We start from the raw sequence: 121,013 nt of genomic DNA on the forward strand, positions 1-121,013 counted from the left end.
CATGACCCAGACATCCCTGTCGCTTGCCATTTCAACACTCCATCCTGCTCTCATGCCCACATGTCCATCCTTGGCTTGCTGCATTGTTCTAGTGAAGCTCAACGCAAACTGGGGGAACATCACCTCTTCTTCCAACTAGGCACTTTACAGCCTTCCGGACTGAATATTGAGTTCAACAACTTTAGATCATGAACTCTCTCCTCCATCCCCACCCCCTTTCCTATCACCCTTTTCCCAATAATTTATATATATTTTCCTTTTCCCAACTATTTCCATTATTTTTAAATGTATTTCCATCCATTGTTTTATCTCTGACTTTTAGCCTATTTCGATCCCTTCCCTCCATCTCACAACCCCACTGGGCTATCTGTCCCTTGTCCGTCCTGCTTTCTACCCTCAATGTCCCCATTAGCACATTTCTTAGCTAATATCAGCACCGTCAACACCCCGTTGTCCTTCTGTCTATGACATCTTTTGGCAATCTCCACCTATCACTGGCCCTCTATCCAGCTCTACCTGTCCTACCCCCCCTTAAACCAGCTTATATTTCACCTCTTTTCTAATTTTCCTTAGTTCTGATGAAGAATCATTTGGACTCGAAACGTTAACTGTGTTCCTCTCCGCAGATGCTGTCAGACCTGCTGAGTTTTTCCAGGTATTTTTGTTTTTGTTACGATAGTCCTTTCCTTTTTTTGCAGAGAACAAACACAAGTATGAAAGACCAGAGGGAAAAACCAAATGTGGGTGGCAGAAAATTAGTAGAAAGTTTCCGAGGGCGTGAGAGAAATTACTCAGTAGGAAATGCTGAATGCTTATATTAAAAAGGTGATGCACCAGTTCCTTTTAAATATAGTACATTTCTGCTTCGAAATATGATTTATCAGAAAATGTGACCCATGGATTAACAGACCAGATGGCCACACTCCAACATCCAGTTTCCCCTCTATCCCATCAAGGCATTGTACACCCGTATAGCTGCCATACCTACCCGCACTTATCCGCAAAGGTTACATAACTCCACAGGTGGGACTGAGGCCATCCGTACAACCATCTTTTACCGATAGAAGGGAAAACAAAGGAATGTTGTCTTTTTGGTTTTATAATATACTTTTAATCATTTTTAAAGATTACACTTTTGTTAAATCTTTTTACACTGGAATGTTGTCATATTCCCTCTTATACACTTTACAGGGTTACAAAATTTCTGCTTCAATCATCTTTCATCCAAATCAAAGATAAAAAGAAAAAAAATTGTCACTTTACGTTGGAAACTAACTCAACAAAAGGGCTAAAACGATAATTACAGCCAAGGAGGCAATATGATAGGGAATAACAGGTGCTGTAGCTGAAATACATGACACTGTAGGTGCTACCAAACGTCATCCCCTTCCCACCCACCCATTCCTCTCCCCGACTTTTCAAAACAAAGACAAGTGTTTACTTGCTGGTTAATTACAATATTAATATCAAACTCCTCTTTCAGATCTGAGAATAGTCGGCAGGTTCGAATGACAGATAATAAACCACATTTTTGTCTAGGCGTTCTGAATCTTCACATACACAAACACTGTGCAATTTTATTTTTGAAGTTTAGGGTCTTCGATCTTGTGTGCAGCTTGGCGACATCTGTTCTCGTGATTTCTGGATATCTGCTGTGCATTGATTGATTTATTTTTTTTTTTACAGTATTTCATATTTTTCAACCAGTAACATGGTTTCCATAGAGAACCTCACGGGGCTGTTGCTGTCAACATGACTGATTCCGGTCACCTGGGGATGAAGGGGGAAAATATAATCTTTTTACTTTACTTCAACTTCCATCCAGAAAAGTAGAGGGCAGTCTTGTGGGTACTAGCTACCCACTAGTTATTTGACTTGTGGCTGGCCCTCAGTTTGCAAGTCTCAGCAGAGACTAGACTGCTGTATGAAGGTAGCAAAGGGGATCACAGCTGAACCAGAACCTGTCTACACAAGAAGAGAGTCAGTCCACTGGATAGTGATTGAGAGAGAGATTATTAGTTGATTTTAACCCTATATATCTGTGGAATTCCAGAATCAGGCATTGCTATCTTAAACTCACTGGCAGTTACTTTAAATATTTGGTTTTAAGTTTAATGTTGAAAGGTCATTAATGAAGAAATGTGTGTTCATTTTAACGCTTCCTTGTGCTTTTTCTTTTGTAAATGTATACTTCATGAAAATTTGCATGTTCAGGATTGTAAAGACTGCCCTGGATTTACACAAAATATCTTTTGACAAAGTCAACAGCTTCCTTACTAAACATCAGGCTGCATCACCCAGTCTCATCTCAAACAATAAATGCGCCTTCAGTATAAACTCAACGCATGGAAGTCTTATAATGCAACCAGCTTGCATTTATATAGTAAAACATCTCAAGGCACTTCATAAAGTGTGCTATCGAACAAAATTTGATAACTAGCCATAAAGATATTAGAACAGATGACCAAAAGCTTGGCCTAGGAGTTGGTTTTTAAGAAGGATTGTGAAGGAGGCAAGAGGAGACAAACAGGGAGATTTATGGAAGGAATTCCAGAGATAAAGGACTTGAGCATGGCTGCCAATGGAGGAGCAATTACAGTAGGAACTGCACAAGAGGCCAGAACTGGAGGGCAGAAGGACTAGAGGAGGTCGGAGAGATGATAGGGGGAAGGTTACAGAGATTTGAAAATTAGGGTGGAAATTTTAAAAACCTGAATATTGCCAGATTGGGAGCTAACGCAGGTCAATGAGCACATGCGAATGGGACTCAGTGCGAGTTAAGATATGGGCAACAAAGCTTTGTATCAGCTCAAGTTTATGGCGGGTGCAAGTTGGAAGACCAATCAGGAGAGAGTTGGAAATCTAGAGGTAACAAAGGCACTAGCGAGGTTTCAGCAGATAAGATGAGAGAGGGGAAGAGACGAGCAATGTTACAGAGGTGGAGGTAGGCAATCTTGGCAATGGTGCTGCGTACACCCAGAAGCTCATCTCGGGGTCAAAGAGAACAAATTAAATACACTTGAAGAAACCTGACCAGACTGGCTATGTTTTACTGATGGGAGTTTGTACCTGTATATTGCAGTAGTTCCTTTTGGACACAAAGGACACGTTGACCGGGAAGAAATCATTGGGCTGTCCAGCTATACTGAACTCCAGACTGCCAGTTTTATTTTTGGCATCGATGACTGGTAGGCACCACTCGAGAATGTTTTTCCTGCTGTCGTGGCGATACTCGCCATCGAGTTCACCAATTAGTGGGGCGCCAACACCAGCCCTAGGTACAACAGAAGAGGACTGTCAGTATAGTAGGACCTGGCAAACATCCATTCACAGTATTTTTGCTGCTTCAAGCAATTCTAGATTGCCTGCTTGGAAACTTTTTTAAAATGAAAGTTTACAGCTCAAATGTTGTATTACTAAAATAAATTCCATTCATGATGCAATTTCTTGGATGTCAAGCATAGCTTTATAGCTGTAGCATTAACTTCAAGATAAAATTCAAAAAGAGAAAACCATTTAAATATGAAAGTACTGAAGTAAAATACTTAAGATACTGGAGGCCTGAAATAAAAATCCAAAATACTGGATATCGACGATGAAAAGTCATCCGCCCGAAACGTTAATTCTGTTTCTCTCTCCACACCGTTGCTGCCTAATCTAAGTATTTCCAGCATTTTCTGTTTTCACAAAGGGGGATATGCAAGTGCATAAGGCCAGAAAATACTACCACGGTCCACGTGACTGTCAAAATTTAAGGAGGATAATGCTATATTTTATCACATCATTCAGCTGCGATGGCTCACCCAGTTAGGTGGCCAATCTTCAATGGCTAGTTTGACATGGGGAAAGCTGAAGGAGTGCTGCTTCTTGTGGCATCAGCATTAGGAGGAACAAAGGGGTAATAAACAGAAGGAACTGGAGAAAAATAAACATTTCCAGCTACAAAAACTTACGGAACAGGAATGGAGATGATCACATCGTTTAGTTCCAGAGTGCTCTCCTGTAGCTCATACTCAATATTTACATCGCAACCAGTGGCACTCTCTGAAGGCCAGCAATTAACTAAATTAGAAAGAGAAAGTAATAAAATCACTCTCAAGACAACAGCTATCGCTTAATTTTGAATTGTAATTTTCTTTGGAACAAAGAAACAGGAAGCAAGCCATTCAGCCCTCAGAATCTTACAGCATAGGAGCTGGTCACTCAGCTCATCGTGCTTGTGCCAGCCGCCCCAGCCCCCAAGTAAAAACTTTTAGGCACAAGAAAAAACTAGCACATTTACAGACAATGTCACATGTTTCTACACTTACCACTTCCCGTTAGGTTTAATGTTAGCGTACCACTAAAAGCCCCAGAAGCAGTGTGGTTGCCAGTTTGAGTACTTCTAAGAAATAAATCACAGTCACGAGGAAGCTAAGGGTGACAGTCTCTAATTTTACCTCCCAGAATAGTGTTACTCAGTTTACGGCATGATACAACACCCCTTGGTGCTCGGTGGGAGCATTGGCAAAAAGATTTGACACCAAGTAACATTAAAAGATATAAGACAGGTTACCAAAATCTTGGTGAAAGAGGTAAGTGTTAAGAGACATCTTAAGAGGAAAGGTAGAGGATTGGTAAGGGAGTTTCAAAACTCAGAGCTGAGGCAGGTGAAGGCATGGCCACCAACGTTGGAGCAATGAAAATTGGAGATGCACAAGAGGCAACAAATCACAACACAATGCATACAACAGCCTTTTTAATGGGACCATAATTTCTGGAAAATGCTTAGTACATTTGCTCTCACCAGGATGGAAGGTATCCAAGTGTTAATCACCAGTGCAGGTTTAAAAACTTACTGGCGAGGGGAATCAAGGCGTCCTCATTGGTTTGCAACCTCCACTTCAGGACCCCAACATCATTATTCAGTGGGAAGGATTTCTCTGGGTTCTTTAGGCCAATCAAAGAGTCTGTAGTGAAAAGTTTCTTATCCACGTTCGGGTGAGTCTGGAGACAAAAAACACATCAAATGAGGGTTTAGCCTGAAAGTAAATGGCATTGTTATCTCACTTCCAGTTCTGAGGTTCTGCAGCTTGAGATGAGCTTATTTTCCCAGTTTCTGCTCCGATTTAGCCCCAATACAAATTTCAGCCACTTCAAATTTTAAAAAATTTTGAAGTACAATCAGACCAGGTTACTGTACAAGATAAGATCGAATGGTGTGAGGGGTAACATATTAGTATGGATAAAAAGGATTGGTTGGCTAACAGGAAACAGAGACTATGGATAAATGGGTCTTTTTCAGATTGGCAAGCTGTAACCAATGGAGCGTGACAGGGATCAGTGCTGGGTCCTCAGCTATTTACAATTGATACCAATGACCTGGATGAAGGGACCAAATGTATGGTAGCTAAATTTGCCAATAACAACAAGATAGGTAGAAAAGTTGTCAAGAGGAAGTGGAGAGTCTGTAAAGGGATATAGACAGGTTAAGTGAGTGGGTAAAACTTTGGCAGATGGAGCATAACGTGGGTAAATGTGAACTTGTTCACTCTGGCAGGAAGAATAGAAAAGCAGCACATAATTTAAATGGAGGAAGGCTGCAGAGCTTGGAGGTACAGAGGGATCTGGGTGCTCTGGTACATGAATCACAAAGTTGGAATCACAAAGAGGTACAGCAAGTGATTAGGAAGGCAAATGGAATGTTGGTGTTTATTGCAAGAGGAATGGAATATAAAAAAGTGGGGCAGTTTTACTGCAGCTGTACAAGGCTTTGGTGAGACAACAACTGGAGTAATGTGTGCAGTTTGGTCTCCTTATTTAAAAAAAAACGATATACTTATTTTAGAACCAGTTCAGAGAAGGTTCACTGGACTCATTCCTGGGATTAATGGGTTGTCTTAATAAGAAAGGTTAGGCTTATAACAATTGGAGTTTAGAAGAACAAGAAGTGATCTTATTGAAGCATGCAAGATCCTGAGGGGACTTGATAGGGTGGATGTTTCCTCTTATGGGGGAGACTTTAATCTTCATGTAGATTAGGAAAATCAAACTGGCAGAGGTAGCCACGAGCAAGAGTTCGTAGACTGTATTTAGGACAGTTTCCGAGAACAATATGTTGTGGATCCAACCAGGGACCAGGCTATCTTGGATCTGATCATGTGTAACGAGGCAGGTTTAATAAATGATCTGAGAGTAAAAGATACCCTAGGAAACAGTCACCATAATATGGCAGAATTTAACATTCAATTTGAGAGTGAGAAACTTGGATCGGAAACAGCTGTACTAACCTTAGATAGAAGCAATTACAAAGGAACGAGGGCACAGGAGACTGGAGTGGACTGGGATAGGGTTTTAGCAGAAAAAAAACAGTTGATGAACAATGGCAGACATTTAAGAAAATGTTTCATGACTCACAAAGATATATCCCAGTGAGGAAGGATTCAAGGAAGGGGATAAACCAACCCATGGTTAACCAAGGAAGTTAAGGATAGTACTGAATTAAAAGAAAAGGCATACAATGTGGCAAAGATTAGTGGTAAACCAGAGGATTGGGAAAGTTTTAAAAATCAACTAAAGATGACCAAAAAAAGAGAGAAAATAAACTTTTGAGGGTAAATGAGCAAGTAATATAAGAGCTTCTTTAAATATATAAAAATGAAGAGAGAGACCAAAGTGAACATAGGGCTTACAGAATGAGACAGGGGAAATAATAACGGGGAACCAGGAAATGGCAGAGGAGTTGAATAAATACTTTGCTTCAGTCTTCACAGTTGAAGACACTAATAACATTCCAATACTAAATAATCAAGTGGCAAAAGAGGGTGAGGAAATAAATACAATAACTAGCACTAGAGGAAAAATACTAGGGAAACTAATGAGCCTAAAGGCCGATAATTCCCCTGGACCTGATGGGTTGCATCCTAGGATATTAAAGGAAGTAGCTACAGAGATAGCGGATGCATTGGTAGTAATCTTCCAAGAATCCTTAGATTCTGGAAAAGTCCCAGAGGGTTATTCAAAAAGGGAGGGAGACAAAAAAAAACAGCTAACTATAGGCCAGTTAGCTTAACATCCGTCATTGGGAAAATGTTACAGTCTATTATAAAGGATGTGTTAGCAGATTTGGAATTACATAATCTAATCAAGCAGAGTCAGCAAGGCTTCATGAAAGGGAAATCATGCCTGCCAAATTTATTAGAATTCTTTGAGGTAACAAGCAGGATAGATAAAGGGGATAAAAACAAAAAAACTGCAGATGCTGGAAATCCAAAACAAAAACAGAATTACCTGGAAAAACTCAGCAGGTCTGGCAGCATCGGCGGAGAAGAAAAGAGTTGACGTTTCAAGTCCTCATGACCCTTCGACAGAACTTGAGTTCGAGTCCTCGAACTCAAGTTCTGTCGAAGGGTCATGAGGACTCGAAACGTCAACTCTTTTCTTCTCCGCCGATGCTGCCAGACCTGCTGAGTTTTTCCAGGTAATTCTGTTTTTGTTTTAGATAAAGGGGAACTTGTAGATGTAATATATTTGGATTTCCAAAAGGTGTTCAAAAGGCACCGCACTTAAGGCTACTTAATAAGAAAAGAGCCCATGGTGTTGGGGGCAGTACATTAGCATGGATAGAGGATTAGCTAACTAATAGAAGACAGAGTTGGGATAAGGGGGACATTTTCACAATGGCAACTTGTAAATAGTGGAGTGCCACAGGCATCAGTGCTGGGGCCACAATTATTTACAATATATATTAATGACTTAGATGAGAGAAGCGAATGTACTATTGTCAAATTTATGGATGATACAAAAATTGGTGGGAAAGCAAGTGGTGAGGATGACACAAGGAGTCTACAGAGGGATACAGACAGGTTGAGTGGGCAAAAAAGTGGCAGATGGAATATAATGTGGGAAAATGTGAGGTTATGCACTTTGTCAGGAAGAACAGAGGATCTGAATATTATTTAAATGGAAAAAGACTGCAAAAGGCTGCAGCACAGAGGGATTTGGGAGTCCTTGTGCATGAATCCCAAAAAGCTAACATACAAGTTCAACAGGTAATAGGGAAGGCAAATGGAATATTGGCCTTTATTTCAAAGGGAAGGGAATATAAAAAAAGGGAATCTTGCTAAAACTATACAAGTTAGACCGCACCTAGAATACTGTGAACAGTTTTGGCCCCTTCCCTAAGGAAAGATGTACTGGCATTAGAGGCAGTCCAGAGAAGGTTCAATAGGTTGATTCCGGGTATGGAGAGATTTTCATACGAGGAGAGGTTGAGTAGGTTGGACTGTCATCATTGGAATTTAAAAGAATGAGAGGTGACCTTATTGAAACACAAGATTCTTAGGTGTAGGGTAAATGCTAAGAGGTTGTTTCCCCTTGTGGGAGAGTCTAGGACCAGAGAGCATAATCTCAGAGTAAGGGGTAGCCCATTTAAAAGAGAGATGAGGAGGAATTTCTTCTCTCAGAGGGTACTTAATCTATGAAATTCTTTATTGCACAGGGCTCTAGAAGCTGGATCATTAAGTACATTCAAGGTGGAGATAGACAGATTTTTAATCAGCAAGGAAATCAATGGTTATGGGGAAAGGCAGAAAAGTGGAGTTGAGGATTGTCAGGTTAGCCATGATCACATTGAAAGGCAGAGCAGCCACGATGGGCGAATGGCCTACTTCTGCTCCTACATCTTATGACCTTATAATTTAAAAATAAAATCTCTTATTTTTAATGAGGAAATTTTTTTTCTCCCAAAGGGTCGTTGGTGTCGGGAATTCTCTTCCCAAGAAAGCAGTGGAAGCTGGGTCACGGAATTTATCAAGGCTGAGTTAAGACAGATTTTTGTTATGCAAAGGAGTCAAGGGTTACAGGGGACAGACAGGAGGGTGAAGTTGAGACCACAACCAGATCAGCCATGATCTTATTGAATGGTGGAGCAGTCTTGAAGGGCCAAATAGCCTACTCCTATGATCCTGGACCAAGGGTCAGACCAGCTCTTAGGCACGATAGCATAGAGGACATAACTATGGTTATTTTACTGGACTAGTGATCCAAGCTCAGACTAATCTAGAGGGAAGAGTTGAAATCCCATCCTAACAGCCGAGCAATTTAAATTCAATTAATTAATAAATCTGGAATAAAAAGCTAATATCAGCAATGGTGACCATGAAACTACTTTTACTGTCATAAGAACCCATCTAATTCACTGGTGCCCCTTAGAGAAGTCTGCTCCACATGATTCCACACACACAGTAACTACCCTTTGAAATGGCCTAGCAAGGCAGCTCCTTTGTCTCAAGGGCAATTAGGGATGGGCACTGGTCTTGTCTTCAACGCTCACATCTCATGGATTGAAAAGCTTAATTAAATTAGTCAAGCAAAGATGGTATTAAACTATACAGACCAAGAAAGTCATAGATCTAATCACCTAATCATAGTCACGGTTTTGATCACTGAGCCGATCCTATTTGCTAAAATTTCAGAAACACAAAATACACAGACTTGGTTTGATCAGAAAATCCTTCTGGGCAAAGATCCTTCTAATTGCAACGATTTCCTAACCATTACAGCACCCATCTGTGTATTAACTAAATCTATCTTGCCCTCAATAACACTACTTGGTAATAGATCTCAACTGCTCACCACCCTCATGTAAAGAAATATTTCCTGTTTTCACTCCTAAACATTTGCTTCACAAGCCATAACTTTGTGGATGCACACAATGCATCTCACCAAGCTTCGAGTTTAGCTTCGTTATCCCCAGTCTATATTAAAAGGTCCCATTGTTATTTCTCGTTATGGAGCCTTTCACGTTATCCATTAAGTATCCCAAAGAGTGTGATGATATACAATGCAGAGGATGAGACGTCTACTTAATCGTGGTCATCTCTTTTAGGCATCAGAAAAAATTGTTACTTGTTCTTGTAACCAGGGACTGCATGGACATCATCAGGGGAACAAAAATCCATTATATCCCTAAAGTAAATCATAATCTTTGACCCAGTGACAGTGAAGGAACGGCAATATATTTCCAAGTCAGGATGGTGAGGGACTTGGACAGGAACTTCCAGGCCGCAGAGTTCCCATGTGTCTGCTGCCCTTGTCCTTCTAGATGGTAATGATCATAGGTTTACGAGGTGCTAAGGAAACTTGGTGAGTTCCTGCAGTGCATCTTGTATATGGTGTACACTGCTACCACAGTGTGATAGAGGGAGTGAATGTTTGTGGATGGGCTGTCAATCAAGCGAGTTGCTTTGTCCTGGATTATGCCGAGCTTCTTGAGTGTTGTTGGAGCTTCACTCATCCAGGCAAGTGTATTCCATCACACTCCTGACTTGAGCCTTGCAGATGGGTGGACAAGCCTTGGGGAGTCAGGTGGTGAGTTACTTGATGTACGATTCCTAGACTCTAACCTGCTCTTGTAGCCACAGTCTTTTTGCGGCTAGTCCAGTTCAGTTTCTGGTCAATGGCACTCTCTGGATATTGATAGTGGGGGATTCAGCAATGCTAATGCCATTGAATGTCAAGGGCCAATGGTTAGAATCTCTCTTGTTGGAGATGGTCATTGCCTGGCACTTGTGTGACGTGACTGTTACTTGCCATTTGTCAGCCCAAGCCTGGATATTGCCTAGGTCTTGCTGCATTTGGACATCGACTGCTTCAATATCTGAGGCGTTGCAAATGATGAACGTTGCACAGTGAACATTCCCACTTCTGACCTCATGATGGAAAGAAGATCGTTGATGAAGCAGCTGAAGATGGTTGGGCCTAGGACGCTACGTTGAGGAACTCTTGCAGTGATGTCCTGGAACTGAGATGACCAATCTCCAAAAACCACAATCAGCTTTGAGCTAGGTATGACTCCAACCAGCGAGTTTTCCCCGATTCCAATTGACTCCAGTTTTGCTAGGGCTCCTTGATACCACACTCCATCAAATGTTGCCTTGATGTCAAGGGCAGTTACATTCACCTAACTTCTGGAGTTCAGCTCTTTTGTCCATGTTTGAACCAAGGCTGTAAAGAGGGTCAGGAGCTGAGTGATCCTGACGGAACCCAAACTGAGCGTGTTCAATAGATCACCAGAACTCACTTTAAGGCACACATTTGTTGGGCACCTATGTGAGCAAGGCATTGGAACTGACTGATGCCTGTAGAACCTCACCTTAGCAGGGAGTTAACATTTTTCAGAAAAGACAGCCAGGGAGAGAAAGGGAGGGATTGGGGAGAGCAGGCTGGCAGAGGAAAACACAGGGATTTAAAAAAGACAAAACCCCAACAACTACAAATGATTCAAACAAGACTCATCCAGACGAATATGGTACAAAAACAAAAATTGCTGTGAAAACTGAGCAGGTCTGACAGCATCTGTGGAGAAAAAGATAGTTAACTTTTCGAATCCAAATGACTCTTCAGAACTGGCTCTGAGTCATACAGTTAATGTTTCGAGTTCGTATGACTCAGAATTTGCCAATTCTGAAGAAGAATCATACGGAATCAAAAAGTTAACTGTCTTTCTCTCCACAGATGCCGTCAGACCTGCTGAGTTTTTCCAGCAACTTTTGTTTTTGTTTCAGATTTCCAGCACTCACAGTATTTTGCTTTTATCACATAAATATGGTGCTGCTTTTATGTTGTTTTTACCTGTAGCTGAACTCCTTTTTTGTCATCGTTCTCCACTTGAAGACGAATTCTCCCCTGTTTTTCATCACTAACCCGGAGCATGATCATGCCGTGTATCTCCATGTTTTGCAAGCCACCATCCCGGCCACATGTCAGTGAAATCTTCTCTTCGATCTTCAGGTGTACACTGTAAAAATTACAAGAGAAAGACTCACGTTGTGACAGTAGGAATTAGTGACACTGAAGCAGAAACCTGTTTTCATATAACATCTAATTACATCCCAAAACTCTTCAAAATTCACACATTACTTCTGAAGCACAGCCATTGTTGCATAGGAAATAACAAGAATTAATTTGGACACAGCAGAATATCAAAGAGGAAACCAGGTGAATAACTAATTAATTTTTTTTTGTTGATTTTGGTTCACAGGGCTCTGAGAATATTCTGCTATTTGACTAATACTATGGGAACCTTTATGCCTACCCTAGAAGTCCTGTTTTAATGGCTCATCTGAAAGTTGTACACCTCTGAAAATGGAGCACAACGCTGAAGTGCCAGTCTGGATTATGCAAAGTTGGGTTTGAACTCAAACTTTTGACTTACCAGACCCTCTTCATAGCACATTCATCTCTATCACTTATTTGCATATGTGGGCAAAGTAACAAAAGCCCATTTAAAAAATGAACTGCAAACTCAGTTTCATAACTCTCACACCTAGACACAGAACAGAGATGAGTAATTTTCAAAATATTAAACTAAGGGAATTGTTACGATCCCAGCTGCTTTACCCCTGGTCAGGCCTGATCCCAGAGTGGAACCCAGCTTGATAGATCCTAACTTATTTTTTGCTTAGATAAGTGGAGCTTAGATAAGATAAGCTACTGAACAGTCACAGGAGTCAGCTGATGAACTTATAGAAAAGAATAAAACATTTATTGAACAAGAAAAGGTGAACTATATTACAATACTCCTTCATCCACAACTATACCTTTACAGATATATACAGATTTGTAAGGATAACACAAGTTACAAAAGCTACCTTATCCACAATAAGTACACTGTCCACGTACCAATCGGCACCGTGGTCAGGCACACCACTCACTGAAACCGAGTGACAGATGCCACCTCAACCAGATACTGTGGATCTCTCCTTAATTCCCCACAAGGCATTTGTCACATTGTGAGCCAACCGGTCTCACTGCACTCCGTCTTTCACACAAGGATTTTCAATCTCCACTATCCAAGACCTTGCCTTGAAATCTTCTCCCAAACCGAAATTTTCGCTCAGACGCCTTCCAAAAGGGTTCACCTCCTGGGTTTTGAACTCTCCTGATGTTCCTCTTCCCTGGGTCTCCACATGCATTTCAGCTGTCTTCAATGCACTCACTCTCACTGACTCAGCCCGTCAACAGTACACCACTGTTTCACAAAGAGTTAAGACCTTCAGTTGTCTCTTTGGACTTTCTCACCTCTTGCAAGCTGTTCTCGCTTTAAATCTACTTTCTGCAGCTTTTGTCTCTTTAAATCTGAAGCTTGGAGCCTTTCTCTCTGCCCCTCACTCCTAACTTCGCTTAACAAATCTTTTTCAGGTTCCTGTCCTTCCTTTGACTACAAGGTCTTCTTTGGACTTTCCCCTGTTTTCATCTCACTCCTTTGGCTTTGGAACCTATTGGTTCTTTTGGGAAATCTGCAGCTCCCTCTCCCAGTGTCCAGTGTCTCGGGTCTTGGCTTCAAACTGAAACTTAAAACTGCTGTTTCTTTAGTTTTTCCGTCTATGGTAAGAACCTGCTTCTCTGGGCCCCTGTTGCTAAGCAACAGCCCAATTCTTCCAACCTTGTTTGTTTACCTTAGCTTACAGTTGTGAAAAACCTCATTAGAAATACAGGCACCTTTTAAAAGTGAAACTAAAACTCAATGTGACCTTTCATAATACAGAAAAAGAAATAAAAATCAAACTTAAATTTTAAAGCTAAAACTCATTCCTAACACCCACAGATACCAATGTAGCTTACTTAAACTCTATTCCCTAACAGAATACAGAAACAAACCCATCTGCATGTGGATAGAGTGTTGCAAGATGGAGTGTTGCAAGTTTGAACCCAGGCCTGTGTCTTGTTAGTTGCTTTCAGGAGAAAGCGTCACAATTAGCCCAGATTTCAGGTCTTGAAAGCAGGGTGACAAATATATGAAAGAAAAAAGAACAGCCAGAGAATCTCTTCCCTCATGCAGCAACTCTGGTTGGAATGTATGTGTGAATGTTTGGGGAGAATGAGAATCAAGACCAGCTGCAGTGAAACAGCTTGTCAATAATGATTAAAGCACACACACAGAAGACTAGATAAGGCACAAAAACCAAGTGGTGGCTACGGAACAGACTCCAAGCAAAGAGTAGACAAAAATAACTGAAGCACCTTTGGGATCAGCGATTAAAGTAGAGAAAAAGACCAACAGTAATAAGAAAAATGTAACCAGGTTATCACTGTTTGAACTATTTGATTACAAACCCTAGAGAACAAAATGTCAATAGATTAGCAATGGCTCAATACATTTGAAAAACTCTTGTACTGGCAGCAACCAATAGTGGCTACAATCCATACCTTTAAAACTTTGAATTTTCTGCTAGGTAGGGGAAATAGTGATGGGAAACAGACACTTTACATTCAAATGCTTTGAATGAGCAGCAAACAATCCTAATCTAAGTGAAAGAATAGCCTCTAGAGTCAATGCACAGGTCTCAATTGTTGTGGGTGCATTAATATGGCTGCACATATTGCACTGAAAACAGATGAAGTGTATAGATTAACTGTCTGGCATGTCAGGCATTAAGTAGCCAGACTGCGCAATCTCAAATTCATTCACATATTGCCATCACTGTCTGTCAGTGGCCGTATCTTTCCAGGTGTTGGAAATGATTTGCAATATGTCAAGCTGGCTTTATAGTGTTTCATCTGTCCAGCACTGTCGCAAAGGTTTTTGGCAGCTAGCTGTGGAAGGCTGCTTTGGGGATTCTATAATCAGGCTTGTAAATGACATATGCAGATGAATGCAATTTTTTGGATCATGGCCTCAGTTCCAGTTATACCGCAGTATTCAAGCAGTGTTTGACATGCTGTCCAGCCACTTGGTGCCTACAATACATCATAAACAATGCATGTGGAAATGGTCATGTCTAGCAGTAACAAATTCATGATTTCCATCTAGAGGGTAGGCCATTCCATGGTCATAGAGTAAAGACCGTTCTATTTGACCCCAATGCATTTCAAATCCAAATTTGGAAAAGCATCTCTTATTCCAACAGCATGATAATGCCCATTTCCCACACCTGTAGGCTCTTTAAAGGAGATTGGTAGATTTGCGCTGGAGCTACACCCACCAGAAACTAGATGGACATTGCCTGAAATTATTTAATGCGGGGCTGTCTCAGTCAGCAGGCATTACATTGTAGACTAAGTGTGAACAAAGCTTCCGGCTGTGAAAGGCCACCATGCTATCCTGTGGGTTCTTTAATCCAGTAAAACATCGCAAGACACATCAAAGGAACATTATCAAACAATTTGACATTGGGTCACATGAGATATTAGGACAGATGACCAAAAATTAGGTCAAAGAGGTAGGTTTTAAGAACATCTCAAAAGGAAGGGGAGAGGTAGAGAAGCAGAGGGGTTTGGGGAGGGATCTCCAAGCTTGGAGGCTGTGTCAGCTAATGGAATGACCTCCAACGGTGGAGTGAAGGAAATCGGGGATGCACAAGAAACCAGAATTGGAATAGCATGGAGATTTTAAGTGGTTTCAAGGGCTAGAGGAGGTTACAGATCTAGGTACAGTGGAGGCCAGGGATGAATTTGAAAAAAACAAAAAAACTGCGGATGCTGGAAATCCAAAACAAAAACAGAATTACCTGGAAAAACTCAGCAGGTCTGGCAGCTTCGGCGGAGAAGAAAAGAGATGACGTTCGAGTCCTCATGACCCTTCGACAGAACTTGAGTTCGAGTCCAAGAAAGAGTTGAAATATAAGCTGGTTTAAGGTGTGTGTGTCGGGGGCGGAGAGATAGAGAGAGAGAGAGAGAGGTGGGGGGGGCGGTGTGGTTGTAGGGACAAACAAGCAGTGATAGAAGCAGATCATCAAAAGATGTCAACGACAATTGTACAATAGAACACATAGGTGTTAAAGTGATATTATCGAAATGAATGTGCTAATTAAGAATGGTTGGTAGGGCACTCAAGGTATAGCTCTAGTGGAGTTTTTTTTTAAATAATGGAAATAGGTGGGAAAAGGAAAATCTTTATAATTTATTGGAAAAAAAAGGAAGGGGGAAAACAGAAAGGGGGTGGGGATGGGGGAGGGAGCTCACGACCTAAAGTTGTTGAATTCAATATTCAGTCCGGTAGGCTGTAAAGTGCCTAGTCGGAAGATGAGGTGTTGTTCCTCCAGTTTGCGTTGGGCTTCACTGGAACAATGCAGCAAACCAAGGACAGACATGTGGGCAAGAGAGCAGGGTGGAGTGTTAAAATGGCAAGCGACAGGGAGGTTTGGGTCATTCTTGCGGACAGACTGCAGGTGTTCTGCAAAGCGGTCGCCCAGTTTATGTTTGGTCTCTCCAATGTAGAGGAGACCACATTAGGAGCAACGAATGCAGTAGACTAAGTTGGGGGAAATGCAAGTGAAATGCTGCTTCACTTGAAAGGAGTGTTTGGGTCCTTGGACGGTGAGGAGAGAGGAAGTGAAGGGGCAGGTGTTGCATCTTTTGTGTGGGCATGGGGTGGTGCCATAGGAGGGGGTTGAGGAGTAGGGGGTGATGGAGGAGAGGACCAGGGTGTCCCAGAGGGAGCGATCCCTACGGAATGCCGATAAGGGAAGATGTGTTTGGTGGTGGCATCATGCTGGAGTTGGCGGAAATGGCGGAGGATGATCCTTTGAATGCGGAGGCTGGTGGGGTGATAAGTGAGGACAAGGGGGACCCTATCATGTTTCTGGGAGGGAGGAGAAGGCGTGAGGGCGGATGCGCGGGAGATGGGCCGGACACGGTTGAGGGCCCTGTCAACGACCGTGGGTGGAAAACCTCGGTTAAGGAAGAAGGAGGACATGTCAGAGGAACTGTTTTTGAATGTAGCATCATCGGAACAGATGCGACGGAGGCGAAGGAACTGAGAGAATGGGATGGAGTCCTTACAGGAAGCGGGGTGTGAGGAGCTGTAGTCGAGATAGCTGTGGGAGTCGGTAGGCTTGTCATGGATATTGGTGGACAGTCTATCACCAAAGGTTGAGACAGAAAGGTCAAGGAAGGGAAGGGAAGTGTCAGAGATGGACCACGTGAAAATGATGGAGGGGTGGAGATTGGAAGCAAAATTAATAAATTTTTCCAAGTCCCGACGAGAGCATGAAGCAGCACCGAAGTAATCATCGACGTATCGGAGAAAGAGTTGTGGAAGGGGGCCGGAGTAGGACTGCAACAAGGAATGTTCCACATACCCCATAAAGAGACAGGCATAGCTGGGGCCCATGCGGGTACCCATAGCCACACCTTTTATTTGGAGGAGGTGAGAGGAGTTGAAGGAGAAATTGTTCAATGTGAGAACAAGTTCAGCCAGACGGAGGAGAGTAGTGGTGGATGGGGATTGTTCGGTCCTACCCCATCCCCACCCCCTTTCTGTTTCCCCCTTCCTTTTTTTTCCAATAAAGATTTTCCTTTTCCCACCTTTTTCCATTATTTTAAAAAAAAACCCCACTAGAGCTATACCTTGAGTGCCCTACCATCCATTCTTAATTAGCACATTCGTTTAGATAATATCACCAACTTTAACACCTATGTGTTCTATTGTACTATTGTCGTTGACATCTTTTGATGATCTGCTTCTATCACTGCTTGTTTGTCCCTACAACCACACCCCCCCCCTCCACCTCTCTCTCTCTCTATCTCTCCGCCCCCCCACACACACACCTTAAACCAGCTTATATTTCAACTCTTTCTTGGACTCGAACTCAAGTTCTGTCGAAGGGTCATGAGGACTCGAAACGTCAACTCTTTTCTTCTCCGCCGATGCTGCCAGACCTGCTGAGTTTTTCCAGGTAATTCTGTTTTTGTTATGAATTTGAAAACATGGATAAGAATTTTAAAACTAAGGGTTTACTGGCCTGAGAGCCAATAGGGGTTAGTGAGCACCAAGATGATGGGTGAACAGGACCTACTGCAATTTAAGGTAAGGCAGCAAAGTTTTGGGTGAATTCAAGTTCACCGAGGGTGCAAGGTGAGAGATCGGTCAAAAGCACATTGGAATAGTCAAGTCTAGAAACCGTAAAGATGACATTACAATATTAGCACAAGATCATCACTCACCTTTCTACATTAACAGGAGGCGACAGCACTTTAGCCACTTCTGACGAACGCTTTGTTGAGGAACTAATCTGTTCGCCTTCTAACTTGAGCTTGTCTACGAAATTCTCCACATCCTTTCCCTTTGCCCCAAGTTTTAAGGCTTTGCTTGGGCCAGAAGGTCTGAGGAAACAAAGAGAGAAACCTACACTTTAGATTTCAAGAGATAATCAAGCTTAAAGAATTAACTCATTGACCAGCTAATCACAAAACATGCCAAAACTTTCACATCTGCCAGTGTAAATCTACCAGTTCTTGCACGTACAACAGAAGACATGAACTTTTAACATTCGTGACAATGCAGTACTTCCCCAAAAACGCTGGGTTCTGTACACCAACTATACATCTGTATCAACGTAAATCTGTAAATGTTTTAGTCGACTATGCAGACAGCGATACCACAATCAAGCCAGGATAAGCAGAAGCAATCAGAATAATGAAAAAAAAGGCCTTCAACTCAATGGGCTACCATGTATTGGGTGTTGCAGGAAGGGCCCCCTCCCCATGCATTACTGAAGCAATTGAAGCAAACCATACCTGATTATATATAAACCAGCTTCACACGCAAGACCTGCTGCATCAGCCCTTAATCCACAAGAGAACACAATTAAGTGATAATGGGTTTAAAATGGCACAGGTATGGTCTATAACATATATTACAACTAAGATAACGCAGAAACTGAAACAGGCCAAAGGAACCAACTGACTCTTCAAATCTTCACGCTGCCCACCAACAATAATTGAACAGGTTCTCTCCTGGCAGATAAGGAAAGCTTCAGGGACAAAACACCATCTTCTCCTTACTCAAAAAAATCCCAGGCATGTTTGACATCTAACCCGATTTCAAAGATTTTTTTTCCAAATCATTGTTAGCAATGAGCCAACATGCTTACAGGCATAGATCAGAATTTTAAACCATGCTGATCTGACCCAAACTTGTACTGTCAACGGTCTAATTTTAGAAAAAACATGGTTTTTCTAACATATCTGGAAAAATGAAGCAGCATGTTTAGAGATGATACAAGTTTTAAGTTAAATAGGAAAGAGGTTAGGCATTCTAACCTTTGATAACGGTATTCTTAAATTTTCAGTGTAAAAGGTCTTTGTCATATTAGCTTCTGTTATAAACGAGAACACATTGCCAACTTACTGCACCTGAAGAGTGAAAGGTAATCAAGCAGCTGACAGCAGCACTGCTGAGTAACTATCTACCAATCCTTGACTATCACAGCAAACATAACAGATCAAAACATAAACACAATCAAATCAATTTCACGCGATGCAAATTCTTTAATTTCCTGTAAAAACCAGAGGAAGGAGGAGGGGTAAGAGGTGACTCTGTGTGAATGACTGATGAGGAAAAAGAGATATAAAAGATGCTCTGCTCTCATTAACTATCACTTCATTGTGACCACATCACCCTTGTTTAACGAAGGTCATAAAAGTAATACTACAAATTTTGTTAGTTCTGAAGCTTTCTGGAGGTGCAGCCACTTTTCCGATTTTCCGTTGTTCAAGTTTTTTTGTTTGCTCCCGATATTCACGTTGGCTTTTATCCCCCTTTGGTGTTAAGAGGGGAGTGTGAAGCTAAAATGCAGTGTGGTTCAAGACGTTTTGACACTCCCCACAACCCCATTAGACCATCCTGCATGGTCCTTCTCCTTCCTACATACTGCCTGTCGAAATTAAGACTCTGCATCATTTCACAAGTCATTCTTTTACCGTACATCAATGCAATGCAAATCCCATCCTTCTTTGGTTTCTCCTTTCTTCTAATGAATTTTGAAGACCAAGCCTGGGCTCACTTAACCAGTACTTGCTGATTCTCTACTTACAAATACTGGTACGTTTCCTATTTTTCCCCCCAATTTTAAAAAATGGGATTTGTAATCATTACCCTTTTCCCATTAAAAATTAAAACTGCACTTAAAGAAACCAAAACTGCATGATGCGCAACAGAAGCCAAGTTTAGCAGTTCTTGCCCTGATGGTAAAGTGCCCCCACAGAGGACTCATTAAAAAATGCAAAGGTCAGTCACATCCATGCAGCATTTGGTCATGACAGCCTCTCTTACAATACAGTTAGCAGCTCAATCGGAAGACAAATGGGATTTTCTGCATTAATTAGGTCTTCTGAACAATGGAAATTGCAACCTACCTCATTACTGCTGGTGTCACCTTTGGCTTCTCTGGTTCGATGATGGCATCTGTTATCATGGATGCTGCTGAGCTGCCAGAGATTCCTCCACTGCCAAACCCACCAAAGCCAGGAGCTTTCTTGCCTTGCCTCTCGGCATCCCGGCGAGCCTGCTGTAACTCCTTGGCCTTCCGACGCATCTCTGCTTTCGCTTCACGTTCCTGTGTCTGAATGGGAAACAAAGACAACTGTCATGGTGGAAACAGAGACAACTGTCATGGTTCAAAGGAAACAGTTCCATACATCAAAGGTTTGCGACACCACAGAAATGGGCCATGAAAGCTGCTTTAATTTTTTAGTGCATTTTCGCCCACTATACAGTAAATGGAGCATTTTTCTCTTTAGTCACGCAGTCCTAATCAAGCCTTCCCCAGATGAGAGACATGGTACAGTACAGAACTTTCAGAAAACCTTCTTTACACCAGTGTGATTTCGAATCTCATACCAACCACCCTGTATCCATTTAGATTGCCAATTAGTATTGAACATCACGGGACCTGTCCTCTAAGTCTCTCACATTCTTGGCTTAGGCAAATATCAACATTTCTTTGTTGTTGCTGGGTCAAAGCACTGTTTATCAGCACATGGGAGTACCAGCTGCAGGACTAAACAGCCTATCACCTCCTTCTCAAGGCAACTCTTGGCAATAAAAGTGGCCCTCCCAGGATCACGTGCCCGGAAAACAAATAAATGCTCAAGAATAAATGGATTAGACTGCCACAAGCTAATTTATATAGGAACCTTATATGGCTGAATTTCACCCATCAGCCTGAGCTGCATTTGAACTCAGGTCCAAGAAATGAAAGGCCAACCAATCACTGACACTTCAGTACTTCTATTTCTCAAAGGCTCCAACATTATTCAACACAATGATACCTTTGAGGCTCAATTTCAATTGATTTTTAATTATGCAGAATTTGCTTCTCCAACTTGAAACATTAGGCTATGAAACTATGAAAATGTACTTTCTACTGAAATTTTTTTTTTTTAATTCATTCACAGGATGCGGGCTTCGCTGGCTGGGCCAGCATTTATTGCCCATCCCTTGTTGCCCTTGAGAAGATGGTGATGAGCTGCCTTCTTGAACCGCTGCAGTCTATGTGGTGTAGGTGCACCCACAGTGCTGTTAGGGAGATCCAGAATTTTGACCCAGCAACAGTGAAAGAACGGCGAAATATTTCCAAGTCAGGATGATGAGTGGCTTGGAGGGGAACTTCCAGGTGGTGGTGTTCCCATCTATCTGCTGCCCTTCTAGATGATAGCGGTCGTGGGTTTGGAAGGTGCTGCCTAAGGAGCCTTGGTGAATTCCTGCAATGCATCTTGTAGATGGTACATACTGCTACTACTGCGCATCGGTGGTGAAGGGAGTGAATGTTTGTGGATGTGGTGCCAATCGAGTGGACTGCTTTGCCCTATTCCGTTCCAAGTTTCTTGAGTATTGTGGGAGCTGCACTCATCCAGGCAAGTGGAGAGTAATGCATCACACTCCTGACTTGTACCTTGTAGATGATGGGCAGGCTTTGGGGAGTCAGGAGGCAAGTTACTTGTCACAGGATTCCCAGCCTCTGACCTGCTTTTATAGCCACAGTATTTATATGGCTATGTCCAGTTCAGTTTCTGGTCAATGGTAAACCCCAGGATGTTGATAGCGGGAGATTCAGTGATGGTAATGCCATTGAACGTCAAGGGGCGATGATTAGATTCTCTCTTGTTGGAGATGTTCATTGCTTGACACTTGTGTGATGCAAATATTACTTGCCAGCTCAAGTCTGGATATTGTCCAGGTCTTGCTGCATTTGGACATGAACTGCTTCAGTATCTGAGGAGTAGTGAATGGTGCTGAACATTGTGCAATCATCAGCGAACATCCCCACTTCTGACCTGATGATGGAAGGAAGGTCATTGATGAAGCAGCTGAAGATGGTTGGGCCTGGGACACTACCCTGAGGAACTCCTGCAGTGATGTCCTACAGCTGAGGTGACTGGCCTCCAACAACCACAACCATCTTCCTTTGTGCTCAGTCTGACTCCAACTAGTGGAAATATTTCCCCGATTCCCACTGACTCCAGTTTTGCTAGGGCTCCTTGATGCCACACTCGATCAAATGCGGCCTTGATGTCAAGGCAGTCACTCTCACCTCACCATGTGAGTTCAGCTCTTTTGTCCATGTTTGAACCAAGGCTGTAATGAGGTCAGGAGCTGAGTGGCCTGGCAGAACCCAAACTGGGCATCAGTGAACAGGTTATTGCTAAGCAATTGCTGCTTGATAGCACTGTTGATGACCCCTTCCATCACTTTACTGATGATTGAAAGTAGACCAATGGGGCGGTAATTGGCCGGGTTGGATTTGTGTACAGGACATACCTGAGCAATTTTCCAGATAGCCAGTGTTGTAGCTGTACTGGAACAGCTTGGTTAGGAGCGCAGCAAGTTCTGGAGCACAAGTCTTCAGTACTATTGCCAGAATATTGTCAGGGCCCATGGTCTTTGCAGTATCCAGTGCCTTCAGACATTTCTTGATATCATGTGGAATGAATTGAATTGGCTGAAGATTGGCATCTGTGATGCTGGGGACCTCTGGAGGAGGCCGAGGTGGATCACTCACTCAGCACTTCGGGCTTAAGATTGTGGCAAACGCTTCAGCCTTATCTTTTGCACTGATCATGCTGGACGCCTCCATTACTGAGGGTGGGGATATTGAAGCTTCCTCCTCCAGTGAGTCAACTGTCCACCCCCACTAACGACTCAATGTGGCAGGACTGCAGAGCTTAGATCTGATCTGTTGATTGTGGGATCGCTTAGCTCTGTCTATCACTTGCTGTTTGGCACGCAAGCAGCCCTATGTTATAGCTTCACCAGATTGACACCTAATTTTTAGGTATGCATGCTCTTAACATGCCCTCGTGCACTCTTCATTGAACCAGAACTGATCCACTGGCTTGACGGTAATGGTGAAGTGGGGGATATGCCAGGCCATGAGGTTACAAATTGTGTTCAAGTACAATTCTGCTGCTGCTGAAGGCCCATAGTGCCTCACAGATGCCCAGTCTTGGGTTGCTAGATCTGTTCGAAATCTATCCATTTAGCACGGTGGTAGTGCCACACGGCACAACACCTCAGTGTGAAGGCAGAACTTCGTCTCTACAACAACTGCGTGGAGGTCATTCCTACCAATACTGTCATGGACAGGTGCATCTGCGGCAAGCGGGTTGGTGAGAATGAGGTCAAGTACATTTTTCTCTCGTCGGTTCCCTCACCACCTGCCACAGACCCAGTTTAGCAGCCATGTCCTTTAGGACTTGGCTAGCTCGGTCAGTAGTGGTGCTACCGATCCACACTTGGTGATAGACGTTGATGTCCCCATCCAGGGTACATTCTGTATCCTTGCCACCCTCAGTGCTTCCTCCAAGCGCTGTTCAGCATTGAAGAGCACTGATTCATCAGCTGAGGGAGAGCGATACGTGGTAACCAGCAGGAGGCTTTCATGCCCATGTTTGACCTGATGTCATAAGACTTCATGGGATCCAGAGTCAATGACCGAATATTCATTTATATAGCTCTTTTCACAAACCCGCAAAGTATTTCAAACCAAATTTCGTACTTTTTGAGTATAATCACTGTTGCAGTGTAGATCAGCATAGTAACTTTACACACAGCAAAATCCCACAAACAACAATGAGATAAATGACCAGTTATTCTGTTTTAGCAACCTTGAGATATCAATGTTGGCCAGGACAACAGGGAGATTGCTCCTGCTCTTCTTCAAAAAGAGTGTTGTAAGACAGTTTTAGTCCACTTGAAAGAGCCTCTGGTTAACCATCCAACAAATGATATCTCCAACAGGACAGCACTCCCACAGCATGGCAGTGGAATGCCAATGTAGATTGTGCGCTCAAGTATCTGGAATGGGACTTGAACTCAGAGGCAAGAGTACTATCAACTAAACCATCTCTAGGCACAACATTGATCAAGCTTTCCAAATTTATCCTGATTTTTTTTTCAAATGATACACATTTTATTTGTCCATGTTTGTAGAAAGAGCCCTTTTGAGAATAAAATTCTGTTGAGTGGTGAGAATGTAGGACTCCCTAGCATAGGGAATAATTGAGGTGAACAGCACTGACACATTGACAGGAAAGCTAAGTAAACGCAAGGGAAAAAGGAATATGCTGGATAGGGCAACAAGAGACTCAGTTGCAACATAAACACCGACATAGGCCAGTTGAGCCGAATAACTTAGTTCTGTACTGTAACCAGTTTGAAAACACTACCACAATAATATTAATTGGAACAGTTTGATACCCTACCCCTTCAGATATCTGAGATCCACAGTTTGACTGTACACTCATGCACTATATTCATTTTTATCTCAATTACCTCTCGAACTGCCCGGAAAACTTTCTCTTCATGAGAGTCCATTTCTGTGAAGGTTCGGATCTGGGCTAGGTTCACGTTCTCACGGTAACCCAGAGCCACTATCTCATCAAAGGCAAAGATCAGATCAAAGCAGTGCTCTGATATCTCACTCTCCTCCAGAACTCTGCAATATTCTGGAATCTATTAAACAACCAAAAGAAATGCTTATTACAATTGTTATATGTAGCAATAACAGAAAGGCAAACAAAAATAAGGAAAAAACATACATTTCAAACTGGTTCTAAAAAGGCAGGTAGAGCACCACTGTATATACTTGGATTTCTAACAGATTTCAGGTATTCCAGGATTATGGAGAATTTTGAAATCGCTCAAACATGAAACGATAGCTTGTTCAATTTCAGCAATTCAATAACATTTAAGTGTGACACAGGGAACTGAAATCGGCTTATTCAATTTGTTAGTGAGGAAAGGCACCACTTAATGCCCTGTCCTGATCAGAGGGTCCAGGTTTGACTACCAGCGTGTTCAGTCAGCTGAAGCGCGTGTACCACAAATGACCTCAGCACCCAGTGCTAGAGGTTGGGCAAAGTAAATCATGGTTCTTCATTACAATCCAAAAATCTCTGCTGGAAAATGCACAATAGGCAGGGACAAACTCAAATGCCATCTATGATAAAACACCACCACACATACCACCCCAGCTTCAAGCAATGCCTTCAGAGATGTGTGGGGAGAGCAGATCACACAAGATAAAAACAGATGGGGAGGGGCATGATAGCACAACCTTCAAGCTAACTCAAAAATCTAAGGGTTTTTGTTTCCGTTACTCCAAAAGGGCTTATCCTATGAAGAAAAGTTGAATAGGTTGGGCCTATGCCCACTGGAGTTTAGAAGAATGAGAAGTGATCTTATTGTAATATACAAAATCCTGAGGGGACTTGACAGGGTAGATGCCAGGAGGATGCTTCCTCTTGTGAGAAACAAAAGAACCGGGGACACAGTTTAAAAATAAGGGGTCTCCCCTTTAAGACTGAGATGAGGGGAAATTATTTCTCTGAGGGTCGTTAGTCTGAGAGCAGTAGGAGCTGGGTCATTGAGTTTACTCAAGGCACAGTTGGCGACAGATTTTGGACAGACAAGGGAATCAAGGGTTATGGGAGGCAGACAGGAAAGTGGAGTTGAGACCACAACCAGATCAGCCATGCTTAATGGCAGAGCAGGCTCAAAGGGCCAAATGCCTATTCCTGCTCTCAAGTCCTATGCTCCTATTCCCAGGAGACCATTCTAAACACTGTTTATTTGCAGAAAGATTTTCTTCCCAACACACCTTCTAAGCCTCCTTCCCTTCCTAAGTTTTAACTTATGATGCCGCTCCTTATTCAAATATCCTAACACATCTTGTAATGGTGCTCCAAATTAAAGTTACTATGTCTTTTTGTATCTCACACTTCCACACAATCTCTTCTCAGTCACCCATTTTAAAGGCAAGTTCAAACTTTGCATCAGCATCAAGGCTTTTTTCTATGTAGTTTCCATGACTTAAACATTCCATGTGTTTTGGTAGCTAACTCCTAACACTAAACACAATTGGACTTGTTTATACATTCTACTCACTGTATGCTCCAACTGACATATTACCACTGTTTGAGTACATGCACCAATAACAACTGCTTACTAACAAAACATACATGAAGTTATTTTATGGGAAACTCAAATCAAAATAATGGCTCAAAGATTCTGAACTATACGACTTCTTGTGAGTTTTGGAACAGAAGCATGCACAACACAAACATGAGGGCTGATCGACAAACCTCCTGGAACAAAGCAAACTATTTACAAACTCAATATTTCTCAGGCAGATTATTGTAATTTTAAAAGCAAATGTCTGAGAAATATGAATTAAGATGACCCATTCTGAAGCTCTGTGTTAAGAACCAACTAAAAACAGGATTGCATCAGTCCAGAGATGATTATTGCCTTTTCCTTTACAGAAAGAATTTTATGTAATTAAAATCCTGGTGCAGTTACAGAAAATTAAGGGAACATTGAAACAGTTCTTCTAACTCCCTCTGCAATCCACATGTTTCTGGGGCAAAGAGCACAAAACTTGGGTGCTTACCTCAGTTTTGCTATACTGGCTATTTTCACGTGGCCTTCTTACAAACTCAGCTAGTTGACATTATCAGGAAATCTGTTTTTTAACCTTTGTCCCGTCTATTTTTGGGGCAGAGGCCAAACCCTGGTTAAGTGTCTACAACTCCTGACATGCCCAGGATATTAGTACAGAGCATGGCAAGGAGACAGGCTGCACACGCTCAGTTCTAGATTTTCTTCAACAGCTGCTCGGGGATGGCTTGAAACATTTTTTTCTTCTGAAGGCTTCAAGTCAAAAGTCTCATTCACATCACGTGCGGTTCCTATGGCAGATGGAGAACACCGACCTCCAGGCCGTGCATCAGAATGGAAGATGAGGGCTCGGCCATCCTGGCAGTAATGCATCTCCACTGGGTGTGTGGTACAAAAAACACGACCATGGCACTGGGCTTTTGGGCATGAAAATGAGTCTACGTGACCAGTTTTTAGTCCAGGTTGGAGCAGAGAGAAGTTTAGTGACCCGAGCTCAAGCTAAGCTGCAGCAGTTGCTAGCTCTGTGCAGCTGGGGCACAGAAAAGCCAGTCATGAGCTTCAGAGGCGACGGAAGTCACTGGCTCTGTGCTGCTAAGCAGTTGCAGCTCGGGGAAGCCCTGGAGACTTTAATAGCTCAGCGAAGCTGAGGGGAAGCTGTCTGCTAGAAAGCTAGCAGTTGGGGCAGAGAAAAACCTGTAAGCAGTGGTTGACCTGCTAGGGAGCTAGAATCATGCTGGGGTAATTAGGTGCTGGGTTGCAGCCTTGGGAATCCAGTGAAATGCAATCTCAGCAGAAGAGATCAAGCAACAGGGGGACAAGTAGTCGCTGAACAAGTCTGAGTTGGAGTGGCTTTTGGAGGCAGAGGATAGATCTTCAAAAGAGAGTAGCTGAAATCTCTCAGGAGGAAGACAGAGCTTTAAAGAATTTTTGTGACTCACCAAAGTCTGGGTAGGTGGCTGAAAAAATTTGGGGGTACCTGCCTTGGATGTGTCTCTCATTTATATGTGGTTTGTGGTATGGTTGATCACAGTTTGCCTGATAATTCATGTTTACCTCATGTTAATTCTGGATATTAGACTGTAAGATAGATAGTGTTGACTGTTTGCTTTATTAGCTGTCTAAAGTAAAATTTCTTCTGTTTAAAACCGTGGAATCTTATGGCTTTATTATCTTAGTAGACACCTGGGATTTCAAATTTTGTCTGATTTAACAAAAAAAAAGTCCCTAACTGGACTAATAAATTTGAGGGGGTTTTACCTAGGACAGTAACAAAATTTAGGGGTTTGGTTTGGGATCATAACATGTCATTCCTGGCACTATTGATATGGTGCAATGCACCCTCAGTTGAAGACGTCATGAAAGAATGAAAGGTGGACCCTGAGGAACTGTTTACAAGTTTTACAATTCTCTACAGCACAGTTGCACACAAATCTCAAGAGAAAAGAACTGAATTTATGAACTAATTAACTCCATCATCTTTTCAGATTTGGGTCACATTCCCTAAAACCGAATTAAAACATTGTGCAAAATTTAGCGCATCTCACTCAAATCTTACTTTATCCTTTTATGATAGTCATTTCCCATGTGTTTGAAACAACGGACGGTTTCTCGTTTAAACATTAAATTGCCTTTTAAATGCAGGTGCAACTTAAATTAACTTGCATTTATAAAATACTTATCACATTATATTCCAAAGCGCTTCAGTGCCAATTAATTACTTTTTATTTGTAGTAACTTAATTGTAGGCAAATGTGGTAGCCAATCTGTGTATCCCGCAGAGGACAGATTCCTACAGTACTGCATTGAGAGTGTCAGCCTAGATTGTGCTTTAAATCTCTGGACTGGGGCTTGAACTCACGACTTTCTGACTTACGAGTGCTATCCACTGAGCCAAAGCAGACATCCTAACTTTCAAAATACTGAGTGACAGGGCAATGGAACTTAGCACAACACTATTGTAATTACTGAAGAAATGCGTCTCAGTTCTTCACTTTCCCCCCACCCCCATCCCTTGACCTCCCACCCATACACAGTTCGCGATGCAAATCCACCTGCCATTCCTCAGATTGTTCAGCTGGCCCAGACATTCAACTAATTTTACACATTGCTCTTCCACCTGTTACAAAATTATGTCTGGGTGACACAACTAAATATAGTACTGAAGACTGAGGTCCATCCTTTACTATTTGCATCAAATAAAATTATTCAAATGAACTAAACCTATTTAGCAAATAAATAAATCAATCCCACAGCTGAGGTAGCATGCAAAGAGTTAACTTACCAAGGACAGACGCAAGTTTTGTTACCACAGTCGCTTGTAAATTAACAGGCCTCATTCATACATTTAAGAGGATAGCAAAGTGGGAGTGAAGCCTGTCTGCTTAATGTTATGGCAGAAAACACAAATCTAATAAATAGCTAATACAATGCCAGAATATTCTGAAATGACTCAAAAATTCTCAGTGAATTAGCTTTGGTATCCTTCCTACCAGAGTCATCTTACTCATTCCCTTCTCCCCTTATACCATATTTCTCTCTCCTGATTTATATTCCATTTCCCAATGCTTTCCTCCAAGCCTGCTATAGATAAAGGTAAGTTTTCTTAATAGTTACTTTTTAGGATGTTCATTCAAATCCCATGAATCTCTTACACTTGCAGCATAATTCGCTGGCAAAATAGTTGGATTTTGCATCGGCAATGACAAAAACAATGGAAATGCTGGCTTCTGGGTGGATCTGAATGATGACAAAATTCAGCTGCACCAATTACCAGTGGCAATACCCTGATAAATTCAGATCGTCTCAGTTTCAGTATTCTCAGCAGCTTGAGTTTATTGCTCTTACCACTCGAGAGAAGAGACGGAGTGTTTCCAGATCTTCCAGGATGTTGCTATTTTTGGTTGTGATCAATACCATGTAGAGTTTTTCCAGTGGCTGGTACACGTACCGCACACTTTCTGTCTCCACAAATGTGTGCTGCTTCCCAGTGTTCATCAGTTTGGGGAATGCTGCCAGCAAACCTTCAATTCGGGTCCTTGTCATTTCCACAAACTGCCGTGAGACGATTGCCTTCCCAGCCTTGGTGCAAACAGCTGTAGCCAACAGCACCTAGAGTGAAGGGAGAGAGGAAAAAAACAGCTATCAAGAGGGAAATTACAGCATATTCCTACCCTAATGAAGTAAACTAAACTAAGATATGTTGACCAGACGTTGGACCATCAGTTCAAATTCAGTTGGACCAAACGTCTATTACAAATATTTCATCCACCTCAGACATAGCATTACATATGTACCCAGGGAAAGAGGGATCTTGTGACTTGAATTGGGTATCAGAAACTACTCTCTTAAAAAATCTTATGGTCTTGTCACTTGATGCAGTAAACACCCTTTAGAACAAAGGTTTAACCTCTGATCAAAAATGATGGCAGCATCAAATGCTCAGGCTGGTTAACTATGGACTGTCATTTTGGGTTAGGCCAGCAATAGGGTTTCTGCAGGGATGTAATTTTAGACATAACTGCATGTGTGCAAATCTTGAACTTCAGGCTATTCAGGAGTATAATGAGCAATAAAGTTCCCACCAAACATCAGAACACAACACAAAAAGTGGCCTGAACAAATTGGCAAACTAACCCGAGATGTGTCATAGAATTGGACTGGTCTATGATCATAGAATAGTACAGCACGGAGGAAGGACGCTGGGCCAATCAAGTCTGGGCAAGCTCTTTCAAAAAGCAATCCAGTTAGTCCCATTTTTCCTTTCTCTCTCTATTTTGTAGTAACTTATTGCCAACACACAAATAGCGTTACATCACTTGCCAGACTCTCTCACAGAAAGAACTTGCATTCTTTCATACCTTTCATATTCTAAAGTATTTTCCAATTACAGTATTGCTGAAAAAGAGAGGCAAGCTGTTGAAGCTTCATGTCCTGCACTCATCAGGATAGACATAAAAATGCCGAATTTCAAAGGGAGTAATAATTTATACTGAGAAAAGGGCATTGATTGGTTGGAGTGTCAATCTGATTGGTTGAGGTATTGCCATGGAGAATGTACCAGGGAACTACTGTACCCCACGCTTTTGTTTAGTTCAAAAAAAAATGCAATGCCTAGGCATGTTCCTTTTGCTTGCGTAATGTGAATGAGCAACATTATAAATCTACTGATAATAAACTGGTTATTAGTGTAATTCTTAGCATACTCCATTCCAGATTGTTCAGCAAGTGTTGTCCAATCGCGGAATCACATCTAAAATTAGATATATGCTCTGAGTTTTACAGCTAGTTACTTTTAGCATTAGTCACTGGTGAACACAGCAAGGTCCCATTCACAATCAGATGAACAACTCCCTCAGTACTGCAGAGAAGTTATCAGCCTGGATAATGTGTTCAAGTCCTGGAATGAGGCTGAAGCACAACCTTCTGGCTCAGGTGTGGAAGCATTATCACTAGCCATTGATAACACTTGAGGTTAACCACGCATGTTGCCAGGTGACCAGGAACATGAAACTACAATCCTAGAAACCTCCAGGATTGAAGGCTGAGAAGACTACTTAAAAAGGACATTGTATATCTAAACAGTTTGGGCGTGTAGAATAATGCAAATGTTCTAAAATGCCAAAGCATTTTACTTAAGTCATTAAAAGGTATATTAGCTGATTAACAAAAGTTTAACTGACAACCCAGGAAAATGAGAAACTGAAGATTTAATCCAACTCAAATCTTGTGTCTGAATGCTATGCAGTTGACCATGCTAAATAATGAAATGGAACTATGTTCAAAAAAGCACATACAGAACTGGATTTTTTTTTCTTTGATCTCATTGCTTTAAGACAGATACTTCTAAGTCTGTAGCATCTTGTCTGAAGTGACTTATTCTTCAGGTGTGAATCTATACAGTGGCCACTGTCACAGGCACGCCAAATACAGTTCTCACTCAATGTCCATATGTACACAAAGGTCACTAAGCAACGATTAAAAGTTTGAATATTGGCTGCTTATTTGCTGTTTATAGGCAAAGGGCCTGTGAGTTGACCTGTATAAACTTTTTCCAGCCTTTGCAGAATGTCCAATCACTAGAGTTCTAATGAATAATTTTAAAATAACTGCATAGGTTTCTAACTAGAGCCAGCAGCTGTGAAAGCTCCCAACAGAAACTGTGAAAGGGTAAATATCTGTGCCCTTGATGGCCAAGTAGGTAAATAGAAAGGGCTACATTTGTTACACACAGTAACAGGCTTCTATCAATAGAAACACTTTCACCTTTCAATAAAACAAGGTGATAAATGGGATGTACAAATTCTCTTTGTGGGTTATTATTTCTTAAAAAGAGTAAGGAAAGTGATAAATCCACAAATTCCAGTCCAGTTTTGAAGTACAATGAGGCAGAAAAATTCAAATCCAGAAATATTGACAACAAAGCACCTTTCTGTGAGAAATCATGATGCTTCTATGTGGTGCGCCAGCTATATTACGATTAGTTGGCTCAAACAGGAGTGGAAATTCCATTTTACTGGTTAGCTTCATCAAATTCAAACTCCAGCTACCAGCAAAACAAAATGAAAATATAATTACAAGATGACGTTATCGCTACGCCTTGAATGGGTAAACATGTCAAGTCAAAACAAACCTTATTTTTTAAATCTTGAATATATTTGTGGGAGCTTTGGTACAAAGGGGTTATAACTGGCAATGTGCTGTAACTTGAAACTTAAAGAAATCAATCCACTATGAAATTTACACAAGCACCTGGCACATGTGCAAACTGAATCCTAACATGGTATTAAAATGTAATTGAATCAGTTTAACTTCGCTCTTTTGAACTAATTGGAAATGACAACTGGAGACTAGAAAGCTATTTTATTGAAAGAAACCTCAAACGTTTTACAGAAGAAAGTGGGTTATATAAAAAGCAATTTACAATCATGAAGCCATTATCCTTATCACCTTAAGATTAAGTACAGCAGGATGCCACATAATAACCTGGTTCAATTATCCCTCCAAGACTATATGTTAAGCAAGCTGTTAATTCAATTCTACACATACTGTTGTCCCAATATCTGACTAAAGTATAATCTTTATGACGTTAGTCTGACCTCTATGTAATTTCAAACTTCACACATCAAATGCAGGCATCCTTGCTTGTTACAGTATTACTAAACACCAAGGAGCATGGGTAAGAATGCAACACTTGCATACCACACATTCAATAATATTCCAACAATATTTTCAAATAGGACAATAAGACAAGTCAAAGCTGTTACAATAAGACAAGAAAACCATTCTCCAGCTCTCCAACATCAAATTCTATTTATCCTGAGGCTCATTTTCACATCTTTCATTAAATCAGATTTTCCAGGAATTCACCAGAACTTATTTTCATAGTGAATAAAGCTTCAGGAATGATATACTATGACTGATTAAAGTCCTTCGCAGGTGTCTGACATCTATTAACCCATAACGAACTTGCTCTTGCTCTAATCGCTTTAAAATTGCTGAATTTGGCATAACAGTGTTACAGAAAACTGAAACATCAAAGCACAGCTCGATAAAGTGGTGGAAGGTGTAATTCATTCTCCACTTTCAGATCTGAACTACATAGTAGTATGGAGGTACAGTACTGACTGCAGACTTGTCATTATCTTCCACAAAGGGAATCACAGAATTGTTATGGTGCAAAAGGAGGCCATTTGGCCCATCGTGTCTGCACCTGCTCTCCAAATGAGCATCGTGACTTAGTGCCATTCTCCTGCTTTATTCCCGTACACTTTCATGTTGTTTCTATTCAAATAATCATCCAACGCCCTGCCCTCTTGAATGCCTCGATTGAACCTGCCTCCACTACACTTACAGGCAGTGCATTCCAGGTCCGAACCACTCGTTGTGTAAAAAAGTTTTTCTCACATCACATTCACTTTTTTTGTAAATCACTTTAAATCTGTGCCCTCTCATTCTCAATCACTTGATGAGTGGGAACAGTGTCTCCCTGTTGACTCTATCCAACCCCGTCATGATTCTGAGCTTCTCTATCAAATCTCCTCTTAGCTTTCTCCTCTCCAAGCAGAACAGTCCCAACATCTCCAATCTGTCTTCATAACTGAAGTTTATCATTCCTGGAACCATTCTTGTAAACCTCTTCTACAATCTCTCCAAAGTGATCACATCCTTCCTATAGTTTGGAGCCCAGAACTGCACACAATACTCCAGCTGAGGTCAAACTAGTGTCTTGTATAAGCTCAGCAAAGCCTCCCTGCTCCTCTACTCTACACCCCTATTAATAAAGCCCAGGTGAGGGAAAGAGCAGCTTACTCCAGGCTATGCTTGGCCTAAATAGCCAAGTGGTTATGGTACTGGGTTTGTAACCCTAAGATCAAGAGTTCAAATCTCACAATGGTTAAAATCATGAAAAATGTAATTTCATCTGAAAAAATAGATGGAAATGTGTTTGGGGCTTGGCCTAAATAGCCAAGTGGTTATGGTACTGGGCTTGTATCCCCAAGATCAAGAGTTCAAATCTCACAATGGCGAACAATGTAACTTCATCTGAAACAGATGGAAACGTGTTTTTTGGCCTAAATAGCCAAGTGGTTATGGTACTGGGTTTGTAACCACAAGATCAAGAGTTCAAATCTCACAATGGCAAACTATGTAACTTCATCTGAAACAGATGGAAACGGGTTTGTACTCGAAAGAGTTACTCCAGGCTATGAGGCAAATATAGGCAGGCAACCTTTGGAGCGATTCTCCCCAAGACTAATTTGTGCATCTTACCCAAGATGGTATAGATGAGGAACAAAATCATACAAAAACATCACACATTAGAGCATATAGTCTTGAATATGATTTTCCAAGAGCATAAAAATACCAATATAATAGCCAGTGACAACACTGTGCACTGCAGGCAGAATGGCTATAAACTAAATTTGCCCATTCACACTTACTGTCTGAATTCAAAATTACAATCACAGGTACTTCATAAAACAACAGTATTGCATAATGATCACAAGGTGAGAATTAGCAATGCACAATGTGAGTTGCAGAGGTCTGACCTAGTTTATAAACTTTATTGATATGCTGTTTGGGCCTCAGTGTAAAATTCAAAAGTGTGTTAAAAAATTGGGTGAACTTTGCTTAAGATTGTAGATGTCAGTAACCAAAGGGCAAACTGTTTCTGCAATATTGGCATCAAGCTTCACAAGTTAGGTTCCAGATCGGATCAGTTGTGAGATAAAGCTCCTTCCATTTATGAAAGAAATACTTTAATTCAAGCTCAGAAGGGCATGCCTACAGCACAAGTGTGAAATTTTTGTTTCAACATCATCCATTCTTGGTGATTCGCAGAGCACTTGCTAAATAATTGAGGGCACTCATGTACCATCGTCTTCACGCTCACTTGGAATTGGATTCCAAATGCCAAAACCAATTTCATATTACTGCTCTAAAAATTAAGCCTACAGAATGATGAAAAAGTGTGTATGATACGTCATTCAAGAGTAAGAGATCACAGGTTTAAATCCCACAGCTTCTCAGACAATATGGTAGGTGATAGTGCAGGTAGGTGCAGCTAAGATAGATCAGCCATGACCTTAGTGAATGGCAAAGCAGAGGCAAGGGGCTGAATGACCTACTCCTGATCATATTTCTTATATTGCTGAGGTTGTCAAGTACTTCTCCACAAAGAGAATTTTAAATAAAGGCAGTAAATTGCCCCACATACCCCAATCTCAAATCCATCCTGCCAGTTGCTTTGAGATTGGCATTCACAATGATCTGGGAAAAATGTACCCATCCTGCTGCTGACTAGCAGATAGCGCAAAGAGGAGAAAACAAGATAGATTACCAGCAAGGCTGTATGAGTAGCATGAAAATGGGATCACCAACTGTCAGTAAACAAGGTCACTAACCTCATTACGTCCTGCTAAACAAAAATTTCCATGAACTTTACCTCTGGCTCATAACAAAAGAGAGAGGAGGGAATATTAGCACAATACCACAACTATGCAAGTTTAAGAATACCACCAGTGGTGGTTGTCATCTATGCTTCTCTCAATAAGGAAACACTGCATAGTGAACACTGGACTCTACTGTTACAGTGACTAGTTCACTATGTACTGCAACATATTAGTTCTGAAATGTGTTAGAGAACTTACAGTATATCAAACTACTTTCAATCTGTTGTACACCCAATGTAACTTGAACACCAGACAAGTTGCTTAAGGGAGAATATACTCATTGTTTCCAAACACAACTCTTCTTCCTCCTGTTTGATATCAAAATTAAGTAAATGATCACAATTACAAATCTGAATCTCAAGACAAATTAAATTCCAAAAAAAATAGGATCGTGTTCTCTAAAATGCAAGAGCTTGGGGTAACTTGATTGAAGTTCAGATATTAAGGGGAAACAATAGGATAGAGATAAAATATTTCTGCTGACTGGGGTGTCTAGGACTAGGGGCCATAACCTAAAAATTAGAGCCAGGCTTGTCAGGAATGAAGGTAAAAATTCCTTATACACACAAAGGGTGGTGGAAATTTGGAACAGTCTTCCAAAAATGACAGTTAATGTAGTTCAACTGTTAATACCAAACCTGAGATTAATAGATTTTTGATCACAAAGTATTAATGAGAAATGGGGCAAAAAGGTAAGCCACCTGAAAAGTTTTCTCCTGTTTTTCTCTCTCGGCACAGATGTTGCCTGGCCACCTGACTAGTTACTACATCTTGTTTTTATTTTGTATAAGGTTAAAATCAGCAATTAAACACCAGAGAACTGATATGACTATGTTTCCTTTCACATTAGTGTCAGCTTGGCTCAGTGACAGCACACTCACTAGAGTCAGGAGGCTGTGGGTTCAAGTACAATTCCAGCTCTGGAACATGGAATAAGGTGATAATTCAGTATAGCATTGAGCAAAGTGCTGCATTGCTGGAGTTGCTTTCTTCTAGATAACCCATAAAGCTGAAGTTTGGCTACCTGTTTAATTTGATGTAAATTATCCCATGCCACTACTCAAAGAGGAAAGATGATTTCCTTATGTCCTGGTCAATGTTTACCCAACAATCAACACCACTAAAAGGATAATTTCTCATTTGGGCATCTTTCTGCACACAGTACAAATGCCCGTTGTCATGTTTGCCTACAGCACACCAGTCACAACTGGTCCAAGCCAGTGTTCATTCTCCTCATGAGTTGCCTCCAAACCTATCAGTGGAACCTTACACTTCTTTCTCTCTTGTCGAACCTGCCGTAAATGCATTTATGGTACTCACCTCCAAAAAGAGAAAAGGCTACTCACAATCCTATAGCACTTTTCACTACCTCAGGACACACAAAGCTCTTTACAACCAATGAAGAATTTTTGCAGTGTAGCCACTGTAGTAATATAGGAAATGCACACAGCAAGTTCACACAGCCAGCAAGAGGAGCATAAAACTTAGCAGTAAGCCATTCAATGTGACAATGATCGGGTCATTTCAAGCGATTTTGGTAGAGGATAAATATTGGTTAAGACAGTTTGGATAACTCCTCTGCTCTTTTTTAAAATAGTGCCATAGGATCTTTTATGTCCACCTGAGAAGGCACAGCACCTCTGTTTAACATCTCATCTAAAAGAGGGCACATCCAACAGTGCAGCACACCCTCAGTTCTGTACTGGAGCAGGACTGAACCACAACCTTCTGACTCAGACAGTGCTAGCAACTGAGCCGCAGCTGACTCCATGTGATAGGAAATTTTACATTTTAACTACTCTGTGGGGAAGGATGTAACTTCCGAATTCCATATTGGATTTATTAGTGACAATCATTTATTTGTGACTCCCCACAACTGAAAGTACCACTTCCATGTCTACCCTATCAAACTCTTGCATAATTTTGAAAATTTCTAACAGGCCAGGCCATAGTCTTTAAAAAAAAGTTATGCCACCTGTTCAGCCTTTACTAGACCACAGTAATTACAGTTCCAAAGTAATTTATTTTTTCAACTTGTTCAAGGGACGAGAGCAATACAAGCAAGGCCAGCATTTGTTGCCCATCCCCAATTACCTTCAATAAAGTGGTGATGAGTTGCCTTCTTGAATTCTGCAGTTTGTGTGGGTGCAGTAGATACGCCCACAGTACTGTTAGGGAGGGAGTTCCAGGATTTTGACCCAGCGACAGTGAAGGAACAGCAATATATTTCCAAGTCAGGGCGGTGTGTGACCCAAGAGGGAACTTTCAGGTGGCATTGCCATGCATCTATTGCCCCTGTTCTTCTAGGTAGTAAAGGTCACAGGAAGATGCTGTTGAAGGAAGCTTAGCGAGTAGCTGCAGTGCATCTTATAGATGGTGCCCTCTGCTCCCACTGTGCATTGGTGGTGGAGGAAATAAATGTTTATAGTAGTGGATGGGGTGACAATCAAGTGGGCTGCTTTGTCCTGGATTGTGTCAAACTTCAAGTGTTGTTGAGCTGCACTCATCCAGGCAAGTGGAGAGTCCCATCACACTCCTGACTTGTGCCTTGTAGATAGTGGACAGGCTTTGGGGAGTCAGGAGGCGAGTTACTTGTTGCAGAATTCCCAGCATCTGACATGCTCTTGTAGCCACAGTACTTATATGGCTGGCCCAGTTCAGTTTCTGGTCAATAGTAACCCCCAGGGTGTTGATGGTGGGGGATTCAGTGATGGTAATGCCATTGCATGTCAAGGGATGATGGTTAGATTCTCTCTTGTTGGAGATGGTCATTGACTGGCACAAATGTCACCCCAAGCCTGAAATGTTTTCTAGGTCCTGCTGCATATGGACACAGACTGCTTCTGTATCTGAGGAGTCACGAATGGTGAACATTGTGCAATCAATAGCAAACATACCCACTTCTGACCTGATGAAGCAGCTGAAGATGGCTGAGCCGAGGACACTACCCTAAGAACTTCTACAGGATGTCCCAAGACCAAGATGTTTGGCCTCCAACAAGCCCATCTTCTATTGTGCTAGGTATGACTCCAGCCAGTGGAGCATTTTCCCCGGTTCCCATTGAATTAAATCTTGCGAGGGCTCTCAATGACACACTCATTCAAATGCTGATGATGTCAAGGGCAGTCACTCTCACATCATCTCTGAAGTTAAGCTCTTCTGACTATGTTTGGACCAAGGCTGTAATGAAGTCAGGAGCCAAGTTACAGGACCTAAATTGTGCATCACTGAACAGGTTATTGCTGTCCAAGTGTCCCTTATGACACCTTCCAGCACTCTGCTGATGATCAAGAGTAGACTGATGGGACAGTAACTGGCCAGATTGGAATTGTCCTGCTTTTTATGGATAGGTCATGTCCTGGGAAATTTTCCACATTGTCAGGTTGGTGCCAGTGTTGCACCTGCACTGCAACAGCTTGGCTAGGGATGCAACTAGTTCCAGAGCAAAAGTGTTCAAGACTACAGATGGGATACTGTCCGAGCCTTTGCTGAATCCAGTGGCTTCAGCCATTTCTTGATATTACATGGAGTGAAATTGGCTGAAGACTGGCATCTGTGATGCTGGGGACCTCAGGAGGAGACGGAGAAGGATCATCCACTTCTGGCTGAACATGGTTGCTGTGAAGCACTGTGGGGTATTTCACAGATTCAAAAGCTGTATAAATACAAGTTCCTTCTTTCTGAAAAGCCAGGCCAGCTGGTCTATATACTGCAGCCCCATGCGACCCACTTTGATAATTTGGCAGTTTACATATATTTGCATTTATTATATTTTGTCTTGCATATTTTTCCTGTTTTGAGCCTGCAGTTTTGTAGAAGTCAATTATCACCATTTTCCCACTGGTAGATAGATCGGGAATTAGAGAGCCAAGATCTATTGGCATTCATGGTCTGAGACATATGCAAATTAGAATATGTAAATCCCAGTATCCACCCATGACACTTACATTAATAAGCGGCTGAGAGAGAGTTAGGCTGACATGTACGATGGCAAGCTTCATATGTCACTATATTACATCCAACTTGTGAAACAAGCTGGCTCTCATTCAGCCTACACTTGCATCCTAAATACCAGCTCCTGGCACTGTGGTAGGAACAACAAACGGAGTAGGCCATATGGCCCCTCAAACCTGCTCTGCCATTCAATAAGATCATGGCTGATCTACCTACACTTTGCCACCCTCTCCCCATATTCCTTGATTCCCTTCATGTACAAAAATCTATTAGTATTAAATATACTCAACAACTGATCATCCTTTGTTAGTGTCATCTTTGTTAATAGATTAAAAAAAAAACACCTTGTGTGTTCCTACCCACATTTTCTACTGCTTTCTTTATCCTGAATGAGTTGAACCTTGCTTCCACAATGCTGACAACCCTTCAGCACTTAACTCAAATTGACATTTTCCACTGTTTTTATTCAGTCATGGAACATGGATTTCACTGGCCATCCCAACTGCCCCCAAGGTGGAAGTGAGCCACATTCTTGAACTGTGTCCATACAGGTACACTCAGTGCTGTTAGGAAGGGAGTTCCAGGAACACTGACCAGTCCCTAATTAGTGATGGCCAGCTTTTCAAACATGGTGTGGGTTGCATGTCTGGGGGTGGGTAAGGCCATGAAATCACAGCTGAGTCCAATTCTGTGCTCACCACATTCACAAACACACCTTACAGCACAGATGACTGGAGCTAGCATCCCAGTTGATTTCCATGCCTAGCTGAGGGCCAGTCTGACCAATTGTTGTCGTGACTGAGGTCAGTTAACTCAGTGGAAACTTGGAATTAAACCTGAAACCTTTATGCTCAGTATCACAAGGAGTCTGTTTGCACATTGCGCCACTGGGGAGCTGGTGGTGCATTTATAAAAGGTAAAATTTGAAAAAGAACACTGCTGCTTTAAATTTCCATTTAACAGCAGAATGCAGCACATGTCTTACACACAGCTTTTGAAAACTTACTCACACCACGAGCATATCTTTGTAGCACAGGGCTGCACAGCAGCCATCAAGGAACCCCAAATTTACAACCAAAGACAAGCAAGGAAGTCATCTCGGAAAGGGAGTGAGGAAAATTTGCCATTCATCGTTAACTGAGAGTTGGGATTTTGAGTTCCAAATATCACCAAGGTTCCATTCTTCTAATCTGAAAACACAGCAAAATCTCAGCCCACACCATTTTAAAATCTAAACTGTAGCTTTTAATCAACACAGAAAAAATCAATACAGGAAGACAAATTCTAACATTTGGCCCACATTTAATAAAACATGATCATATTATGACAGCTACACATCATACCATTTCAGGTGACAAATAAGTGGAACCTAGTTATGAATTTCCCTCAGCAGCATTGTATCCCCAAAAATTTGCTGACAGAAAATAAATATGAATAAAATCAGGGCTTTATATCTTTATGACAGCAACAGAGAAACTCAAAGTTCACCTTTTGTACCTTCAACGTGAAAGTTCTATGTTAGTCAAGTATGCACGACGAAAAGTGAACACGACATTTCTTTAAAAAAAACACTCAATTTTCTCGAACACCACAACTAGGTGAGCTTTTAGACAGTTCCATCTTGGACCATTTAGCAAGTGATGATGTGTCACATTTAGATGGTGAAAAAAAACTGACAGCCCTCCGTCAACAATAAAACTTGCTCACACCAAGGGGAAGGGGGGGGGGGAGGGGAACAGATTTAGTAACCAAACTAAAGGCAAGGCAGACACTTGAAATAAGAGCAGAAATTGTTGGAAATCTACCAGCTGCCAAACAAAAATTCAGGCTCATGAGCAAGGGCTCCAACAGAGAGACTAGGACCAGGACTTGCATACCTCGACTGCCTAATTTTAATGAAGGAATTGTTCTGCTTATTTGCAAATAACCACACTGATGACACCATTTGAGTATTTTGCTGGGGGAGGATAAGTGAGCGAATAAAAGTTTGAACAAAAAAAAAAGCCTCATTTCACCCAACGGTCAGAGGAGACATGAGTTGACAGATTGTGAGAACCCAGTTGCACTCATTTAAATGCCAAATGGGAGTCAGCAATAAAATTTAACCACAGTGTCCCATTTGTTCTGAAAGGGGAAGAGGCAAGTCTTCTGCTCAGTGTTTGGGCCAGATTACCGCACATATCACTCCAATCAGCACTGTGATGGGTAATCTCATTAAAGAATGGAGAAGTGGAGGTTATTAGAGAGTTGGCGATGCAGAAAGGTGGTGGTGGGGGGGGGGGGGGGGAGAGATAGTGAAAGAGGTCTTTGTGGGAGCGCGGCCTAGCTCGGGCTCAGCCAGGGCTTTCCTCAACCTGACAGGGAAGTTGGGGGGAGGGAAAGAGGCAGAGGAAGGAGAACAAAGGCATATATTTTTATTCAGTTTCTTACCATCTTGGCGTCCTGTGCGGGCCTGGTCCTTCGCTGAATATTAATGTTGAGGGGGTTCCAGCTCAGCAGCGGAGGGTGGGCAGCTTCTCGGCGGCGGTCGGAGCGCCGGCAAGATGGCGGCGGCAGCCACGTCTCCAACCGGAAGTGATGAAACCTCCGGGTCAAAGGGCAGCGCCCGGCCCCCATTCATTAAAAACAGAGAGAGTGAATTGCAGCACAGTCACCCCCAATAATACTACACACATCAGACAGCACAGTCACCCCCAATAAATCTACACACATCAGACAGCACAGTCACCCCCAATAATACTACACACATCAGACAGCACAGTCACCCCCAATAAATCTACACACATCAGACAGCACAGTCACCCCCAATAAATCTACACACATCGGACAGCACAGTCACCCCCAATAAATCTACACACATCGGACAGCACAGTCACCCCCAATAAATCTACACACATCGGACAGCACAGTCACCCCCAATAAATCTACACACATCGGACAGCACAGTCACCCCCAATAAATCTACACACATCGGACAGCACAGTCACCCCCAATAAATCTACACACATCGGACAGCACAGTCACCCCCAATAAATCTACACACATCAGACAGCACAATCACCCCCAATAAATCTACACACATCGGACAGCACAGTCACCCCCAATAAATCTACACACATCGGACAGCACAGTCACCCCCAATAAATCTACACACATCGGACAGCACAATCACCCCCAATAAATCTACACACATCAGACAGCACAATCACCCCCAATAAATCTACACACATCAGACAGCACAATCACCCCCAATAAATCTACACACATCGGACAGCACAATCACCCCCAATAAATCTACACACATCGGACAGTACTGTAATCCCCAATAATTCTACTCACATCAGACAGCACAGTCACCCCCGACAATTCTACTCACATCAGACAGCACAGTCACCCCCAATAATACTACACACATCAGACAGCACAGTCACCCCCAATAATACTACACACATCAGACAGCACAGTCACCCCCAATAATACTACACACATCAGACAGCACTGTAACCCCCAATAAATCTACACACATCAGACAGTACAGTCACCCCCAATAAATCTACACACATCGGACAGTACTGTAATCCCCAATAATTCTACACACATCAGATAGTACTGTCGCCCCCAATAATTCTACACACAGACAGCACTGTCAGCCCAATAATTATACACACATCAGACAACACTGTGACCCCAGTAATAATACACACAGACAGCACTGTCAGCCCAATAATTATACACACATCAGACAACACTGTGACCCCAATAATAATACACACAGACAGCACTGTAACCCCACTAATTATACACTCATCAGACAGCACTGTGACCCCAATAATTATATACAACGCAGACAATAGCACTGCAACACCAATAATTATATATACACACATCAGACAGCAGCACTGTAACCTCAATAATTATATACAAATCAGACAGGGGTACAGTAACCCCAGAAATTATATACATGTCAGAAAGCAGCACATTAATCCTAATAAGTATATACAAATCAGAGAGCAGCATTGTGACCCAAATAATTATATACAAATCAGACAGCAGCATTATAACCCAAGAATTATATACATGTCAGACATCAGCACATTAATCCAAATAAATATATACAAATCGGACAGTATCACTGTGACCCCAATAATTAGATACAAATCAAACAGCAGCACTAAAACCCCAATAATTATAGACACACCAAACAGGAGCACACTAGCCCCAAAATTAAATATATACACACATTAGACAGGAATACTGTAGTGCCTATAATTATATACAAATCAGAGAGCAGCACTGTAACCTCCAGAATTATATACAAACCAGAGAGCAGCACTGTAACCTCCAGAATTATATACAAACCAGAGAGCAGCACTGAAATCTCCATAATTATATACAACCCAGACAGAAGCACTGAAAGTTCCATAATTATTTACAAATCAGAGGGCAGCACTGTAACCCCAATAATTATATACAAACCAGACAGCAGCACTGTAACCACCATAATTATATACAAATGAGACAGCAATACTGTAACCCCAATAATTATATACAAACCAGACAGCAACACTGTAACCCCAATAATTATATACAAACCAGACAGCAATACTGTAACCCCAATAATTATATACAAACCAGACAGCAGCACTGTAACCTCAATAATTTATACAAATCAGACAGCAACCCTGTAACCCCAATAATTATATACAAATCAGACGGTAGCACTGTAACCTCAATAGTTATATACAAACCAGACATCTGCACTGTAACCCCAATAATTATATAGAAATCAGACAGCAGCACTGTAGCCTCAATGATTATATACAAACCAGACAGCAGCACTGTTACCCCAATTATTATATACAAACCAGACAGCAGCACTGAAACCACAATAATTATATACAAACCAGATAGCAGCACTGTAAGCACAATAAGTATATACAAACCAGACAGCAGCACTGTAACTTCAATAATTATACACAAACCAGACCGCAGCACTGTAACCTCAATAATTATATACAAACCAGACAGTAACACTCTAACCCCAATAATTATATTCAAATCAGACAGCAGCATTGTAACCTCCATAATTATATACAAATCAGAGAGCAGCATTGTAACCCCAATAATTGTACACAAACCAGAAAACAGCACTGTAACTTCCATAATTTTCTACAAACCAGACAGCAGTACTGTAACCCCAATAATTATATACAAACCAGACAGCAGCATTGTAACCCCAATAATTATATACAGACCAGACAACAGCACTGTAACCCCAATAATTATATACAAATCAGATAGCAGCACTGCGACCCCAATAATTAGATACACATCAGATACGAGCACAGTAGCCCCAAAATTAAATATGTACACATCAGACAGTAATAATGTAGTGCCTATAATTATATGCACATCAGACAGCAGAACTGTAACCCCACGAATTAGATACAAATCTGATAGCAGTACTGTGACCCCAATAATTATGTACAAATCAGCCAGCAGCACTGTTACCCCAATTATTTTTTACAAACCAGACAGCAGCACTGTAATCTTAATGATTATATACAAACCAGACAGCAGCACTGAAACCACAATAATTATATACAAACCAGACAGCAGCACTAAAACCACAATAATTATATACAAACCAGACAGCAGCACTGTAAGCACAATAAGTATATACAAATCAAACAGCAGCACTGTAACCTCCATAATTATATACAAATCAGATAGCAGCACTGTAACCTCCATAATTTTATACAAATCACACAAAAGCATTGTAACCCCAATAATTATATACAAATAAGACAGCATTGTAACCCCAATAATTATATACAAACCAGAGAGCAGCACTGAAACCCCAAGAATTATATACATGTCAGATAGCAGCACATTAATCCCAATAAATATATACAAATCAGACAGTAGCAGTGTGACCCCAATAATTATAGACACAGCAGACAGGAGCACAGTAGCCCCAAAATTCAATATATATACACATCAGACAGGAATACTGTAGTGCCTATAAATATATACAAATCAGAGAGCAGCACTGTAACCCCAATAATTGTACACAAATCACACAAAAGCATTGTAACCCCAATAATTATATACAAAGGAGACAGCATTGTAACCCCAATAATTATATACAAATCAGAGAGCAGCACCATAACCTGCATAATTATATACAAATCAGAGAGCAACACTGTAACCTCCATAATTATATACAAATCAGAGAGCAGAACTGTAACTTCAATAATTATATACAAATCAGAGAGGAGCACTGTAACCCCAATAATTATATACAAATCAGAGAGCAGCACTGCAACTTCAATAATTATATACAAAGCAGAGAGCAGCACTGTAACCACAATAATTATATACAAACCAAACAGCAGCACTGTAACCACAATAATTATATACAAACCAGACAGCAGCACTGTAACCCTAATAATTGTATACAAATCAAACAACAGCATCGTAACCCCACTAAGTATATACAAATGAGACAGCATTGTAACACCAACATTTATATATACATCAGACAGCAGCACCGTAACGCCAATAATTATATACAAATCAGAGAGCAGCACTGTAACCTGCATAATTATATACAAACCAGACAGCAGCACTGAGACCCGAATAATTATATACAAATCAGAGAGCAGCACTGTAACCTCAATGATTATATACAAATCAGGGAGCAGCACTGACCCCAGCAATTATCACAGAATCACAGAATCACAGTGGAGAAGAGGCCCTTCTTCCCATCGAGTCTGCACTGACACGTGAGAAACACCTGACCTACCTACCTAATCCCATTCACCAGCACTTGGCCCATAGCCTTGAATGTTATGACGTGCCAAGTGCTCATCCAGGTACTTTTTAAAGGATGTGAGGCAACCCACCTCCACCACCCTCCCAGGCAGCGCATTCCAGGCCGTCACCACCTTCTGGGTTAAAAAGTTTTTCCTCACATCCCCCCTAAACCTCCTGCCCCTCACTGTGAACTTATGCCCCCTTGTGACTGACCCTTCAACTAAGGGAAACAGCTGCTCCCTATCCACTCTGTCCATGCCCCTCATCATCTTGTACACCTCGATCAGGTCGCCCCTCAGTCTTCTCTGCTCCAACGAAAACAACCCAAGTCTATCCAACCTCTCTTCATAATTTAAATATTTCATCCCAGGCAACATCCTGGTGAATCTCCTCTGCACCCCCTCCAGTGCAATCACATCCTTCCTATAATGTGGCGACCAGAACTGTACACAGTACTCCAGCTGTGGCCTCACCAAGGTTCTGTACAACTCTAACATGACCTCCCTACTTTTGTAATCTATGCCTCGATTGATAAAGGCAGGTGTCCCATATGCCTTTTTCACCACCCCACTAACATGCCCCTCCGCCTTCTATGGACACACAAGCCAAGGTCCCTTTGTTCCTCAGAACTTCCTAGTGCCATGCCGTTCTTTGAATACTTCCTTGTCAAATTACTCCTTCCAAAGTATATCACCTCACACTTTTCAGGGTTAAATTCCATCTGCCACTTATCTGCCCATTTGACCATCCCGTCTATATCTTCCCGTAGCCCAAGACACTCAACCTCACTGTTAACCACCCAGCCAATCTTTGTGTCATCCGCAAACTTACTAATCCTACACCCCAAATAGTCATCTATGTCGTTTATATAAATTACAAATAATAGAGGACCCAGCACAGGTCCCTGTGGTACGCCATTGGACACTGGCTTCCAGTCACTAAAGCATCCTTCTGTCATCACCCTCTGCCTCCTACAACTAAGCCAATTTTGAATCCACCTTATCAAATTACCCTGTATCCCATGTGCCTTTGCCTTCTTTATAAGTCTCCCATGTGGGACCTTGTCAAAGGCTTTGCTGAAATCCATATAAACTACATCAACTGCACTACCCTCATCTACACACCTGGTCACCTCCTCAAAAAATTCAATCAAATTTGTTAGGCATGACCTCCCTCTAACAAAGCCATGCTGACTATCCCTGATCAAACTTTGCCTCTCCAAGTGGAGATAGATACTCTCCTCTGAAATTTCTCCAATAGTTTCCCTACCACTGACGTGCGACTCACTGGCCTGTTGTTCCCTGGCTTATCTCCACAGCCCTTCTTAAATAGCGGAACCACATTAGCTGTTCTCCAGTCCTCTGGCAAATCCCCCGTGGCCAGAGAGGAATTAAAAATTTGGGTCAGAGCCCCTGTGATCTCCTCCCTTGCCTCCCTCAGCATTCTGGGTCACAAATCATCCAGACCTGGAGATTTGTCCACTTTTAAGCCTGCCAACACCTCCAATACCTTGTCACTTCCTATATACATTCAGGCAGCATCGCTGATACTCCAATATTTATATAGAAATAAGACAGCAGCACTGAGAATCCAATCATTATGTACAAATCAGACAACAGCACTGTAACCACAATAATTATATATAAATTAGACAGTAGCACTGTGGCCCCAATAATTATACACAAATCAGACAGCAGCACAGCCATCCCAACAATTATATACATTCAGACAGCAACACAGTAACCTCAATAATTAAACACAAATGGGACAGCAGCACTTTAACCCCGATAATTAATTACAAATCACTCTGCATTTATTGAGAGTAATAATTCCATACAGACTGCATTGGTATAATTCTGATCAGACTACATTTGTTTAAAATCAGTTTAAGTTAGATTACACTTATCAGTAAATGAAAATGAAATCAGACTACATATATTTAAAATAATTGAAATAAGCCCACTTTTAAAAAACAATTTAATTCAGTCTACAGCTAAACTAAGCATATTTAAATTAAGGATGCATTTAAAAAGTTCTCATAAGATTACATTTTGAACTTTATTTGCATGAAACTACCTTTCAAAGAAGAGTCAAGTCAGAATACATAAACGTTAAATAGTTGGTAGCATTGAAAATGCATATGAAACTTTATTAAAATTTGTAATATGTACAATTTTTGTGGTTTGAAATAAATATGACACCCATTGCCAGTGTTTAAAATTTGACTATTTTAAGTTGAAAAACAGGATGTATATTATCAAGTCAACAACACTGAAAATTCCAATAAGCGTAGGCAATCTTTGCAATATTGACTTTTTTGGGTTTAACAGCAAAAATGAAATCCTTTCCCAATGCAGAAATCTGATTTTTTTTAAATGAATTTAGAAAATTCACATTCTCAAGTAACAGCATTGAGAAGTTATATAAATCTCTATAAAATTTGCAATATGTATTCATGGTTTTTTAAAAAAATATATAAATCTTTGCCAATACTGACAATCTGAAATGGGGTTACAGCACTTCATGAAAAGTAGAAAATTCACACTGTCAAGTCAAATGCATTAAACTGGCAAATATAACTGCATTAGCTTTGCAAGATGTATTTATTTGTGTTTTAAAAGCAAAGTAAAATCCTTTGCCAAGGTTGGGAATCTGATTTTTTTTGATAAAACAGAAAATGCACATTGCCAGGTCAATAGCATTGATACCCTTGCATTTGCAATCAGATACAATCTATAATAAAACACAGAAAGCATCAATCTGAATCTTAAAAAGTGAAAGGTTAATTTTGAATGTAACTTGAATTCTTCTGTGCCCAACTGTTAAGCATCCTAGAGTTGGATGGCTCATTTGACTTGAGCAGTGCTCTTTAGCTATGGGACTCCTGTTGGTTTAAATAAATGCCAATACACAAACAGGCAATTTGGCTCAATCTGTGTTGATGTTTATTATCACATAAGCAGTGATCCTGATCCTGATTCCTATTCATTTATTTTCCTTCAGCTACCTATCTAGGCTACACTTAAATGTTGACATGGTTCCTGCTTCAATCTGTACATTTGGTCATTCATTCCACAGCCTCATAACCCTCCACCTGAAAAAGATTCTACTGCTCTCTATCAAATTTAACTTTATATCCAAGTTAGGTCATTCTAGACCTTCACTGGAAAAAGTCTGTTTCTATCTACCCTTTCCCATTCCGAAACACCCAGTCTCAACCTGCAATCTTCTCTATTCTAAGAAAAATAGCCCCAATTCTTTCTTTGCATTTCCTCAGACCATGCAACATCTTAAATCCCTCACACCGAACAAAAAGATTTTACATCACGGGGAGAAGGCAGGAGAATGGGGTTGAGAAACTTATCAGCTATGATTGAATGGCAGAGCAGACTCGATGGGCCGAATGGCCTAATTTCTGCTCCTATGTCTTAAAGTCTTATAACCTGATAACTGCTTCAAATGTTTCTCTACTCTTCCTCTCAAAGTGTAATAACATGTTTTATCTAAAGTGCTGTAACTCTTTTGAGTACAAAGATGTTTCCATCTGTTCCTATTCAGATGAAGTTACATTATTTCATAGTTTGCCATGGTGAGATTTGAACTCTTGATCTTACAAACCCAGTACCATAACCAATTGGCTATTTAGGCCAAGCCTAAACTGCTGTAACTGTTCTTGGGTGAAAATGGTTACCACAAAGTAAGGTCCCACAAACAACAATGTGATGAATAACAAATTGTTTTTGGTGATATAACTAAATTACCAAGAAAATTCCCAATTCTTCAAACAGCCAATGGGATCCATCTGAATCACTGGAATAAAGCAATGATGACTTGATTTAATTGGAAATCTAAGCACTTTGCTCATTCAGCAAATACAATGTCATATCAACCTTGCTTATTAGCTCAAGTGTCAGGGTGGGTTTGTCCCCACAATCTTCTAACTCAGAGGTGAGAATATGTAACTGAGCTCAAACTGGCATTCTGTGTCAAGCACAATAAGGTTTACATGAAACAAAAATAAAAATACCTGAAAAAACTCAGCAGGTCTGACAGCATCTGCGGAGAGGAATACAGTTAACGTTTTGAGTCATAACTCTTCAGTCATACGGACTCGAAACATTAACTCTATCCCTCTCCGCAGATGCTGTCAGACCTGCTGAGTTTTACCAGGTATTTTTATTTTTGTTTTTGCTTTGGATTTCCAGCATCCGCAGTTTTTTGCTTTTATCTTAAGGTTTATGTGAAAGCTGCTGTCCCTGAATTCCCTCCAAATAGGCTGTGACCTAGTGACCTGAAACGTTAACTCTGTTTTTCTCTGCACAGATGCTGCCTGTCCTGCTGAATATTTCCAGCACTTTCTGTTTTTATTTCAAATTTCTGGCATCTGCAGTATTTTCCTAATTTAGTGACCATTGGACAAGTTTTCACCCTCATAATTTCCTATAGTTGAAAGTTCTGCTTTTATAAGAGGCACAATTCATAGAATCATGTTTGGGGGTGGTGGTAGTTGCAGGACTGAAAACAGGACGCACATCAATAAAGCAACAAGAATAGTGATTGCCATTGAAGATAAAAGTTAATGCAGCCCAGGACTACAACTCCCATCGTCCTTTAGCGCCGTAGAGCATTTATTTCCGGTGTCCAATGATGACTTCCAGTCGGTTGACCTTGCTGTGGGGGTTCGACATGGCGGCCGTTGTCAGGCTGAGTCTGGTGTGTGGACGGGGTTGGAAGCGTGAGTGACCGTTCCTTTGCTGTCCGCCGCTTGCATCCGATGTCCTGTCGGTGTTGTTTGCCGGTGGAGAGGTGGTTGACTGAGAATTTTATTCTAAATTCCGCCGCCCCCCACGCACGGGACGGGACTGACCCCCACCCACCACGGCCTAGGCCCGGTTGTTGTGGGAACGGCCACCACACTCCCTCCCCCTCTCCCTCCCCCTCATTATTGCAAATATTGCATCCGCCGCTCATAATGGAGAGGAGCAGGTGAAGGGGGGAGATTTGGGAGAAGCGCTTACAATTTATCAGGGGTCAAACTTGAGAGTCGAGTGAGACCCTGCGCCAGAGGGCGGGGGCAGCCTGATCTCTCTCTCTGGATGCCCGCCCACCGCTGATCTGTTGCTCATACGCTTCTCCAATCCAATCCATGTGGCCCTCGTGTCACTGGAGTTGTTGTTCCTGCATCGCTTTGGGTATAATTATTCTGTATGCGGCCACCATCTACTGAGTACCATCCCTGATGGACCAATCCTGGCATATTGTCGGCTGTGCTTGCTGCATTTTATCAGACCATCCCTTGAATCACTTGCTGAGAGAGAATTTGTAATTATTTGTCTTTGCTGGGCTTATCTTTAATTTGACTCGGTTTCAGTGTAACCTTCACTAGGTGATGGATCTTTAAACCTCGATATTTTACCTCTTGTTTCTCACAGAATCACACAGTGCAGAAGAGGCCCTTTGGCCCATCGAGTCTGCACTGACACGTGAGAAACACCTGACCTACCTACTTACCTTATCCCATTTACCAGCACTTGGCCCATAGCCTTGAATGTTATGATGTGCCAAGTGCTCATCCAGGTACTTTTTAAAGGATGTGAAGCAACCCGCCTCCACCACCCTCCCAGGCAGTGCATTCCAGACCGTCACACCCTCCGGGTGAAAAAGTTTTTCCTCACATCCCCCCCTAAACCTCCTGCCCCTCACCTTGAACTTTTGTCCCCTTGTGACTGACCCTTCAACTAAGCTATTCCCCATGCACCCTGTCCATACCCCTCATAATCTTGTACACCTTGATCGGATTGCCCCACAGTCTTCTCTGCTGCAACGAAAACAACCCAAGTTTATCCAATCTCTTTTCATAACTTAAATGTTTCATCCCAGGCAACATCCTGGTGAATCTCCTCTGCACTCCCTCCAGTGCAATCACATCCTTATTATAATGTGGAGACCAGAACCGCATACAGTACTCCAGCTGTGGCCTCACCAAGTTTCTATACAACTCCAACATGACCTCCCTACTTCTGTAATCTACGCCTTGATCGATAAAGACAAGTGTCCCAAATGCCTTTTTCCCCAACCCATCTAACATGCCCCTCTGCCTTCAGAGATCTATGGACACACAAGCCAAGGTCCCTTTGTTCCTCAGAACTTTCTAGTGTCATGCCTAGCATGGATAGAAGATTGGCTGTCTGGCAGGAGACAGAGAGTGGGGATAAGGGGGTCCTTCTCAGGATGGTGGCTGGTGACTAGTGGAGTTCTTAGATCTTCCTAGTGCCATGCCATTCATTGAATACGTCCTCCTGTGGCGACAACTGAGATAGGACATCTGCTAGCACTGTTTCTCTACCTGGCTTCGATTTCAGAGTGAAACTGTAATCTGAAACCTTAAGAGTAACCTTTAGTCTAGCTGGTGGTGTACATATTTTTCTTGAAGATCTGTTTCAGTGGACTCACTAGTCCAGATGTGCTTTTGATTTAGGCAAAGTGCCTTGTGTTTATTTTGCATATTGCATTTTTCCGGTTGTTCAGAGCTTATGTATTGTGATTTGTTTCAGAATAACATATACAGAAAGTGTCAACTTTCATACGTTCAGTGTGTGAAAAAGGCAATAGATTTTTGGAATACTGGGGAGGGCAGTGGCAGCTTCCAGGAGGAAGCTGTGACTTATTTTCTTCAGTGTTTGGAGTTGAAACTTGGACACTCCACCTCTGTTGACAAAAGACGCAATTTGCTCTTGTATATGGACACTTAAATGTAGAAAATATTGCAAGGAGCTATACATAGATTGAGGAGGAATGGAGGGGGGTGGTGGTGAGAGAAACAATAGATAAAAGGAATTTAAATCTAGATAATGAGCCTTGTTGGAGAGATTTAGGAGAACTGATTGAAAGCTTGTTTGAAAAATAGGGTTTTGAAAAGGCCTTGCTTTGCAGATAGTAGAAAGGGAGGAATATGTACATATTGATATCCATGGGGGTTTCCCTCCAAATGGGGCTACACAAAAAGACACGCTTGGACACTGCAGATTCACTTTGTTCCTTTAAACATCCCACCAGTGACTTCCCATTCCCTCCATCGTAGAGGATATGAGTTTTTAACACTCGCATGGGAAGCATTATTATTTCTTTTGAAAATCTATTCCCACTTTCTTTAGAAGAAAGTTACAGTAAGTTGTTGGGTACTGCTCCTTGTAGCTTTCTCCCTAGCTCCCAGTCAATATCTTCAACAGGTTATATTCTTGCGTAACCATGTATGTTTCACTGATTAAGTTAAAATAGCATGTCTCAATGGAAGTCTTTCCCAAGATGTTTGTTTTGTAAACCTACTCATTTCATCACTGAATCACGATATAATTTGTGATAAAAGCACCATGTGGCTTGTTTATCTGCTTGGCAGCAAAAATATCTGGAGGGAAATGATTTCCTTTGGTTTGGGATTACAGCACAAGGGTACATGTCATTGAAATTAGGTCAGGAAACTCTCCTTCACACCAAGTATAGTGGGAATCTGAAATTCTGATCCAAAAAGCTGCTGAGGCTGAGGGGAGGGGAGTTGAAAATATCAAAACTCAGAATGTGATATTTTTATTAGGCAAGGGTATTAAGGGTTTTGGAACCAAGATGAGTAAATGAATTTAAGGTACAGATCAACAATAATCTGTTGAAAGGCAGGCGATACTTGAGGGGCTGAATGGTTGTCTCCTCTGCTCAACAAACAAATGATATGCATATCTATACATATATAATTTTATTGTAACCCCTATCTATAGTGGAATAATAACTGGGTAAGTTCATTTTGAAAGTATCTATTTTGCAGCTATTATTAAAGTTTAGGTTTGTTGCCTGTTTGTCTGTCCTTCTCTCCAGCAACATTCTTCAGTAAATCATTGGCAGCTGGACCTCTTGTTGCTTCCAGAAAGACCCAGCAAACTCCAGTGCTTTTGACATCGCAGATTCACACATCTCCCAGGCATTTGAGTAAGTGTTGTACCTACAGGATTCTGTATATCGGGCAAATCCAAGCTTTTTGTTTTTATTGGTTGCTTAGGAGGCAGGTTGGAAGGAACGGGGAGCTGCACCTATAATTCCTTCCTCTGACAACAAGGCTGCGATTCAGAATCATGGGCAGACTTGCAACGTTGTTTGCCACAAGTTGCGATCACAGTGGGGCCACAGAAACAGCATTTGGGGTGGACCTCCTCTGAGGAAGCAATGGCGATTGGAGAAGAGACTCTGGTGAGACAGTTCTAGACCAAGTGGATCAATGCCATCAAACAGCAAAGGAGTGTACAGTGAACCTCTCGTGTTCTTAAACATCCCAGCACTCACCTCTAGAAGTGTTAATGTGCCAAGCTTGGCAGAGGCAGGCAAGCATAATTCAGTCATTGGCAGAGTGCAGTAAAAACAGGGAAGTCATGCAGCTCAGCCTTGCAGGTGAGTGGTAGCTACAGACTTTACTGTACTTCTTATACTGTCTGCCTGCTGTACAAGTTCCTTACACCGGGCTGGCAACACTCTTTCGCAGGCAGAAGCAGGGAGAGCAAAGAGGACAGGGGTGGTGTAGTGTGACAGTAGGTTTGGGACCTTGGGTAGATGAAGGGGGGATTACTGGGTGCAGGGAGGAGAAGGCCTCATTGCTGGGTGCGGGGAGGAGAGGGGCCCATTGCTGGGTGTGGGGAATGGGGGTAGCGGGGCTTCACAGTGTCTACTATCACCAGGAAATCTGGCTGAAACTTGCCAGGGTACATATAAATTTTTACAAGGTACTTTAAGATGCAACTTTTCATATACATATGCATGGAGATAAGGTAGCCACTGGCACCCTTGGATGGCCCCCAGGAATCACTGTTAATGAATATAAAAGGTAGCAAAACTCCATAGTTACCAGTGTGAATATGCTGGTAGGTCAAAAGCAGTACGAAGTTGCTGTTCAAAACATGGTCAACTCAGCTGCTGATTAAAAAAGGCTCTTGAGATGATGCGGCAGAAGAAACGAGTGTGGCCTCCCCTGGTCTGATTCCAGACATGGAGTTGGTATTTTTTTCTGCTGCTGAAATGCAAAATTAATGCTCGGTCTTCGCCAGTGACAGAATCCAAAGTTTTGTCACTGTCACTCGGTCTGCTCCAGGGCAGCCATCACAGCTGGCTAATGTACAACACAGTTAAAACACTTCCCAGATCACTTCCATAATCGTTAGCTTACTATCTTTTTAAGTAGTTGGTTAGATTTTTCAAGGTATTATAGATTACATTTAAAAGTGAAATTCTTCAGTGGCTAATTTGCTAAATGCATTTTGTGGTGCAGCTTGACATTGAGACAAAGTCAACATCCCTACGTTAGGTAGATAAAGGAATGGAAAGGAATGTGAAGGTGGGAATTGAAATCAAAGTTTCCACTCCTGAACGATATTCTATGGCCCAAGCTGAAAAATGGGTTATATGTGTTGGTTCAGGTCAGCAATGGATCAGCTGTGATGTGCCTCCTCTCTCATGATAAAACGCTGCTCACATTCATTGTCTGACCTCACATATGTAGAATAGTTATTTGTGTGACGGGTTTATGACTGCTTTTGCTCATGGAGTCATATCTCAGCATGATTCAACACCTTCTAAAAAGGGGATAATATAAAATCAAAATATTTTTAAAATGTTTCTATAATGCTTCAAGATTTATTTTTAAAAGGAGTTTAACTATGTTCGTCCAAAAAATACTCCACTGAACTGTTAAATCAACATATTTATGTCAGATAATAACAATTGTGAATCAGTAAGTTTATCTTAAAAGAAAATGTAATGGATTAGGAAAGTTTTCAAGTGTCATTCATAATCCTTCTGTTCAATCTTTTCAACTAATTTGATTATTTTTATGACGATATTGCCCAAATTTTCCATAAAGCTGGGTGCCAACAGTGTATTATTAAGCTACAGTCATAACACCATTGTGGTGCTCTGAAAGATTAGATTCTTTTTATAAATTATATTTAATGACTATATAATTAAACTTGTCATTAGGAATGCCAACTATTCATTTCATTCAATAATGATCAGTTTTCATTTATGACACTTAAAGATAAACATAGCTCCATTAGTTTGTATGACCTTGCAATGTCACCTTTATTTCTTTTCAGAATATTAATGTTTTATATTTGTATGTGTGATGTTCTCTGATCACTCCTCTCCATAGCTCCGAAGGATTCAGGCATTCCAAGTTCCAAGTGTTACAATCCCTGAGGGGAAACTGTAAACCAAAAAACCAAATTTACTGAGTGGCCCCCAAGTGAGGAAATTACCAACAAGATTCCACTTTTAGTAGCTTTTACTTTAACATGAAATTGCACACGAATTAACAGGCAAATAATATTTCAAATAAAAAGGTAAATTTCACTTTACCTAACAATGCGATGCATCTTGCACAGTCACAGGCATTCACATCACTCCCTGCACAAATGTGGCACTATGTAGTTACACAGATCCACAATATGCTGTTCTTTATTCACACAGGGTAGGTCAGGAGTCGTATCCAAAACAGCTTTTTAGCTCTCAAGTTTCACAGGTACGATTATCGTAAGCAAGGCACACTTCTACAAAGCCACTCTCCCTTGGGTCATGACAGTCCTGATGGTAAAGCTTTCCAGAGTTCCTTTTTTAAGCAACCAACTAATTATATCACAGTTTGGCCATTTCAAGGAAAACACCCAGCTTTTTAACATCGCCAAGCTATTCACAGCTTTTCAGGTTTTAGGCTTTTTTTAAACAATTGCACAATGTCTCTAAGAGCTCCCATCTGCTTTTCGGTCAAATGGAGAAACTGACCCCTTCCTGAGAGTGATTTGCTTCTTCGCACAAGAATTCTGTGTATTCTTCTTACTGTCTCTGTCTGCTTTCTCTTTGTATCTACATCTGTGCACTGATTACCTTCGTCTTCCAGCTCCTCTGCTTGTAGCTCTCCTTTGTGGCTGCCAACCACATGGCTTCTTTCTTAACTTCCTTCCGGTTGGTGCTGCTTCCAGGTTAAGGGTTGCCAGATCACATGGACCAGAATTTCTTATTATCCAAGAAAATTACAATTGATACCTTTACAGAATCTCACAGTGCAGAAGAGGCCCTTCGGCCCATCGTGTCTGCACCGACATGTGAGAAACACCTGACCTAACTACCTAATCCCATTCACCAGCACTTGGACCATAGCCTTGAATGTTATAATGTGCCAAGTGCTCATCCAGGTACTTTTTAAAGGATGTGAGGCAACCCGCCTCCACCACCCTCCCAGGCAGTGCATTCCAGACCGTCACACCCTCTGGGTAAAAAATGTTTTTCCTCACATCCCCCCCCCTAAACCTCCTGCCCCTCACCTTGAACTTGTGTCTCCTCGTGACTGACCCTTCAACCAAGGGAAACAGCTGCTCCCTATCCACCCTGCCCTTCATAATCTTGTGCACCTTGATCAGGTCGTCCCTCAGTCTTCTCTGCTCCAACGAAAACAACCCAAGTTTATCCAACCTCTTTTCATAACTTAAATGTTTCATCCCAGGCAACATCCTGGTGAATCTCCTCTGCACTCCCTCCAGTGCAATCACATCCTTCCTATAATGTGGAGACCAGAACTGCATACAGTACTCCAGCTGTGGCCTCACCAAGTTTCTATACAATTCCAGCATGACCTCCCTACTTTTGTAATCTACGCCTTGATCGATAAAGACAAGTGTCCCAAATGCCTTTTTCCCCAACCCATCTAACATGCCCCTCTGCCTTCAGAGATCTATGGACACACAAGCCAAGGTCCCTTTGTTCCTCAGAACTTTCTAGTGTCATGCCTAGCATGGATAGAAGATTGGCTGTCTGGCAGGAGGCAGAGAGTGGGGATAAGGGGGTCCTTCTCAGGATGGCGGCCGGTGACTAGTGGAGTTCCACAGGGGTCAGTGTTAGGACCACAACTTTTCACTTTATACATTAATAATCTAGATAAAGGAACTGAGGGCATCCTGGCTAAGTTAGCAGACGATACAAAGATAAGTGGAAGAACAGGTAGTATTGAGGAGGCGGGGAGGCTGCAGAAGGATTTGGACAGGTTAGGAGAATGGGCAAAGAAGTGGCAGATGGAATACAACGTGGGTAAGTGTGAGGTCATGCACTTTGGTAGGAAGAATAGAGGCATAGACTATTTTCTAAATGGGGAGAGAGTGCAGAAATCTGGAGTGCAAAGGGACTTGGGAGTCCTAGTCCAAGATTCTCTTAAGGTTAACTTGCAGGTTGAGTTGGTAGTTAGGAAGGCAAATGCAATGTTGGCATTTATTTCGAGAGGACTAGAATATAAAAGCAGGGATGTGCTGCTGAGGCTTTATAAGGTTCTGGTCAGACCACATTTAGAATATTGTGAGCAATTTTGGGCCCTGTATCTCAGCAAGGATGTTCTGGCCCTGGAGAGGGTCCAGAGGAGGTTCACGAGAACGATCCCAGGAATGAAAGGCTTAACATATGAGGGACGTTTGAGACACTGGGTCTATACTCGATGGAGTTTAGAAGGATGAGGGAGGATCTGATTGAAACTTACAGAAAGGCCTGGATAGAGCGGACATGGGGAAGATATTTCCATTAGTAGGAGAGACTAGGACCCGAGGGCACAGCCACAGAGTAAAGGGAAGACCTTTTAGAACAGAAATGAGGAGAAACTTCTTTAGCCAGAGAGTGGTGAATCTATGGAATTCATTGCCACAGAAGGCTAAAGGGGACCAGGTCATCGAGTGTATTTAAGACCTAGATATATAGGTTCTTGATTGGTAAAGGGATCAAAGGTTACGGGGAGAAGGCGGGAGAATGGGGTTGAGAAACTTATCAGCCATGATTGAATGGCGGAGCAGACTCAATGGGCCAAATGGCCTAATTTCTGCTCCTATGTCTTATGGTCTTATGTTTACATACTGAATGTTACTGTGCTGCTTTATTCCTGTTTTGTTTTTGGTGTTATTGGGGTCAAGTTAATTTTTAAGTTTTAAAATGGGGTCATATTGGAAAATAGCTTGAGAAGCATTGATGTAGAGCATGTGACAGGATGAATCAAAGGCATAGATGGTATTTGTGAGTGATCCTGGTCAACAGGAGCTGTAAGCAAGCAAGAACAGTATTTTGTATAGCATTTTGGTATATTTTGATGAATCTTAACAATGTTCTTAACATAGGAGTGGGCCATTCAGCCTCTCAAGTCTGTTTCCCAGATGGAGCTTTGGTTTAAGGTCTGATTGGAATGATGGAACCTCTGACATTATTCAGAGGTTTTGCTCTAATTTATGTCTTGGAGCTGAACTTGCATTTTTCCTTTTGACCTCAGAGAGGTTGCAATAGAGAATACCAGACCTAAAAGGGTCAAATTATGAGGATAGGTTTGTATAGACCAGGCCTGATGAAAAGTCATCAATTTGAACTGTTAATTCTGTTTCTTCCTCCACAGATGCTGCCTGACCTGCTGAGGTTTTCTAACATTTTCTGTTTTTATTTGATTTCCAGCATCTGAAGTATTTTGCATTTTTTTTTTTAATACCAGACTTGTATTTCCTAATTCATAGAAGGATTAAAGGGTGATCTAATTAAGTATTTAAGATAATTAAAGGGTTTGTTAGAATGGGAAGAGGAAAATTATTTTCTCTAGTTGGGAGTCAAGAACAAGGGGGCATAACCTCACCATTAGAACTAGGCTGTTCAGGGTGATGTTAGGAAGCACTTCTTCACACAGAGCAGAGGAAATCTAGAAAACTCCCCCACCCCCCAAACAAAAATTACTGCTGAGGTTAGGGGTCAATTGACAATTTCAGAACTGAGGTTGATAGATTTTTGTTACGCAAGGGTAGTTTAGAACCAAGGCAGGTGGGGTTAAGATATAGATCAAACATGATCTGATTGCATTAAAGAAAAGGCTTGAGGGGTTGAATAGCCTCCTGTTCCTGTATTGCTATAATTGTAGAATTCTGAAATGGAAGCACAATGTTTGCAAATCAGAGATCAGCCAACAGCTATGGATACAACGGAACAGTTTGGTTTCTTCACAGCTCAACATTCAGGATCATCACTTGAAACACAGATTTGCTTTTTTTTTTGTTTCTTGAATTGCACTTTTCTGATTAAAACTGTAGAAAAACCAAGCTGCACCATCACAAAATAATTTGCAGCCATGCATAATTCTGAGTAGTTTATTCCACTTTCAATTACCTTTCTGCTATCTGCTTTGCGTAAGATCAGATGTGCTTTGATGTGGATTTGCAGCTTGAGAATGTTTTACTTACTGTTGTATGCACTAGATGGCAGCAAAGGCACTGAAATGGGCTGTTTTTAACAAAGACATATTTCTGTAGTTCCACATTCAAGCGATGTCTCAGCATGTAAAAGTGCAATTGAGGGGAAAATAAAATGGATACTAAATGGGAGGCAAGGACAGATAAATGGGATTAACAATTGGACCCAAAAATATGGGTGATGAGAGATGTTTTGAGAAGACTTTTATATACAGGCATGTTCAATGATGTTGATGTTCTATGGCATCACTATCACTGAATCCCCCGTTATCAACATCCTGGGGGTTACCATTGACCATATCCTGAACTGGACTAGCCATATAAATACTGTGGCTACAAAAGCACCATCAGAGGCTAGGAATCCTGTGACAAGTAACTCACCTTCTGACTCCCCTAAGGCTGTCCACAATCTATAAGGCGCCAAATCAGGAGTGTGATGGAATACTCCCCAGTTGCCTGGATGAGTGCAGCTCCCACAACACTCAAGAAGCTTGACACCGTCCAGGACAAAGCAGCCCGCTTGATTGGCACCACATCCACAAACATTCACTCTCTCCACCACCGATGCACAGTAGCAGCAGCGTGTGCCATCTACAAGATGCACTGCAGGAATTCACCAAGGCTCCATTGACAGCACGTTCCATGACCACCACCATCTAGAAGGACAAGGGCAGCAGATAGATGGGAACACCACCAACTGGAAGTTCTCCTCCAAGTCACTCACCATCCTGACTTGGAAATATATCACTGTTCCTTCACTGTTGTTGGGTCAAAATTCTGGTACACTTCCTTCCCCCCCCCCCCCAAACAGCACTGTGGCTGTGCCTACACCACAGGGACTGCAGCAGGTCAAGAAGGCAGCTCACCACCACTTATCAAGGGCAACCAGGGATGGGCAATAAATGCTGGCCCAGCCAGCGAAGCCCACATCCTGTGAATGAATTTTTTTTAAGAAAGGGAAGGGAGGTGAGATTTGGAGGCAGTTACAGAAGATGGAGGCATGTTTGGTGTTAAACTGATAATGGATGATGTGAGGTTCCTCAGGAATATCCTTTGGTTAGGATGATTTACAGCACTGAAAGAGGTCATTCAGTCTAGTGCCAACCAAATAAGAGCCCTTGGTCTGTAGTCCTGTGGTTATTGCATCTCCAGTGCATATCCAACTACTTATTTTTTAAATGTGAGAATTTCTGCCTCTACCACCACAGTGAGCTCCAGACCCCCCCTCACCACCTTATCCACTCTGACTAAGCCCCTTAATTTTATACCCCTCAATTAAAGCTCCCGTCAGTCTCCTCTGTTCCAAAGAAAATAACCCCAGCCTATCTGATCTTTCCTTTATAGCTAAAATTCTCCATTCCTGATAACATCCCTGTAAATCTCTTTACGCTCTGTTATGACTGATGCAGTAGGTAAAGCTGAGTTATTTTAAAAATCCCAGAGGGAAACTTTAAACTTCATAACCAATACTTTTAAGTGTTATGTTTGAGATGCGACTCTAAACTCAGGAATCAGACCACTAGTTCTTGAGGTTTTACATCAAACTAATTGAAACATTTTATTGATTAATTTACACACGTTTAAAAAATATATATATATATCTATATATGCATGGCTACAAATTACTGCTATCATAACTTTTAACAAGTTCCCAAACTAATCTCTATTAAGGCAACTTAACTAAACACCAGGCAAAGCATTTTCACCTTACGAATTCAAAATGAGGATCTTTTCACTGTGGAGTCAGTTGGAGGCTTGCAGCTGCCTTTTGATCTTACGTTGCCTCTGTCTGCACGCCTGAAAACTATTGAAGCTATACCTACCACCATTCATTGATTGAATTCAAATTCTCATTGTCTCACCAGTCTCTTTGAACTTTGTCTTTTACCAATTTTTTTAGTGATGTAAACATATTGCTGTCCTGAGATTTTAAGTAGAAGTCACTAGGAAAGTTCAAGTCTGTCTTTTTTTAAACACTGGGCTTTCCTTATCCCCATTTGCCTTTCTGTCACTGGTGGCCGCAATACCCCTGGCCCTTGTATTCCCAGCCTACTCTCTTCCACCATGGCTTTTCCCTTTCAAAAATGAACTTAAAAGTTCTCCTGCAACCATGTTGTAGGTTCCAAGCCCAACCCTGTCCACATCTCCCTTTACTCTTGTTGCTTGGCAGTCACTGCCTTAACCTCCATGTAAGAAGTTTTGAGCTGTACAGAAAAGCAATTTGTCATGTTTCCAGTGTTGTGCTTTGATTTGTGCATATTTCTGTCACTTCTTAAGAAAAAGAAGTAATTAATTCTCACCTTATAGAGAACATTTCCAAGCAATTGAAAGTTAGTTTCAAACTGATCTAAGGAGACACGCGTGGGAAGGAAAGTGAGTAATTAGCCCCTATTTAATCACAAGAAGGTATAGCAACTAGAACTTGTGAACTTCAAAGGGCACAGCAGCTTATGCACCTAGACACATTAATAGGAAAATAGTACACTATGTTGTAACACCATGTCATGGAGCAATGTTCATGAACCTATTTTGTGAGCAATAACACTTTATTCTTGGTATATTCCATTTTTGCCTGTGTTTAGGTGCATGTGAGTGCTATAGAAATATAGACTTGTGTTAATGAGATTGAGATCATAATTGGAAATCACCATGGATTGGAAAGATAAATCCCTTGAAAAAGAGCACTGATGCCTAATTTGATTCACAGATTATCTAACCTGTTCCAATTTCATCAAATGTGCCTCTCTTCTAAGATTAGTCTTCAAATGGTTACAGTAGCAAAAACTAACAACTGAAATGTGACCGGAATTTCAAATATTGCACAATTTCTAAACAGCAGCATCTTTTCTGTTCATATTTATTCATTTACTTTTGTGTCAAAGTTTCTCAGTTCAAATTGTTGAATGATTTTTTTCACAAAAAAAAAATTACTTTGCGTTATCAGGAGCAGATAGTTTTTAAACCATTCTCCACAAATTGGTTTCTGATTTGCAAACTAGAATTGTGGGGCTAATTACATGGCCTCTTCTGTGCAATTACGGTACATTAGCATGATTAGAGAGATTTATACATCGTGTTATGGACAAAATGAAGTCCAGATAGTGCATCTCATTTTGTCCTTTCTCCTATTAGCTGGTTCGAAAGCTGCCTCTCTACACTGGACTAGTGAACGGATACTAAGTGTAGCGTTACTGGGCCTTTTACCTGCTGCCTACTTCTACCCCGGAGTTATCATGGATTACTCACTGGCTGCAGCTGTTACTCTCCATGGTCACTGGTGAGAACTTTTTAAGCTCTGTGGTAATTTATCTCTTTTCAATGAATTATTTGGAAAATTGACTACTCAGGCAGAATGATAGGAGGAGTGAGAGAATTCAGTTATGTGAAGAGAAATTGTGATTGTTTCCTCTAGATTTTGTTTATTTGTTCTTGGGATGTGAGCGTTGCTGACAAGGCCAGCAATTATTGCACCCTCCCCAGTTACCCTTGAGCTGTGAAGGTGCTGAGTTCCCTTCTTGAACTGCTGTTGTCCATCTGGTGTAGGTACACCCATAGTGTTGTTAGGAAGGGAGCTCCCAGGCGACCTTATTGAAATCTACAAAATTCTGAAGGTGTTTGACAGGGTAGTTGCTAAGAGAAATTCCCTGGCCAGTGGAAACAAAAACAGGGGGGCAGAGTCTCAGGATAAGGGGCCAGTCATTTAGGACTGAGATGAGGGGAAATTACTTCATTCAAAGGCTTGTGAATCTTTGGAATTCTCTACCCCAGAGTGTTGTGGATGCTCCATTGTTGAATATATTTAAAGCTGAGATAGACACAATTTTGATCTAGGGTATTGAGGAATATGGGGAGCGGATGGGAAAATGGTGTTGAAGCCCAAGATCAGCCATAATTGTATTGAATGGCAGAGCACGCTTGATGGGCCTCTGGTCTACTACTTCTATTTCTTGTGTTCTTCTGAGCCAGTGCCTTTTAAGAGAGAAAATAAATGAACAAGCCTTCCTTCCTAAAGTAATAACAGAAAATTCTAGAAACAATTGGCAGAACAGGCAGTGTCTGTGGAGATAGAAACTGGAAGAAGGATCCAATGTGAATGGTTACACAGGAACATTACCAGCATCTGTTGCCCAAGAAAATGGGAGGGTATGACCTCCCCTCCTGACAATCTTAGCTTTTGAGATCTGTGCTGTAATTGTAGAAAGGCTTTTAGTTCCAAGTCCTAATTTCTAATGTGAAGCATGCTTAATAATAGCCTACCAGATTTAAAATTTTGAATATCTATGTCATGCTTTTGTGGTTCGTTTATGTTTCATATGGTTTTTGACCTTTTAGTTGTTGGGCAACTGCATGTTTGTTTCCCATCCCTAATTATGCTTGAGAAGGTGGTGGTGAGCCACCGTCTTGAAATGCTGCAGTCTGTTCTAATGTAGGTACACCCGGAGTGCTGTAAGAAAGGGAGTTCCAGGATTTTGACCCAATGACAGTGAAGGAACGGTGATATATTCCCAAGTCAGGGTGGTTTGTGGCTTGGAGAGGAACTTTGCAGTTGGTGATATTCCCATGCATCTGCTGCCTTTTTCATTCTAGGTGGTAGAGGATGCTTGATGAGTTTCTGTCCTGCACCTTGTAGCTGCTGCTGTGCACTGGTGGAGGAGGGAGTAAATGTCTAAGGTACCATTGTTCATAGAGGCAGAAACTGAACTAATTAGAGCAGAACCATAGAAAAGTTACAGCACAGAAGGAGGCCATTCGGCTCATCTTGTCTTTGCCAGCCGGAGGACACCGAGGTGCCCTTTCTACTCCTACCTTCCTGCACCCGGCCCATAGCCCTGCAGCTTACAGCACTTAAGGTGCAGATCCAGATACTTTTTAAAAGAGTTTAGAGTTTCTGCCTCTACCACCAACTTGGGCAGCGAATTCCAGACACCCACTACCCTCTATTTAAAAAACTTCTTCCTCATGTACCCCCTACACCTTCTGTCACTTATCTTGAATCTATGTCCCCTGGTTCTAGAATTCTCCATCAAGGGAAACAATTTTATCCTGTCTATCCATTCCCCTCATAATTTTGTACACCTCAATCAAGTCACCTCTCAGCCTTCTTTGTTCTAAAGAAAATAAAGCAACCTATCCAATCTCTCCTCGTAGCTACACTTTTCTAACCCTGGCAACATTCTTGTAAACCTCCTCTACACTCTGTCCAGAGCTATTACTTCCTTCCTGTAATGTGGTGACCAGAAGTGCACACAATACTCCAGTTGTGGCCTCACCAGTGTTTTATACAATTCCAACATTATATCCTTACTTTTATATTTTATACCTCTGCCAATGAAGGAGAACATTCCGTATGCCTTCTTTACAACCTTGTCGACTTGAACTGCTGCCTTCAGGGACCTGTGTACTTGTATGCCAAGATCTCTCACTTCATCTACCCCTCTTAGTATATTCCCAATATGTAAACTCTATAACTGTTTGACCTCCCTAAATGTATGACCTCACACTTCTCTATGTTAAAATCCATCTGGCACTTTACCCCCCCACTCCACCAACCCATCTATATGGTTTTGGAGATTATGGCTATCCTCTACACTATCCACTACTCAGCCAATCTTTGTGTCATCTGCAAATTTCCCAATCGTGCCCCCCCGCGTTCATGTGCAAATCGTTAATATATAACACAAACAGCAAGGGTCCCAACACCGAGCCCTGTGGAATACCACTTGAGACAACTTTCCATTCGCAAGGGCATCCATCGAACATTACCCTTTGTTTCCTGTTACAAAGACAACCTTTTATCCAGTTTGCCACATTATCCTGAATCCCATGGGCTTTTACTTTCCTGACCAATTTGCCATGGGGGACCTTGTCAAATGCCTTGCTAAAATCCATGTACACAACATCCACTGCACTACCTTCATCAACCCTTCTTGTAACTTCCTCAAAGAATTCAATCAAATTTGTGAGGCAAAACCTTCCTTTAACAAATCCATGCTGACCATCCCTGACTAGTTCATGCCTTTCCACATGACAGTTAGTCCTATCTCTCAGGATTGATTCTACTAATTTACTCACCACCGATGTAAGACTAACTGGCCTATAATTGTTTGGCATTTCCTTTGATCCCTTTTTAAACAATGGAATTATATTTGCATTTCTCCAGTACCTCCACTGTATCTAATGAACATTGGAAAATCCTCCTCAGCATTTGCTATCTCCTCCCTGACTTCCTTCAGCAACCTCGGAAACAATCCATCTGGCCCTGGCGACTTATCAACTTTCAAGGATTTCAACCTTTCGAGTACTTCCTCTCTCTTTATGACTATCCTGTCCAATATCTTGCAGTGTTCCTCCTGGACTACTATATCTACATCCTCCCTCTCCTTTGTAAACACGGAGACAAAATATTCATTCAAAACCCTTCCCACAGCCTCTGCATCTTCACACAAGTTTCCACCTTCATCTCTGATAGGTCCCACTTTTTCCTTAACTAACCTTTTAGCATTAATGTATTGGTAAAACATCTTTGGGTTATCTTTAAATTTACTTGCTAATCTTTTTCCATGCGCTCTCTTTGATTTCCTTATTTCCTTTTTTACTACGTCCCTGCACTTCCTATGTTCGTCTAGGCTATCTGCAGTGCTTAGTTCTTTGTGCCTATCATACGCTTTCTTTTTCTGTTTGATCTTTCCCTGTATTCCTCTAGACTACCTGGGGGTCTAGATTTGGCAGTACCACTCTTATTTTTGTTGGGGGCATGTCTAATTTATACAATTAGGATCTCGCTTTTTAGTGCTTCCCACTGGCTTTCCACTGTTTTATCCTCCAGCAGTGCTGTCCAGTCCACCTCAGCCAAGCCCCTTCTCATTTCAGCCAAATTTGCCTTCTCCCAGTTCAAGACTTTTACACCTGCCTTATCTCTGTCCTTTTCCATGGCAATGCTAAATCTAACTGAATTGTGATCACTGTCCCTGATATGGTCACCAACTGTCACCGGGTGCCAGAAGATCTATGAGGTTTTATTCTGATCTGTACTGTGAACTTTCTCAAATGTAATGGTCCTCTGTCTCAAGATATTGCGGAGAAAATTCATCCAAAATTTCAAGATCTGATTGCCATTAATGCCTATCCTGGAGTGACTGCATATGTATGTGAGTGTCAGGTGAGAACAAGCTGGTTTGTGGCTGTGGTACCATCAGGGCTGTTATGTAATATGTCCGTATACCCAAGGTAGAGCAGGATGGAGCTGTGCCCTCAGCACGAATCAGTGGCCCTCGGATTAATTGGGGAGAAATTTGGAAGAAAAAGAATTACTAGCCTGTGTCAGTTGCAGCTCTGCTCTGTATTCCTTGCTCACGAGAAACCAAATGAATGACCTGGACAATTAGTGACCACTTTGCTTCTGAACTGGATGGGGTCGGTGCGCCTCAACTCTTCACCTGTGGGGCCTCTAGAATCCCTAAACCCCTGATCCCTCCCTATCTTTGTAATCTCCTCCAGTGCTACCACCTTCCGAGGTCTCTGCGCCATCTCCGACTTTAATCGCTCCACATCTGTTGCCATGCCTTCGATTGTCTGGGCCCTTAGCATTGGAATTCACTCTCTACATCCCTCCATCTCACTCCTTTAGGCTGCTCTTTAAAACCTTCCTCTCTGGCCAAATATTTGGTCACCTGTCCTAATATTTCCTTACGTGGCTCGGAATGAAATTTGTTTTGACGCTACTGTGAAGTGCCTTGGACATTTCACTACATTAAAGGTGCTATATAAATATAATTTGTTGTTTTGGACAAATGCAAGCCATGTCCCACATTGTTCAATTGTGCCCACTACCTGAACTATGTAGTGGCAAATGCAGTTTTCATGCTGTTGATGACTGGAATATGACTGGAATCAATATCTAAGTCTGCTTACAATAAATGTATACCTGCGTCTAATAATGCTCTTTGAAATAGCAGCATGGAAGGATTGGTAACATTTTTGTACAAGACATGACACAACAGTTTTCTGCCCTTCAGGTCAGTGAGCTGAAAAAGATTGTGGTTAACCTACACATTTGCAAATAATTCTCTGAGATCAATGAGTTTCACTTAATTTGCTGGTTTACATGCTTGATGTTTTTGAAAAATACATTTCACCACTGTTTTTTCCGTTAGGGAAATTTGTTGCAACACTTTACAGTAACTGGACTAAAATAACAACGATAGTCAGATGTTCCTTTCATGGAGGAAAGGGGAACAGGAATATAGTGGTAACTGGATGAATAACCCTATCCGTAATGGAGTATGGTAACCTTAATTCACCAGCCACAATTCATTCTGAACACCGCGGGAAAATAGTTCACGTGAACTGAATCATTTTTAGCTTTGGTCAAATACCTTGACCCTGTTTGCTATATTGGCTGGTACATCAAACATTAAGATAAAAGCAAAATACTGTGGATGCTGGAAATCTGAAGCAAAAATAGCTGGAAAAACTCCGCAGGTCTGTCAGCATCTGTGGAGAGGAATTCAGTCAATGTTTCGAGTATAGTCTTACGGACTTGAAATGTTGACTGTATTCCTCAATGCAGATGTTGTCAGACCTGCTGAGTTTTTCCAGCTATTTTTATTATTATTGTTGTACATCAAGCATGTTCACTTAAGCAAGATGTTCAATCTCTGCTGATAGCTGTAAAGCCATTATCAGGGTTGAGTTAGCACCTTTGGTATAAGGAGTGACCAAAGTAAAATTGGCCAAACCAGCTTATGGGATGGCATTGCAAACCTGCCTTTAAATTGGTATGTTTGTGGTACAGCTTGTTGAATGCTTTGGACAGGCCTGTGCTATTGGGTACTTTCTTCCATTTAAAAACAGGCATGTGACATCCTGCTCTGAAGTTTTATCTGATGAAGCGATAAACTGCCTGCACCCACATCCCATAACACTACCCTACACCACAAATAATGTTTTGCACTGTGACCCTAGCTTTTAACCTCTTTTGCCCTTTTTGTATTTTTTGTTTCTCTACCCTGATCCAAAAGATGTTGACTCGTGCTTTAGAATAGATTGATTGGAATAGTTTGTCAACAAAGTGCAACACTTCTTAGGAGGAGTGGAGAAAAATAAAGGAACTAAACTAACCTGGGAAGCAAGGGACTTCATAATGTCCAGAAGTTATATCATTGTGCATGGTAAAGGATGAGCCACCTTTGAAGATCTGTAGGTATCCCATGATAGAAAATACATTAGAGTGTGTAAAATGGTGTTGTGTCAGAGATGAGAAACTATAAAAACTCAGCAGGTTTGATAGCATCTGCAGAGAGGAATACAGTTAACGTTTCAAGTCCGAATGACTCTTCATCAGAACTAAGGAAAAATAGAAAAGAGGTGAAATATAAGCTGGTTTAAGGGGGGGTTGGGAGAGGTAGAGCTAGATAGAGGGCCAGTGATAGATGGAGATTGCCAAAAGATGTCATAGACAAAAGGACAAAGAGGTGTTGACGGTAGTGATATTAGCTAAGGAATGTGCTAATTGTGACATTAAGGGTAGAAAGCCGGACGAGCAAGGGACAGATAACCCTAGTGGGAGTGGGGTGGGGGTGCAGGGATCGAAATAGGCTAAAAGGTAGAGATAAAACAATGGATGGAAATACATTTAAAAATAATGGAAATAGGTGGGAAAAGAAAAATATATATAAATTATTGGAAAAGGGGGTGGGGATGGAGGAGAGAGTTCATGATCTAACGTTGTAGAACTCAGTATTCAGTCCGGAAGGCTGTAGAGTACCTAGTCGGAAGATGAGGGGCTGTTGCTCCAGTTTGAGTTGAGCTTCACTGGAACATTGCAGCCAAGGACGGACATGTGGGCATGAGAGCAGGGTGGTGTGTTGAAATGGCAAGTGACAGGGAAGTCTGGGTCATGCTTGCGGACAGACTGAAGGTGTTTCACATAGCAGTCACCCAGTCTGCGTTTGGTCTCTCCAATGTAGAGGAAACCACGTTGGGAGCAGCGAATGCAGTAGACTAGATTGAGGGAAGTGCAAGTGAAATGCTGCTTCACTTGAAAGGAGTGTTTAGGCCCACGGACGGTGAGGAGGGGGGAAGTAAAGGGGCAGATGTTGCACCTTCTGCGGTTGAATGGGAAGGTGCCGTGGGAGGGGGTTTGAGGTGTAGGGGGTGATGGAGGAGTGGACCAGAGTTACCTGGAGGGAACGATCCCTGTGGAATGCTGCCGGGGGGGTGAAGTGAAGATGTGTTTGGTGGTGGCATCATGCTGGAGTTGGCAGAAATGGCGGAGGATGATCGTTTGAATGTGGAGACTGGTGGGGTGATAAGTGAGGACAAGGGGGACCGTTTCATGGTTCTGGGAGGGAGAGGGAGGTGTAAGGGTGGATGTGCGGGAGATGGGCCGTACACGGTTGAGGGCCCTGTCAACCACCGTGGGTGGAAAACCTCGGTTAAGGAAGAAGGAGGACATGTCAGAGGAACGTTTTTGAAAGTGACATCATCAGAACAGATGCGCCGGAAGCGAACTGAGAGAATGGAATGGAGTCCCTACAGGAAGCAGGGTGTGAGGAGCTGTAGCCAAGGTAGCTGTGGGAGTCGGTAGGCTTGTATTGAATATTGGTGGATAGTCTATCACCAGAAATTGAGACAGAGAGGTCAAGGAAGGGAAGGAAAGTGTCAGAAATGAACCATGTGAAAATGATGGAGGGGTGGAAATTGGAAGCAAAATTAATAAATTTTTCCAGGTCCAGGTGAGAACGTGAAGCTGTATGCGAAGCAGTCATCGATGTACCGGAGAAAGAGTTGTGGGAAGGGGTCGGAGTAGGACTGGAACAAGGAATGTTCCACATACCCCATAAAAAGATAGGTATAACTGGGGCCCATGCAGGTACCCATAGCCACACCTTTTATTTGGAGGAAGTGAGAGGAGTTTAAGGAGAAATTGTTCAGTGAGAGAACAAGTTCAGCCAGACGGAGGAGAGTAGTAGTGGATGGGAATTGTTCGGGCCCCTGTTCAAGGAAGAAGCGGAGAGCCCTCAGACCATCCTGGTGGGGGATGGAGGTGTAGAGGGATTGGGCGTCCATGGTGAAGAGGAGGCGGTTGGGACCAGGGAACTGGAAATTGTTGATGTGATTTATGGTGTCAGAGGAATCATGAACGTATATGGGAAGAGACTGGACAAGGGGAGAGAGAATGGAGTCAAGATAGCAAGAAATGAGTTCTGTGGGGCAGGAACACGCTGACACGATCAGTCTGCCGGGACAGTCCTGTTTGTGGATTTTGGGTAGGAGGTAGAAGCGGGCCATCCGTGGTTGGGAGACCGAGGTTGGAAGCTGTAGAAGGAAGATCTCCAGAGGAGATGAGGTCAGTGACAGTCCTAGAAACAGTGGTGGGGTCATGGTCCAGGGGGAGGTAGGAGGAAGTGTCTGTGAGTTGACGCTCAGCCTCTGCGAGGCAGAGGTCAGTGCACCAGACAACAACAGCACCACCCTTGTCAGCAGGCTTGATGACAATGTCAGGGTTGGACCTGAGAGAAGTTCAGAGAGAGACAGGTTAGAGTGGGTGAGAAGAGCAGAGAAATTGAGACGACTGATGTCACGCCAACAGTTCTCAATGAAAAGATCAAAAGCAGGTAAGAATCCAGAGGGAGGGGTCCAGGTGGAGGGAGAATATTGGAGGTGGGTAAAAGGATCCGTTGAACGGGGAGAGGACTCCTGCCCAAAGAAGTGAGCACGGAGATGAAGGCGGCAGATCACGAACTCTCTCCTCCATCCCTACCCTGTTTCCGATCCCCCTTTTTCCAATAATTTATATATTTTCTTTTCCCACCTATTTCCATTATTTTTAAATGTATTTCCATCCATTGTTTTATCTCTACCTTTTAGCCTATTTCGATCCCTTCCCCCCCACCCCACCCCCACTAGGGCTTTCTGTACCTTGCTCGTCCTGCTTTCTACCCTTAATGTCATAATTAGCACATTTCTTAGCTAATATCACCACTGTCAACACCCTTTGTCCTTTTGTCTATGACATCTTTTGGCAATCTCCATCTATCACTGGCCCTCTATCCAGCTCTACCCCCCCCACCCCCCCCCCCCCAACCAGCTTATATTTCACCTCTTCTATTTTTCCTCAGTTCTGATATAGAGTCATTAGGACTTGAAACGTTAACTGTATTTCTCTCTGCAGATGCTGTCAGACCTGCTGAGTTTTTCCAGGTATTTTTGTTTTTGTTTTGCATTTCCAGCATCCGCAGTTTTTTGCTTTTATATGAGAAACTATAATATGGTCGACGGACTGGAATTTTTTCTACTGAAGCAGAGAAGGCCAAGATAAGGAATGAAGGGCTTTTAATAATGATGAGCTTTGATCGTGTGAAAAATAAGGACTATTTACTCTGGATAGGAACTCCAGTGTAAATGAGGGGTCATTAATTTAAATCGGCTTGTCACTTTCCACAGTGCAGTAAACTCCTTCAGTACTGCTTTCATGCATATTGGCCTAGATTGGGTGCTCAAGACTACATTGAGGCTTGAACCCACCACCTTCTGACGTCGAGATGAGAATGCTACTATTCCTCTCCTCTTCTCCTAGGCTTTCCTTTTTCTATTTCTGTAGCAGGGGGATGGAAGTTAGACCCCTGTTTGGAAATATTGCCAGAAATGTCTCCTTGGAGCACTTAAGTGCTACTTCACAGCCTACTCTGGATACCTTGGAGCAAACTTGCCTATTTTCCTTCTTTGCTGCAAATATAATATGCCCAGGGTGGCAGAGGGATATAAGTAGCTATTATAGGAATGGAGTCACTGCAGAAAACCCAAATCTGACCTTTCTGTCCAGTTTTAGTCCCTCTGACGTAGCTGATGGCTATTCCTGAAAGTGGAATATCACTTTAGATCATTCCTCATTTTTTGTGCTCACCCTAATATTGTCTTTGCTTTGTTTTCTTAACTTTGGGTGTGTTCACTCTTCACTGCAAAAAATGTTTCCAAATTTAGGAACAAGAGAAGGCCATTCAGCCCCATGAGCCTGTTCTACCATTCAGTGAAATCATGGCTGATTTACAATGTAATTCTGCGCACCTGTCTTTGCCCCATTTCCCCTAATATCTTTGATTCACAGAAATCTATCAACTTAAAATTAACCATTGATCTAGAATCAATTGCCATTTGCAGAAGGGGGTTCTAAATTCCCACCACCCTTTGTAAGAAGAAGTATTTCCTAATTTCACCCCTGAGAAGCCTGGCTCTAAATTTTAGACTATTACCCCAAATGTACTAAATGTGTAGATAGAAGCTCAAAAGGAGTCCTATTTTGCTGAAAATTTTAAAGATTTCTCAAAGTAGAACAAATAATGATCATGAATTCATGGGTTGAAAACATTTCCTTTTAACATGTTTGCAATGGCACTATAGAAGGGTGGATTATCTGTTTCTTATCCTAAATTACAATCTGGGCATCACAAGCATTCACTGTGAAATGTGAAATGAATGCACGGAGCAATGATTTTGGATGTTGTTTGCATGTTCACTGCCTGCCTATTCCCACAGTTAATTTTTTTTCCTTAACCAATCTGCTTTCTTTCAGGGGCCTTGGGGAAATAGTCACAGATTATGTGCACGGAGAGACTAAGGTAAAGCTGGCCAAGTTGGGCCTCCAAGTACTGTCAGTTGTCACTTTCGCCGGTCTGTGTTACTTCAATTACCACGACGTGGGGATCTGCAAGGCCGTTGCAATGGTCTGGAGCCTCTAATTCTCAAATTGTTCACGGTGCCGTCCATCCAGCTGAGCTATTTCTAGGTTCGCTTTGACTTAAAAAATATATAAATATATACTTTTCTCTTTTGACAAATCACAATAATTATTTCTTTACAAAGAGCTGACAAAAATGAAACATTTTTCCGAATGTATCTTTGAAACCTTTGTCTACACTGATCGTAGATGTTGCCTTATGTCGTTCAGTCATACCACTGGCCTTGTGTTTAAATTGCACTTACCATCCCAGTGCGCACAAGTTCCCATTGTAAAAACTTCCATTTATTTTTAGTGCATGTACAAAGGGACTTACTTTGCACTAGTGTACAAACCGGGATCAATTTGATTCACAGCTATGCAGAAATTATTGTTTTATTTATATCAAATTGTGTTTTACCAAGTATTTGCAGCATAAGAACAGACCATTTGATCCAACTGGTCCATGCCAGTATTCATGCTCCATATAAGCGTCCTCCCACTCTACTTCATATCAGCATATCCCTCTGTTCTTTTCTTGCTCCTGTTTATATAGCTTCCCCTTAAATGCATCTTTGCTGTATTCCTCAACGAATCCATGGGGTAGAGTTGCACATTCTAATCACTCACTGGGTAAAGAAGTTGAGATGTTGTTTGATTTGAATGAGTTTGTTTTCATATTGTCTGTAAAAACAAGACCTTGGAACTTCCACTTTTCTTCAACTATCCTTGTGAAGTCTGCTCATTGTTGGAGAATAAAACCCACAAGTGTCGTTTTTATTCTTGCAATCAATGATGTCACTAAACAGCTGCAGCAGAGTGCTTTGTAAGGCAGTGTGCTGTGCTCTGCTGAATTTTCAAACTTTTCTTTATTCGGCAATGGGTCTGCTGCAGTTTCAACACCAGTTTAAACAATTATCATTCTGATTGCTAATCATTTTAACAAGCCATTAGGGTGGGATATGGACACATATACAATGACCGGTGTGTCTGGTTGCTCATGTGATCTGTGGGGAGAGGGCCAGGTGGTCTGGTCAACAGACCCATTGCCGAATAAAGAAAAGTTTGAAAATTTGTCTAGCCCAGTGACCTGCTGAGGAAGTGCGTCATTGTGACATTTGGGTACCAAAAATAGAAGATCTTTATTTACCTGCAACACCGACTTCACTCACTCCTTACATTTTTCAACAACAGTATTTGAAGGAAGTTTGATCATTTTGAGTCTAATGTTACTTATTTTGTTAAATCCTTAGCAAATAATTTGTAATCACTAAAGTAAATTATCTGAGCATAACCTCTGCTGTTTCTGGGAGTTTACTATGTGCAATTTTGGGTGCTGTAATTCCTGCATTAAAATAGTGACTATACTTCAGAAGTATTTCAGTGGCTTGTAAAGTGTTTTGGAAAGTCCTGAAAGTGCTTAAAAATTCAAGCCTTTTAGTAGTAAAGCTGATGAACACATGATGTCAGAATGTATGCAAGGCAGAGCATTTGTCCGTCTTTAGCCCTTTCTCCACTGGAAAAGTGGACTTGAACCTAAAGTCATAAACACAGTTGGCTCCCACAATAGTATCTGCTGCCAGCACTAAAAGAATGAACCAAAGCTGAATAAAACAACATGGAGGCCCAGCTGTCATTTTGGGAGCTAGAGAGGGGAGCGAAAGATAATCCAAGAGTTTTTCTCCAGATCGTGATTAAGTGAATAGAGCTATAATGTGTATTTGTGATTGTTAGCCAAGAATGAGATTTTGTTTGACTATGATATTTCTCCAGAGTTGAGCCACCAATTCACACAGCTTGTCCAAGCTTACATAAGTAGAATAGGCATTTGGCTGAGGGACTTGTCTCTTGAAACCATGACCCAGTAAGAGATAATGAATGCCATTGGAGGGGGAGAAAATTAAACATAGCATTAGATTTTTTTGATAAAGCATCTGGGAGTGAGTCTTTGGGCTCAGATAATGGTTAAGCTGCACTATTGAGGTTTAGGAGGTTTTCTGTACCCCTTAATTAGAATACCTTATCAATTACCCCATAAAATAAAACCCAACACCACTTAAAATTAAAAAGAACATAAGTTGGAGGAGGAGGTGACCACCAGAGTCAGTCAAGCCTGCTCTGCCATTCAATACGATCAGAGCTAATTTTGCTTCAACTCTCTCACCTGCCCCCATATTCCTTGATTCCCTCAGAGAACAAATATCTGTATTCAATAATGGAGCGTCCATAATCCACTGGGTAGAGAATTCCAAAGTTTCATTACCTTCTGAGTGAAGACATTTCTCATTTCGGTCCCTACATGGGTGACCCTTTATCTCAAAACTGAGCCCCCCATGTTCTAGATTCCCCAGCTAGTGGAAACACCTCTGCGACTACCCTGTTAAGTGTGGTAAAAATATCTTTTCGGTTCCAGTGTTAGTCCATGACTCTGCTGGATATAGCGAAGAAAACTTGGCAAAAATAAGATGCCTTCACCATATTGAAATGGATAACCCATTAGACTGTATAAGCAGTGGCTAGAAATAGCAAACTTTTTGAGCGGTTTTGGATGTCATTCCATCCAATGGACCACATCTGAATCCCTTGCTTCAAGTGCAATCTCATCAGGATCAGTCACTGTGTCGGGTATTCCCAAGTAGCTGCTTTGATATATGAGTAAATATGCACACTTTCTTCTTGAGTTTGTGTCGTTGATGAATATTAAGCTGCAAAGTATATAACACAGGTGATAACTGTAGGCTTTCAGGGCTGTCATTTTACTGTCCACTTTATGCCTTCAGTGTAATTCATGTGGCCAAGGGAGAGTAACTTGTGCAAAGTTTGGTTTAGAGGCCTGCCTCACAAGCTGTGATTTCAACGTGTATGTGACCAATATAAGAAATCTCCACAGACTTGGAGGAAGTTGGGAGAGAAAGGAAGGTCCCTCCTCTGAGGTCACTGTACAATTGATTTACACATGCAGGAAAGTTTTGTCAACAGCTTTTTGCCATAATGTATTTTTTCCTCCCCCTTCCATGTGTATGATACATAAATAGGCATCCTGAATACATGCAATAACATGCAGTGGATCTTGTGTGGTAGCGCTCGCAGAATTCCTGTGGTCATTGTGTTTTATAAGGAGCAGAACATTGGATCATGTAATGCACAATGCATCATTCTGCAGTGAAGCTCGAGCAGTGAGAGACCTGGTGTCTGCAAGACCACAAGCCTAACTCCTGTACCCTCCAAGGTCATTTACAGGCTAACTGCTGGGGTTAATTAGATGCCAATAACTGGCTTTCCTTGTACTTTCTTTAAAAATGAGATGAGTTTGTATTTGTGAGCCACTGAGATATTACAGGTGTGTCTCAAACATTTTATAGGTGAAAGTCCAACAGTCAACCAGTTAATGAAGAAAACACTAATCAAATGGCCTGACTGCATCAATTGGTGGTTAATCCTTAACTGGATTGAATCCATCTCAGTGCAGTCTCAATTATTTTCTCTGTGCAGTGGCTCAGATAAATTCTATGTTTAAGTCATGACAGAACCAATGAAATATCAGCATTCAATATTACCCTTCCTTCAACTGAATATTTCTGTTCCAAATAATGTTGTTTTCATAGATATTGATACAATGCAATGTTGTGGTTAAAGCAGATTTGCCACGGGAAATTGCTCTGTTCATATTCTAATTCATGGCATGACTGAGGGAACATGGGCACACACTTAAATGCTATAATGTTTTGTATATTAATGAGTACAGCCAGTATCTCAACCAGTTCCTTTTAAAACTTTGGCGTTTGTTTAAAAACAATTGTTTAAGTCAGTAACATCTGATATGTAATTATCTATAAGATCAGCAATCCTGGATATTTAAATGTTGAAGGGGCAGTTTCAGTGACGGTTATTATTAGAATTTTCTGCATTCATACAATTAGTCAATTCTTTGTACATAATTTGTAAACTACAGCTGAGCAATTGCATTGTGATGCTCCAGTAAAGTTGAAACCAAATTAAAATAAAACTGTGCTCTTAATCAAAACTATTTATTCCTTCCATTGTGTTCTATCTTAGGACAGGACTTAAGTCAAGTCTCACATGTGAGACCTTAAGCCCCTTTCTCAGGAGCTGTGGTTTCCTATTACCTTCCATTTACCCTCTTGAGTGTCTTCTCCTAGGCAGGTTCCAACCACAGATAAAAGCCTTCCCAACCTTCATGTTGGGAAGGGTATACTCTTAACCATTGGACACAAGTCCCCTCACTAGATGTGAACCTAGTTCTGAGAGCTAACGTTATCTGATTGAACCTAACCCTTCTGCCTCAGAGGTGAGAATACTACTGGCTCAGTGGTCACTCCATTCAGACAGTAACCCAGTATTTAGAGTTTTAGTATTCTAGTCTCAACTTGCTAGGGCTGCCTGGAGTGAGGTTTGATTTACTGAGACACAGTAATACTATCACTAAACCAAAGACTCTGCATTCATAACCAATTCCTAAATGTGTTTTAAGCATTTCATTTTACAGCCAGTTACTTAACAGAAAACTATTTTGTGTATTTTTGAACTTCTCTGCATTCTCTTCCTGATGTGGTTGCTATAGTGGATGTTCGAAAGACACTGAAATGTTCAGGGGAAGGTAAATCAATTCCAAATGTGGGTGATTAACTTCGGAGCCTGACCCCGGTGTCCCCTTGGGTTAAGGGAAAATGTTTCTCAAACCCAAATCTAAAGGGAAAGGACCAGTGAAGGCTAAACTAGATTGTTCGATGACTTGGTGTCATATTTGCCTCTGAGGTGAGATTTGAACCGCATATCCATGCCACTGCTAAGATTGCATATTTCCATCTCCATAATATCACCGAACTCTGCCCCACCACAGCTCTTCGGTTGCTGAATCCCTCAGTAATGCTTTTTTTAATCGCTGGACTTGAATATTCCAACGGACTCTCACATTCCACTGTCTAACTTGATGTCATCCAAGAATGGTCTGATACCCATGTCCTAACTTGCACTAAATTCTGTCTACCCTTGTGCTCACTGACCTTCCCCGACTCCTGGTTAAGCAGCACCTCAATATTAAAATTCTCATCCTTGTTTTCAAATCCCCTCCATAGCCTGGCCCTGCCCTATCTCTGTAATTGCCTTCCAGCCCTGTAACCTGCTGAGATATTCTGCTCATCTGACGCCTTTTAAAGTCGTGCATTTCAGATCTTAACCCACTACGAATTGTCATTTCCCCCCCTATTCTTTTGCCAATTATTTTAAATGACTACTGATTGACACATTTGCTGTAGGAAACAGTTTCCCCGTACTTGCTATATCAAAAACCCTTCATAATTCTGTTTTTCTCTGAGGGTTTCCCCTTAGCCTTCTCCAATCCCGGCTTCTCCAGTTTCTTCACATATCTGAAGTCTTTCATCCATTCCTTCACCAATGCCTTTGTTGGAGTTTCCTTACACTGCCAGCAGCGGTTCAAGAAGTGGCCCACAGCCACCATCTCAGGGGCAACTCGTGATGAGCAATAAATGTTGGCCTTGACAGAAACATCCACATCCTGAGAACAAATTTTTAAAAATGCATAACTTCCAGCATCAATATCCTTGCATCTTCCATAACTTGGACAGGTTTTATTTCAGTAATTCCTGTGGGTGAATATATTATTTATCACATTGATTTCCTGCAAAAATAATATTTAAGTTTAGGGTATGAATGAATTTTAAAACTCATTGAATGTTCAGTTCATATTGGAGTGTCTGACCCAGCAGAAGCATGGGCAGGAAGAAAATACAAAAAAAACAAGATGCAAAAGTCTTTCTCGAAGCCTTTATCTAACCATGTCTGGTGTGGAGCATTGAGGACAGGGTTCCAACTATTGTTGTGCAGGGAAAGTTTAATTATAACAAACAAACAAAGAGTTCAATCACCAATTGGCCAATGTCTTTTCCACCAACTTTAAATATGAATCAGAATATTTTAACTCATTCTTGTTTCTGAGCTTATCTGTGGCTTTAGCCAGATCTCAGGGTCTGGCCAGCTACAGTGCAGGGGCCTTTCCATTTGGCGGGGGTATCTTGTAGCTCTTCAACTGCTAGCCTCACTGTCAATGAGCTCACACTGAACCAACAACAACTTCCATTTATATAGTGCCTTTAACATAGAATAACATCCCCAGGATGCTCTACAGGAGTGATTATCAAATGTCATTTGACATTGAGCCATCTGAGGAGATACAGATATTTGGACAGGTGACCAAAAGCTTGGTCAAAACTAGTGGGTTTTAGGGAGTATCTTAAAGGAGAAGAGTGAGAGTGGTAAAGAGACTTAGGGAGGGGATTCCAGAACATGGGGCCCAGGAAGGCATAGACATCAATGATGGAAATCAGGAATGCGTGAGCGGCCAGAATTGGATGAGTGCAGAAATCTCAGATGCTTGTGGGGCCGGAGGAGATTGCAGATTGACCAGCTCTGACATTGCCAAACTAAGAAACAGGCAAACTGAATATTGAAAGTACTGCCTGTGGGATCTTGCTGTACACAAATTGCTTTGTTTACTGACATTACAACAGTGACCACACTTAAAACGTACTTCATTGGCTGTGGAGCACTTTGGGATGTCTGGTGGTCATGGAAGATGTTATAAAAACAGCCGGATTTTACCAGATATAGTATATATTCTCAAATGAAGTGGGAAAAGTACACACAAGACCCACTTTGTACAAGATAAACCTATTCAGATATATTTATAAATGAATCCCAAAGGTAAAACATTGGCAAGAGTTAATAATTTACATTACTTACAATGGGAATTACTGTTTAAAGGAGGTTATTTTTTTATCTGACTCCTTCAGACAACAATGGGAACAACAAAGAACTACATACCCCAGTCCATCGCAATGAGCTGGAACTGGTGAGCATCAAAAGCATTTCTGGTTATAAAGACATTTTCCTCCTTTGAAATTCAAACAATTTCTCTTAAGCCGAAATAACAAAGTAGTTAAAAGTTTTGATGTCTCCATAAACCACAGGTTGATGGCTTCCAATACCTTTCAACCAGACTGCATTAACACATTACAACAATCAGAAATTATGGATGGTTTGTCCTCCCTTCACCATACCCAACCAGAATTGGGGCAATTGATACCAGTCATAAATATAATTAGTTCAGTCCAAAGCTGTTAATCGGAGTTCAACTTGGGTCATAGGAGCCCCGTATAAATGAATAACACTCATGAGGACACATATCCTCCTGGGAATCATTGGTGCAAACAAGCAATGCTGATAACAGGACAGGAGTTCATGCCACCACCCCTCCCCCCCCCCCCCCCCCCCCCCCCCCCCCATTTAATGGGGCTGTGGCCCAGTCTCCATTGGATGTACAGGCCCCTGTGATTCATTTCAATTACACCATGACAGATATAAGCTGCAGGCACCACAGATTAAAAAGAAGCTTCTGTGGCTGGGAAACAACGAAAGTGTTTCTGAGCACCTTTTTTCAGCATTCAATATAGCATTTAGAACAGGATTAGCAGCAATTTTAAAAGGAGCAGAGACAATAGTTCTCCCAACAGGTCGATAAATTATATTTTGTTCAAAATGTTACGACCAGTCCCTGGGCGAGGTCCACCCCAGTTTGTTATAATCCCAGACGAGGTACCCCAAATTGTTAACTTCCTGAGCGGGACCTCAATTTCGTTATGCCCCTGGGTGAGGAGGAATGAGATGGCTTCCCTTCTTTATTCAACCCTCTTGGTTAGTTGCAACAAAGTTAACTTAAAAGGGATCTCTTCCCTCGTGGATACTTTTCCCAGTCCAAATGTATTTATGTTTTAGAAGGAGCCAATTTAACCAGGCTTTCTTGAGTTAAAAAAAGAGTAAGTTTATTAGCTACTAAAACCTGAGAAAAATAATAAAAACGCAACACACATACACACAGGTTAGAAATGAGAAGCTGAGTCCAAAAAAAAAACGTTTAAAAAGATATATGAATTGGTCTTTGGCTTGTCCAAGAGGAACCGAGAAAACATTGCAGGTGTCAAGTTGGGTGATTCCAGTAGAGCTGACTGGCATTTGAGCAGTTGGTTTGGGGGAATTTGTGCAGTTGGTTTTGCAAGTTAGCTGAAGGAGTTACCTTATTTCCTTTTAGACCGTGGCTTTGCCGACCTGCCTCTAGCCACAGAGGGAGAGAGATGGAAACTTTTTAACTGCAAGCTGCAGGGATGCCTGGTTGATGTTTTTCTGCTGTGTAATGACACGGCAGATGATGTGTGCCAGGTGGACGCAAATCTATGAGGGAAACTTGGTTCTGCAACGGTCACAACGGTTTTGCAATTTGTGTTTATTATGAGAAGACTGAGCATTGAAATCAGAGGTAATGAATCTACTTTAGGGTTTTAAAGTTTTAAATTAAAATATTTTTTAACAAAAGAAAAGATGTCAAGCACATACATAAGATTCTGTTACTTAATACTATAATAAATACTAAAATTCCCCAATGGCATAGTTAAACATTCCCAATTGATAAGTTAATGACATGACTGTTGTTGTGGCAGCAGATCACAGCCCCCAATTTACCTACGGGCATATTGAACATTTTCAAGGAAGATATGTGTTTTTAAAAAAAGATGTACAAGCAAAAGCTGGCGAGAATGTAAAGTAACCACTTTCTGGAAAATTCCTGTGTGGATTATACTTGACTGACTCATCCAGAGAGAACATAGAATGCCGCACCTAAAAAAAAAGGTGTCAAGGCCTACTTCAGACTGAGACACTTGAAATGGAGAGATACAATGTAAAAGACTAAACTTTAATCTCCTGTGTTTGTGGAGACAATGCAGACTGATTACCACATCTCAGCAGAAACCATCTCCTGCTGAGTTACATCCCAGAATGTGGAAATGGTCTGAGTTGAAATAAAGCAGATTCTGGGTGAAAGACATATTTGTTTTTTCCCTTCCAGGAATACACAAGCATTACCTGGATTGGTCAATATGATGCACAAGGCGTAGTAGTCTGCATGGCCTAGGGGATTTGAGTTACTATTAAGTTCAGACAGTAGAAGAGCAAGTTTCTATGCTGAATCACCAAACCAATTTTCCTTCCATCCCTCGGGCTCTCTTGTTTCTGGATTGTACCTTGTGGTCTCTTGGCTATCTCCCTCTCTCCACACCCCTTACTGACAATCTTCTTAGAAATCATTACCACAAGTAAAAGGTAATGGTGGAAATTTTTTAAAAAGAGAATTCCAGTGCTTGGGAACTAGGCAGCTGAAGGCGCTAGCACCAATGGTGGAGTAACTAAATTCAGGGATGCACATGAGACCAGAATTAGAGGAGTGTAGAGATCTCAGAGGGTTGTGGGGTGGAGTAGGTTGGAGAGATAGGAAATGGGCAAGGTCATGGATGGATTTGAAAACAGTGACCATAATCTGAGAATTTGAGCTGGATCTGGAGCTGCCTGCTAAGGGAAAAATATCTATTCAGCCCTATCAAGCAGAATAAGTCAACTGATGATTCTCCATTATTGTTTCTTGTTATTTTGCTGCTACACACCATCAGTGACTACAGGTCAAAATAGTCCATTGTTAGTGAATGAATGGTGGGTCATTTCTCATATTAAGGCTGTATACAAATACCAGGATTTTTTTCTCACGACAGTACAATGTTGACAGAAATCATCTGAAAGGCCAATCGATCCTGAGAACTTTTGCAACATCTCTGAGAATAAATCTGGGCAGTAAGCGACAGAAGCTGAGAAACAAACATATAACAATGTTCACAACGTAACTGACAGGTATAGCTAACCACTGGAAACCGCTTTTGCAATGATCTTTTTTGAAATAGTTTTAATTTTGAAAAGAACCATAACAAAATTATCTGCAAGTGTTTATACAAAGACAAAATGAGTGAGAAAATATAATTATAAATATAATATAATATAAGTTGAGTAACTTTACAGGTATTTTCCTGTGTTCAATGTTTAAAAGTAATTGACACAATACCTCAGTATAATCTAATTTCCAGTTTCTGAAAAAGTTTCCAATTAAAATGTGAACTTATTCCTTCTCTACAATAAAAGCTGTACTTTTTAAAGCACTTTCAACTAGTAAAATAACAAGTTAACACCTTAGTAAATCATAACTTCTGCTGGACTCCTGTTTCCCAAGGCCAGCTACTCAACAATAATTATGCTTTTATAAACCAAAAATGCTTGAGCTTATAACTAGAACTCAAGTTAGACAGCATTGGGAATGGACTTCCTATTGTCACACATCATTAGCTTATTCTTAGAGTTGTCCTCAACTTGCCAGCTTTTTTGCAGCGTTTTTTTCTCACTAAAGTACAATGTTGACAGAAATCATCTGAAAGGCCAATTGATCCTGAGAACTTTGGCAACAGCTCTGAGAATAAATCTGGGCAGCAAGCGACAGAAGCTGAGAAACAAATGTATAATGTTCACAACGTAACCAACAGGTATAACTAACCCCTGGAAACCGCTTTTGCAATGATCTTTTTTGAAATAGCAGTGTCAGCTTGTTTTCGGGAGACTGGCCTGTCTGCTCCTGCTAGTATTCTTCTTTCCCAGACTTGGTGACAACTCCAGATGTGTTTCTTCATCAATATCCCCCGAAGTCGTCACCTTCTTTAATGCTAACTTATAAAGTCCATTTTCAAACTCTGTGCACAGCCAGTAATCACGTGCAAAGTCGGATTCAAACATTGAGAACTGTCCCAAGTAATTCCTGTAGAATATGATGTTGCGCTTGTTGCCATCCACTGTTTCTTCGTCTGAAGTATTCTGCTCCTGTTTAGAAAAAAAATCAAATTCATCACAGTGTATCCAGGAAAATTCATTCTAAGTTTATAATACAAAATTTCCACTAAACGGGATAGACAAGCGAAGAAACCAGAGAATGCAAATACAGGAGTCATTAAAAATATTGATGTAAGTTGAAGAGGTCATTAACTGGACTGCAGTTTGTTTCTAGAGGAAGGCAATACCAAAGAAGAGGGAGGTAATGTTACATATATATACAATCTTGGTTCGAATACTGTGTACAGTTATGATCTCTGTACCACAAAAGATATACTGATTTATAAAGACCTTACCAGAATTAAGAAATGCAACTATCAGGAAAGATTAAGCAGGCTGGGGCCTCTTTCCTTTTGAGAAGGCAAAGCAGAGACCTGAGAGGGGTCTCTCAAATTATGAAGTGGTTCAAATGGATGGTTGTGGAGGAGTTGTTTTTTTCACTGTGTGTGCTTGCATCCAGAACTAGGGCCCATAAATATAAATGGTCAGTAACAGACCAAATAAAGGATTTAGGTGAAATTTCCTTACCTGGGGGTAGTGGTACTGTTAATGTTGCTGGAGTAGTAATCTAGAGGCCCAGGCTAACGTTCTGGGGACATGGGTTCAAATCCCACCAAAGCAGCTGGATCTAAAAGCTAATCTCAGTAATGGTGATTGTGACTCTCTCGAATGCATGAGAACTATCAGATTATGGTTTAAAAACCCACCTAGTTCAGCAATGACCTTTAAGGAAGGAAATCTGCCAGTCTTAACCAGTCTGGCCTCAATACAGCTTCAGATACCACACAACATGGTTGACTCTGAAATGGCCTAGCAAGTCACTCAGTTGTACTAAATTGTTATAGAAAAGTCAAAAAGGAATAAAACTGGACAAGCCAAATCACATTAAGCTAGGCACTGGGGATGACAATGGCACACCATGCCCAGTCATCCCAGCAAAGTCCTCTTTACGAACATCTGCGGCCTTGTGCCAAAATTGGGAGAGCTGTCCCACAGGCAAAAATCTTGGAACTCCCTTCCGAACAGCGCTATGGATGTACCTACACCACATGGACTGCTGCAGTTCAAGAAGGCAGCTCACCACCGCTTTCACGCCAGGGATGCTGTCACAGCCAGTGAAAGAATTAAAGGGCATGTGGTAAAGGTTAGGAGATGGAACTCATCGCTACATGGCATGGGAATCTGCATGTCCTCACCGCTCTCTGTATCTAACTCAAAGGTGAGAGTCCTAACACTGAGCTACTTCTCACTCCAGGTGCATTATGAGCAACTGTAGCACCTCTAACCTACACAATGGCAGATTGAACCTAAGGCTTTCTTGCATGGCTTTGTGACTGGCTGAAAATAGTGAGTGGGAGAAGGGGAAATGTGTTCCATTTCTCAACTGTGTTACTCCTCGGTGGAAAATCAAGCCCTGGGGGGCACTGGTGGGGGTTTGATGTAATAATTTTAGGATTGTACCCACCAGAAACTCGATACTTTTGGACTTGCTGCATGACATCTGATATCTCTTTGAGTTGCACTGCACTATAAAGGAAACTGGAAATGAGGTATCCCGGAAATTACAACCTTTAGTACACTCTGTTGACTCATAGTAAATTATATCAAATTCGATGCCTGTGAAAAGATCAAATACAAAGTATAAACAAAGCATCTCTAAAACACCAGTGATAGATTCTGTAACTTGAGTCAAACAGGTCGGAGGAAACCTGGGGGTGTACAAAACTAAGAAAGTGGCAGGGTAAGTTGAGAAGGCTGTTTAATAAAAGTTATTTTAAATAGAAAGGTAAAGTACACAAGTACTTTGTGCTAAACCTTTATAGAACACTAGTTAGGCCCCAGCAAGAGTATTGTGTCCGATTCTGGGCACCACACTTTAGGACGGATTTCAAAGTCTTGGTGAGAGGAGATTTACTAGAATGGTTCCAGGGATGAGGGACCTAACAACCCAGCCTGTTCCTTCCTGGTGGGTTAGGTTACAATGAAATCCCCCGAATTAATGTGGAGGGACTGGAAAGCTGGGTCGTTCTCCTTTCAGCAAGGTAGGTTAAGGGGGAGATTTAATAGCGATACTCAAAATTATGAGGAGTTTTGACAGAGCAAAGAGGGAGAAATCTTTTAAGTTCTAAGGTCACCACAGACTAGCTTAATTAATCAAAAAGCAGTCGATTAGACCCTAAAGAATGGAGAATTTTTAAACTTAATATTTAAACATTTTAAAAATTTGCTTCCATCACAAGCCACTCGCATTGTGGCAAATTTTGCAGCAATTCCCTCTCCAAACACAAACACTCCCTCCAAGAAGATGTTCATGTGAGCATGGATTAAGATATGGCTGCACTGTGATGCCTCTGGTGGTCAAACTGCTTTCCCATACTCATGATGGAGGCTCAAATGCTAGTTGGGTGAGCTGTTGGAGGATGGCCATAGAGTCAGTTTGAACCAGTGTTAAGGCTTAGCCTCAGGATGTTGAAGGGGTTTGTTAGGATCTAATCTATGACTATGACTGTGATCTAACTTAGCTCAGATGGAGGATCACATCCCAGTCCTACTCTGTGGGGCTCAGCACCATTCTGTAGCTGTTGCAGTTACCCATGAAAACTACCCAGATGAGCTTCAAGACCTGCTCTAAATGTGCCCCAAACAGGATCCTAAGAAGGAGTTTATTTTAACCTAACCCACCTGGTTGGTAGCATCAGCTGCCAATTTCACATCCCTCTCCGATTTATGTTCTTGTTGCCTTCAATGGTTGGGCTTTAAAATGGCTGACAGACTATCCCTCCCCCAAAAAGCCCAGCCTGTTCCTTCCTGGTGGGTTAGGTTACAATGAAACCCCCTGAATGTTAGAAGAAACCACGGTTGGAGAATCAGGCAAGTGCTTTGGAGCAACTAATTGTAATTTGTCAGGAATATTCACGTCCAAACAATTCAATAACTTACCATTCACTAAATTGCCAGGCCTCATTGCTAGCGACAAAGAGAATAAAAAAGCTCAAATTAGTGACTAAACTGAGAATCAGCATATAACTTCTATGTGATCACATGACCCCTTCATTTTATTATAAATTAAATACTAATTTTTTTTTTAAATGGGGATAGACTAAATGAGGTTGAGGGAAAAATGAGTTGGGAGTTCAGGTGCACAAGTCATTAAAACTTTTTCATCCAGAGGGTGGTGCCTGGAATTCGCTTCCCAGATTGGTGTTTGGGGCAGAATCCCTCAACTCATTTAAAAGGTACCTGGATCTACACCTGAAATGCTGTAACCTGCAAGGCTACGGACCAGATGCTGGAAGGTGGGACTAGAATGGGTGGCTATTGTTTTTTCAGCTGGCACAGCCACAATGGGTTGAATGGCCTCTTTCTGTGCCGTAACTTTCCTATGGTTCTAAAAGCAGCACCAGGGATGGATTAGGTCAGACAAGAACATAATTGATTCTTGGGTTTTATGACGAGGGTTTCGGAATAGAAGATTCGATATTTTAAAAATTTATTCATGGGATGTAGGTGTGGCTGGCTGGGCCAGCATTTCTTGTCCACCCCTAATTGCCCTTGAGAAGGTGATGGTGAGCCTCCTTCTTGAACCGCTGCAGTCCATGTGGTGTAGGTACACCCACAGTGCTGTTAGGAAGAGAGTTCCAGGATTTTGACCCAGTGACAGTGAAAGACCCCTAAAATTGTTGACACCTGATGGAGTCTTTGCATTTTGCATCTTATACCTGTGTGGTTTTCCCATCTGAAAGTATGTTGGTTTTGACAGGCCAATGTTAATGGCAGGGATGGGGCTTGTAATTTTAGGGTTTGTTGGATGGCCAAAGAGTACTGGCAGGATAGATTCTGGTGTTTGGGGGACGGGAGTGAGGTAGCTTTGGGAGGTGTTAATTGTTAGCTGGGTCACAAGGCATATATGGCACAGGGACAGAAGTGGCATCAGGTAAAGGGCACCAGGCAGGTTCCAAAACAGATACTTTGTCGACAAGGACAGGGGAATGGACAAGTGGCACGCGTGGGCACAGGAAGCTTAATAATTTTTAGATTGGCAAATATAGCAATTTACCAGTTTTGGGCACCAAACTTTAGGAAGGGTCTGAAGGCATTAGCAAGGGTGCAGAAATTTGAGAATGGCTCCTGGGATTTGAATCTCTTTGTAAAAATCTAATTTTGTTTGTATTTAGCATTTAACTGAAATTTATTGTCTAAATTCTAAATTTCCCAGCCTGAAGCAGGGTTTCAGGGCTTAATGGGGAGAGCAGCTGAAGTTAGCTAATTAAGGAAAGCAGATTAAACCAGTTTTTCTGTAACTGAGGTCACTTAACTCAGTTTCAGAAGGATACATAAACAGGAATTTCAGTGCAAGTTAGCACAGAGTGCGACTTTGAACTGAGTGCTGGGTGTTTGGTGAGTGGGGGAGTTCAGTGAGAAGGGGAAGCAGATGCTCCTTTGCTTCTGCCTTTTCTAACTTTTTCACCCTGTAGAAATTGGTTCTTACTTTAATACAGGGGTAGAAGCAAGCTGTCTGGTGAGCATCTGGTAAGTGGATAAGGTCTATTCTAATCCTAAGATTTAAACAGAACACAAACTGGCGGTAAAGTTAATAAAGTATATATATAAAAAAGGAAAATAATTAATTGAACCAAATAATTTAATTAGTTAATAAAGACAGATTAAGGATGGCGGGACAGGTGATGTGTTAGGCTGCAGGGTGTGGGAGCTCCTGGATGTCAGTGTGATCCAAGGCAAACATGTCCTGTCCGGTGCCAGGGTTTGGGTCATCTGCTCAGGGCTGGAGAGGAACTTGCAATGGGAGGGGGAGAATCCAGTTGTGGTCCATGTAGGTACCAATGATGTAACAGAACTAGGAAAGAGGTTTTGCATAGTCAGTATGAGGGGCTAGGTGCACAATTAAGAAGTAGAACCTCAAAGGTAATAATCTCTGGACTATTACCTGAGCCATGTGCAATTTGGCATAGGGCAAATAAGGTTAGAGAAATTAATGCGTGGCTCAAAGGCTGGTGTGGGAGAATGTGGGTTCCAGTTTGTGGGGCACTGGCAGCCGTATTGGGAAAAATGGAATCTGTACTGTTGGAGCGTTCTACATTGAACTGTGCTGGGATCGGTGTTCTAGCCGCATAACTAGGAAGTAGAGAGGGTTTTAAACTGAACAATGGGGGCAAGGGATCAAATTTGGGAAGAAGTGGTAAATCAAACGGTAGAGACAAGGCAAGGGAGAAAGATATTAATATAGGAAATGATAAACAGACTGACAGGAAGGGATGGTAAGTACAAAGCTAAGAGTACATCAGCAGGTAAGGCTAGAGGTTATAAAAATAATGAAAGGACAAAACTAAAGGCTGTGTCTCTGAATGCACATAACATTCATAACAAAACAGATGAACTGAGAGTGCAAATAGAAATCATTAAATACAATCTTATAGCCACTACAGAGACATGGCTGCAGGATGATATAGGTTGGGATCTGAACATTGAAGAGTACATGACATTTAAGAAGGACAGAAGCTTGGAAAAGGTGGAAGAGTAGCTCCGTTAATTAATTATGGTGTTAACACAACAGAGAAGGATAAGTTCAGGAAACCAGGACATAGAAATGGTTTGGGTAGAGATGAGAAATGATAAAGGCAAGAATTCACTTGTGGGAGTAGTGTACAGGCCTCCTAACAGTAACTGCATGGTGGGGCAGAGTATAAAGGAAGAAATAATGGGAGCTTGTTAGAAAAGAAATGGCGATAATCATGGAGGATTTTAATCTACATGTAGACTGGGAAAATCAGATGGGGAAAGGTAACCTAGATGAGTTCATAAGAGTGTTTTAGAGATTGTTTCTTAGAATAGCATTTTGGAGCCAACCAGAGAACAGGCTATACTAGACCTGGTGTTGTGCAACGAGACAGGATTAATTAATGATCTCATAGTGAAGACATGCCTAGGCAACAGCAATAATAATATGATTGAATTTTACATTCAGTTTGAGGGAGAGAAGGGTGAGTCCAAGACTAGTATTTTAAACTTAAATAGGGGCAACTATGAGAGCACAAAAGCAGAACTAGCTAAAGTGAACTGGAAAATGAGGTTAAGAAAGCGGTCAATAGAGATGCAGTGGCAGACCTTTAAAGGGGTTTTTTCCAGAATAGATACGATCTAATGAGAAAGAAAAATTCCAAGGTGCAGATCCGTCATCTATGGTTAACTAAAAAAGTTAAAGATAGTATCAAACTTAAAGAAAAAACATATAATTCTGCAAGGATGGGTGGCAGGTCAGAAGACTGAACACAACATAAAGAACAGCAAAGAAAGACTAAAAGATTAATAAGGAGGGAAAAATTAGAGTATGAGGAAAGCTAGCTAGAAATATAAACCAGATAGTAAGAGTTTCTATAGATATTTAAATAAGAAAAGAGTTAACAAAGTGAGCATTGGTCCTATAGAAATTGAGTCTGATGAATTAATAATGGAAAATAAGGAGATGGCAAATGAATTGAACAGGTATTTTGCATTGGTCTTCACTATAGAGGATACAAATAACATCTCAGGAGTAGCTGTAAATCAGGAACTGGAAGGGAGGAAGGAACTCAGGAAAATTACAATCACCAGGGAAGTGGTACCTAGGACTGCAGCGGTTCAAGAAGGCAGCTCACCACCACCTTCTCAAGGGCAATTAGAGATGCGCAATAAGCGCTGGCCTAGCCAGAGATGCCCACATCCTATAAATGAATTTTAAAAGCTTAGCAAATTGTCGGACAACTGACAAAATTGTTGGGGCTGGCAAAACCCTGGTCCTGATGGACTTCGTCCTAGGATCTTAATAGTGACTAGTGAGATAGTTGATGTGTTGGTTTTAATTTTTCAAAATTCCCTAGTTTCAAGGAAATTTCCATTAGATTGGAAAATAGCAAATGTAACCTTTATTCAAAAAGCGGGGGAGACTGAAAGCAGGAAATTATAGGCCATTTAGCTTAACATCTGTCATAGGAAAATGTTAGAAGCTATTATTAAAGATGCTATGGCAGGGTACTTAGAAAAATTTAAGGCAATCATAAAGATTCAACATGGTTTAGTGAAAGGGAAATCATGTTTAACCAATTTATTGGAGTTATTCGAAGGAGTCACCTATGCTGTGAATAAAGGGGAACCAGCGGATGTACAGTACTTACATTTCCAGAAGGCATTTGATAAGGTGCCACATCAAAGGTTATTGCGGAAAATAAAAGCTCATGGTTGGGGGGGGTAACATGTTGACATGGAAAGAAGATTAGCTAGCTAACAGGAAGCAGAGCGTAGGCATAAATGGTTGGCAGAAATGGATCATTTTCTGGTTGGCAGGGTGTGATGAGTGGTGTGCCACAGGGATCAGTGCAAGGGCTTCAACTTTTTACAATTTATATAAACAATTTGGATGAAAGAACCAAAGGTAAGGTTGCTAAATTTGCTGATGACACAAAGACAGGTAAGAAACTAAGTTGTGAAGAGGACATAAGGAGGCTACAAAGGGACATAGATAGGTTAAGTGAGTGGGCAAAGATCTGGCAAATGGAGAATAATGTGGGCAAATGTGAAATTGTCCATTTTGGCAGGAAGCATAAAAAGGAAGCTTATTATCTAAATGGTGAGAGATTACAGAGCTCTGAGATTCAGAGGGATCTGGGTGTGCTGGTGCATGAAACACAAAAGGTTAGTATGCAGGTACAGCAGGTAATTAGGAAAGCTAATAGAATGTTATCATTTATTGTGAGGGGAATTGGATACAAAAGTAGGGAAGATATGCTTCAGTTGTACAGTACACTGGTGAGACCACATCTGGAATACTGTGCACAGTATTGGTCTCCTTATTCAAGGAAGGATGTAAATGCATTGGAAGCAACTTAGAGAAGGTTTACCACTCATACCTGGAATGGGCATGTTGTCTTATGAGGAAAGGTTGGACAGTTTAAGCTTGTATCCACTAGAGTTTAGAAAAGTAAGAGGCAACTTGATTGAAAATTTTAAGATCCTGAGGGGTCCTGACAGGGTGGATGTGGAGAGGATGTTGGATATGGAGAGGATGTTTTTTTGCTGAATATATAGAACTAGGGGTCACTATTTAAAAATAAGGGGTCACCCATTTAAGACTTATATGAGAAGAAATTCTTTCCCTCAGAGGAATGTGAGTCTTTGGAACTCTCTTCCTGAAAATGTAGTGGAAGCAAAATCTTTGAAGATTTTTAAGGCAGAGTTAGATAGATTCTTGGTAAACAAGGGGGTGAAAGGTTATTGGGGATAGGCGGTGGGGGGGTGGTGGTTACAATCAGGTCAGCCATGATCTTATTGATGGTGGAGCAGGCTACCTCCTGCTCCTAATTCGTATGTTCCTATGTGGAACTTCAGTTACATTGATTGTGGATATTCGGAATTTTCAACTGCTCGTCCCCACTTAGTACACACTAAGCCCATAAAAAAATTTAATACATAAACTTAACTAGGACTTGGGATGGATGAAATGCACATTAATTGTCCAGATGTTAAATTTGCCAAAAAAAAAATACCTTTAGTTTTCTCTTTCTTATTTAGGTCACGAAATTCCGCTGTTTCACATTTCTCTTCATTGGAGAATACTAGTAGTTTGTGACGCTTATCCTGCACTAACACGGTGTCCTTGCGTGAAAAACTGAGACAATCTTCCACAAAATCTAAATAGAAATAAACTTTTTAACAGACAGGCAACAACACCAAGTAAAGTCTTTTCCAAAATCACAAGTCCCACAAAATTCAAAACAGGAGGAGGAGGTGGTGCTGTAGTGTAGTGCTATTGTATTGGTATTGTTCTTGGACTGGTAACCCTGAGATCTGGGTTCAAATCCCACTATAGCAGATGCTTAAAAGTTGAATTCAATAAAAATCTGAAATTAAAAGTCTAATGACAATTATCCATCTGGTTCACTAATGCCCTTTAGGGAAGGATAGTGTACACCTGGCCTATATGTGATTCTGAAATGGCTTAGCAAGTCACTCAGTTCTCAAGGGTAATTAGGGCAAACATTGATTGTGGATATTCAGAATTTTCAATTGCTCATCCCCACTTAGTACACACTAGGCCCATGAAAAAATTAAAACTGGCCCAGCCAGTGAAGCCGCCACAAGCAAATTTTTAAAAATCACCTCCCAAGACCTCTACCACAGAGAAGGACAACCATGTGGGAAAACCATCACCTCCAAATCACACACTAAACCAACTGAAAAATATAGAAACCACTCCCTCACAAGAGTCCACTCACCACATGAGTAGTGGTTCAAGAAGGCAGCTCACCCTCACCTTTCCAAAAGGCCATTAGGAGTGGGTAACAAATGTCAAGTTGGACTTGCCAGTGATGCCTGCATCCCAAGAATATTTTTTTTATTAAAAGGGCCTGTCCACAGTGTACAAGTCAGCAATTGGACACTCATGGAGTGGAACGCAATTTGAAGAGCGGTAATCAACACTAAATAAAACAGGTAAGTCACTCACATAACACGTGAGGTTGCCAACTCTCCAGGATTGCCCTGGAGTCTGAAAGAGTTAAAGATCAATCTCCAGCTGAGCAACACCTGGGAATAATTGTGTTTTCTAAAAAAAAAAAATTTAATGCCATAGTTATTAATGATAAAATGTGAGATGGAAATGACTGTCAAGAATCAACCAATTGGATAATGAAAAGTCTGTTAGCTTTCTGACCGGGTAATGGGAAGGCAGGACAATTAAATGATAGCTGAGCAATGGCAGTAAAGTGGGGTGCGGTGGGGTGGTTGGAAGCAGGAGGTCATGTGATGAAACCTCCAACCAGAGTTGGCAACCCAAATAACACAGGAGAGTTGTAAATTGTGTGACTGGTGGTTCTTGGGCACATTCACTTAAACGGTCAGTGCTCCAGCATGTATCTCTGTTTGTTCCTGTTTCTCCTCAGTTTCTACTCCCCAGTGCTCCATCCTCCCCATCACTCCTGCATCTATACTATTCCCCTGAGTCATGAGAAATCTGCTGTGGCTCAGTGGGTAACACTCTCCTCTCTAGGTCAGAAGGTCATAGGTTCCAGTCCTACTCTGAAGACAGAAGCAAAAAAAGCCTAGGCTGATACTCTCAGCGCAGTACTGAGAAAGTGCTGCATTGTTGGAGCTGCCACCGTTCAGGTGAGTCGTTAAACTAATGATCCCGTCTGCCCTCTCAGGTGGATGTTAAGGATCCTATGGCCACTATTCCAAAGAAGAGCAATGGATTTCACATCACTGGAAAACAGATGACCTGGTTATTATCACATTTCCGTTTGAGAGCTTGCAGTGCACACCCAGGTTGCTGTGTTTCCTACATTACTGCAGCAACTGTACTTCAAAAAAACTTCATTGGCTGTAAAAGGCTTTGTGAGGTCATGAAAGGTGCTACAGGAGCAAGTCAGGTACAGGGTATAGGTGCAAGGAACAAGCAAAGAAAGGTATCAGTCTTTCTTTAATGTGCTTACATAGAGAAATTAAATAGATCATCAACTGAATTAAAATAGCAGAGGAAAGGGAATTAACTCTCCAATCAGTATGATAGGTTGGAGCTGAGAATATAGACCCTTCAATTTATGAATATTTGAAAATGTCCATATCTTACCTCCTGGCATTCCTTCATGTTTCAGCACAATTTGCAAAAGAAAAAGAAAGAATTATTAAAAGACTGATCCCAGCCACAACATCAATCTGATCATCTATCAATATTGGTTCTATTGATAATTATCATCAGTGAGTGCATTCCAAAATTAATTGTAAAATAACACCGAGCTTTATGTTGTCAGTTGAGGCTCAATGGGCTTCCCTCTCACCTCTTAAATCAGAAAGACAGTTCAAGAGCTTACTCCAGAGAACGGAGCATAAAATCTAGCCAGACATTCCTTGGCTGAATGGTCTCTTTTTTTATTCATTCATGGGATGTGGGCTTTGCTGGCTAGGCCAGTATTTATTGCCTATCCTTAGTTGCCCTTGAGAAGGTGGTGGTGAGCTGCCTTCTTGAATCGCTGCTGCTCATGTGACGTGGTTTAGGGAGAGAGTTCCAGGATTTTGACCCATCGACAGTGAAGGAACGGTGACATATTTCCAAGTCAGAATAGCGAGTGAATTGGAAGGGAACTTCCAGGTGGTGGTGTTCCCATCTATCTGCTGTCCTTGTCCTTCTAGATGATAGTGGTTGTGGGTTTGGAAGGTACTGTCTAAGGAGCCTTGGTGAATTCCTGCAGTGCATCTTGTAGATGGTACACATTGCTGCTACTGTGCGTTGGTGGTGGAGGGAGTGAATGTTTGTGGATGTGGTGCCAATCAAGTGGGCTGCTTTGTCCTGAATGGTGTCAAGCTTTTTGAGTGTTGTGGGAGCTGCACTCATCCAGGCAAGTGGGGAGTATTCCATCACACTCCTGACTTGTGCCTTGTAGATGGTGGACAGGCTTTGGGCAGTCAGGAGGTGAGTTATTCATTGCAGGATTCCCAGCCTCTGACCTGCCATTGTAGCCACAGTATTTATATGGCTAGTCCAGTTCAGTTTCTGGTCAATGGTAACCCCCAGGATGTTGATAGTGGGAAGATTCAGTGATGGTAATGCTGTTGAACATCAAGGGATGATGGTTAGATTCTCTCTGTTGGAGATGGTCATTGCCTGGCACTTGTGTCGCATGAAAATTACTTGCCACTTGTCAGCCCAAGCCTGGATATTGTCCAGGTCTTGCTGCATTTGGACATGGACTCTTCAGTATCTGAGGAGTCGCGAATGGTGCTGAACATTGTGCAATCATCTGGCCTTTTGATGGAAGGAAGATCATTGATGAAACAACTGAAGATGGTTGGGCCAAGGACACTATCCTGAGGAACTCCTGCAGTGACGTACTGGAACTGAGGGGACTGACCTCCAACAACCATAACCATCTTCCTTCATGCTAGGTATGACTACAATGTCTTTTTGCACCATAGCTTCTATGGTTTTATAGAGGGGACATGAAGAAAAACTTGTTCACCCATAGGGCGGTGGGCATCTGGAATTCACTGCCTAAGCTGTGGTTGAGGCTGAAATGCTCAATTCATTTAAAAGGGTCCTGGATCTTCATCTGAAAAGCTGTAACCTGCAAGGCTACGGACCAGATGCTGGAAAGTGGGATTAAAATGAGCAGCTAGTTTCTTTTTTCTCTTTTTGGCCAGCACAGACATGATGAACTGAATGGCCTCTTTTTGCATCATAACTTTTCTATGGTTCTAGTGCAGAACTGGGAGAGTACTGCACTGTCAGAGGTGCCATCTTTCGGTTGAGATGTTAAACCGAGGCATCATCTGCCCTCTCAGGTGGACATTAAAGACCTGATAATACATTTGTACTTTGAAGAGCATGGGGAGTTCTTCCCAGTGCATGTCCTGTATTTATCTGTCAATTATCCGTCAACCACTGAGAAAACAGAGGATCTGGTTGTTTATCTCACTACTGTGTGTGGGATCTTGCTGTGCACAATTTAGCTGCCACTTTTCCTATGTTACGACGGTGACTATTTTTCAAAAGTAAAGTTGACTGTACAGCGCTTTGGAACATCATGAATTTGTGAAAGGTTTAACATCTCATTCGAAAGACAGTGCAGCACTCCCTCAGTGCTGCACTGGAGAGTCAGCCTGGTTTAAGTTCTCAGGTCTAAGGAGTGGGACTTGAACCCATGACTTTCTGACTCAGAGGTGAGAGAGCTAGATATAAAGTTAAGGTCTCACTTTCTGGGTAAATACAGCTGTCACACAGTAAGATGAAGGGGTTTAACCGACATCGCATCAAGGGAGGTAACTCTATGTGGTTTCTAACCCACCCTGTGTTTTAACAAGTCATTACAAGACTGCATTGTGCAAGAACCAAATAGTCAATACTGATTATTTTGAATTAAAAACAAGTTTTTTTTTAAAGAAAGACAATGTTTTCTTAACCTTAAATGATATTTTACGATCAATATGCAAGATATAAATCTGAGCTCAGTGTGAAAATTCTTTATGATTCTTGCTGTGATTACATTTAAGGATTAGTTTGATGTCCAGTCACCGGAAAATACTTTGTTTTCGATTGCCATCATCTTTTTGCGTATTTGGGGTGGGGCCCGGGTAACTATCAGTGGTAAAAGTCTAAGATGCCATCTGTAACTTAAACCAAAGGCTGGTATCAGATTGTCAAAGGGAACTGTCTGGAGTTAGAGGGATGGTCATTTCCAAATTCAAAACGATCTAAGTTGGAATGTAACCAGATCATTCCAGACCCATGGGATCTCTCTGCTGACTGATCGATTACCCAAACAGCCAAAAACACCCACAAATGTCTGATCGAAAAGTTGAAAAATCTCGAACTTGATTTAATTTTGTTCCAAATTACTGCAAACGGATCCGCCTCTCTCTCGTCATCTCCTTCGTCGTTGAACAGTTTAGGTTTGTGTACAGAGTTTTTTCCATTCACGCCCCAACATCCAATCAGATGTCGCTATGTTTGGGAGTCGGGGATTTCCAAAGTAAACTTCCATTATTTTCCTTTTTTTCTGATATGATCACGTTCACATCGTGAGCACACAGGCAAAATGGATAAAACATCAACACTTTCCTGTGAGCCACAATGTGTTAGTCGAGGTGAGACCTCAATGCAACACATAGATAACACGAATGTCTGGTTAAATTGCAAGGATTCCCAATCGCCACCATGAGACAACTTTCTTGGTTTACTTTAGCTGGTACAATTCTTGGCCCTGAGTCTGTAGGTTTCAGTTTATGTCAATGTTAACACTTGTGGTGATGGTGTGTTATAATTCATTCAGGGATTCCAAGTTGCTTTGGTAACATACACTTTTACATGCATGTTGTGGGCCAGAGCTATGGTTAGTGACAATGGAGGTTCTGATTTACTTTCTATCACTTGTGTGTGTGTTTATGTGTCTGTGTGGTGCCTGTCTATGTGTCTGTTTGTCTGTGTATGTGTGTCTATGTCTGTGTATGTGTGTGCGTGTGTGCCTGTATTGCTGTGTGTGTGGTTGTGTTTGTGTCTGTGCATGTCTGTTTGTCTGTATGTGTGTGTTTGTCTGTATGTGAGATTGGGTTCCTTGCAATTTAACCAGACATTTGTATTGTTTTTGTGTTGCATTGAGGTCTGTTTGTGTCTGTGTGTGTACGTGTCTGTGCATGTCTGTGTGTGTGTCTGTGTGTGTTTGTATGCATGTGTAAATGTGTTTATGTGTCTGTGATGCCTGTGTGTGTGTGTCTGTGTCTGTGTGTGTGCCTGTGTATAACTGTGTCTGTGTGTGTGTGCTGCAGTTGTCTGGCCTCTGCCTGAGCTGATCTATGTCGGGTCGATTCCATAATGAAATAAAGACCTTTGTTGGAAAAGGAAAGTATTGTGTGTGTGACTTCAACACATTCACCAAGAATTCGGACAGGGTGAGCAGAGACATCAATTCTCACTCTAGGTGGTGAGTTTACCAATTCCTGCGCTGAGAGAGATCAGAGTCTGTTTAGTGGCTTCATTATCCTTCTCCGGCCACTGGGGAATAATGAAGTAAAACTTTACCTTCAAGCCACAAGATACCGTCCTTCAACTCAACCGGTCTGAGTTCTTGGCACTTTTCCATCTCTTGAAAGATAAAAGATAGAAGAACAGTGAAAATGAATGGCTAGAAGAATTAAAATATACTATTTCATAATCGATAACACCTTCAATGTTATTAATTCAAACTATCTACCTGCATCTGTGCAGATCACCTCCTCAGGAATTACAGGTCCTGGAGTCACCTGGCTATGCATAGGGTTGATAAATCACCTGGTCCGGATAGCTTGCATCCCGGGTTGCTAAAGGAAGTGGCCGTGGAGATAGTGGAAGGGCTTGCCATAACTTTTCCAATCTTCCCTATATGTTGGGGATGTGCCAGAGGATTGAGGAGTGGCAGGTGTGGCCCCTTATCCAGGGCAGGGTGCAAGGACAGTCCTAGCAAGTACAGGCCAGATAATCTAACATCAGTGCTGGGGAAGGTTTTGGAAACCTTAATCAGGGAAGAGATCAACAGGAATTTGGAGTGGTTTGAGTTAATTAAGTAGCATGGATTTGTAAAAGGCAGATTGTACTTGACTAATTTAATTGAATTTTTCGATGAAGTAACAGAGAAGGTTGATTAGGGGAATGCACTGGATGTTGTTTATATGGATTTTAAGAAAGTGATTGACAAAGAACCACATAAAAGGCTGGTTAACAAAATTGAGCCTTATAGAATAGGAGGGCCATGTACAATTGGATAAAAAATTGGCTTAAGGACATAAAGCAGCGAGTTGCAGTAGATAGTTGTTTTATAAGACCACAGGGTGATAGAAAGTGATGTTCCCCAAGGGTCAGTGCTTGGACCACTACTCTATATATAAATAACTTGGATCTTGGAATACAGAGTAAAATTTCAAAATTTGTTGATGACACCAAACTTGGAGGAGCGGCAAAAAGCGAGGATGATACAAATTGCCAGTAACAGGACATACATAGGCTAGCAGGATGAGCAGATCCGTGGCAGGTGGTATTTTAAAGAGAGAAACATGAGGTGATGTGTTTTCGAAGAAGGGATGGGAAGAGGCAATATCGACTTATTGGCACAGTCCTGAAGAGTTTGCAGGAACAGAGGGGCCTGGAGGGTTCATGTGCATCAATCTTTGGTGGCAGGACACATCAAGAGACTGGTTAGCAAAGCATATGGGATCTTGGGCTTCATAAATAGAGGCATTGAGAACAAAAGCAGGGAAGTATGCTGAACCTATATAAAACTGTTGCTTTGCTCCAGTATCTGGTCTGCATAGTTTCAGAAGGATGTGAAAGCCCTTGACAGGTTGCAGAGTGGATTTACCAGAATGGTTCCGTGGATGTGGGGTTTTAGTTAAAAGGTTAGGTTGGAGAAGCTGGGATGGTTCTCCTTGGAGCAAAGGAGATTGAGGGGAACAAAAAAAAAATAAAAATACCTGGAAAAACTCAGCAGGTCTGGCAGAATCTGCAGAAAGGAACACAGTTGACGTTTCGAGTCCGTATGACTCTTCAACAGAACTAAGAAATTTGATCAATGTGCACAAAATTATGATAATCTAGACAGAGAAAAACTCTTCCCGTTGGCTGGTTGTTCAAGGACTAGGGAGACACAGATTTAAGATTTTGGGCAAGAGATGCGGGGGGGGGGCGCGATGTGAGGAAGAGTATTTTTTACACAGCAAGAGGTAATGACCTGGAACTTGCTGCAGATGAGGGTGGTGGAAAAGGAAACAATCAATGATTTCAAAAAGAAATTGGATGTGCATTTGAAGAAAATTAAATTGCAGGCGTCCTGGAACTGAGCGGGAGACTGGGACAGAATGGATTGCTCTGCGGTTAGCTGGAATGAACTGGATGGGCCGAATGGCCTCCTTCTGTCCAGGAATCACTTGCTGAGGGTCTAATAACCCCGTACAATAAGGTTTCTCTGCTCACTGATATATACGGCAAAGATCTGCTCGATCGTTGCCAAGATAACAGTAGTCACTGCATAATGAAAAGTGATTGCAGTAACTAGCTTTACCCACTTCAATGATGTGATGAGGTCTTTGGCAAATCCACGTGGTTAGTTTTACTTTTTTAGTTGTTGTGCCTAATTATTTGCCCGTTTGGACGTTAATCTTCTCCTCTGACTTGGTTTTCGTATACCCCTTGACCGCAGCGGACAGTGGGCGTGGATCCACAATGTAACAGGCTCTGAGGTTTTAAAAGTTGTTCTTCATGTGTGCTAATAAATGAATAAAATAAAGACTTGCTTTTATAGAGTGTCTTTCACAACCTCTGGATGACCCGAAGCACTTGACAGTCAATGATGTGCTTTTAAAGTGTAGTCACTGTTGTAATGTAGGAAATGTGGCTGCCAATTTGCGCACAGCAAGATCCCACAAATGGCAATGTGATCATGACCAGATAATCTGTTTAAGATGTTGATTGAGGGATAAAGATTGACCAGGACACCTGGGATAACTCTCCTGCTCTTCTTCAATAACACCATGTGATCTTTTAAATCACCCGAGAGGGCAGACGTGGTTTATCGTCTCATCCAAAAAACACACTTGCGGCAGCACAGCACTCCCTCAGCACTCCATCAGCACTGCACTGGAAGTTTCAGTATGGATCATGGGCTCAAGTCTCTAGAGTGAGGCTTGGACCTACCACCTTCTGACTCAGGGGTGGAGTGCTATTCAATGAGCCTTGGCCAATACCTGAAGGCCAAGGTTCATTGACCATGAGAGAACTCACACCTGAATCTGATTCCACTTGCTGTATTTTCATGTTAATTTCCCATTAAGCTTATCACAGAAACTTAAGTCTAGTACTTATCAGCGTTAGTGTCCTTTATATGCCATGACAAGTGAGAATGTGGAACTCGCTACCACAGGGAGAGTTGAAGTGAGTAGTATAGACGCTTTTAAGGGGAAACTAGATAAGCATATGAGAGAGAAGGGAATAGAGGGTTACAATGATAGATTTAGGTGAGAAAAGGTGGGAGGAGGTTCAATTGCAGTATAAACACCAGCATGGACTGGTTGGGCTGAATGGCCTGTTTCTGTGCCATCTATCCTAAGTAACAAACCTATGGAACTACTGTGATGAAAGTGGGCTACAGGTGCACCAACTATCTTGGGACATCTTGAACTTTTTAAGGAAGACCTAGGGTTTTTAAAGGAATACAAGTAAAGACATTGATCAAAAGATGGCTGATACAGTAAAGTGACCACATTCTGGAAAATTCCTCTGTGGTTTACACTAACAGATGTGCCCTGACAACATGGAACTTTGCACCCGAAGATGTGTCAATGCCCACTTCAAACAGAGAGGTTTTAATCTCCCGTGTTTGTGGAGACAATGGACTGTTTCCTACATCTCATCAGACATCTAAAAAAACCCATCTCCTGTTGATTTTTATCTCAGAATGTGTGTAAAAAAGTTCTGAGATGAAAGAAAAATGAACGGTAGATGCAAGACGTACCTATTTCCCCCTCCTGGGAACTCACAGAGAAAATGGCTTAAAAACTGGCTGAAGACCAGTAAGTGACAGTGACAGAAGCAAGAAGGAACACCCCTGCAGAGAAAGGCAGGTGATTTCTCTCTGTCTCTCTCTTTCTCTCTCGCTGAAAACAAGTGCCTTTAAGATAAACAGCAAGAAACAAGACAGTTTCCCAAGAACACCACTAAAAAGGCACGATCTCTATCTCTCTCTCGCTGGAGACAAGTGTTGTAACAGGGGGTCTTCCAGAACTTGATCAAACCAACAAGTGTCTCAAATAGACTACAAAAACCAACAAGGACAGCTCCAAAGTTCTACCGGAATCATCTAACTTTACAGCCACAATATACCACCATTTACACCACAGACAAGCCAAGGACATATTCAAGGACATATTTTCTTTGTAACTGTTATTTGGACTCTTCATTTTCTCATTTCTGATCTATGTGAGTAGTTGTCACGTCTTTTGTTATTTTTCCTCAGGGTTTTTTGGTAACTCATAAACTTACTCTTTCTTTGACTCAAGGAAACCTGGTTGGATTGGCTCCTTACTAGAAAGTAAACACATTTGAATAGGGAAAAGACATCCATGGGGAAAGAATTTTAAACAAACCTTTGTAGCGATCTGCCGAGAGGGGTTGAATAAAAAGGGGAGCCAGCTCATTCTTCCCATCCGGTCATAACACAACTGACTTCCAATCAACCTGGTGCCCAGAAAGTGAATAATTTTAAGTGTGGAGTCTCAATCCTTCAGGTTGTGAATTGTTTTAGGAGATTTTCAAAATGTCAAATAATTTTTTTTCCTGTACTTTTCTTTCCCTTTTATCCCTCTCACTTAATCCAATCCTTCTTTCTATCTCCTTATTCTCAATCTTCTAATCTCATTGGTTAAGCAGATAGACTGTCAGCCCTGTTGTCCATTGAGATCCTGTATGACCCTTGACCCTCGCTGTGCACATATGGGCTCACACTTGCAGCAATTTTTTAAAAAAATTCATTCTTGGGTTGTGAGCATCACTGGCAATGACAGCATTTGTTGATGATGGTGGTGAGTCATGTCATGGCCATGTGGTGTAAGCACACCAAAAGAACTATTAGGGAGGTAGTTCCAGGATTTTGACTCAGTGATAGTGAAGGAATGACAATATAGTTCTAAGTTAGGATGGGACATGGCTTGGAGGGGACCTTGCAGATGGTGGTGTTCATGATTCTGTTGCCCTTGTCCTTCTAGATGGTACAGGTCACTGGTTTGGAAAGTGTTGTTGAAGAAGTCTTGGTGAGTTGCTGCAGTGTAGATGGTACACACTGCTGCCAATGTGCATCAGCAGTGTTAAGTTAAGGCAAATGGAGAGTATTCCATCATACTCCTGACTTGTTCTTGTGGATGGTGGACAGGCTTTGGGGAGTCAGGTGGTGAGTTAATCACCGCAAGATTCCTAGCCTCTGACCTGCTCTTGTAGCCACAGTATTTATATGGCTAGTCCAGTTCAGTTTCTGGACAATCGTAACCCCCCGGATTTTGATAGTGGGTGTTTCGGTGATGGTAATGCCATTGAACATCCAGGGGTGATGGTTAGGCTCTCTCTTGTTGGAGATGGTCATTATCTGACACTTGAGTGGCACGAATGTTACTTGCCACTTGTCAGCCCAAGCCTGGATATTGTTCAGGTCTTGCTGCATTTGGTTATGGACTGCTTCAGTATCTGGGGAATCGTGAATGATGCTCAACATTGTGCAATCATCAACAAACATCCCCACTTCTCACCTTATGATGGAAGAAAGGTCATTGATGAAGCAGCTGAAGATGGTTAGGACTAGGACACTACCCTGAGGAAAAGCTGGGGTCCTGGCTAGTCCTGGAGCAGAGGTCATTAGTACTACAGTGGGGATGTTGTTCAGAGTTGAAACAGACATAAAAAGCTTGAAACCTGAAAATGCACAAACGACTCTAGTTAACAAGACACCTTGTGCTGCCGTGAGATCTGAGCCAACATAAATTCAACAATACACTGCAGCCAGTCACCAAGCAGATATAACTCACAGAACCCAAACAGAGCTCATCTTATTCAGGCTTGTTTAATGTATTTATAATTGTGTTGCAGCCTGGGATTTTCTTGCATTGTAAAATCCTTTTCTTTTACATCTGTTCTCTCTCCATCATTCTCTTCCGTGACACTTTAACCACAAAAGTAACACATGAGCCACATGGAGCTGCAAATGTGAGTTCAATTGTGGAGCAAAATCTGTGTGACTTCAGATAGAAGCAAAGGTCTCAGGGACGGAGGAGGAAGGTAACTCCAGGACTAATGCGGGTTGGACAATATTGAATCTGGTGGTACAGGACTTGAGTGTTGCTGAAGAAAGAGACACGTCTAATCTCTCAAGAAAACCAATACGAGTGTCTGATGAGTGCTAGACAAAAAGCTTAGACATGTCACTTTTTTCAGTGATAATGAACATATATCGTCCACCTGATATTCCCTTTGTGCTGAAACCAATGGTGTAAAATGAGTTTTTCATTCACAATCACTCACGATAGCAAATATTCCATGAAAGCAATATATTCGGCAAGTACACAGTTTTCGCTGGAATGGTCAGGGACTATCAGAGGATAGAGGCCCATCGGGGGCACCTTTCCATCCCCAGAGGTTGCACATTTTCACCATCGTCTGTTTTTCTGTAAGGTGCTGGCTATTGTGTCTAACTTTTGAGTGTTTTATAAATTATGTCCAATTTTACAGAAGCAGGTCACTCGGCCCAAATCACCTGTGTAAGTATTTATTTTTTATTCATTCACGGGATGTGTGCTTCGCTGGCTGGGCCAGCATTTATTGCCCATCCCTAGTTGCCCTGAGAAGGTGGTGATGAGCTGCCTTCTTGATAGCACTGTTGATGACCCTTCCCATTACTTTACTGATGATCGCAAGTAGACTGAAGGGGCGGAAATTTTCCTGCTTTTTGTGTACAGGACATACTTGGGCAATTTTCCACATAGCCGAGTAGATGCCAGTGTTGTAGCTGTACTGGAACAGCTTGGCTAGAGGTATGGCAAGTTCTGGAGCACAAGTCTATTGCTGGAATATTGTCAGGGCCCATAGCCTTTGCAGTATCCAGTGCCTTCAGCCTTTCCTTGATATCACATGGAGTGAATCGAATTGGCTGAAGACTGGCATCTGTGATGCTGGGGGCTTCTGGAGGAGGTGAAAATTGTAGAAAATGCATCAGCCTTATCTTTTGCACTGATGTGCTGGGCTCCTCCATCATTAAGGATGGGGATATTTGTGGAACCTCCTCCTCCAGTGAGTTGTTTAATTGTCCACCACCATTCACAACTGGGTGTGGTAGGACTGCAGAGATTAGATCTGATCCGTTGGTTGTGGGATTGCTTAGTTCTGTCTATCACTTGCTGCTTATGCTGTTTGGCATGCAGGTAGTCCTGTGTTATAGCTTCACCAGGTTGATACCTAATTTTTACATATGCCTGGTGCTGCTCCTGGCATGCTCTCCTGCACTCTTCATTTAACCAGGGTTGATCCCTTGGCTTGATAGCGTGGGGGATATGTCAGGCCATGAGGTTACAGATTGTGTTCGAGTACAATTCTGCTGCTGCTGATGGCCCACAGCACCTCATGGATGCCCAGTCTTGAGTTGCTAGATCTGTTTGAAATCCATCCCATTTAGCATGGTGGTAGTGCCACACAACACGATGGAAGGTATCCTCAATTTGAAGGCAGGACTTCATCTCCACAATGACTGTGCGGTGGTCACTCCTGCCGGTACTGTCATGGACAGATGCATCTGTGGCAGGCAGGTTGGTGAGGATGAGGTCAAGTATATTTTTCCTCTTGTTGGTTCCCTCACCACCTGCCGCTATGTCCTTTAGGACCCGCCCAGTAGTGGTGCTACCGAGCCACACTTGATGATGGGCAGTGAAGTCCCCCACCCAGAGTACATTCAGTGCCCTTACCACCTTCAGTGCTTCATCCAAGTGATATTCAACAGCAGTACGTGGTAATCAGCAGGAGGTTTCCTTGCCCATGTTTGACCTGATGCCCTGAGACTTCATAGGGTCCAGAGTCAATGTTGAGGATTCCCAGGGCAACTCCCTCCTGACTGGATACTACTGTGTTGCCCCCTCAGCTGGGTCTGTCTGTCCTGCCACTGGGACAGGACATACCCAGGGATGGTGATAGTGGTGTCTGGGACATTATCGGTAAGATATGATTCAGTGAGTGTGACTATGTCAGGCTGATGCTTGACTAGTCTGTGAGACAGCTCCCCCACTAGCCCCCAGATGTTAGTAAGGAGGACTTTTCAGTATCGACCAGAGTGAGATTGCCATTGTCGTTTCCAGTGTCTAGGTCGATGCCAGGTGGTCTGTCTTGTTTCATTTGTTTTTTGGTTTGATATAACTGAGGGGCAATTAAGAGTCAACCACATTGTTCTGGGTCTGGAGTCAGAAGGTTTCCTTCCCTAAAGGACATTAGTGAACCCCAGATGGGTTTTTATAACAATCGACAAAGGTTTCATGGTCATCATTAGACCTTTAATTCCAGATTTTTAAAAATTGAATTCAAATTCCACCATCAGCCATGGTGGGCTTTGAACAGTGTTACCCTGAGTCTCTGGATTATTAGTCCAATGAAAAAACCACTACACCATCACCTCTCCACCCCACCCCCTTACTTCATCTCATACTATCAGCATATTCCTGTACTCCTTTCTCCTTCATGTTTGTCCAGTTTCCCCTTAAGTTTATCAATACTGTTCACTTCAAATATTTCCTGTGATAGCGAGTTCCACATTCTCCCCACTCTCTGGGTAAAGACGTTTCTCCTGAATTTCTGATTGGATTTATTAATGACTATTGAATATTTTCTGTGTTGAGCTTTTTTTTGCACTTTCCCCAAAGCTACTGCATTTTTTTTGTAATACGGAGAGCAGGACTGCTCTGGGTACTCCAAGGTTCCACACAAGTTTAACATACTGTCTCTGATTTTCAATTCTATCGTCCAGAAATGAAACTTCAGACCATTTCTTAGAGAAAAATCACCTACCTCAATCTGATGAATATTCCACGCTCTGCACTGCGCACTTCCAGGTACAGCACTTACAATGCCTGTCCGCCTCAAGTGACAGTCTAGTTTTTATAAGCCACCCACCACAGTTGTGGCTGATTCATTTCCTTTCTATGACGTATTTTTATTGATTCCTTTTTCCTACACAGATTTTGTTTCTTATTAATTCCAGTTGCCTTTGAGAAGGTGGTGGTCTTCTTGAATCGCTGCAGTCCCTGTGTTGCAGGTACACCCACAGCGCTGTTAGGAAGGGAGTTCCAGGATTTTGACCCAGCGACAGTGAAATTGGGTGGCAAAGACCTCATCAGACTTTCAACTCTTGATTGCTTGTTTTCTCAAGTGAAGTAGACACATCCGCTTATCACAGAATCTTAACAGCAGGAGGAGGACATTCAGCCCATTGTGTTTGCACTGGCTCTCCAAATGAGCATCATGACCTAGTGCCATTGTCCTGCCTTTTCCCTGTACCCCTGCACATTGTTTCTATTCAAATAATCATCTAATGCCCTCTTAAATGCCTCGATTGAACCTGCCACCACCACACTTCCAGGCAGCACATTCCAGACCTGAACCACTCGCTGTGTGTAAAAGTTTTTTCTCATGTTGCATTTGCTTCTTTTGCAAATCACTTTAAATCTGTGCCTTCTCATTCTTGATCCTTTTACGAGTGGGAACAGCTTCTCCCTATCTACTCTGTCCAGCTCCCTCATGATTTTGAACATCTCTATCAAATCTTCTCTTAGCCTTCTTCTCTCCAAGGAGAACAGTTCCAATCTCTCCAATCTACCCTCACAGCTGAAGTATCTCATCCCTGGAACCATTCTTGTAAACCTCTTCTGCATTCTCTCTAATGTGTTCACATCCTTCCTATAATATGGTGGCCAGAAATGTACACAATATTCCAGCTGAGGTCTAACGAGTGTCTTATATAAATTCAGCGTAACCTCCCTGCTCTTATACTCTATGCCCCTATTAATAAAGCCCAGGTTACTATATGCTTTATTAACTGCTCTCTCCACCTGTCCTGCCACCTTCAATGATCAATGCACATATACATCCAGGTTTTTCTGCTCCAGCATTCCCTTCAAAATGTCACCCCTTATTTTATATTGTCTGTCCATGTTCTTCCTACCAAATTGAATCACCTCACACTTCTCTGCATTGAACTTCATCTGCCACCTATCTGCCCATTCCACCAACTTATCTATGTCCTTTTGAAGCTCTACACTGTCCTCCTCGCAGTTCACAACACTCCCAAGCTTTGTATCATCTGAAAACTTTGAAATTGTCCCCTCCACATCAAGATCTAGATCATTAATATATATCAGGAAAAGCAAGGGTCCCAATACCGACCCCTGGGGAACTCCACTACAAACCTCGCTCCAGACCGAAAAACATCCATTGACCATTACTCTCTGCTTCCTATTTTTCAGCCAATTTTGTATCCATTGTTGCTACTGTCCCTTTTATTCCATGCGCAATAACTTTTCCCACAAGTCTGTTGACGGCACTAAATTCCCCGTATTCCTGGCGTTTCACAGTTAAATCCGAGTATAGGAAATTAAAAAATATTACACTTTTCTAATTTACTCACCAGTTCCTACTTACCAAGGTCACTACTCTTCTTTTAGTGAAGGCAGAGAAGGAGCACCTCTGCCCTCAGTAACCAAACTCCAGCTGAAGCACTCAGCTGCAGCCAAATGCCCCGGTATCTATCTCGCTGGTTTGCTTCACCACTTTAAACAAAATTTCCATTGAGTTCTGCAATCCCGGTTGGCCAGCGAGTGAAAGTGTTGTTATTGCACCAAGTGAATTAGCTCATTCCGATCGGAATGTTTTCCCAGCCAGGCTTGGGGGGGTGGGGGCGGAATCAGGAGAACCGGAAATACTGAAAATTTGAAAAGACGGCTGGAAATTCTGGAACAGCACCGACAGGTCCCCAAGCTGCCTCTGAGGCCTATTTCTTGGCTTTGTTCTATTGAATAATTCCAACTAGAATTCATAGAATCATACATCACAAGAGGAGGCCATTCAGCCCTGTCATGCCTGTGCCGGCTCTTTTTGCAAGAGTTATCCAATTAGTTCTGCTCCCACCCCATTCCAACCCTTTCCCCATTGACCCTGCAAATATTTCCCCTTCAAGGATTTATCCAATTCCTTTTTGAAAGTTACTGTTGAATCTGTTTTCACCCTTCCGACCCCTTTCAGGCAGCACATTCCAGATCACAACAACTCATTGTGTAAACTTCCTGCCTCCCAGTTTGGCTCTCAGTGCCCAACAGTTAATTCTTTCTAACTATGAGCACTAACCTTGTCACAGACACATTGATAATCCTGGAGTTTGTCCTCAATTCCCTTGAAGCAGCAGCTGCTCAAAGGTTTCGCACGACTTTATGTCCAGCTCCACCCTCCAATTGGCCATAGTCTCCCCCTTCACCTCTCCCTCCCCCCCGCTGGTGACGAAAGCAGTGGTAGAAGCCACGTGCCAATGGTAGGTGAGTCAGCGCCCAGGAATCCTTCTTCTCACCCAGCTCTCCCATGAATAGCCTGAGTGCCATCTGCTGGAGAGCTGTGGAATGACATGGTCCCAGTTTAATTCCAATCAAGAGCTGAATTATTTGGGCTTTCCTTTCACTCATTCCTGTGATGTGAGTGCCACTGGAAAGACCAGCTTTTGTTGCCCGTCCCTAATGGACCTTGAAAAAATGTTGGTGAGCTGCCTCCTGCAGGCCGTGTGGCGTAGGTACACCCAGTGTGCTGTTAGGAAGGGAGTGAAGGAACGGCGATGTAGTTCCAATTCAGGATGGAATGAGGGATGAGGGGCTTATCCTATGAAGAAAAGTTGAACAGGTTAGGCTTGTACCCATTGGAGTTTAGAAGAATGAGAGGTGATCTTATTGAAATGTACGAGATCCTGAGGGGATTTGATAGGTTGGATACTGGGAGGATGTTTCCAAATGTGGGAAAGGCTAGAACCAGGGGGCACAGTTTAAGAATAAGAGGTCTCCCTTTTAAGACGGAGGTGAGAGAAATTTTTTCTCTCAGAGGCTGGTTAGTCTGTGGAATTCTCTTCCTCAGAAGGCAGTGGAGGCTGGGTCATTGACTTTATTCAAGGCTGAGTTAGGCAGGTTTTTGGCAGATATGAGAGTCGAGGGTTATGGGGGGCAGACAGGAAAGTGGAGTTGAGACCAAACCAGATCAGCCATGATCTTAATGAACGATGGAGCAGCCTCGAAGGGCTGAATGGCCTAATCCTGCTTCTAAGTTCCATGTTCCTCTGTGTGTAGCTTGGGGAGGAACCTGCAGGTGGTGATATTGTATCTACAAGAATGGGAACCACAGGAAGCAGCTTAAGCACACGTCTAACCCCAGCCTGCCCCATACTCCCACTTAAACACAATCTATTATTTTCAGTGTCAGTCAGGTAGCCAGTGGGAGTGGAGTATTGAGGACCACTCCCCCAATAACTGGAGGCTGGCAGATTCTCTGGCAGCCAAGTGGGGGAAGACCAGCTCATGCAATGTGCCTGTTGCTGGCACACATACCTGTCAGCTCCGTGTGTGGCAGCAATGTGGGCACTCTGCCCTTAGCTCAGCTGTGGCACAGTTTGTAGCACTCCCACCTCCTGTATCAGAAAGTGGCGGGTTCAATACCCACTCCAAGGACCTGAGCACAAAATCCAAGCTGACGCTCCCAGTGTAGGAATGAGGGAGTACCACACTGTCAGAGATGCCAAATTTTGGAGAGGAGCCACAGCCCCTTCTGCTCTCTTAGGTAGACACAAAATATCCCATGGCACTATTTCAAAGAAGAGCAGTGGAATTCTCCTCAGTGTCCTGGCCAATATTTATCACTCAATCAGCATCACTCAAACTGATTATTTGGTCATCAACACATTGCTGTTTGTGAGATCTCGCAGTGCGCAAGATCCATCACTGAATTCCCCACTATCAACATCCTGGGCGTTACCATTGACCAGAAACTGAACTGGACTAGCCATATAAATACTGTGGCTACAACAGCAGGTCAGAGGCTGGGAATCCTGCAATGAGTAACTCACCTCCTGACTCCCCAAAGCCTGTCCACCATCTACAAGGCACAAGTCAGGAGTGTGATGGAATACTCTCCACTCGCCTGGATGAGTGCAGCTTCAACAACACTCAAGAAGCTGGACACCATCCAAGACAAAGCAGCCCACTTGACTGGCACCCCATCCACAAACATTCACTCCCTCCACCTCTGACACCCAGTGGCAACAGCGTGTACCATTGACAAGATGAAGTGAAGCAGCTCACCAAGGCTCCTTTGACAGCATCTTCCAAATCTGCAACATCTACCACCCAGAATGACAAGGGCAGCAGATAGCTGGGAACACCACCACTTGGAAGTTCCCCTCCAAGCCACTCACCATCCTGACTTGGAAATATATCATTGTTCCTTCACTGTAGCTGGGTCAAAATCCTGGAACTCCCTCTCTAATAGCACTGTGGGTGTACCTACACCACAGGGACTGCAGCGGTTCAAGAAGGCAGCTCACCATCACCACCTTCTCAAGGGCAATTAGGGATGGGCAATAAATGCTGGCCCATCCAACAACACTCACTTTCCAAGAACAAATTAAAAAGGGGCCAAGGCAAGACCCTCATGGATTCCAGAGGTAACAGTACAGGAATGGAAAGGGAAGACATTGAAGGAGATTCTCTGGCTACAATTCAATTGATAAGATTGGAACAAGATGAGGACAGTCCCACCCAGCTGGATGAGAGGCTTTGGAGATGTTGTGGCCAACTGTGCCAAAGGCTGCAGATAAGTCGAGAAGGAGAGGGATAGTTTACCAAGGTCGCTGTCACATAGGATGTCATTTGGTCCAGATGTGGTGAGAGGATGGAAAGGGCAGGGCTGGCATCTACCAATTCAGGATGAGCTCGTGGGTGAAGCAAGTTTCCTGTTTCAAGTTCTTACTGCATGTAACCACCAGAGGGCTCCCCACTCCACATTAAGGTGAGCACGATACTGGGGATTCTTGCACATAGTCCGAGCATTTTGACAGGTGACAGTTCTGGGATTCACCTCCTGTCTCTGCATTGGCTCCAGGTCTGGCGTATCCACCAGCAGAGATTCCCAGTTGATGAGGCCGTTTGAATTAACTGTGGCAATTAAAGTGCATTGTGAGTATGAAACCTGGAATCAGGTGGTCTGCACCGCACTCTGCAGGGGATTCCAGGGGTCTTGTTGGGCTCGACACTGGGGGACATTTCCTGATCGAACAGATAGATTGCACAGACTAGACTTGAATTCCCTCGAGTATAGAAGATTAAAGGGTGATCTAATTCAGGTGTTTAAGATGATTAAAGGATTTGATAGGGTAGATAGAGAGAAACTATCACCTTTGGCTGGAGGGGTCCAGAACAAGGGAGCAGAAGCTTAAAATTAGAGTCAGGTCATTTTCAGGAATGATGTCAGGAAGACTTATTCACACAAGGGGTCACGGAAATCTGGAATTCTCTCCCCCAAAAAGATGTTGAGGCTGGGTGGGGGAGGGGTTGGGGGAGGGGGGTGGTGGTGAGTTGAAAATTTAAAAACTGAGATTGATGGATTTTTGTTAAGTAAGGGTGTTAACGGTCACAGGATCAAGGGACGGAATTGTCCCGGATTCACACTAATTGTGGTAGCGAGCGTGACAAAAATTCGTTTCACCCGCCAGCCATGATGGCGAGTTTTCCAGCGTATCTCCCCCTTCCCATTGTGTCCCATTTCATTAAAGCACATCCACGGGAAACGCTCCAGATCGCTGCTCAGTGAGCTCAGATTTTCCCGCCACACTCTGACCTCAGCGCTTCCTCACTCCAGATGCCATACTTAAAACGCACCAGAGCCAGTGCGGGAAGAGGATGAATTCTCTCATCCGTTCCACAGGGTAAGTCAACCACCCCATCACTCTCAACTCACACACTCACAAACCCATCACACATCCACAGGGATCTCACACCTCAAGGGACAACACTAGCTCTCACACGCACCCTCACATCTCCATCAGGCTCATATCCTCTGGAACTTGCATCCTGATCCTGTCCAAGGCTCCGCTCACCACACAAACATTCCACACAGTGCCATGTGTCCTGTTCACACTCCCTCCATCTGTTTTTATGCAGGAGAAGTTGGCTCACAACAGCAGGGAGAGGCCCCAGACCAGGGCTGGAGTGGCCCACATTAGGCCCCTCACTCACTTTGAGGAGTGAGCCATCGCGCTGACTGGTCAGGATGCAGATCGTACCTGTGGCAATGGGGGGGTCAGCAGTGATCACCCATGTGAGGATCCTACACCACATCATCCCTCTCTCAACCCAACTGTGAGTGCTCTCTCTTCTACATCCCAGGGTACTGAAGCTGGTGGCCATGGAAATAGTGGATGCGCTGGTTATCATCTTTCAAAATTCTGTAGATTCTGGAACAGTCCCAGCAGATTGGAGGGTGGCAAATGTAATCCCACTATTTAAAAAAGGAGGGTGGGAGGGAGAAGGCAGGAAATTACAGACTGGTTAGCCTAACATCAGTAGGAGGGAAAATGCTAGAGTCTATTGTAAAGGATGTGATAACAGGGACACTTAGAAAATATCAACAGGATTAGACAAAGTCAAGATGGGTTTGTGAAAGGTAAATCATGTTTAACAAACCGACTGGAGGTTTTTGAGGATGTAACTAGCAGAATAGATAAGGGAGAATCAGTGGATGTGATGTATTTGGATTTTCAGAAAGCTTTTGATAAAGTCCCACATAAGAGGTTAGTGTCTAAATTAAAGCACATGGGATTGGAGGTAATATATTGGCATGGATTGAGAATTGGTTAGCAGACAGGAAACAGAGAGTAGGAATAAATGGGTCTTTTTTGGAATGGCAGGTGGTGACCAGTGGGGTACTGCAGAGATCAGTGCCTGGGCCCCAGCTATTCACAATATATACCAATGATTTAGATGAGGGAACCAAATGTAATATTTCCAAGTTTGCTGATGACATGAAACTTGGTGGAATGTGATCGGTGAGGAGGGTGTTAAGAGTCTTCAAGGTGATTTAGAAAAGTTGAGTGAGTGGGCAAATATATGACAGATGCAGTATAATGTGGATAAATGTGAAGTTATCCACTTTGGTAGGAAAAACAGAATAGCAGAGTGTTATTTAAATGGTGATGGAATGGGAAATGTTGATGTACAAAGGGACCTGGGTGCCCTTGTACACCAATCACTGAAAGCAAGTATGCAGGTGCAGCAAGTAGTTAAAAGGCAAATGGTATGTTGGCCTTCATTGCGAGACGACTCAAGTACAGGAGCAAGGATATCTTACTGCAGCTATACAGGGCCTTGGAGAGACAGCACCCGGAGTATTGTGTGCAGTTTTGGTCTCCTTACTTAAGAAAGGATATACTTGCCATAGAGGGAGTGCAGCGAAGGATCACCAGACTGACTCCTGGGATGGCAGGGTTGGCATATGAGGAGAGATTGGGCCGACTAAGCTGGGGGTCTAGAACAAGGGGTCACAGTCTCAGGATATGGGGTAGGCCATTTAGGACTGAGATGAGGAGAAATTTCTTCACTCAGAGGGTGGTGAGCCTGTCGAATTCACCACCACAGAAAGGCTGTGAAGGCCGAGCCACCGAATATATTTAAGAAGGAAATAGATTTCTGGACTCCAGCTTCCAGAAGACCTGGCACAGTGCTTACCCACACCCTCCACCAGTGCAGAGACACACAGCTCGTTGGGATCTAGAGCAGGCTCGGGTTCACAATCTGGTGGTCACCACATGGACACATGTCCACAATAGGCAGTATCCGGCTCAGACGAGCTCCCCGGCTCTCGGAGGACTGCTGGGGAAGAGAATCTGTGAGGTCCGAGTCAGATGACGAGCCACTGGATTCAGCCTCCAAGTCATGGTGGAGAGTCAGCAGAAGGCGGGGGAACATCACACAGAGCTATTGGAACATCACATAGAGCTATTGGAACATCACACAGAGCTGTTGGAACATCACACAGAGCTATTGGAACATCACACAGATCTGTTGGAACATCACACAGAGCTACTGGAACATCACACAGAGCTGTTGGAACATCACACAGAGCTGTTGGAACATCACACAGAGCTATTGGGAACATCACACAGAGCTATTGGAACATCACACAGAGCTATTGGAACATCGCACAGAGCTAGTGGAACATCACACAGAGCTAGTGGAACATCACACAGAGCTGTTGAAACATCACACAGAGCTATTGGAACATCACACAGAGCTATTGGAACATCACACAGAGCTACTGGAACATCACACAGAGCTGTTGGAACATCACACAGAGCTATTGGAACATCACACAGAGCTGTTGGAACATCACACAGAGCTATTGGAACATCACACAGAGCTGTTGGAACATCACACAGAGCTATTGGAACATCACACAGAGCTGTTGAAACATCACACAGAGCTGTTGGAACATCACACAGAGCTATTGGAACATCACACAGAGCTATTGGAACATCACACAGAGCTGGTGGAACATCACACAGAGCTAGTGGAACATCACACAGAGCTGTTGAAACATCACACAGAGCTATTGGAACATCACACAGAGCTGTTGGAACATCACACAGAGCTATTGGAACATCACACAGAGCTGTTGAAACATCACACAGAGCTGTTGGAACATCACACAGAGCTATTGGAACATCGCACAGAGCTATTGGAACATCACACAGAGCTAGTGGAACATCACACAGAGCTAGTGGAACATCACACAGAGCTGTTGAAACATCACACAGAGCTATTGGAACATCACACAGAGCTATTGGAACATCACACAGAGCTAGTGGAACATCACACAGAGCTAGTGGAACATCACACAGAGCTGTTGAAACATCACACAGAGCTATTGGAACATCACACAGAGCTATTGGAACATCACACAGAGCTGTTGGAACATCACACAGAGCTATTGGAACATCACACAGAGCTGTTGGAACATCACACAGAGCTGTTGGAACATCACACAGAGCTATTGGAACATCACACAGAGCTGTTGAAACATCACACAGAGCTATTGGAACATCACACAGAGCTATTGGAACATCACACAGAGCTGTTGGAACATCACACAGAGCTATTGGAACATCACACAGAGCTGTTGGAACATCACACAGAGCTAGTGGAACATCACACAGAGCTGTTGAAATATAACACAGAGCTGTTGGAACATCACACAGAGCTATTGGAACATCACACAGAGCTGTTGAAACATCACACAGAGCTATTGGAACATCACACAGAGCTATTGGAACATCACACAGAGCTGTTGGAACATCACACAGAGCTATTGGAACAGCACACAGAGCTATTGGAACATCACACAGAGCTATTGGAACATCACACAGAGCTGTTGGAACATCACACAGAGCTATTGGAACATCACACAGAGCTATTGGAACATCACACAGAGCTATTGGAACATCACACAGAGCTGTTGGAACATCACACAGAGCTATTGGAACATCACACAGAGCTATTGGAACATCACACAGAGCTATTGGAACATCACACAGAGCTGCTGGAAGCCCTCCACAGAGTGGCCCGAAAGTCAGAGGATTGTGTCTGCCTTCTCGCTGATGAAGTGGTGCCCACATGTACATGTATGGAGGTCTCCATGGGGAAGATGGTGGAGACCCTGGTCTAGCAGGATGCAGAGATGCACACGGACCTGCACTCCTTTGCGGTAGCCATGGGTGAGTTCCTGCTCGACGTTCCTCCAGGTGCTCCTTCCTCTCAAGGAATCAGGCCGGGGCCCTTGGATATCCGAAGGGAGGAGGAGTGGCAGTTGGACACCTCTGGGTCATTCATTCAGGAATCTCAGAGGCTGTCCACTCCCTCCAAGTCCCTTTTGCCTGTGACCCCCCTCAACCTCACCCTCTGTCACCGCAGAGGGAGTAGTTGGCCCACAGGAGGACAGCCAAAGCAAGTTGGGGCCCTCAAGGCCTCGGCTCTCCAGAGTACACGCACCAAAGTCATCAGAGGCAACAGAGCCAACCATTGCACAGGCTGTCCCACCCCTGCTGCAGATGTCAGGGCAGCACCTAGAAGAAGTGGAAGGCTAGAAAAGTTAAGAATTTCTGATCACAAATGGTTGCACAGGTGAACAGAATTTGTCACTTTATTATCTGAAAACATATTCACTTACACTGAATAATGTGTGATATTGTCTTTCAGCTTCATTGACAGACTTTTCAAATTGCCCCGCAGCATTACCCCCCACCCCCCTCACTTGCACATAGCTGGAGCACGTGTGATTTTGGAGAAAGAAGTGTGTGTGTTTGTGTGTGTGTGTTTGTGTGTGTGTGTGTGTGTCAGGGGCTTTCAGAGCCTCATCTAAGCACTTTCCCAGGCACGCAGACTCTTCATCCATCACACTCATCTTACTGTCTTGAGCATTTTTAATGTTGCCTCCTGGGGTTCTCTTCCAGTTCTCTATCTGAGCCGACCTGTATCTCCTCCCACCCACTGATCACACTCCCATGCAGTACCTGTGCTTATCCAACATGAGGCTCTGCTCGCTTTCCATTTTGACAACCATGGTTGGAGTGAAATTTTGAATCAGTTCCCCTGTCCTTTCCCACCAGAGTCACCCACGTTCTTTCCCCTATCACTGTTGACCTTCCTGGCATCACCTTCCACCTCCCCATTGTCACCTACCACCCCGAACCCTTGTCTTCCCAGGATGTCCAGGTGAGCGTGCACGTTCCCTACCTACCTGAGAATTCCACACTCATCCACATTAACTTCCCCGACCTCCTACTTCCCACCTTCAGAGTCCGTGTTTGCCTCTGAGTCCCTACCAACGACCCTCAGCATTCCTTCTCCCATTACCGACACAACCTCATCCTCCCATCCTACCACCTCATACTGCCCTCTCTCACACTCACCATTCCCTCCTACCCTGCCCACCCTCAGTTTGCTCCCCCAGGAGACAGCCATTGACTCCACAGACCCCTGCCTTGCATATTCACCTGGACATTCCCCATCATTACTCCCTCCTCCATCCTTACTCTCTCCTTCCCCCGGACAGCTCCTCCTTCTGAGCTCCCTCCTTTACACCTTCCTCCATCCTTATGCATAACTCCCCACTTACTGCATTTTCCCCGGTTACACCCTCCTCCCCTGTACTTCTCCTCCCCCCTCCCAACCTCAGTCCCCCAATATATTTGGCATACCCCCCCACCTACCCAACCTCACCAACACCCTCTCCCCCCGACCAGACACCTTTGTCCTGCCCTTCCCAACCTCACCGCCCCCCCCACCCCCCCCACTCACATCTGGATCTTCCACTCCTGTCTCCTCGCTGATCATCCATAGCAGCCCATGGCCAGGCCCGAGACAGTGATGGAGACCTCCCACTGCTGAGAGCACCATGCGCATGAGAATCCACGCAGCACGTGATGCACTTGTTCCTCCAGGGTCTGGTAGCTGTAGGGGTCCAGCATCTTCTGCTCCACTGATGTCCACAATCTGAACAAGGCCCTAAAGGTAAAGTCCCAACTTTTGCACATCTGGCTTGTCCAGACGTGTTCCAGATGTGTTTTACCGCTGGCGTAATGGTAAATTGGGCATGGCGGCATGATTCCGCACTAGCTTTACTTTGCATTCCATGAGTGGGATGCAACTTGGGTTCACACCAGCCTCCAGCAGGATTGGCATTCCCACCATGGCAGAGACCATCGGATGATCCAGCTGTGTTTTCACACGAGTATGAAACTGATTTCTGCCCCTTACACTGAAATCCACCCCCGCCCCCCCCCCCAACCACCCGCCACGGATCGGACAATTCTGCCCAAGGTACAGATCAACCAGGGTCTAATTAAATGGCAGCACTGCAGGTGTTCCTCAGGGTCGTGTCCTCGGCCCAACCATCTTCAGCTGCTTCATCAATGACCTTCCTTCCATCATAAGGTCAGAAGTGGGGATGTTCGCTAATGATTGCACAATATTCAGCACCATTCGCTACTCTTCATATTCTGAAGCAGTCCATGTCCAAGTGCAGCAAGACCTGGACAATATCCAGGCTTGGGCTGACAAGTGGCAAGTAACATTCACACCACACAAGTGCCAGGCAATGACCATCTCCAACAAGTGAGAATTTACCCACCGTCCCTTAACATTCAATGGTATTACAATCGTTGAATCCCCCATTATCAACATCCTAGAGGTTACCATTGACCAAAAACTGAACTGGTCAAATCATATAAATACTGTGGCTACAAGAGCAGGTCAGAGGCTAGGAATCTTGCAGTGAGTAACTCACCTCCTGACTCCCCAAAGCCTGTCCACCATCTACAAGGCGCAAGTCAGGAGTATGATGGAATATTTTCCACTTGCCTGGATGAGTGCAGCTCCAACAACACTCAAGAAGTTTGACACTTTCCAGGACAAAGCAGCCACTTGATCAGCACCCTATCCACCCCCTTGAATGTTCACTCCCTCCACCACCGATGCACAGTGGCAACAGTGTGTACCATCTACAAGATACACTGCAGCAAAGGAGTCAAGTCTCCCTCAACCACCTAAAAGGACAAGGGCAGCAGATATATGGGAACACCACCACCTGCAAGTTCCCCTCCAGGCCGTACACCATCTTGTCTTGGAACTGCAGCAGTCTAAGAAGGCAGCTCACCACCACCTTCCTAAGGGCA

General features: G+C 42.4%; 3 protein-coding genes across 6 annotated transcripts; 1 reads left to right on the forward strand and 2 right to left on the reverse strand.

The window, feature by feature from the left end:
- Positions 1–1,088: 1,088 nt before the first annotated feature.
- LOC121269722 (coatomer subunit delta) lies at positions 1,089–42,139 on the reverse strand. 2 transcript variants are annotated; one of them, XM_041174576.1, is made up of 12 exons: positions 42,001–42,120; positions 40,577–40,760; positions 29,510–29,773; positions 24,539–24,718; positions 20,122–20,327; positions 18,502–18,549; positions 17,929–18,087; positions 11,614–11,779; positions 4,839–4,986; positions 3,954–4,062; positions 3,070–3,274; positions 1,089–1,770 (listed from the first exon to the last, which is right to left on the reverse strand). In XM_041174576.1, the coding sequence occupies exons 3-12, from the start codon at positions 29,705–29,707 to the stop codon at positions 1,681–1,683; spliced, it is 1,509 nt and encodes a 502-aa protein (XP_041030510.1). In that variant the 5' UTR covers positions 29,708–29,773; positions 40,577–40,760; positions 42,001–42,120; the 3' UTR covers positions 1,089–1,680. The 2 variants fall into 2 exon arrangements, with proteins under 2 accessions (XP_041030510.1, XP_041030509.1); XM_041174575.1 differs by lacking the exons at positions 18,502–18,549; positions 40,577–40,760 and having other exon boundaries at positions 42,001–42,139.
- An 8,906-nt stretch (positions 42,140–51,045) lies between these two features.
- On the forward strand, positions 51,046–78,412 carry sdhdb (succinate dehydrogenase complex, subunit D, integral membrane protein b). The gene is made up of 4 exons (XM_041174436.1): positions 51,046–51,124; positions 54,256–54,366; positions 63,804–63,948; positions 74,245–78,412. Exons 1-4 carry the CDS (start codon positions 51,076–51,078, stop codon positions 74,408–74,410), a joined length of 471 nt encoding a protein of 156 aa, XP_041030370.1. The 5' UTR covers positions 51,046–51,075; the 3' UTR covers positions 74,411–78,412.
- A 4,278-nt stretch (positions 78,413–82,690) lies between these two features.
- On the reverse strand, positions 82,691–110,744 carry LOC121269483. Of its 3 annotated transcripts, none has more exons than XM_041174072.1 (7): positions 110,606–110,738; positions 99,740–99,802; positions 95,798–95,809; positions 93,717–93,860; positions 88,120–88,146; positions 86,645–86,796; positions 82,691–85,170 (listed from the first exon to the last, which is right to left on the reverse strand). In XM_041174072.1, the coding sequence occupies exons 2-7, from the start codon at positions 99,798–99,800 to the stop codon at positions 84,895–84,897; spliced, it is 672 nt and encodes a 223-aa protein (XP_041030006.1). In that variant the 5' UTR covers positions 99,801–99,802; positions 110,606–110,738; the 3' UTR covers positions 82,691–84,894. The 3 variants fall into 3 exon arrangements, with proteins under 3 accessions (XP_041030006.1, XP_041030007.1, XP_041030008.1); XM_041174073.1 differs by lacking the exon at positions 110,606–110,738 and adding an exon at positions 109,904–110,133; XM_041174074.1 differs by lacking the exon at positions 88,120–88,146 and having other exon boundaries at positions 110,606–110,744.
- Between the last annotated feature and the right edge of the window lie 10,269 nt (positions 110,745–121,013).

The sequence above is a fragment of the Carcharodon carcharias genome, chromosome 25, assembly GCF_017639515.1.
Source record: "Carcharodon carcharias isolate sCarCar2 chromosome 25, sCarCar2.pri, whole genome shotgun sequence".
Lineage (NCBI taxonomy): Eukaryota > Metazoa > Chordata > Chondrichthyes > Lamniformes > Lamnidae > Carcharodon > Carcharodon carcharias.

Bases quoted from the DNA above. Each gene is read 5' to 3' on its own strand.
- LOC121269722 (XM_041174575.1), bottom strand. The intron at 18,088-20,121 runs GTAGGTTGCAAT...TTGTTTCCTCAG, and splicing joins GTGACACCAGCAGTAATGAG to ACCTTCTGGCCCAAGCAAAG. The intron at 1,771-3,069 runs GTACAAACTCCC...CTTCATCCCCAG, and splicing joins GGAACTACTGCAATATACAG to GTGACCGGAATCAGTCATGT.
- sdhdb (XM_041174436.1), top strand. From the start codon at position 51,076: ATGGCGGCCGTTGTCAGGCTGAGTCTGGTGTGTGGACGGGGTTGGAAG. The intron at 51,125-54,255 runs GTGAGTGACCGT...CCTTCTCTCCAG, and splicing joins GTGTGGACGGGGTTGGAAGC to CAACATTCTTCAGTAAATCA. The intron at 54,367-63,803 runs GTAAGTGTTGTA...TTCTCCTATTAG, and splicing joins CACATCTCCCAGGCATTTGA to CTGGTTCGAAAGCTGCCTCT.
- LOC121269483 (XM_041174072.1), bottom strand. From the start codon at position 99,800: ATGGAAAAGTGCCAAGAACTCAGACCGGTTGAGTTGAAGGACGGTATC. The intron at 88,147-93,716 runs GTATTTTTTTTT...CTTTGTCGCTAG, and splicing joins TAAGAAAGAGAAAACTAAAG to CAATGAGGCCTGGCAATTTA. The intron at 86,797-88,119 runs GTAAGTTATTGA...ATCTTTTCACAG, and splicing joins GCCTGGCAATTTAGTGAATG to GCATCGAATTTGATATAATT.